Source organism: Balaenoptera ricei, chromosome 4, assembly GCF_028023285.1.
Source record: "Balaenoptera ricei isolate mBalRic1 chromosome 4, mBalRic1.hap2, whole genome shotgun sequence".
Taxonomy (NCBI): Eukaryota; Metazoa; Chordata; class Mammalia; order Artiodactyla; family Balaenopteridae; genus Balaenoptera; species Balaenoptera ricei.
The window spans coordinates 155,831,584-155,975,762 of NC_082642.1; the positions used below are offsets into that span (position 1 = coordinate 155,831,584).

A 144,179-nucleotide genomic window follows, 5' to 3' on the forward strand; every position below is an offset into this window, starting at 1 on the left:
GAGGCAGGGTATAGGGAAACCATTAGGGTGAGTGCAGTAGTAAGAGCAGGAGGAAGGTGTAATAGCTGTTGCCACACTAGGATCAAAGAATGAGAAAGAGGAAGTGGTCCAAAGGATCAAGAAGGGGAGAGTCTCTCTCCTAGAATGATTAATCCTGCCTTAAGGAGAGCAGTGACCAAGTCACCTTGCAGGAGGCAGTCAAGAGAATTAATGCCAAGAAAGTACTGTTCTTCCTCCCTCCAATCTCCTGTGGGGCTCCCCTTTGCTGAATCAACTTTGAAGCCAGAGAGCAAGGGGGCTTGTTGATCACCAGGGCTGTGTGTGTGGTCAACCCAATCCCCATGAAAGCCATGGCGGAGAAGTGTGGGGAGCGGGTCTTGAGGGGGCACGTTGAAAGATACCTGACTCACTCTCTTTATCGTTTGGGCTCTTGGTCAGATTGTGGCACATCCTCTCTGTAGAATAATATTCAAGAATATTCTCTTGAATAAGAGGCAGATGGTGGCTTAGCATCATTATAATGACCGCACGTTGGCATAGCTTCTGGTAATAGCACCAGACCTTCACCGAGGGGCTTATGGATTCTGCCACCTCTGGCAAAGGATGGAAGAATGTGGGAAATATCACTTTAGAAATGGCTGCAGACACTTCCATATCCCTAGGCAGCTACTCCTGGGTCCTCTGGAAAGATACAACTCTGGGCTTACTGTCATGGAGTAATCAAAATCGCCCTTTGCCAGGGATGTGACCTGTTGTAACTTCCTGGAGGGCAGCAATCCAGGGACTAAAGGATTAGTTTCTGGCGTCTCGAAAAGCAGCTATCTCACTGGGTGGCACCTGGGCAGTACTGGTTCATTTCTGCTTCCTGCTTTCCAGCCCCTGATCTACCCCTATTTACCTACAGCGTGGGTTGGTCTGGGACTGGATTCAATGTCACTTGATTCTTTCCTGTGTAAGTTTAGTGCCCATATTCCCATCCATTTGTTTATCTGGAGGTTTCCAGAAGACAGTTTCCAGAAGATGTGGTGGCTTAGCAGGAACTATCTCCGAAGCAGGGTAGCTGGTGAGTGATTCAAATTCTACATCTAGAGTTTGGGAAGTTTGGGGTATCACCACTGAGCACACCTCAACCCCAGTGTCCCAGGCCACTTCTAGGGCCAGTGTGAGGGCTTCCTGGGTCCATCTTCTTTTTTTTTTTTAATTTTTATTGGCGTATAGGTGATTTACAATGTTGTATTAGCTTCTGCTGTACAGCAAAGTGAATTAGTTACACATATACATATATCCACTCCTTTCTAGATTATTTTCCCAGTGCTTTCTTTTTTTTTAAAATAAATTTATTTATTTATTTATTTATTTTTGGCTGTGTTGGGTCTTTGTTTCTGTGCGAGGGCTTTCTCTAGTTGCGGCAAGCGGGGGCCACTCTTCATCGCGGTGTGCAGGCCTCTCACTGTCGTGGCCTCTCTTGTTGTGGAACACAAGCTCTAGGCACGCAGGCTTCAGTAGTTGTGGCACACGAGCTCAGTAGTTGTGGCTCGCGGGCTCTAGAGCACAGGCTCAGTAGCTGTGGCTCACGGGCCCAGTTGCTCCGCGGCATGTGAGATCTTCCCAGACCAGGGCTCGAACCCGTGTCCCCTGCATTGGCAGGCAGATTCTCAACCACTGCACCACCAGGGAAGCCCCCCAGTGCTTTCTTTTTCCTTCTTTTTTTGTTTTTTGTTTTTGGTTGCACCACGGGACATGAGAGATCTTAGTTTTCTGACCAGGGATTGAACCCGTGCCCCCTGCAGTGGAAGCACAGAGTCTTAACCACGGACCGTGAGGGAAGTCCCATGGGTCCATCCTCTTGAAGGTAGACTACACTGCCAGTGTGTCCACCTTAGACCCGAGGGGGGCTGGAAGGCTGCTTGGACCTGGGGGCTGGTAAGGGACAGAGCTACAAGGAGAAGGGAAGGGGTACAGGTTGTGAGCCTGCTGTCCTACCTGCTCCCTTGATCTGGTCCACAGTGTTAGGGGCCATCTGCCTTGATGGCATCTCGCTCCCTCCAGCCCCCTCTACACACTTCTGTCAACCCTGCACTGTATTGTTCTAAAACCTTACTGACCTGGCATTCAGAGGTTAAGTTCAAGCTCTTAGTCTAGCCCTAACCTGTGTCCCCTGATTTATCTCCCACTCTGGACCCACACAGACTTTCTACTTGAGCCCGTTGCCCAAGTAACACCCCCCGCTTCACGAGCACACCTGCTCATATGCACACGCCCCGCACCCCACATGCTTGTTCACCATCATCCATCTCCAGGACTTTCCCATCTTCCCCAAGTCAAACTCTGTCCCCATTAAACGCTAACTCCCCATTCCCCCACCCCCAGCCCCTGGCAACAACCATTCTACTTCCTGTCTTGATGAATTTGACCTCTCTAGGTACCGCATATAAGTGGGATCATGCAGTATTTATCGTTCTGTGAGCTGCTTATTGCAATAAATATTTCAAAACACATCTCCACCATGGGCTGTGTAAGAATTTCTACACCTGGGATCAGAATTGTTGGGTCATCAGGGAGATTCGGCTTAGTTTGGCTAAGCTGGGGCCAGCCTGTGCCCCAGAACGCGCCCCAGCCTTTACTCTCACCAGCAGAGCCGGCACAAGGTCCCAGGTACCCTATATCCCTGCCAGTTCTTGGCATCAGTCAGGTTTTGAATTTGTGCCAGGCTGACAGATGTAAAGTGATTTTCCGTGGTATTGATTTGCATTTCTCTGACTACTAAGGATTTTGAGCACCCTTTCCAGCGCAGGTCACCTTTCACAACCTCCTCCCTGTAAATTGCTTTTAACCCTTTTTCTGTCAGGGTTGTTGAGATTTTCTTGTTGCTCACAGACATTTCTCGTTCCACATTTTTGATACCTTGCTGGTTTTATTTCTTGCAAAATCTTTTCCCACTTTATCATCTATTATCTTAGTCTGTGGTGATCTTTTTTGAGCAAAAGTCCTTCATTTCCTCCCTTCCTGCCTCCCTCCCTCCCTTCTTTCTTCCTTCCTTCCTTTCTTTCTTTCTTTTTCTTTCTTTCTTTCTTTCTTTCTTTCTTTCTTTCTTTCTTTCTTTCTTTCTTTCTTTCTTTCTCTCCCCCTCACTCTCTCTCTCTCTCTCTCTCTCTTTCTCTCCCCACAATGTGTGGCTTGTGGGATCTTAATTCCTTGACCAGGGATTGAAACCATGCCCCCTGCGGTGTAAGTGTGGAGTCCTAACCACTGGACCACCAGGGAATTTCCAAAAGTCCTTCATTTTCATGTCTTCAGACTTACTAGTTTTTCCATGCACCTGAAGTTCTGTTTAAGAAGTCCTGCCCTACTTGTCGATCATAAAAGTATCCTCTTATCTCTCTCTATTAACTTCATAGTTTTACCTTTCTCGTGTGGGTATTAAATCCATCTGGAGCTCACCATTATTTATGTGTTATGTGGAAACTCAGTTTTATTTTGCTTGATATACTTAATTTCCCCAATGCTATCTGCTAAACAATCTGTTCTTTCCTAAATGGTTTTTGCTACCACTGCTACCATATATTAAATTCCCATATAGACCCAGATTTTACTCCACACTCTCTATTCTGACCCCTGACACATTTTACTTTTTTATTACTCTAACTTTGAGGTGTGTCTTGGTACCTGCTTGGACAAGCCCACTACTTCACTTGGCTTTTTCAAAGTCGACTTAGCATTTACAAATCTTTCTTCCTCCATATAAATCTTCAAATGGTTGTTGAGTTCTTCAAACACCCAGCTGGAATTTTCATTGCCATTGCACTGCATCTATAGGTTAATGTAGGTAGAATGACACTTTTTTTTGTCCCCTAGTGTTTTCCCATCTAAGAGTCATCTTTCATGGTTTCTTGACTCCTCCGCACCCAGTGATAAAGGTTGAGAGGGAAGCCTGAGGGCTTGAAATGGGGCATCCCTGCCCCGGAAGAGGAGCACGGCTCTCTCGGTCTGTATAATCCACCAAAATGGGTTTCAACAGGCCCCAGCGGGAGCCTCAGATGCTGTTCTCTCCCGGAATCCTTGCCTCCATCTGGGCGGGTTGGGGTGGAGGGAACCTGGATCTTGTACCTCTTTCACCTCCCAACGCCCAAAGCCGCAACAGGCACTGGCCTGTGTCCCCCGTGACTCATGTCCGTGTGTCTTTTAGTTTATTTGTGTCAGTCACTGCCAGGTGCCCTGGAACCCCAGCTTGTTCCTGCCCCCCTCATTCCGAGCACACAACAGATGGCAAGTAAACCTCTGGACAAAAACACAAAAGCAACACACGAGAATGAGAAAAAGCACACATTTCAGCATTGACCCTTGAGAGATGAGAGTGGCCTGGGACAAGCTCCCCATTTCCATGGCGTATAGTCTGGCATCAGGCCAAGCCCTGTGGAGAAGACAAAACCCCAGTAAAACCCCCTGTTCTTTCTTTCCTGAAGGGTCAGAGGGCAGAGTTTGGTGAAACTACAGGCACTGGAGAGTGAGGGGTGATCCTGGGAAGGAGGGGACTAGAGGGAGGGTGTCCCCAATCCTGGGTGGAAGCTTCACCATCCTGCCTGATTCCCTGAACTGAGCAGAGATGGGACAGAGCCCAGCTAAGGGAAAGGATGTCAACTGAGAAACGAGCTCCTGCTGGAGAGACAGAGTGTGCAGTCTGAGTCCAAAGAAATGAATTACCTGCTGAACAAACAAACATTCACATCCTTCAGAAGACTCAGTCCCCAAAACGCAAGGCTCACAACGTCCAGGAGGATATGATATACACTCCTTTGGGGTATGTTTCTTTCCCTGGCTATATTCTCACACACTCTTCCCCATATCACCTGAGTTTTTCTGAGGTCGTTTAAAGTTCCTGACGTCACTATTTTATTTATTTATTTATTTATTTATTTTTGGCTGTGTTGGGTCTTCGTTTCTGTGCGAGGGCTTTCTCTAGTTGTGGCAAGCGGGGGCCACTCTTCATCGCGGTGCATGGGCCTCTCACTATCACGGCCTCTCTCGTTGCGGAGCACAGGCTCCAGACGCGCAGGCTCAGTAGTTGTGGCTCACGGGCCCAGCCGCTCCGCGGCATGTGGGATCTTCCCAGACCAGGGCTCGAACCCGTGTCCCCTGCATTGGCAGGCAGATTCTCAACCACTGCGCCACCAGGGAAGCCCCTGACGTCCCTATTTTGACAAGGTTTTCCTTTACAGAGGAGGTTCTCAGCACTAGGAGCGCATTAAAGTCCCCTGGGGCCGCCCCGCCCAGACATCTCCATTCAGTCCGTCTTGGATGCGGCCCTGGCATCTGCTGGAACTAACAGCTCCCCCAGTGCTCCTGCTGTGCGTCTAGGGCTGAGGCTGACTGCCAGGGTCTGCCTGTCCTCCTCCGGGTTCCTTGGGGCCCTGCCCCCAGCCCCCCAGCTGCAGCTCACACTCACTGCTCCTCCCAGGGGAGGCCCCTCTGTGGGCCACCAACCACTGCTTAAATTCTGGCCATTTGTTAAGATTTTTGACTAAAAAAGAATGCATGGAACTAAACGTGTCCACCAAACAAGCCAGCACACAGGAAAAATAGCGAAGTGATGTTCCTTTTTCAGTAAAAGAAAGTAGTGTAGCCACATGAGTCATTTTGCTGGCCCCTTCCGAGCCCTTGCTGAGATTCTTCTGCCCTGCCTCTCCCACCACCAAGAAGGAAAGGTGATCCCAGCGGGTTGACACGTGCCTGCCTATCCACTGCCTACCAGCATCCAACCAGAACCTCTTTTGAGCCCATTTGAAAAAAGGAATGCACCGGGTCAGACAGAGGTGAGCCAGGTCTGTAAGGTCGAGTAGCCCAGGGGCTGGTAACCACTGGGAGCTCTGTATGTGCTGATAAAACAACACCGAAGCTGGACGGTGAATGAAGCAGACGTGCAGAAAGGAGCACAGATCAAAATCCTCGGGGTCTCAGAAAGGGAGTGGCTCCTGAGACATCCTCAGTTCCTGGGAGGCCCAGGCATATTTCTAAACCATCTTTTTACTGGATCTGATGTTCCTTCCAACCAAACTGCTTGAGATGAGAAAAAAATTCTGAAAACAATAATGCTGCTTACAATGCTTAGAATCATATTATGAATATAAATGTTCTATTCTTTTTTAAAAATTGATTTTTTATTTTAAATAAGTATTTAAAAAACATATTTAAATTCCTGTGGATTTAAAAAAATTATATCTCTTTTGAGTTATTTTTTTAGTGGTTGAGGTAGGGATTACAATATGACTTAATTTATCATAACCCACTTCAGACTAATACTAACTTAATTCTGACAAAAATGTAGAAATTTTGCTCCAATATAGTTCCATTCCCCTCTTCTTTTATTCCCTCCTCCAATTGTACTGTTATTGTCTTATATATTAAATCTATAGATGTTAGAAATCCAACAATACAGTGTTGGAGTTATGGCTTTGTAGAATCTATGTCTATTGAAGAAGTTAAGAGGATAAATGAGAAAAAAATATATTTATAGACTTTAACGTCCATATTTACCATTTCCTGAACTATTAATTTCTTTCCCTGGATTTTTTATCATCTGGTACCATTTTCTTTCACCCTGAAGGACTTCCTTTAGTATTTCGTGTAATGCAGTTTTGCTAGCAACGAATTCTCCTACTCTTTGTTCATCTGGAAATATCTTTATTTTGCTTTCATTTTCAAAGAACAGATTTGGTGGATATAGAATTCTTTTTTCCCCACCAGTTTTTTTGTTTTTTAACATCTTTATTGGGTATAATTGCTTTACAATGGTGTGTTAGTTTCTGCTTCATAACAAAGTGAATCAGCTATACCTATACATATATCCCCATATCTCCTCGCTCTTGCGTCTCCCTCCTACCCTCCCTATCCCACCCCTCTAGGTGGTCACAGAGCACTGGGCTGATCTCCCTGTGTTCCCCACCAGTTTTACTGAGATATAATTGACATCTAACCATTGTATTAGTTTTAAGTGTACATGGTGATTTGATGTATCGATATATTGCAAAATGATTACTACAATAAGTAGAATTCTTGATTGATAGTTTTTTTTTTTTTTTTCAATTTTAAGCACATTGAATATGTCATTCTCCAGCTTTCTGGTTTCCACTTGTCAGATGAAAAGATACTCATCAATCATACTGATGCTCCTCTGTACATGAATTGTTTTTCTCTTGATACTTTCAAGATTTTCTCTTTGTCTTTCTACAATTTGACTATGCAGTGTTTGAATGTATCCTACTCAGTATTCATCGGACTTCTTGGATATATAGATGTTATTGACTGTATATTTGTTGAATATTGACAGAATTCATATGTTGAATTCTAATTTCCAGTGTCCTGGTATTTGGAGGTGGGATGGTCTTTGGGAGGTAATTAGGTGATTAGTGTCCTTATTAGAAGAGGCCAGGGAGCTAGCGTGGTCTTTTTCTGCCATCTGAGGATACAACAGGAAGTTGTATCTCATCAGAACCCAACCTTGCTGGCACGCTGATTTGGATGCCATCCTCCAGAACTGTGAGAAGTAAATGCTTGATGTTTAAGTTACCCGGTTTATGGTAATTGCTTTAGCAGATTGAACTAAGATGGTAGATTAATGCTTTTTCATAAATTTTGGAAAATTTTGGCCATTATTCCTTCAATTTTTTCCTGCTTCTTTTTCTCTCTTCACCCTTTCTGAGACTCTCATTGCATGCAGATATTATACTTCATGGTTTTTCATAGGTTTCTGAGGCTCTGTTCATTTTTATTTAATCTTTTTTCTCTCTATTCTTCAGATTGGAAATTTCTATTGATCTACCTTCAAGTCCATAGAAACTTTCTTCTGCTCTCTCAAATCTGTTGCTGAGTCCTCCTGGTGAAAGTTTCATTTCAGTTATTGGATTTTTCACCCTCAGAATTTTTTATTTTATAGTTTTCTATCTCCTTATTGAAAATCTCCATTTGTTGATTCATTGTTCTCATAATTTCCTTTAAATTTTTTACACGTGGTTTTCTTTAGTTCCTTGAATATATTTATAATAGCTACTTTGGAGTCTTTGTCAGCTAAACCCAACATTTGGGGACACTCAGTGACAGTGTTTATTGAATTTTTTTTTTCTGGAGTATGGGTCACTGTTTTATTTACATCTTGTAATTTTTTGTTGAAAACTTGATCTCTGAGGTTGTATATTGTATCAACTCTCAATTCTGATTTTCCCCCAAATGTTTTTGTTGTTTTTTTTCCCTTGTTCCTTTGTTTAGTGACTTATTTTGGTTAAATCTGTAAATCGACATTTTTCCCCTGTGGTATCCAGCTGTTGTTGAATATGCTTTCTTTAAAAAATTTTTTTGTGTGTTTTGTTTTAAAGCCTGGTTTCCTAGGGCTCACCTCTCCATCTGTACAGCTTAGTACTCAGCCAGTGAGGTAGCACAAATACTGAACTACATTCACGGTAGAGTGGGACTTGGATTCTGTCTCTGAAAATCTGTGTTGAAATTCAAAGTTGAGGAAAAAAAGTGTTAGTGAGGGCCAAAGAAGGAAATGGACCAAAAAAGGCACACACTTGAAAAAAATTATTGACATATAATGTACATTCAGAGAAGAGCAGTTATCCTAAGTGCTCAAGTCAATGAATTTTCATAGACAAGAGCACACCTATGTATGAGAACTCAGATTAAGACTCAGAGCATAACCAGAAACCCAGGTGTGCCCCTCAGGCCCCCTTCCATTCACTCCCATGCCACCAGGGTGACCGCTTTCCTGACCTCTAACACTGGAGGTTAATATTGCCTTTATTTTTGAATTTTGTGTCATTAGAAACTTACTGTCGGTCTTCTTTGCTGTCTGGCTTTTCTCAACATTATGTGTGTGAGATTTCATCTACATTTTTGCATGTTGTTGTAGATAGTTCATTCCTCTTGTTGTATGGACCTTCATTGCTTGAATCTGTGGTCTGCTAAGCACTCAGTTTCCTAAGCACTCTCAAGTTTTACAACAGCAGAATATACAATTTTGCTCCTTGAAACTAAATAATGTGCAGATTTTGGTAACAGGCACATGAAAATATGCTCAATGTCACTCATCATCAGGGAAATGCAAATCAAAACCACAGTGAGATATCACCATACATCTGTCAGAATGGCTATTATCAAAAAGACAACCAATAACAAGTGTTGGTGAGGATGTGGAGAAAAGGGAACTCTTGTGCACTTTGGTGGGAATGTAAATTGGTGGAGTCACTAAGGAAAACAGTAGGGAGAGTCTTCAAAAAATTAAAACTAAAACTATCATATGATCCAACAATTCCACTCTTGGTATTTATCTGAAAAAAATGAAAACACTAATTCAAAAAGATATATGCACCACTATGTTCATTGCAGCACTATTTACAATAGGCAAGATATGGAAGCAATCTAAGCGCCCATCAATAAGTGAATGGATAAAGAAGATGTGATATATGTAATATATAAAAATATATATGCCATAAAAAATGAAACCCTGCCATTTGCAACCACATGGATGGATTTTGAGCATATTACGCTAAGTGCAATAAGTCAGACAGAGAAGGACAAATACTGTATGATTTCACTTATATGTGGAATCTAGAAGACAAAACAAATGAACAAGCATAACAAAAGAGAGTCATAGATACGGAGAACAAACAAGTGTCTGCCAGAGGAGAGGGGGGTTGGGGGAGGAGAGAAATAGGCGAGGGAGATTAAGGGGTACAAACTTCCAGTTACAAAATAAATGAGTCACAAGTATGAAATGTACAGTGTGGGGGAATATAGCCAATAACTATATAATATCTTTGTATGGTGATATATCATAACTAGGGTTATCGTGGTGATCATTTTTGTTAATTTTCTTTTTTAAAAATTTTTTTATTGGAGTACAGTTGCTTTACAATTTTGCATTAGTTTCTACTGTACAGCAAAGTGAATCAGCTATACGTATACATATATCCCCTCTTTTTTGGATTTCCTTCCCATTTAGGTCATCTTGGTGATCATTTTTAAATGTATAGAAATATCAAATCACTATGTTGTGTAACAGGAACCAACATAGTGTCATAGGTCAGTTATACTTTAAAAAGAAACAAATGCATAGAACAAGAGATGAGATTTATGGTTATCAGAGGTGGGGGAGAGGGGGTTGGGGGAGAGTGGTCAAGAGGTACAAACTTCGAGTTATAATTAACTACTAGGGATGCAACGTACAACGTGATAAATATAAGTAACACTGCTGTACATTATATATGAAAGGTGTTAAGAGAGGAAATCCTAAGAGTTCTCACACAAGGAAAAAAAATTTTTTTTCTCTTTAATTTTGTATCCATATGAGAAGATGGATGTTCACTGAATTTACTGTGGTCCTCATTTCATGATGGATGTTAAGTCAGATCATTATGCTGTACACCTTAAACTTATACAGTGCTGTATGTCAATTATATGTCCATAAAACTGGAAGAAAAAAAAAAGAACTAAGGAAAGCACAGAAAGAATAAATGTCTTCTCCTTATGGAGAGCATCTCACAACTCTAATCAGGGATTCAGGGAAGAAGAGGGCACTTGGAATTTGACAAAAGACAAAGATGAGTGGGGAAAAATGCTCCCTCAGTACATTGCTGTAATTTCCTTTCAAGCAATTGAGTTCCTCCCAAGTCCCTCAGAAGCTGGGTACCATAGGTGCACATCTTGTAGGGAGAGGAGCTAAAGAGGGTAACTTGCCTCTCCTCTCAGCACCACTTCTTTGCTCTCCATTTCTATCTTGGAAATGTTACAGACCAGGAGGAGAGGATGGACGGTTGTGGGGTGGGGTGAGAGAGAAGAAGATGGGGAGAAGAAATTTAAATATTGGTGAGAAAGGAAAGAATGACGATTTTGGCTAAATTTAGAATTTTTTGAAGTATGGTTTATATTTATTGTCTATTAATACATCCTGAAAAAATATGTACAGACTTTAAAATCAGTTGATGACCATGTTTATTTTAATTTTGGGTGAAAGCTCAGAACTCTCCAGGGAATAGCTGGAAGCACATAGAAACCGGTCCTTGGGCGAGTGGCTGGCCCATCTGCAGACGGCACAGAGCATCAGTCCGCTAACAAAGAAAGCCTTGAGTTGAGACTACAGGAAATTGAATTATGAACTGTTCTGGAACCCACTAAATGGATTATAAAACAACTGTTTTATGCCCTCAGCCAAACTTCTCTTGTGTTTGGGCAGCTCCCCGGCTCTGTGGCATGAGGGTGGGTGGGTTTCCCTCACACTCAGACAGGTTTTTACATTTGCATGGTAACATTTGCATTTTGCACATTGATTTAATTCACTTGGCAAGTTTATGTGAATCATAACAGAAGCCTTTATACACTGGTGGAGGAAAGAGAACCATAAACTGCTGCTTGAGAAATTATATTTTAGGAAATAGCCTTTTTCTTGGAGAAAAAAAGCAAAATTAATGACTTAGTAGCCTTATCGGAATAACACACAGAAGACAATATGGTGTTCTTAAGCCTGAAATACCCTTGCAGGTTGCAAGCCCAGAGTCGGTCATGGCTATTTAAGTGGGATAGAAATGGATTTTTAAAATGTGGAGAGGCAAATTCTAAAATATTATTGTGAATATTAAAACCAAGCCAAGAATTTAATATGCTTTCTTTTATAATGTAGTGGTCCCTTCTTTTTTTTAATAAATTTCTTTCTTTCTTTCTTTAATTTATTTTTGGCTGTGTTGGGTCTTTGTTGCTGAGCACGGGCTTTCTCTTGTTGCGGTGAGTGGGGGCTACTTTTCATTGCGGTGCGCGGGCTTCTCATTGCGCTGGCTTCTCTTGCTGCAGAGCACGGGCTCTAAGTGCACAGGTTTCAGTAGTTGTGGCACACAGGCTCTAGGCGTGCAGGTTTCAGTAGTTGTGGCACACGGGCTTAGCTGCTCTGTGGCATCTGGGATCTTCCCGGACCAGGGATCGAACCCATGTCCCCAGCACTGGCAGGCGAATTCTTAACCACTGCGCCACTAGGGAAGTCCTGCGGTTCTTTCTTAAACAGGTGTGGTTATAAGCTCTCAAAGGGCATCATTGAAAAACTCCCCCAGTGACTAGACTCAGCATGGAGATGCTTCTCTTGTAATGGCTACCTAAGTAATTTAAGAATGGATGTGATTCAATAATTCACAATGAGTTAAATGAAAACATATGCAATTATTTACAAGCCTCAGAACTTTGTTCATGGAAACAAAATATTTTGGGGATATGAAAGAAAAACTGGTTCAGCAAATACCTGCAAAATAAATTGTTGACCAAAGTATGGGAAAATTTGCAATTTTAGAAGATCCTAAGGGAAGAGCAGTCTGCTCTGCTGACCTTCTCAGGCCCCACTGGACGTGGCTACAAGGTCCACACAGGAAAGGGGAGAAACTTGTCCCTGAGCCCCAAAGTCACAAAGTCTTAATCAAAACATTCTCTTTGCCTTTGACTTACAACACTACTTTCTGAAGGGGAAGTAGAGGAGGCGCTGTGTTCCCCACATCCTCCCACTAAGTTCCCCTGGTTCCCTCCAAGCGTCTTCCCCAGGCCCCAAGCACCATCTCTCCTCTCCTTCTATAACTCCAGTGCCATTCCCCGCCCCCAAGCAGCTTATGAAAATGGATGCCTGGGTGGGGTGGAAGGAACCAGAGTCCTACACCCCATCAACACTCGATCTCCACTTAGACTCCCAGTTACACTGAAATACAATATTTAGCACAGTGCCTGGTCCAGAGCAGGAGCTCAATAAATACATGTTGGCATGTAGTGGACCAATGCTTGGGTTACATGCAGATTCACTCCCGTATCCTGCGATGCCCTCACCCACATCTACAGTGTGGAAGGGATCTCAGTGACATTGAATGATCTACACAACAATCTAGTTGGTAGGCTACGACTGTGACCTTGTAGGTATGAAACATGGCAGCTAACGACCCCGAGTGCCTGTACAGGTCTGAATGGCGGGCGCGTGGAGTCCTTCTTGTCTGCTGTCAGGGCCCGGGGTTTCCAGCCACAGGCACGGCCGACTTTGTTTCCCAGAGAGGGATTGCATGGATGGGCTAAACAAACAGATACTCAGCAGCTCCCTCTGCAACTCTCACCCTGCTTGGGGGACTTTTCTCTGCTGTGCTTTTCTTTCCTTTCCTATTTTTTTTTCCTTTCTTATGTCTCCTGTGTTTCTTACTCTCCTGGGAAAGGCTGGTTTTCCATAGATACTCAGCCAGCTAGAACATGGATTTCTACAAGAACTGGGCATAGTCTTTGGAGCCTTGGTTCTTCTCAGCTGATTTTGTTGTTTGTTGCTGAAGAGCTGCTTCTTTTAGATTAAAGTGACTTTCAGGGCAAAGGCTGGAGGCGGGGGTGTTTTACGGGTTGAACTGTGTAACCCTCCTAATCCGTATGGTGACGTCCTGACCCTTTAGTGCCTCACAGAATGGCTGTTTTTGGAGATGGGTTTTTACCAAGTTAAAATGAGGTCATTATGGTGGCCCCTAATCCAATATGACTGGCGTCCTTATAAAAAGGGGAAACTTGGAGACAGGCTTGCAGATGGGGATAGTGCCATGTGAGCATGAAAAGAGCCATGAACAAGCCAAGGAGAGGCCTGGAACAGATCTTCTCCTCACCGACCTCAGAGGGAACCAATCCTGCCAACACCTTGATTTCAGACCGCTAGTCTCCATAAATGTGAGACAACACATTTCTGTTGGTTAAGCCACCCCGTCTGGGGTACTTTGTTATGGCAGCCTGAGAACATTAAAACGGGGTGACTGACAGATTCAGAGCTATTTAGGAAACCACATGTTCAAGAGAAGTATGATGGCAAGAAAGAGGGATGTATATGTACATATGTATACAGATACAGATGCAGATACATATGTTTGTATAGTCTCATTTTATTTATGTATGAGGAATGGGGCATCCTTTTAAATAGGAAAATATGCAAACTCTTCAGTAAGTGTATTTGGCTGGGGGCTAAGCTGCCACCCTCTGTCCTCCAGGGAGGGTGAGTTCTACAGCAACATTATGAGCGGCTGCTTTAGAATTTCACCTTGGGTAGGTGCCCTGAAGACTGAATGACTTATTTAGAAATGATTTTGTCAGTTTGGGTTTAGAACATCCTGTTTGCTAAACATGACTAAGTCTGATGCTTCTGATCTCTCTGCCATGAAACCTCATTTGAATCTTCAGGTTCAATAAAGACTGTCTCGAAGAAATCCTACATCTTAGGAAGAGACATACAGAATTGTTTACTGTGGTTTGTAACTGGGTAGTGATCATGGCATTTGTAGAACTTGGTGCAGCTCTGGAATGTCTGGGTTCTTCCACAGCAAGCACGTGTACTTTTGATGTTTTTAGTGCAAGTATGGGAAAAACCATGTGCTTCTTTGCTTTCATTCCCAAATATCCTTTTTATGTTCCGATAATAACTAAAGTGCCTTCCTACTTTTGACGTTCTTGTATTTGAAATTTTGAATGTGATCTTTTTTCATCAGCTACAAACTTCTCAAATTATTTTCTTGGCATCCTCTCGACTTAATCTCTTGCTTGTACACAACTTTCCCTACTTTCTGGATTTTTCTATTCTCTTTATTTTAAAAGGATGTTAAGATTCAGTGATTTGACTAGAGACTCTTAAAAGGGATATTCATCTGTAAGGAATAGAAGCTTTGAAAAAAAATAAAATGATGATTTAGAACTCACAAATAATACTAAAGGGAAAGACATCTAGAGAAGACAGAAGGCTGCATAAGGAGGTCTTTGAGCTCAACTTTATGAAATAATGTACAAAGGATGGAGGGGGAGGTGCTCTATACAAATAGAGTAAAACTCTTTGGCAGGGACCTGTAAGAAGAGGGTCAGGTGACCGAGAAGTGTAAGACCTTTCTATGAGGAAGATGCTCTTGTGCCCTAGTTGGAGGAAAGCCAACAGCCTCACTCAATCTATGGTCTTCCAAAGGGGGTCTTCTGGTTAGAAAGCATAGAACAACATATAAAGGGAGGTAGACACAGGAGAAATGAAAAGATAGTCGGAAAATTGGTCGAGCATTTAAATGGCAAGTAGATGCTTCAGCTTCAGACCAGTCACATCCCAGAGCATTTCTCAAAGCTCCCACCAGGCACCTTTGAGGAGTCACAGTCTTGGGATGGGGCTCCAGACACTGGACTCATGTGAGTCCCTTCAGAAAAATGGGAAAATGGAGACTCTGAACTGGTGAACTTCAAGTCAGTCTCTGGTAGCCTTGGGAATGGTGCATGAAACAGATGGCGTCTGAATATGTACAAGAGGAGATGACAAACACTGGGTGCCAGCTGAGGTTCCTGATGCACAAAACCATCACCATTAGCTTCATTTTCTTCTTGCTTTTAATTAGTGAATTTAGGAATACTGTATGCATGTTTTCATCTCCTTAAAATACTTGATGAAGTTTCTCATAGAAATGTTCTTTGATACGGTGGAGAAATAAGGAAATATGGGCTAAGGCCCAGGAGGTGGATTCTGACCTATGAAGGAATGTCTTCAAATAGTGTTGATGAAGGACACAGTCTGGAGGTAAAGAGTTGTAATCTTGGGCCACAAGTCTCTGCCCCGGGGTGGCTTTTGTTGTCAGTCATACAAATGAAGACTTAGACATGCTTGTTAGAGTGCAAGGTCCCTGTAAACAGTCATTGTGTCTTGTAGAAATTCATGTCCCACATGACGGTTTAGCTAATGACTTCCACATGGTGGGTTATCAGTGTTTGTTGAGTGAATAAATGAAGCAACAGAATGCATGTGACTTAAATTTGCAAATCACAAAAAGCCAAATGGAAATTCCTATTGGATACTCAAGATTAAAATATTTCTCCAATTCCTGGAACATTTGCCAAAAGCCAATATAAGATGTTAAAAGAGTGAACATAAATTTCTGCACTGAGTTTATTGTCTCCCCCACCCCCTCCAACTACAGGTGCTATGCCTATGAGAAAAAAGCGGACTGTGAATTAACTGACAATGAGTTAAAAATGGGACAAAACTTGGGGCCATGGAAAAGCTCAGTCCACACTGATAGAAAAATGGTGTCTATCTGGTCTCATTATGGCCTGTGGTGGGCAGATCATACATAGAGTATTGAATCCATTTATATGTGTGACATATTTTTGGAAGGAATGTCCAGATTAGACTAAGTACAGAAGAAGGCAACTGGAGAACATCACTTTATAGACCCAGTTAAAAGGATGAGGACTGTTTCACTGAAGAGAGGAGAAATTTGGTGGAGAATTTGTTGCCAGAATAGTGACCAAATTAGTGCTGGCCCATGAACCAATTGCATCCAAAGCCACTGGGGAAATTCCAAAAACTGACCCAACCTCAGATCCTGTCCAACTCTAAGAATCTATTACAAGATAAGGGAGAGGTTTTTTAAGATAGGTTATCATGCAGAATCAGGTATAATACTAGGAAGCATTACTACAAGGGCATTTTCAGACAAATAAAATGGAAACCAGATGGAAACCAATAGACCTTCACTGAATTCACTGAAGAGAACAGCTATTAAAAAAATAAAAAAAGCATGGACTATATAAAATAACAAAAATAATTATGACTAGTTTGGGGCTCTAAATAAAGGGAATGATAATGCAGGACAACAAGGCAGGGAGATACAGCAGGAAGATGGCTGGAGACTCCACATTGTAAGGTTTGTGCTGCCTGGTGGGATGAGAGAGTGGATTAATTTGGGGCATCTGCCATGTATGTCTAGTCTAATTTTAAGGATAACCACCCAAAGAATAGAAAGGGGAAGCCATAATTTCCAAATGTATATAGAGAAAACTTGATTTATTGAATAATTATTTTGATATAAAATGTTCAAAATCATATTGATCCTCTTCTCTTGGGGTTTTATTATTGGATGTAAGTTTAAACGTGACTCCCCTGTTGAGAGGGAGGACACAGGCCTTTGCTGAGTGCCTGCTGTATGCCAGCTCTTTGGCTTACGTTGTCTGAGTTCATCATCAGAGGACGCCTACAAGGGAATGAGTATCACCCCCAATTTCCAGATACAGAAGTCAAGGCTCACTCATAGAGTTTTCTTAACTTGCTCACAATCACACAGCTTTTATGAGGCCGGATATAACTTTAAACATGTCACCCTGACTCAGAGGCCAGGATGTTTCCCCCTCATTAGGGTTTCCAAACTCCTGAGGAGCAGAGAGCTTTGTAAAGGGACTTTAAACCCATGTGTGTGCCATTAGCATTGTGCATGTCCTGGATAAAGAGTTTTCCTCCTACGTGTTCTCTGTTGTTCAACTATGTGTAGAGACACTTGTTAAACAGAAGGTGGAAAATCATTTAAAATTTATGAGGCTTTTCCAACAGTGTTTACCTTCCCAGGCAACAGATGTCAGGAATGCAGGATGTCTTTTTTATGTCAAGAAAAAAACCCCCAAAAAACAAGCAGTCCTCTCACTAAATATGTGGGAATCCCTGAACTTGGCTTTCCATGCAAGACCCTCCAAGACCTCAGTGCACTGCACTGAAAGGGGTGTCTTCCACATCCACATTGATCCTGCTCTCAGGGGTGTGGAGAGTTCACTGCTTTCTTGCCAGAAAAACATATACTCCTTTTGGTTTTAACTCTACAGGTCTTGGCCAGCCTTCATACAATTTTAGTTAGCACTAAAAGATTTAAATAAAATTTTACCTATTTTTTTAACACCTTCGGCTCTGGACTCAGCCCATCCTACACTCATTCACTCACTCACTCACTCCTTCATCTAGCACTTGCTGGGGTCACCGTGTGCCAGGCCCCACTGTTACTGAATCTGGACAGCCCTGAGGTCTGACAATGTGTAAGAGGCTTGCCCAAGATTATGAGCTTGTATACGGAAGGGCCTTGCCTTTAGATTCACTGTATAGGGCTGTCTCATTTTATTTGTACGTATTTCTATTTAATCTCCTTTCTCTACTCAACAGATCTTTATCTAAATTGTTGCTTGTTCGATATTTCCTGTACTTTTTCAAGGGAGTGGTAAAATTTGCTTTTCCTTAACTCTTTTTTTTCCGGATGCAATCTGATCTGCTCTGTTTCTGGCCGAGCACTGTGTGGATTAAGTCGGTCCAGGGCTGGGCAGGTGGGGTTCCCAGACAATGTGGGGGAACAGAGAGCTCAGGCTGGCTTCTGGCCCTGGCAGGGACACAGCTGTAGGGATGTCTTTGAGGACAGAGATTCATGCCAGATCTGGAAGGGTAACTAGGCTCAGCCACTGGGCAGCCTGAAAGTCTGTGTCTGAGGGAGGCGATTGGATGAATGCACTTGAATCTGAATAGAACTTTCAGCCTTCAGACCTGAAGGGGGTGATGAGATCTGAGAGGAAATGCGGTCCAGACGTCCTAGTTTTGCCAGCTCAACCCTGGTTTATGCCTGGCAATGTCCTGCCTGATGGAGCATCTGGGCTCTCTGTAACGCAGTTGAATTTGAAAGATGACCAGAAATACACTCTCCCTTTCTTCCTGACCTTTCTTTTCAATGACAGTATAAGTGCAACTGGGCAGGTGGGCCTGGGGGTTGTGACCCACCTCTTGGGAGGCGTTGGCAGAGATGTTTGATGCTGCTGCCCCTGCTGGCCACTTAGGGTATTAGCCAGTTGGCCAAGGTCCCAGGCAAGACCTCTGAACAGATAAATGGGACCCCTATGCACAAGCTGGAGGGGCCCTGGGAACGTGGGATGTTGTAAGTTAGATCTGCATGAGGGTAATATTTTCTCTAGTCCACATTGTACTACTTTAAAGTAGTCACAGAACAATTACACTTTACAAATAGGGGAACAACTATTCAAATGACTACAGATATGTCACCTGAAACCATGGAGGCCAGAAGACAGTGGAATAACATCTTTAGGTGCTGAAAAAAGAATCGTCTACTCAAAATTCAACATCCTGTAAAAACAGTCTTCAAAATTGATGGCAAACTGAAGACATTCTCAGATGACTGGAAACTAAGAGAGTTTGTCATCATCAGACCCGCTCTAAAAGAAATGTTAAAGGAAGTTCTTCAGGCTAAGGTAAAATGATACCAGAAGGATACTTAGAACAGGAACAAAGAAAGGGTAACAAAAATGGTAACTATCTGGGTAAATATAGTAGACTCTTCTTCACTTCTTAGGTGTTTCAAAATATGTATGGCCATTGAAATAAAAAAATAATAACACTGACTGATTATATATGAAGATATAATCTGTATGACAACTATAAAGTTTATGATATAAGCCATATAAAACTATACAGTTATAAATCATCTTCTACATTTTACTTGAAGCAGTAAACTATTAACTCTATGTAGACTGTGAAGTTTATATTTTATATATATATATATACATATATATGTATGTATGTACACACACACACACATTTCATATTATAATCCCTAGAGCAACCACTAAAAAAGTACCATATATATACACACACACATATATATATATATATATATATATATATATATATATATATATATATATATATATGTAATATGGCCAAAAAGCCTAAGATAGGGCTTCCCTGGTGGCGCAGTGGTTGAGAATCTGCCTGCCAATGCAGGGCACACGGGTTCGAGCCCTGGTCTGGGAAGATCCCGCATGCCGCGGAGCAACTGGGCCCGTGAGCCACGGTTGCTGAGCCTGCGCATCTGGAGCCTGTGCTCCACAACAAGAGAGGCCGTGACGGTGAGGGGCCTGTGCACCGCGATGAAGAGTGGCCCCCGCTTGCCACAACTGGAGGAAGCCCTCGCACAGAAACGAAGACCCAACACAGCCAAAAAAAAAAAAAAGCCTAAGATAAAGTAAAATGGAAACTAAAAACCATTGAAATAATCCAAAGGAAGACTGGAAGGGGGAAAACTGGAACAATAAGCAAAGGGATAAAAATATTTAATAAAATGGCAACTAACCATATTATTATATGAGATGTAAATGATCTAAAAATGTCAGTTAAAAGCCAGAGATGTCAGATTGGCTAATAAAATGTCAGTAAAACCTAACTGTATGCTGACTTCTACAAACCAATTTTTAAAAAATTGAAGTATAGTTGATTTACAGTGTTGTGTTAATTTCTGCTGTACGGCAAAGTGATTCAGTTATACATATACATACATTCTCTTTCATATTCTTTTCCATTATGGTTTATCACAGGATATTGAATATAGTACCCTGTGCTATACAGTAAGAAATTGTTGTTTATCAATTCTACATATAGTAGTTTGCGTCTGCTAATTCCAAACTCCCAATCCATCCCTTCCCCACCTCCCCTCCCCCTTGGCAACCACCTGTCTGTTCTCTATGTCTGTGAGTCTGTTTCTGTTTTGTAGATAAGTTCATTTGTGTCATATTTTAGTTTCTACATATAAGTGATATCATATGGTATTTGTCTAACAAACCAATTTTTAACTGTAATGACATAAGTTAAAAAGATGAAAAAGATGTGTGATAAGAATTCTAATCAATAGAAATTCTAATCAATAATCTACACTAATATCACACAGAGTAGACCTTAGAGCAAAGAAGCTTACCAGGGATAAAGAGGAGCATTATACATTGATAAATGGTCAATCACCAAGAAGAATTGCAATCCTAATATGTGTATACACCTAAACTTGAAAATACATGAAGCAAAATTGAAAAGAATTAAAAAGTAGAAGTAGTTAAATCCATAGTTATACTTGGGCACGTCAACACTCCTTTCTCAGTAATCGATAGAACAAATGAATCAGCAAGGATATAGATGACCCGAATAACACTAAGAACCAGTTTGACATAATTGATATTTATAGAACATTTCACCCAAATTTACATTGTTTTCAAATGCACACAGAACACTGACCAAGACAGACCACATTCTGGGGGACAGAACAAACCTTAACACATTTAAAAGAATTGAAATCATTAAAAGTATGTTCTCTCATCATAATAGAATTAAACTAGAAATCACTAAGAGAAAGATATCTGGAAAACCCCCAAACACTTGGCAATTATAAGCAATCCACAGGGATTACTGAAGTGACAAGGGAACTTAGAACACATGTAGAGCTGAGTGAAAAGGAAAATATGACCTATCAAAACTGGTGGAATTCAGCTAAGGCTGTGCATAGAGGAACTCTTCTGGAATTAAATAGTACAGAACTAAATGCTTTTAATAGGAAGAAAGAGCTCTCAAGTCAATAATCTAAGCTTCCAGCTTAAGAAACTAAACAAACAAAGCTAAAAGTACATATAAAGAAAAAAATAATATAGATTATTCTAAAATTTATATGAGAAGGCAAAAGACCTAGAATAGCTAAGATAATTTTGAAAAAGAATAAAGTGGGAAGAGACAGTCTACTCGATTTCAAGATTTATTACATAGCTACAGTAATCAAGACACTGTGGTATTGGCAGAGGGGTGGACCCATAGATCAATGGAACAGAACAGAAACCTAGAAATAGACTCACACAAGTAAGCCCAATTTGTTTTTCACAAAGGTGGAGCAATTCAGTGGAGGAAAGATAACCTTTCCAGGTAATGGTTCTGGAACAACTGGGTATGCATAAGCAGAAAATTAAGTCTTCAAAAGTCTCACACTTTATACAAAAATTAACTCAAAATGGATCATGTACTAAAATGTAAAACTATACAACTTTTAGAAAGGAAATATAGGAGAAAACCTTTGGGATCTAGGACTAGGCACAAGCAGAATCCCTAAAAGGAAAAACTGATAGACTGGACTTCACTGAAATGGAAAACTTTTGCTCTGTGAAAGAGGATGAAAAGACAAGCTACAGACAGGGAGAGAATATTTTCAAACCACGTATCTGACAAAGGACTAGTATATGTAAAGTAAAAATACTGGTAGGACTTCCCTGGTGGTCCAGTGTTTAAGACTCTGTGCTTCCACTGGGGGGCATGGGTTCAATCCCTGATCAGAGAACTAAGATCCCACATGCTGCATGGTGAGGCCAAAAAAAAAAAAAAAAAAAAAAAAACCTACTAAATTATATACATATACAGACACATATATAAAGAATTCTCAAAACTCAACTGTAACTGTGAAGGTATTTTTAGGTGTGATTGACATTTAAATCAGTGGACTTTGAGTAAAGCAGATTGCCCTCTGCAATGGGGGAGGGCCTCATCTAATCAGTTAACGGACTGCCAGCCCACTCTGCAGATTCTGGACTTCCAGCTTTCACAATTGCATGAACCAATTCCTTAAAATCTCTTTCTCTTTCTGTCCATGTCCTGTTGGTTCCGTTCCTCTAGAGAACCCTGGCCAACACAAGTAGTTGTTTGAGGCAAAAATTCAGGGGGTTTTAAATGCCGGAAAGGGGAAGTTCATAGTGATTATGCTAATGAAGAATCTTCTGGATAGGATGAAATGGGTCCATAGGTCTGTACACTGTTGGCCAAAAGAAGTCCCATTGCTCACTGTTTAGGAAAGTGTCTTCAATTAAGTCCAATGGGTCTGACATCCCAGGTCCCTTCAGCTGGTTGGAGCCAGTTGAGAAGAAACACAACATCTGTTTTGATAAGTACTTGTCAACTGCTGCTGTAAAGTGGGAAGGTTTTCTTTATACATGTTTGAAGCCCAGTGTCCTGCATACATTAGTTCTCAGTAAAAGTTCCGTCCAGTTTTTCCTTTAAGATTCAAGCCATAAAATTGCCACACCAGGAAAAGAAGACTAGATCAAAAGGAAGGCAAAAAATAAACATCAAAGAAATTGAGTAAGACTTTCCACTCTTTCCCCTTGGTATGCTGATGTTAACCTTAGTCAGAAGCAAGGACTTCATTCCTCTAACTTAATTCTGCCAGCAGCCTGAGTGAGGCTGAAAGTGGATTCTCCCTCAGAGCTCAGTCCTGGCGACACTTTGATTTTGGCCTTGAGAGACTCAAAGCAAAGAAGCCAGCAGAGCCCACTGGACTTCTGACCTCCAGAAGTGCAGGATAATAAATCTGTGTGATTTGAAGCCACTAAGCTTGTAGTAGTTTGTTTCAGCCACAATAAAAAACCATACCCTTGCTTGCTTGCTCTGTGGAACTCCACCAGGAGGAACTGGGCTATGTAAATTATTGAACAGCAACTTCTTTCACCAACGGGGAACTTCTGCCAATTTCAGAACAGCTATTATTATCACTAAAAACATTGATGTAGTGAAATTTATAGTGCTCCATTCTGAGACTGGAAAATCTAGGTATCAAATGCTTAAACCATTTTCTTATGCTATAAAGTAAGATTAATGATATGTCTTTTTAATGATCTTTTTTCTAAGGTTAAAACCTTTGATGTGGAAAAATACTGGTTACTGTCTCTATTTTGAGACCTGGCTGAATTACATTAATTTCTCTGTCCATGACAGATCGCCCCTGTCCACTGCAAATTCTACCTTCCCTTTGTTTAAATAAGTAAAACTGATTATTCAGTTTTCCACGTTTTCTAAATTATTGCTTTCACTCCAGTGGTTCAATTCATTCCAGAATTTTATTCACTAACGGCATGACACTGCACTTTCTTGCATGATGAGGTTCTTTTATGGTTGGCAATAATTCTGTCGATAGGAACACATGAAACTATCCTATTTACAGCTCTGTAGGTGGAACTTGGCTAACATAAGTCATCCTGATTTGTTTGTATGTGGCTTCCAATAGGATGTAGAGTTGAAATATTAATTGTACAATTCTACTATTTTTGAGCAGATGAGCAAAAATGAATAATTTCCAAAAGTCCTTTCGCTGTGACCAGGGCTTAAAGTACATGGCAAAATGAACAAAAACAACATTCCCCAAATATGGACCATGACCAGAGTCAAAATGACGAAGCAAGACATCCCTCCTGGGCCCCCATCACTGGCATCCCTTTCCCTCCTGGTGTCCCAGCCCAGCAGCCTGGGCACCCCAGGGACTTCACTGTGGCCGAGGCTGTCATCCCCAGTAGTGCCAGGCATGGCCTGAGCGATGGTCTCCTATTGAAATGTACCTACCTTGAGTCCCAGCACACATCCTAATGTGCCACCCCTTCTGTAAACAACACTCTAGTTTTCAGCAAAGCTCTTCCATATTTTAGCCTGAATGACTGACAACTGGCCGTATCCTGAGACAGGGGTGAGAAACCAAGAACAAAGAGATGCCACCTCTTCCTCCTCTTTGGTCTGCATGATGCCATGGGCAGGCTTCTAGGGGGTCACAGCAAGACAGGAAGGGGTATCCTCAGTGTCTGCTAGTGCATGATTTAATACTTATATGGCAACACCACGTGCGGGTTGGGGGCTTAAAAACAAATGATATGAGGTCTCCGTTCCCAAGTGACAAGGTGACAAACATGTGAGCCAAGAGCCAGCAGCCCCAGCAGTGCAATGCGGCGAGTGGGGCTGCAGAGGCAGGGACAAATGTGGCAGGAGGCCGAAATCACTAACTCTGAGCTGGGGAGAGAAGAGGACATTTGATGTGGGTTCTGATGGCTGAACAGGAATTCTCTAGGGACCTGGGGAAGGGAAGAGTGGGCAGGAGAGTAATAAATAATGCTAGAGTGTTATGTCACAAGTGGCAGACGGTCAGCATGGTTGGTAAGAGCCCTCTAATGAGGCTGGGTGAGCAGTTGGGGTCAAATTATGAATGGTTTTTTCAGTGTGGGCATGCGTCTGGCCAGAAGCAACCACTGTTTTCAAGCAAGGGCCTGATTTATTTAGGTCAGATTCTTCTAAGAGTGGAGCTCAGGGGGAGGCCAAGCATGGGGTGGTTGCAAAGCACCAGCTAGAGATGGGGAGGCCTGGACTGGGATGGATGTGCTTATGGAGAACTGACTGGATTTTGTGAAGGGTGAGAGGAGGGGCCTCAGGCATCCCACCCGGGTGTCGGGCTGGACGATGACACTGTAGATCCACAAAGGGGGTCACAGGTCCAGCTGGTTGGTGGGGAAGCTTGTGAGCTCAGTGATGACGTCTGCTCTGATGGGTCCTTCCCTCTCGGATGGAAAGGCTCTTCTCAAATGCATCTGTCTGCCTCTCTGCCTCTCACCCCTTGCCCTGCCTACTTCACAGTCTTGGGAGCTTTGGCAATTGTTACAGAATGAAGAGATGGTGGAACCTTATGGAGAGGCAAAACCAGGGTCCCATCCCTCCACAGCATGCCTGGGCTCTAAAGAGATGCAGCAGAAGGAGGTGTGACATGGCTGGAAGAAGCTTGCCCACAGATGTCTGTTCGTGGCAAGAATTTTGGCTCGTGTTGGCGTTTTCATGCCTGGGCATTCTATAACAGGAGTCAGCCCATTGATGAGAGACTGGGTCTCATCCAAGTGAGTAGATCTGGAAATTCCTGCTTTATCACTTGCTTCTTCTAGGACAAAGCATATAAGAGCTCCATCCTTCCTTGGCTGCATGGGGTCAGGGAGTATGGCAAGGCAGAAAGTGCTGAGAAAAGCATGTTCTCCTGATTCCAGGGAGAGAAGGACCCAGTACTTGAGAAAAATTTACATAACCATAATGCTTTTATAACACTCAACCCTGTTTCCAAGGGTAAACATTGTTTTCTGCCCTGTGGGCTTTGGGGACAGTGTGGTCCATGCACGAATGTCAAAAACCAAGTTCACTTCTCAAAGTGCCTCAACAAGCTTCCTTTCAGCTGTGTTCATGAACTTAGACAGCATGTTGCCAAATGGACATCGTGTAATAGACAGAAAGGACAGACGTATCACGCCATTATTTATTTCCTTTTGATTTATTTTGCTTTAGAACATCATTCTTCAAAGTGAGGACCTTGGAACAACAGTCCTACAACGTGCTCTTTGAAAAATGGGTTACATTATTAGATACGTTTGGAAAAGCCTGCATTCCTCATGCCCCTCTTGAACATTCACAATTCACCATAAAGGCTCTGAGAAGTCCTGCACTAAAAATCTGTATGGACCAGGTTGTTAGTACATGAGACTCTAGACACTGTTTTTAATTTTTTTAAATACACTTTTAACGCCCAGGGGACGGACTTTTGTAAATGCTGCCCTAGCACACACAAACCACGAGAACCTTAAAAGTCATATTCTTAAGTCCATAAAAAAGGAAGAGGGACTTCTCCGGTGGTGCAGTGAGTAAGACTCAGTGCTCCCAATGCAGGGGGCCCGTGTTCGACCCCTGGTCAGGGAACTAGAGCCCACATGCATGCCTCAACTAAGAGTTCACATGCCGCAACTAAGGAGCCCGCCTACTGCAGCTAAGACCCGGCACAACCAAATAAATAAATTAAAAAAAAAAAAAGGAAGAAAAATAGAAAAACCATGGGTAATGGAATGCAGGGCTGGTCCTGGACATCTAAAGAGGATCTTATCATTTTTTGCATGGCTCTTCCTTTTCCATTTTTTACCTCGTCTCTAATTAATTTTTCTTATTGCTCTCCACCCTATTCCTGGATGTTTTGCCTCAGAGGGAAGCAGGGTAATTGGCTTCCTATCTCTTTTTTAAAGGTTTCTGATCCAGCTTGCAGCCCAGGCACTAATGATGGCTTCTGGGGTTTCTTCTTTTGAAACAAATCTCTGCTAACTCTTGCCAGCCTTTCATTCACATCAGGTTAAAAGTGATGGACATACATGATTACTTTAGGTTATTTCTAGTTGGCCAGAGACTGTTTTCTGGGGTCCAATTATTTGACCTCTCTGTGGTTCAGTCTCCTCATCTGTAAAATGGGGATAAAATAGCACTCACCTCGCACAACTGTAGTGAGAGAAAGAAACAAGTTAATGCTTGTAAAACATTTAGCGTAATGATTGGCATGGAGATTTGATAATAGATAATAATAATTTTACCTCCAAAAAAGACAGTGAGTTAGTCACACTGACTATGATTAATTCTTTCTCCCAGGCTTCACTCAATGAAATCAACAATTAAAAATTCTGGATAACAGAGCCTTCACATCACAGTGTTGTTCATTCATTCACCAATAAATAAATGCTAACACTTTTTACTTTCTTTTGGAGATCAGAAGTGCTTCTGTGCGGACTCAAACAACCACTCAAAGGGCCCTGGAATAGCAGGACTAGGGATACAAAATTAATGCACAGAAATCTCTTGCATTCCTATACACTAATGATGAAAAATCTGAAAGGGAAATTAAGGAAACACTCCCATTTACCATTGCAACAAAAAGAATAAAATACCTAGGAAGAAATTTACCTAAGGAGACAAAAGACCTGTATGCAGAAAACTGTAAGACACTGATGAAAGAAATTAAAAATGATACAAACAGATGGAGAGATATACCATGTTCTTGGATTGGAAGAATCAACATTGCAAAAATGACTATACTACTCAAAGCAATCTACAGATTCAATGCAATCCCCATCAAACTACCAATGGCATTTTTCACAGAACTAGAACAAAAAATTTCACAATTTGTATGGAAACACAAAAGACCCCGAATAGCCAAAGCAATCTTGAGAAAGAAAAACGTAGCTGGAGGAATCAGGCTCCCAGACTTCAGACTATACTACAAAGCTACAGTAATCAAGACAGTATGGTACTGGCACAAAAACAGAAATATAGATCAATGGAACAGGATAGAAAGCCCAGAGATAAACCCACACACCTATGGTCATCTTATCTTTGATAAAGGAGGCAAGAATATACAATGGAGAAAAGACAGCCTCTTCCATAAGTGGGGCTGGGAAAACTGGACAGCTACATGTGAAAGAATGAAATTAGAACACTCCCTAACACCATATACAAAAATAAACTCAAAGTGGATTAAAGACCTAAATGTAAGGCCAGACACTATAAAACTCTTAGAGGAAAACATAGGCAGAATACTCTATGACATAAATCACAGCAAGATCCTTTTTGACCCAGCTCCTAGAGAAATGGAAATAAAAACAAAAATAAACAAATGGCACCTAGTGAAACTTACAAGCTTTTGCACAGCAAAGGAAACCATAAACAAGTTGAAAAGACAGCCCTCAGAATGGGAGAAAATATTTGCAAATGAAGCAACTGACAAAGAATTAATCTCCAAAGTTTACAAGCAGCTCATGCAGCTCAATGTCAAAAAAACAAACAACCCAATCCAAAAATGGGCAGAAGGCCTAAACAGATATTTCTCCAAAGAAGATATACAGATTGCCAACAAACACATGAAAGGATGCTCAACATCACTAATCATCAGAGAAATGCAAATCAAAACTACAATGAGGTATCACCTCACACCAGTCGAATGGCCACCATCAAAAAATCTACAAACAATAAATGCTGGAGAGGGTGTGGAGAAAAGGGAACCCTCTTGCACTGTTGGTGGGAATGTAAATTGATACAGCCACTATGGAGAACAATATGGAGGTTCCTTAAAAAACTAAAAATAGAACTACCATACGACCCAGCAAGCCCACTACTGGGCATATACTCTGAGAAAACCATAATTGAAAAACAATCATGTACCACAATGTTCATTGCAGCTCTGTTTACAATAGCCAGGACATGGAAGCAACCTAAGTGCCCATCATTGGATGAATGGATAAAGGAGATTTGGCACATATATACAATGGAATATTACTCAGCCATAAAAAGAAACGAAATGGAGTTATTTGTAGTGAGGTGGATGGACCTAGAATCTTTCATACAGAGTGAAATAAGTCAGAAAGAGAAAAACAAATACCATATGCTAACACATATATAGAATCTACAAAAAAAGAAAATGTTTCTGAAGAACCTAGTGGCAAGACAGGAATAAAGACGCAGACGTAGAGAATGGACTTGAGGACACAGGGAGGGGGAAGGGTGAGCTGGGACAAAGTGAGAGAGTGGCATGGACATATATACACTACCAAATATAAAATAGACAGGTAGTGTGAAGCAGCCGCATAGCACAGGGAGATCAGCTCGGTGCTTTGTGGCCATCTAGAGGGGTGGGATAGGGAGGGTGAGAGGGAGACGCAAGAGGGAGGAGATATGGGGATATATGTATACATATAGCTGATTCACTTTGTTATACAGCAGCAACTAACACACCATTGTAAAGCAGTTATACTCCAATAAAGATGTTAAAAAACAAACATGAATGCTTAAAGGAACAAAGATGTATGAATTTAAAAAAACCAGAAAACTACCCCCCCCCCCAACTTTTCCTGCATCTCCCTTATGGGCACGGGTCACAGCGGTGACAAGAGGGCACAGGGCTGGTAAGTGGCTTTGGAGCCCATGATCTCAGTCACCACTGGGTTAGTTTCATCTGAAAAATAGTAAAGTCTCCCACGCACTCCACCAGGGGTGGAAGTGGTAGAGGGGTGGAATATCGGAAGCTTGAATGAAACGGTTTACAGACACGGCGCTTTCAAAGTAGGAGAGTTTGGACAAAGTAAGAGGCCCTCTAAACTGCACTGTAGCTTTTGCTTTTAACGTGATTCCACCCCGCGGAAGGGAGCGGGCAAGAAGTCACGGCTGATTAATATTTGATTTCCTTGCCGTGCCCTGGCACACCCACCTGTGGGCTAAAGGGAAGGAAATGTCTGAAAGGCCAGAGCCGAAGGGGAGGGCCCCAGCATACAGCTTCGGAAACAAGTGGCCAGTGCCCTGACTTCCTTAGCCTCCTCCCTGCTCTGTACTTCTCCCCCTTAACCGACATGATGGTCAGAATCAGAAGGAAACATCCCTGTGCTCAGGTCTAGAGATGCTGAAGCGCTTGGGCAAAGTCCTAGGGGTGTAAGATGGTATCCCTGGGACGATGGAAGAGAGCTGTTGAGTGGGCTGGGGGTTCCTGCTAACCTCCTACAGAACAACTCTGACCTAGCTCGTTTTGGGGTATTGGAGGCCCAGACACATTCCATTTGCAAAGAGAGTTTCTAGTACTAAAAATAGATGGAAAACAATGATGAAGTCTTGATTCTAAATGGTGACTAATGCTGGGTAACTGTTATGAGCTTACTTGCTATCTGTATATCTTCTTCAGTGAGGTGACTCTTCAAGTCTTTTGTACATTTTTAAGTTTACTCATTTGTTTTCTTACTATTGAGTTCTGAATGTTCTTTATATATTCTGGATACAAGTCCTCCTTCGTCCCCCACTTAGAACCAAGCAGCTCTTCCTTGTTCTCCCACCACCTTCTGTTAAACTTCATTCACGTCCAGATCCAACTCCGGAAATGGACAGTTACTGACAAGTTGGTCTCTCTTCTGCCATGGGGGCTCCCTGAAGGAGAAAGATGATGACTTTTATCTTTTTTTTGTGCCCTCTTCAAAAGATGATCAATATATGAAGTCAACGCTCCAGAGTTTATATGCTTGAAATGAATGTCCTCTCTTGCAAATGGTCCCCGGGACTCTCTTCAACGCCTCTCTAGGAGCTGTTAGCAGAGCTCAGGGCACGTGAAAGTCTCCTCAATCGTAAAAGAATCTTTGAGTGTGGAGTTGATTTCAACACCTCAAAAAAGAGAAGGCAGATAGCTTCTCTGACAAGGATGGTGCATACCTCTGAAGAATGGGTTTCTTGAGAGGGTGGCCAGTGCTCCTGCAGGCAATGCTGAGATAAGGGTTGGTGGCTCTCTTCCACATAACCCTCCGTCCTGATGTCCACTGTTCAAATAAGGGAGCTGGAGGAGCCAACGTCCAGAGCCAGAAGCTTGCAGAACCAGGATGACTGGCCCTGCCTCTCTGTCACCTCCCTGGCTTGGAACTTCTACCTTTAAGATGCAAGGCGGGACTTCCCTGGTGGCAGTGGTTAAGAATCCGCCTGCCAATGCAGGGGACACAGGTTCGAGCCCTGGTCTGGGAAGATCCCACATGCTGTGGAGCGACTAAGCCCGTGCGCCACAACTACTGAGCCTGCGCTCTACAGCCCACGAGCCACAACTACTGAGCCCACGTGCCACAACTACTGAAGCCCAAGCGCCTAGAGCCCGTGCTCCGCAACAAGAGAAGCCACCGCAATGAGAAGCCCGCGCACCACAACTAAGAGTAGCCCTCGCTTGCCGCAACTAGAGAAAGCCCGCGGGCAGCAACGAAGACGCAACAACGAAGACCCAATGCAGACAAAAATTAAAAAAAAAAAAGAAAAAAAATTAAAACGCTTTAAAGAAAAAAGATGCAAGGCAAACACCTATTTTTAGACTTTAGAATCCAGTTAGGTTTATTTATTTATTTATATATTTATTATTTTTTTGGCCACGCTGTGTGGCTTGTGGGATCTTAGTTCCCCGACCAGGGATCGAACCTGAGCTCTTGGCAGTGAAAGCTTAGGACTTGCTCTGCTTGGTTAGCCGCTGGACCACCAGGGAGTTCTCCGGGTCAGGTTTAGATGCTCCAGCACTCACTGGAGATGTCAAGGGGAGCACGTCCCTCCGTGGATGATGTGCATTATGCTGAGGAGGAAGTACAAATACCCACCCCAACAGCTGAAAGCCAGGGGTCTTGTTCTGAGTCCTTGGGTTTTCATGTGCCATAAAATTGCATTATGATGAAAAAATCCCAAAATAAAGCAAAATACTTACATGAAAGTACAAAATACAAAACTTACTGATGCGAGTTTATACACTGTTTACTACACTCCGGCTGTGGCCTAAGGGCTGAAGGGCTCTATTTTTTCGGAGGTGGCCGGGGTCATCGGAACTCAGCCCTCCTGCCTAACCCGACCCTCTTTAAACCAGGGTAGACTGCCCTTTCTGGACCCACTCGGAGTGTGAATCCCTTCATTGTCTGGGAAGGTGGGGTCCCATCTACTTATAAGAATGAGGGGCCGCCCTATCCCAGTCTGTAGGGCGTGACTGGTCACAGCCTTGTAGGACCGCATGGGCCAACCTGGCTGTAGCCAGAATCTCCTCACTGAGGCCTCACACAGCCGGCACATACACCAGATCCCGAGCCAATTTCAGCCACTTCCTCCGAGCTCGGGATATCAATTCCCACAACCCTTCACCTTGGTCCCTGAGAGCTTTGCTTAATGCTTCAGAAAACCGCTGCTGGCCTGAAATACCTCCCCGGCACAATCATTCTAATTAGTACAGTGGATGCCCAAGGAGCACCATTTTCCAGGCCTCAGAGAAACTCTGGTCGGTTCTCTAAATTTCCATGCGGGTCCCCGGGACTGTCTGAGCCACGGTGCTGGTTCCACCGGGTTCTTTATCGGAAGTGCAGGACTTCCTGCTTGTGGCAGCTCTCCCCTCTCTGAGATGAGTGAGAAGTAGGCACCACCTCCACCCCCTGTGATCACCAAGGGGGGAAAGGATTGCCCCGTGCTTCCCATAACCCCCGGACCCAACCCAACGGCATAAGCGGAGCTTTCTCCATGCCCTCCAGCCCCTGCGCACATCTCTGCCCTTTGTCCATCCTCCCACTTGTCTATCCAACAAGTACTGTTCAAGCGTCCACTCCGTGCCAGGCCGAGCCTCTGCTGGGGATGAGGTGGTCTTCCCATGGATGTTCGGCAGAGGAGCATTCCAGACAGAAGGAAGAGGAGGTGCCCAGACCCTGCCATGGAATGAGCTCGGCCTGTTCAAGGAGCACAGGAAGGCTGCTGTGACCGGACGAAGTGGACTTTGGCCAGGGGCCCCGTTCTGTAGTGGAGGCTTCCAATCTGAGAAACGGCCCCTTTCCATGGGGCCATCACTGATAAATACGTGTTCTGCAGTATTTGTGGGGCGCTGGGTCCCCTTCCTTCTTATTAGAGCAGTGCTTCTCCATCAGGGCCAACTTCGCTCCCTTTGGGACACGTGCCAACGTCTGGAGACAACCATGTGTGTGCGCGCGCACGTGCACACCTGGCATCTAGTGGGGAGAGGCCAGGGTTCCTGCTAAACATCCTGCAACACACAGGACAGTCCTCACAACTCTGATCCCAAATGTCAATCGTGCTGAGGTAGGGAACCCGTGTTTTGGGTCTCAGCAGCCTATGACTGGCAGTCACGGGTCCCCTGCTGCGGAGAGGGTGTGGGGTGGAGGTGGGGGACATGGGGCAGAGCTGTCTCTGCTTCTGCAAAATCCTTTCCTCAAGGGGAGCGCTGTGCGTGACTCACAGGTGGGACCCACCCCACGGTGAAGGGGACAGAGCAGCCACTATCCGGGCTCCTCCCGGAGCTTAGCAAACACCAGCCAGCGTCGGTGAGCTCTGGTGCAGGAGACTGTGCTTTCATTTTCCCGACCTGTGTATCCAAAGCTACGCGATTTGTGCACACTGACCCGTGTCACCACACGGTAGCACTGAGCCACGGGCAGGCAAATTCCTGTCTCAGCCTTCCCTCTGCCTGGATGGCTTTTCATCGTTCCAATCTCAGGGGACACTGGCCTTCCACCACTCAGTCCCATCCTCCCCAGCCCCTTTTCTCTAGGTCTTGGACCCTCCTTGCTCTCCTCGATTAAAAAACATCTGCCCTGTGTCACAGCCCCTCGGGATACCAGAAGCGAGGCCTAGAGCCCTCTGAGCCGAGGTGAGCTGAGGTGTGTGTGGGTGACAGGCGTGGCTTGGTACCAACGCCGGACAGAGGAGGCACAAGAGACGGAGCGCGAGACTGGGAGGGGCTTGGGGGAGGGAGAGGACGGGGGTGCCTGGGGAGGCCAGGCATTACCTCACTCACCCCTGGGCTCTGGCCGCCTCACCTAAAGGCTGTGGAAGCTGCATCCGCCTGGCTGTGCCGGACCATCAGCGCTCAGCTGCGAGGCTCATTTGGTTACCCCAGGGAACGAGCTGCATCAACCGAGTGAGGCTGGTGATCGTGCCACCCTGCTCCCAGCGCTGACTCTTATCTGATCAGCCTCTTCACGGGGCATTCGCCAGCCACCCACAGCTTCGCCCACTGGATCCCTGGGCTGGGGTGGGGGTGGGGTTGTCTTCCTTTCTCTCCAGCTCAGCAACAGTTGTTCTGCACCTTTCAGGCTTTGGCGCTGTAGCTCACCAAGTATTGGGGGGGTCTTCGTCCTCCCCCCGAGAAGAGCTCACTTCATCTTTGCGCAAGAAGGATCACATGCTAACCGTGGCAAAAGAAGGCCTGGCATTGTTCTGAGGTTACTGCAGATACGAGATCAAGGAAAAGAAGTCAGTTCCTTTGGCCTGGGGTAGGGCCTGAGGGTGGGGAATTTTAAAACTTTCCCAGGCAACTTTAATGTGCGGCCAGGGTTGAGAACCCCTGAATGAGATGACCCATGACGTGTCCCCAACTCTTAAAAAGCGTACCTGTATATTTTCGCACATGAATCTCTAGCTAGCTATTTTTTCCGTGCCAGAGGGAGCTGGGGGCCCACTGGCACCTTCTCATCCATCTCACTGCTCACCCCCTCAGCCGCTGCACGCTCCTTAACTTCCCCGCGCCTGTTTCCTAATCTGCGAAGTGGGAATGGGCATACTGCCTACTTCGCTCGGCGGTCCTAAGGATTTAAGAGCCCCCGTAACTCCCCATTCCGTCGTCTGACCTTGACTCTGCTCATAACCAAGTTGTTTGCTATGAAAATAGCATCTCTTTTCTGAAAGGGGGGGGGGACGGACTTCGTTCTGGAGGCATCTGGGGTTTGGGGAGTGCGGGACCGCGGGGCTTTCCCCCGCACGGAGAGCGTTTTGGAAGTTAACTTTGGGACCGTCCCCTGGGAGGGCAGGACGGTAAACGCAAAGCCCCGGCCTAAGGGGCATCGGAGCAAACTCCACCGTCGTGAACGTCTGGTGCTCCGTGAAAGATGCTCTTCCCCTGGGGGCGACCAAAGAGGAACAAGGCAGACCGTGCCTGCCGCCTCCCCTGGCGCTCGGCGCGGGAGTCCCGCCACTTCCCGGAGCCCCGCGCGGGGCTCTGGCGGGGACTCGGGGTGGGGAGGGAGGAGGGGAGGGCCCCCCCAGGGAGGGCCCCCCCCCCTCCAGCAGCAGCGCCAGCTGCAGCAACGACCCGCGTCCGCGGGCCCGCCCCCGCCTCCGCCTCCTCACCTATCAGATTTCCCGTGGGCATGGCGCGCCGCTCCTCCCACCTCCTAAATGCCCAGCGGAGGGGACAGCCGCGCTGGGCCTGGACCCGCTCCTCCGCGGACGGTCGCAATGTGGCTCTGAGCTCCGGCGGCTGCACCGGCTCCGCGCGCGGAGTGCTGGGCGCACGGTGAGGGCCGGAGGGGCCGAGCGGGCGCGCGGGGCGCGCGGGCGGGGACGGGGGAGCCGGGGGCGGCGGCCGGGGCCGGGCGGTTTTGCCCGCCAGCGCACTTCCGAGGACCGCCTACGGCGGGCTTGGGCTTGACCTCTTTCTTTCTTCTTTGCACATTAAGGCAGTGGTTACAGACTAGATGTGATCAACGTTGGTCCAACAGTGTATTCATTTAAAAGATTTACCTTTGTTGTTGAGAGCGTTTATGTTCTAACCGCTGAGCAAATTTCAGTTATCCGATACAGTGTCACCAGCTGTAGACACCTTGCTATGCGGTAGATCCTCAGGAGCTCTTATTTCCCTCACGCTCTAGCGCCTGGCAACCACTCTTCTACTCTCTATGATTTCCACTTAAAAAAAAATTTAAGCTTCCCGTGTAAGCGATACCATGCAGTATTTGCAGCATTTGTCTTCTCCCTATGGTTTACTTCACTTAGCATTATGCCCTCCTGGGTTATCCATGTTGTTACAAAGGGCAGGATTTTTTCTTTTTTAAGGCTGAAAACATTCCATTCCATCATTCATATGTGTGTATCCCATTTTCTTTTCTTTTTTGAAGATTTTTTTTGATGTGGACCATTTTTAAAGTCTTTATTGAATTTGTTATAATATTGCTTCTGTTTTATGTTTTGGTTTTTTGGCCACGAGTCATGTGGGATATTAGCTCCCACCCTATGGATGGAACCTGTACACCCTGCCCTGGAAGGCAAAGTCTTAACCACTGTACCGCCAGGGAAGTCCCCCCTACGTTTTCTTGATCTGTTCATCTGTCCACACTTAGGTTGTGTCTATACCTTGGCTATTGTGAATAATGCCGCCGTGAGCACGGGACTACAGACAGCTCTCTGAGATGATATTTTCATTTCCTTTAGGTTTTATACTCAGAGATGGGATTGCTGGATCCTGTGGTAGTTCTGATTTCTTGAGGAACCTACATACTCTTTTCCATAGTGGCTGCACCTGTTTATATTCCCATGAACAGGGCACAGGGGCCCATTTTCCTCCACATCCTCGCCAGCATTTGTTATCTCTTGTTCTGTTGATAATAGACAACCTAACAGGTGTGAGGTGATATCTCACTGTGGTTTTGATTTGCATTTCCCCAATGAGTCCCTGATGATTACTGATGTTCAGCATGTTTTCACATACCTGTTGGCCATACGTCTTCTTTGGAAAAAATGTTCACATCTTTTGCCCATTTTTAAACGGGATGATTTGTTTATTTCTTGCTGTTGATAACAATGTGTTTCTGAAGGGTTATCCCTACTCACCTCACACACCCAGGAAGTTGGGTTATTGGGTGAACACAGTGCAAACAGAAGATTAGGGAATTAACATTGGATAGAAATGTCTCACAGTTAAAATGAATAACTGATCTAAAAAAAAAAAAAAAAGAAGTCAGCTCCTTACCAGTCTGCACAGACAGCTCCTGCAGAGCGTGGGCATTGTGCAGGGGCTGACAGACAATATGATGAAAAGACATCTTTTCACCGAGTGCCAGTAGGGTTTTGACTTTGTGGAAGAGATGAGAAAGGGAGTCTGTTTAGATCATTCCTAAGTGCGGTGAGATACCTTACAATTTCATAATCAACATTTTTGCAATATCTGTGCCAGTCGTGTGTGTGTGTGTGTGTATGTGTGTGTATGTATGTGTGGTAAATATTGCATCTAACTTTTAAAAAAATCCTGTTTCTGTTTCACTTTTTTGTTGGTTTGTTTAGGTTTCTGACTTGTTGGGGATAAATACAGCTTCCAAAACCCTTTCCAAATCAGCAGTAATCAGATATTGTGAAGTTATTTTTCACTCTTCCTTTATATTAGCATGACAAACTTAAAAAAAGTCTCTGTTATGTTTTTACCCTTTGTAAATATTAATATCACCTCCCATCCCCTTGTCTCCCTCATTTACTATTTCTGCCCCCGCTTCTTGAAATGGAGGAGTAGAATTTAATGAAGATAGAGATCTGGGGAAGTGTCATATTCCGGTGAGCACTGGGGCATGGGACATGGCGGCTGTGTAGAGTGTCTTATAAACAGGAAGTCCCTAGAGCCACATTTGTGGCTAAATGTATGCCGATTCTGCCCATCCTTACATGTACTAAAATATTTCAGTTAAGTTGTGTAGTCTGGCAGATGGCCATCCTTTATGGTGTTTCCTCTTAAACAGCTACAAGTAATAGGCAAATTGTTTCAAAGAGAGTGCATTTAATATCTTCCTTTTAGTGAAGTAAGTCAGACAAAGACAAATACCGTATGATCTCCCTTCTATGTGGAATCTAAAACAAAACAAAACAAAAAACTGAGCGCATAGAGATCAGATTGGTGGTTGCCAGAGGCCGGGGGTGGGGATTGAGGGGTGGAGGTGGGGTGGGCGGTAGGCAAAGTGGGTCAAGGGGCTCAAAATGTACAAACTTCCAGTTACAAGAGAAATAAGTTCTTATTTTTTATTACAAGAGAAATAAGTTTTTTTAAACATGGTAAAAAACCCCCCTATCTATCTATCTATCTATCTATCTATCTATCTATCTATCTATCTCTCTATCTATCCACCTATCCATCTATCTAGGTATATCTTCCTTTTAAGGAATGGCTGCACATCTATTAAGACCTGTTTTCTCTGTCCTTTCATGTTTTCTTTCTCTTTTCAAGTCAGTTCATCTTATATAGTTCCTTTGTTAGGTAAACTTAAAAAATAATTAAGCTCGGATATGTGCAGAGAGGATTTCAATATGAGGTCCACTGACATTTAACTCCTGCATATGCAACTCGGAGTGTAAAGATATTTCACTAAGTTGTCACCTCAAAAAATTGACAAGGACAGTGCTGTCTTTGCGAAGATTCTTCCAGACACTGGCACCCTTTCTTCTGTATGATTTCTAAGTAGGTGCTTTGAATAAACCAGGACGACGATTAATGTCTGGTTTTATGAGAGGCTACATGCCTGGCCAGGCTTCCTTGCGTGGGTGACAAAGTTCATCCTTTCATCAGGGGACCAGCGCGCAGCCCTCCTTCCTCAGTCCTGCCTGCCCAGCTGCAGGCAGAAGACAAGCGCAGACTCAGGTCAGTTCAGACCAATTCTGGAAGGGTGTCAGGGTCTCCATCGCCTCCTGCCTGGGCATGGACTTGGACTTGGGCTCCGAGCCAGGCACTGGTGTCCCAGGGGAGTCCATTGCCTTCTCAGGATGCTTGTCTATTTGACCCAGCTTCTGATCAAATTTTTACTTGATTCTCTGCCAGAACTAGATCCTCGTCCTGGGTCTTGGTTCCAATGGCCGTGAAACTCGGCTTGGCCCTGGTGCTCTGTTGACCTCCTCTGCTGTTCCTCCCCACCCCCAGGAAAGTCCCTTGAATGGGTAGGGGCTACTTCCAGCCCTCCTAATTCCAGACTTTTCTCCTTTGCCCTTGGCCTGAAGACCAGGCTCCTTTGAGTTTTTGTGGCTGGTCTCCTGTGGGTTTTGACAAGACTTTTCTTTGTCTACGAAGGGAGTGAACCTGTGTCTGAAGCGACAAGGTGAAGGGGTGGGTGAGGTGATTTGTAGAGATTTTGACAATGAACGTGGCCTTCCTTGAAAACCAGAATTATGAGATATGGATATGGTGGAATGAGACTCATTTGAAAGAACACATCAACCAGAATTTTTATATCTAACTTTGAATGTTTTCCCATAGCCTCAATAGAAAAAAAAAGAGCCAGAAGTTGTGTGAGACCAAGTTGGGTAAAGGAAGTAGCTGGCCATCTATTCACGCATTCATGCAGGGATAAAGAGTTTGGACGCTGGACCCAAATACCTGGGTTCACATACCAGCTCTGTCAGGTACTTGTTCTGTGACCTTGGGCAAGTTACTTAATTTCTCTCTGCCTCAGTCTCCTCAATTGAAATCAGAGGTCATAATGGTATTTATTTCATTGGGGGTGTTTATGAGATTAAATGGTTCCATAGCTATAAAGTTTTACAACAGTGCCATTATGTAATATGTACCATAGAACTTATAGCTATTACTATTATTTGCCTTTTATGTGCCAAGCACTTAAAACCATGTTGTATAAAATTGCTTCGGATCAAGAATGAAATATGAAAATGAAGTAACAAAACTGGTTTTCTTTTATTGAATTAAAAAAAAAAAGCACCTTGGTTTTAAAAGCAATTGCACCCAAAATGTGCCCAAACTATTTTGGGCAACAGCAGAATTGTTGGAATAAAATGACTAACGTCAGGGCCACAGTATTTAATTTGATGTCTCAGTTTTGGTTCCTACGCCTTATATTTAACTTCTGACTCTCTGTAATTATTTGAAGCCATTCCTGGACGTTACTATTTAAGTTTTCAGCTTTGTCTATGCTGTTTCTTACCATTTCTAATTTATTGATTAGTTTTGTAGAGGCATTTTGCACTCAGGATGTTTCCTGAACTCTGCAAGTTTCTTTTCTAATCTCATTTCTTAACCTTGTGCTCTCATGTTTTCTTTCTTGTTTTGCTGATTTTATGTTCTTAATTTCTTGTAGCAGATCATTTATTGCAAGAACTTTTTTTTTGGTGGCTTAGGGTGTGGTCAACATTTTTAAACCCTGAAGTGCATGGTATGACACAGACAGCTTTAAAAATCAGAGTTTAGATGTACGAATCACTCCAGTTTCTAATGAAATATTCCAAATCAGACGCAAGGCAAAAAATGTTCCATCTAGAGATGGAACCAGGGATGGAGAAATAGCCATCCAGAGATACTTCTCTTGTATTCGCTGAGTATCACCAGGACCTGTGTGAGAACTTTTCACCCACTTCTGGGAGAATATTTCCTTCCAGACTGGCTTCTGCACTTTGCTTTCCCCCTTTTCCTCTGTTGTAGTTACGTATATTTGCCCTGCCATTTCTTTTTATGTCAAGTATATTTAACAAGGGCAGGTTCAGCTGTACCTTCAGATATAATTTGAATGACTTGTCCTTGATCGCTTCTGTTCTTGTGTGAAATGTGTTTTCTTCTCTGAGCTTCGGTTTGTGTCCTGGACATCATGTTTTATCTGCTTTTCTGTTACCTAAGGAGATGAATGAGGAAGAGGTGTAGCTGGAATTGTGGCTATTTATGATTTTACGATCAGTGGATTTAATCTCTATTTATTTTTCCTGTCATTTTATTCAAAGTTGCTTGGAAAGTTCTGGGGAATTCACAACATGACAACAGCATTCTTGTACGTTTGTGTCTCCTTTTGCACACACATGTGAGTTTCCTTTAGAGTACATTTCTAGAAAAGAGTAATCGGGTAAAAGGACATGTTATCCCCATCTTTCCTAGATACTGAAGAATGCTTTCCAAGGTGGTTGTACTAATTTATACACCCACCTACTGTATAACCTACTGTATAACTCAGTATGCAATTTCTGTTTCTCTGTAGCCTCATCAACGCAGAATTATTGGACTTTTATGAACATAGGGGTGCATGTATCTTTTTGAATTATAGTTTTATCTGGATATATGTCCAGGAGTGGGATTGCTGGATCATAGACTTTTAAATTTTTGTTAATATGATGGGTATGAAATAGTATCTCTGTTTTAATGTGCGTTTGCCTGATTCTAGTAAAGCAGCTTTTCATATATATGTATACATAATAATAAAAAAAGAAAAAAAAATATATAAAATTATTCTTCTGTGAATGGTCTATGTCTTTTGCTCATTTTTCATGTGGGGGTATCTTTTTTATTGATCTAGAGAAGTTTTTTTTTTAGAAATTCCAGATCCTTCATTTCAGTAATACACATTGTAAGTATCTACTACTAGTCTATGGCTTATATTTTTACATTTTGTTGGCCAATATTTTTCCATTTTTAATTTGCCAAATTTTCATTTATAGTTTCTGCAGTTTTTTCTGTCTTAAAATTTCCCCCACTTTACGGTTTTAAAGATTACCTCATATATTTTCTTCTATTAGTCTTTAAGTCTTGCTTTTCATGTTTAGGTTTTTAATCCTCCTTGGATTTACTTTTGGTATGTTTTGAGCTAGGGATTCAGATTTAATTTTTCCATATGAATAGTCAGTAGTCCTAGTTCATTCATTGAATAGTAAGTCCTTTCCCTGGTGATTTGTGATGTCATTTCTGTGAGTATATATGTAGATTTCTGAGCTGTCTATTCTATTTTATTGGTTGTCTTGATCTGCTCAAGCTGCCATAGCAAAAATGCCATAGACTGGGTGCCTTAAACAACAGAAATTTATTTTCTCACAGTTCTGGAGGCTGGAAGTGGGAGATCGGGTGTTAGCAGGGTTGGGTTCTTATGAGAACCCTCTTTCTGGCTTGCAGATGGCAACCTTGTGGCTGTGTCCTCACAAGAGAGTGAGATCTCTCTCTCCCTCTTCTTAAAAGGCCATCATATTGGATTAGAATCCCACCCTTATGACCTCATTTATCTAATTACCTTCTAAAAGCCCTGTCTCCAAATACGGTCACATTGGGGTTAGAGCTTTCTTTTGTGGGGGAACAATTGGGTCCATAACTTTGCTCTATTTGTCTATACCTCACAAATACTTCATTGACTTAAAATATCCTTACACTAAGCCATGATATATCGAGCAAGTTTTCTTTATAACATATTTAGCTATTTTTAGCCTTTTATTCTACATGTGAATTTTAGGTTCATTTGTCGAGTTGAGTTCAAAAGTTTGTGGGTCTATTTCTGGGATTTCTGTTCTGTTTTGTCATGGTTTTATGGTTTTGCTTGTTTCTGCCCAAATACCACAGTGCTTTAATTGCTCTCTTTATAATATGTCTTGCTATGATAGGGTAAGTTTCCCCACCTTGTTCTTTTAAGCCACTTTTCTAGATCTTATAGCTATGGGGGGAAATGGTATCATATTTATGATATTGCATCTTTCTATCTATGAACATAGTATGTCTATACATAGTTTGTGTCCTTTTGTTATATTTGTTATTTATTATATTGCTATCTGTTGCATTGTTCATTGAATGTTCCTTAATAACATTTTAAAATATAGCAGTCTTGCACATCTGTAGTTAGATTAATTCTTGATACCTTTCTTATAGTATTTGATGCCCTTGGAACGAGATTTTTGTTAAGTTTTGTGCTGCTTTAAAAAATATCCATTTTGAAACAATTCTAGACTTACAGAAATGTTGCAAAGATTGTACAGAGAATCCCTGTAAATCTTTCACTCAGCTTCTCCTTTACATGGTTATGTAAGATGTTAACACTAATAGTTCAGCTATTGAGATCAGAAAATTAACATTGACACAGTATTCTTAATTAATCTTCAGACCTTATTTGAATTGTGCCATTTTTCTTGCTAATGTCATTTTTCTGGTCCAGGATCCCAGCAAAACCCCATTTTGCATTTGGTTGTTATGTCTCCTGATCACCTTCAATCTGTAGTAGTTCCTCAGTCTTTCTTTGTCTTTCACAAACTTGATATTTTGGAAGAGTCCAGGGCAGTTATCTTGTAGAATGTTCCTCAATTTGGATTTTCCTGACATTTTCTTAGGATTAGATTGAAGTTATGCATTTTTAACAATAGTAACACTGAAGTTTGGTAAATTGGATACATTTTCTTATTGGTTATAATAGTTTATATGTAGATTCTCTTGAATGTTTTATATAGAAAATTGTATTAGATATTTTGGTTATTTGTGTCTTCCTAGGATGTGGGAGGGTTTTACTTCTCTAAATTTTTGAAGTTAGGCACAGTCATATGATTTTTTTTTGTCAGTGAAATGGGAGCTGAAGTGGTGAATGCTAAGAGATTTAATTGCAGGTGCTTGATTTTCCAGGTCTCTATTCTCTGCTTGTGTAAGCACGTATTGATATGAACATGTCATAAGAAAAATAGCATAAAATGATAAATCAACGTATGAAGGATAGCTTCCTTCAAAAGTAGCCTGGATCAGCAATGGACTTTGCTTATGTGAAAATAAACTTTTACAGTGTTTAGATCTGAGATTTTGGGGTTGTTTGTTAATGTGACATAATCTAGACTATTTGGTTTGATACAATATTTTCTGTAAATAATAATATCATAGTTTCTTTTCTTCCAATTCTTGTTTCTCATTTCTTTTTCTGGTCTTATTGCATTGTCTGGGGACTTGAGTACAATATTTGATAAAAGCAGTGATAATAGACATTCTTGTCTTGATCTTGACCTTGAAGGGAATTCTCTTAAGTTTCACTATTAAGTATGATGTTTATGATTGGGGTTTGATGAATACCTTCTCAATTATGAATTAGTGCTGAATTTTATTGATTCCATTTTTTTTGGTTGCATCCCTAGAGATAATCATGTATTTTTTTCCTTCATTTAATTTACTGATATAGTATATTAATAGAAACCTGATATATTATTTAGGAACTTTACCATTTATGTCTGAAGGAGATATTGTTCATAATTTTCTTTTCTTTTACTTTTGCTGTCTGAAGTTGAAAAATTTTTTTCTATTTCTCTAAAACAGCTTGTATAAGAGAAAGATTTTTATCAGTATTCTGTTCCTTTAAATTTTGTACGTTTAAATCTCAATCTTTTTGAATTGTTGTCTTTTAGGGTGGGGTAAGGTACAATATCTTTAATTATTGTTTGTTTATTCAGGTTCTATTTCTTCTTCAGTGAACCTTGTTATTTGTGATTTTTTTACAAAATGATTTCATGTAAGTTGAAATTTATTGCATAAAGTTGTTCATAATATTCCATTATGATTTAAAAATGTTTATTTCTTTATGGTTATGGACCTTTTTAATTTTTAATATGATGCATCTGTGCCTCTTTTCTCTTTTCTGGTTAAATCTTGCTAGAACTTTATTTTATTGGTGTTTCTAATAAACAGTTTTTGAATATGTGGGTATCTCCTCTGTTTTATTCTCTATTTCATTCATTGCTACTCATCTCATTTCCCCATCTTTTTTGCCTTTTTAATGTTTATTGTCTTTTCACTAGCTTCTTGAATTATATGTGTAGCTTATTTTAAATCCTTTTTCTATCTGTAAATTTATTCTTAAGTGATTTTTAGTTGCATTCCAGAGGTTTCAATATGTTGTTCTTTCATTGTTATTTGGTTTAAAATATCTGTTGTGAATTCCTCTTTAAGCCATAAATTATTATTATTATTTTTTTGATTTATTTGATCATTCATTTATTTAATTTATTTTTGGCCATGTCAGGTCTTAGTTGCGGCACACGGGCTCTTTGTTGCAGTGTGCAGTCTTCTCTCTAATTGTGGTGTATGGGTTTTCTCTCTCTACTTGTGGTGCACAGGCTCCAGGGCACGTGGGCTCTGTAGTTTGTGGCACGCAGGCTCTCTAGTTGAGGTGTGCAAGCTCAGTAGTTGTGGCATGTGGGCTTAGTTGTCCCGTGGCGTGTGGGATCTTAGTTCCCTGACCAGGGATCAAACCCACATCCCCTACATTAGAAGGCGGATTCTTTACCACTGGACCACCAGGGAAGTCCCAGCCATAAATTATTTCATATATACATTTAAAAGTTTCAAAACATACATTTTTCTCCATTATGTTTTTATGTTGATTTTTAGATTCTAAAAATGGTACACGTGCAATTAAAAAGAGTGTTTATTCTTTATTTCTCTACATATATATTAAATGAAGTTCATTAATTTTCTTTATTAAATCACTATTATTACTGTTTTTTGGTTTGCTTGTCTTATACTTTCTGAGAGGAGTGTGTACACATACAATTTATCCTTGTAATACTTGGATATACTGTATCCAAGTACACAGTTTATACTTGTAATACTGTCTGTTTTTGTGTTGTATGTTTTAAGGCTGTGTTGTGAAAGGCTTCCAGGTATATCAAGGATCTGTATTATAAGATTAAATGGTGAACTGCTATGTTGAGTTGCTACTTTTGGCTTGAATTCTCTTTTGTCTCAAATAGCTGCACTAGGGATCTCCCCCAGCCCACCTCACTACCTAGTACTGCAGGTATCCGTCCCACCTATTTTTGTACCTTTACTTTGGGTGTGTTATTTGAACCCGCATATAGATGGACTTTTTCTCCCAATCTGATAAATTCTGTTTATAAATGAGTTTAATCCACTTATAATAAGTATGATTTCTGAGGTACTTGGATTGAATTCTATTTTCTCATGAGTGTTCTCTTTACCAAAGTGTTTTCTTTTTTTTTATAGATTTAAAATAAATCTTATTTTATTTTTGGCTGCATTGGGTCTTCGTTGCTGTGCACAGGCTTTCTCTAGTTGTGGCAATTAAGCGCTACTCTTTGTTGAGGTGCACAGGCTTCTCATTGAGGTGGCTTCTCTTGTTGTGGAGCATGGGCTCTAGGCATGTGGGCTTTAGTAGTTGCAGTGCGTGGGCTCAGTAGTTGCAGCACACGGGCTCTAGGGTGCGCGGGCTTCAGTAGTTGTGGCATGCGGGCTCAGTAGCTGTGGCTTGCGAGCTCTAGAGCACAGGCTCAGTAGTTGTGGTGCACAGGCCTAGCTGCTCTGCAGCATGTGGGATCTTCCCAGACCAGGGATCCAACCTGTGTCCCCTGCATTGGCAGGTGGACTCCCAGCCACTGCACCACCAGGGAAGTCCCCGTTTTTTCTTTAGTTCTCTTTTCTTCATTTTTTGTCTCCTGTTGAATTGATAAAGTTTTCTATGTTTCTATATTAGCCCTTTGCTGGTTTGCAAACTACAGACTGTATTTGCATTATTTTAGTGATTATCCTTAATTTTGAGTCATGCATTTTAACCATATACAATTTAAAGTTTTTCAGTATTTCTATCATTTTCCCTACCATGACAAGGACCTTAACACACTTTAATTATCAAACAACCTCTCTCCCTTATTTTGTAACTGTTTCTAGAGTTTGGTTTTAACTTTTTAAACATGAAAAATTAGTTCTTTATATGGACATAAATGAATTAAAATTAATTAATTTATTCACATAAATTAATTTATTAATCACATATTTGGTCAATTTCTCTGCCATTGTTGTGTCCCATATCCCTCAATGTAGGTCTGGGTTTGTACATCTTGCTGAAGTGCATCCATTAATAATTGTTTTAGTGATGGTATCTGGGTGGTAAACTTTCATCCTATTTGTGTGCTTGAAAATGTCTTAATTATGGCTTTACATTTGCATGTTAGTTTAACTGGGTGTAACATTTTAGATTGGCAATGATTTCCTTCCAGCATTTTGAAGATAACACTCAATTATCTTCCATCATGAGAAATTTCTGTCAGTCTAGTTGTGTGGATTTTGTGGACAATTTGCCTTTCTCTCTGATAGCTTTTGAGACTTCCTCCTTATCCTCCATGTTCCACAGTGCCCCCATGATGTGTTGAGGTGTGGATTTATCTTTATTTATCATTCTGGGTACTTAGGGTGCCGTTTTGATTTGAGAACTCATATCTTCATTCTGGAAAAGTTTCAGCTGGTATTTCTTCTGATATTTCTTCTCTGCTCTTCCCTCAATTCTTTTCTTCAGGAACTCTTGTCAGATTAAGCTGATCCTCTTAACCTGTTTGCAACATCTCCTTTGTCTTTCTGATAAGTTCTGGTTGTTGTTGGAGAGTTATCTCTGAGGGAAGATAATGATTCTCCTTTCAGTAAGGGTCTACCTTTCTCTATGGAAACTGGGAAGGCAAGCCTGGAGGTTTAACCCTCATTTTACTCTAGAGCAGGGGTCCCCATCCCCCAGGACCTAATGCCTGATGATCTGAGGTGGAGCTGATGTAATAATAATAGAAATAAAGTGCACAATAAATGTAATGTGCTTGAATCATCCCAAAACCATCCCCCCCACCCTCGGTCCTTGGAAAAATTGTCTTCCATGAAAATGGTCCCTGGTGCCAAAAAGGTTGGGGACCGCTGCTCTAGAGGATCACTTCCCTCAGGTTTCCGACTTACCACCTCTGTTCACTTTTCTCCAGCTTGGGAAGTGCAATAAGTAAGACTTTTATGAATTTCAGTTCCTCACCTTTTCCTACCTTCACCTGCCCATTCACCTGTACATGTAAAATTCTGGTGTTTCCAGTGTTTTTCCTGGACCAGCACTTTCAAGGAGTATGCCAAGAGTTGTGTCCCTTCATTTGAGTGTTGCTTGTATAATTTTGGCCCATTTGAACTTATTGTTTCATTTCAGTGTGGACAAAGTAGAGAAAGAAATGTCTCGGTACCCTATTACACGTTTAAGCAATCATATCAATAATTGCTAATATTATTCAACCCATCAGCAGTGGGTCATTGTGCTGAAAGCTCAGCCTCTCTGTACACCAGTGCCGAATCGAATCTTGGAGACAGAGTTTTGGGTGAAGTAGAAAAAAATAGCTTTCTTGCTTTGCGTGGCAAAGGGGGACACAGTGGGCTCCTGCCCTCGAAAACTATGTGTCCCAACCCAGGGGAGTTTGGTGAGGAGTTTTATGGCAATGGTTCAAGGGTGGGGTTGCTGACAAGATGAGGGTGTGTGCAAGGCCTCAGGTGGTCAGTCTTCTAATCTTGATGAGCTTCTCTGGTCCCTTTAATGTTGCTGCAGGTGGTTTCTTGGCTGTTCCTCCCTTGATTAGCAACTGTTCGAATCTGCCCTTTGGAACTCAGGGAAGGCCATGGAGGCTGGAGTCTTGCCTACAGGAAACATGGGACAAAAAAGGCCTCCGTGCCCGGGAACCCCACAGGGCCCCACTAGGTTTCAGTCAGAGTGGGTGTTCAATATCCCTATTTTGTATGAGGTCTGGCACCATGCCCAGGTGATTGGAATCTTTAGAAAGAAACAGGTACCCACTCTAATTGGACATGAATTAAGGAACTGAGAAATTTGAATGAGGCAAATAAATGGTAGAGAGATAGCCTTTTTAAGGTGTAGGTGTAGATGGAAGAATGGCGTAAACATTCCATAGATAAAACCTGTCATGAATGCTCCACAGTTAACTCTCAAAGTTTTCTGGAGAACCCATAAGTAACTGAAACTGGATTTTTTGGATACCCTTATTTGGCTTTCTCAAGGACAAAATGCCCAATTTCCCTCCTTGCTAGTTATTAACTAATCAGTTTACCCCTCAAAAAAGTGCAAGTAAGATTCATTATCCCAAAATTGAAGTTTTTCTCCCTATACACATTCTCTTGTATATCTTGTTTTTGCTTCTGCTCTGAGAGTCAGTTTACCAGTTGCTTCCCATGCGAGAACATCATTTATAAGAAAGATAACTAAACTGCATGCAAAATATGCAATTTCCCCTGCGTTACGCTTTGACGGATCTACACGTCCCATTTTAGACTTAGGGCATAGCACTTACGTCCAGTATCGCATGCCCACTTTTCCTGGTTCTTGTTTTGCTGACTTCTAACATGCTTCTCACACTTGTCTAATTGAAACTCCTTCTTGGATCACCTGTAGTTTGTACTTGTTTTTCCATCAGGTAAAACGGAGGAGCTTTTTCAGGCTAATGAAAACCTATGATGCCAACCACCACGTGGGAGATTTGAATGGTTAGAGAAGAAGACTTCGGAGGTTAGAAGGGCATTTTGCACGTGGTTGGTTATTCAGATTCATGGGGCTGATGGCTTTTGCTGTCTTGCTGCCCCACCCCATCTGGGCTGTTACCCCACGCAGTCAGTCTGTTCTTTGTTTGTTCGATGTCTTCATTAGTCTGTGGGATATGTTTCACACACTGTTCGAAGATCAGAGAAATTTGGGCAACTCTGCCTGTGAATCTTCTCTTGAGGTTCACTCTGCACATGGTCTTTGTAAAGTTTCCCAAAAGTCCTGCATTAAAGAAGCCTGTTTAATTTTGTTTAATCCAGTGGTTCCCCAACTTGCAGTTCCACCTCTCTTCCACCCTCACCCCTCTGCACCCAACACACACACAGTCCGCTTGACGTATGTGTGGGCACATACGTGGGTACAGTGTGGGCCAAACCTCCCCCACACTGATGGAAAGGACTCCATGTTCCCACTCACTCTCATCTTGGCTTCCATTCAACCCTTGATTCTTTCCTTTTTCTTTTTTTATTTAATAGTTTTATTGGAGTATAATATCCACATCATATATTTTTTTGCATAGAGTTTACAATTCATTGACCCTCAAATTCTTTTTTATAAATCTGTGTAAAATATACATAAATTAAATTGACCACGTTAGCCACAATTCCACGATATTTAGTACATCCACAGTGGTTTGCAACCATCCCTACTATCTAGTTGCAGAACATTTTCATCATCCCAAAGGGAAACCCTGTACCCATTATCAGTCATTTCTCCCCAGAGCCCCCAGCCCTTAACAACTACCATTCTACCTTCTGCCTCTATGGGTTTGACCATTCTAGGGACCTCTTGTAAGTATTTGTCCTCGTGTGACTGGCTTGTTTCACTTAGCATCATGTCTTCGAGGTTCATCCATGTTGTAGTGTGTGAGAATTTCTTTTCTTTTCAAGGCTGAATACTATTCCATTGTATGAATATGACACATTTTGTTTATCCATTCATCCATCAATGGGCTATTGTTTCCACATTTTGGCTCTTGTGATTGTTTCCACATTTTGGCTACTGTGAATAATGCTGCTGTGAACGTGGGTGTACAAATATTTGTTCAAGCCCCTGCTTTCATTTCTTGTGGGTTTATACTCAGAAGGAGAATTATTGGATCATATGGTATGTCTAGGGTTTCTTATTTTAGGAACTGCCATACTGTTTTTTACAGTGCCATGCCATTTTATAGTTCCACCAGCAGTGCACAGGTTGGGTTCCAATGTCTTCACATACTTGCCAGCACTGGTTAATTTTTAAAAAGTTGTGTTTTTGTAATAGCCATCCCAGTGGGTGTGAACTAGTATCTCATTGTGTTTTTTGCATGTGGGATCTTAGTTGCCTGACCAGGGATCGAACCCATGCCCTCTGCAGTGGAAGCGTGGCGTCTTAACCACTGGACCACCAGGGAAGTCCCCTCATTGTGGTTTTGATTTTCATTTCTCTAATGATTAGTGATGTTGAGCATCTTTTCATGAGTTTATTTGCCATCTGAATATCTTCTGTGGAGAAATGTCTATTCAAGTTTTTTGCCCACTTTTAAATATGGGTGTTTGTTTTTTGTTATTGATGAACCCTTACTTGTTAACACATAAGATACTCTTACTGTCATGAACTTATGGGAAAGATATTGACTGGCATTTATTTCTTTTCTGCTTTTCTCTCTCCATCATAGTTCCCCATTGGTTATTATTTATTGCTGTCCTAGTTTGTCCTGTTCTCAGACTTGACCCAACAGATCCATTCCTTCCCTCCCCTTCCCACATCCCATGTTGTGGACTCTTGTCTCTTTAGCTGTTGGTTCCTTGGACAGAGAGTTTTATTTAAGCCAACTGCCCCCATTGCCTTCTTTTTTTTCCTAAGGATTGTCATCTGCTCTCTGATTTTAGCCACAGTTCCTCCACTGAAGCTGCATTTTGGAAGCCCAGGAGCTTCTGGCTCCACAATTTTTTGTAGGATTGACATTGATGATGACCTCTTCCTCCTTGAGGCTCCTTTGGTCCCTGGGACACTTCTCTGTGAGGGGAGGGGACTGAGCAGTGGGGTTTAGGACTGTGGACCTTTGCCTGGCTGTAGATGCTAGCTTTGACTGTGAACTCACTCTAGTGACTTCATTCTGTGGGATTCTCCTCAGTGAAGGAGAACATTAGCACCCACCTTGGAGATGTGTGGTGAGTACTGAATGAGTCATCACATAAAACCTGCTTAGACACAGTAGTTGGCACATAGGAAGTGTTAGTTTTTAGACACTATTGGAATGTTACATTTGGCCCTCTATATCCGTGGGTTCTGCATCCTCAAATTTAACCAACCATGGATAGAAAATATTCAAGAAAAGAAATTATAGAAACCTCGCACCTGCAACTGTTTACATAGCATTTACACTGTATTTACAAGTATTGACATAGCACTTAAATTGTATTAGGTATTACAAGTAATCTAGGGACTTCCCTGGTGGTGCAGTGGTTAAGAATCTGCCTGCCAATGCAGGGGACATGGGTTTGATCCCTGGTCCGGGAAGATCCCACATGCCACGGAACAACTAAGCCCGTGCACCACAACTACTGAGCCTGTGCTCTGGAGCCCTCAAGCCACAACTACTGAGCCCGCATGTTACAATTACTGAAGCCCACATGCCTAGAGCTCATGCTCTGCAACATGAGAAGCCACCGCAATGAGAAGACCACGCGCTGCAAGGAAGAGTAGCCCCCACTCTCCACAGCTAGAGAAAGCCTGCACACAGCAACGAAGACCCAATGCAGCCAAAAATAAATAAATAAAATAAATAAATTAATAAAAAGTAATCAAGAGATGATTTAAAGTATACAGGAGGATGTGCGTAGGTTATGTGCAAATACTACGTCATTTTATAAGAGACTTGAGCATCCTTGGATTTTGGTATCCGCAGGGGTCCTGGAGCCAATCCCTGTGGATACCGAGGGATGTCTGTAATCTGGTTTTTCTCTTATGTGTCCAGTTGGTCGTTTTTCACCTCCATTTGTTCCCCTCCTGACTCTTGTTTCCTAAATTCTGTTCTTTGCTCCTCATTGTTCTCTTCCTAGACATTGTCTTGCTGTTGTCATTTCATTGTCCACCTTTATGCAGGCAGATTCTCATTAGGTTATCTCTCTACCTTTTAGTAGGAGGCTTCTTGTAGCATGAAACTGTGCTGTATGGGCATATTTTGGGGAGGACATTTTGACCCTTGTCAGATCACTCCATGTCAGCTGCCCCCTCACAGCTCATACACAGCCATGTCAGTTCTACCACAAACCTGGAAGATTTTGACCTTTCACCTATTTCTATGAATTGCGTTCTTTTTTTTTTTTTTCTTTTTTTTTTTTTTTTTGGCTCTGATGTCCTGCTAGCCATCTTTTTTTTTTTTTTTTCCTCTTTTTAATTTATTTTATTTATGGCTGTGTTGGGTCCTCGTCTCTGTGCGAGGGCCCCCTCCAGCCGTGGCAAGCGGGTGCCACTCTTCATCGCGGTGCGCGGGCCTCTCGCTATCGCGGCCTCTCTTGTTGCGGAGCACAGGCTCCAGACGCGCAGGCTCAGCAATTGTGGCTCACGGGCCCAGCCGCTCCGCGGCATGTGGGATCTTCCCAGACCAGGGCTCGAACCCGTGTCCCCTGCATTGGCAGGCGGACTCTCAACCACTGCGCCACCAGGGAAGCCCGAATTGCGTTATTTTGAAGATGAAATCACAAGTGTCACCCTGCACAGTGGACCTAATAGGACCACATTAAGTGATTAATCTGCAGATGTAAGAAGGGATGGTGGGGCTTTATGAATCAAACAAACTAACATCATGGAAGCCTTAGGAATGATTTAGAATGTAGCCTGGTGCTTACTAGTTACTGGATAATGTGAGGTACTTAATTGACTTTCACAAAACCTAGAAGGTAGTTAGTATTATCTTACCATTTTAGACGTTTTCCATTTCTCACTTATAGAGACAATAGTCTTTTTTTTTTTTTTTTGAGATTCCAGAAATATATTTAACCCTCTGTGGCCAATTGATTTTCTTTTTTTTTTTTTTAGTGTTTTCCAGCATTTTTTTTTTTTTAACATCTTTATTGGAGTATAATTGCTTTACAATGGTGTGTTAGTTTCTGCTTTATAACAAAGTGAATCAGTTAGTCTTAAGAAGGTAAATATGCCCAGAGTCTCATAACTAGCAAGTGACTGACTTAAGATTTAACCCAGTTCCTTGGATTCCAAACACAGAACTCTTAACATCTTGACTGTCTTCAGTATGTATCATTTCCCATTTTCCATTTCTCATTTTATTTTTTCCTGCCCCCTCTTCCTGTATTTATTGGATATGCTACAGCTTAGTCCATTTCAAAGAGAGGATGTGTGTGTATTTATCAATAATATCTTGTTTTAATGTTTGAATTAACTCAATCCTGCTTTTAGTTTTTATTATTCCAACTCTTTTCTATAATTTTCATTTGTTTTCTAAATTCTTTGAGAGCTTAGTCCTTTTCTTTCCTTCTTTTCTTTAATAATGGAAATACTTAAGGCTATGCATTTGCCTCTGAAAGCAACTTTGAACACATTCTAAGGAATCTTATCTAGTGTTCTCCTTTGTTTTGTTTTATAATTAAACTGTTATTACACCTTTAATATCTCCTTTTCACCTCAGAGTTAATTTTCTCTATTTCTAAGTGGTTAGGATTTGATGATCTTGTTAAACTTAATGTTAATTCCTGGTTTTATTGGTTTATTGCTGGGATGATGGCCTGTTGTTTTCCTCTTAGGTCTGTATACAGTTATACTGCTATTCAGAAGTACATGTAGTTATCATAATGGGAATGCTGGCTTGAAATGAAAATTACCAGGATTTGAAAACAGTGCTTATAACTCACTTATTTTAGTCTAAATTTGAGCTCTTGTTTCTCCAACTGATATGCTTTGTTTATTTATTATTAAAATAAACTATATATTCTCAATAAAACCCTTAGGGCACATTTCTAACTTCGTTTTTTATAGGAAAATGGTCCCACCCAGCCTGTTCTGTAACAACCAGCACTCAGTGAAAAGACGAAGAGCTGTTGTTAAGTGGAACAGTAGGAGTAGCTAACAAATCCATCAATGTTTAACAATTTAAATGAGCTTTTCAAAAGTGTCATATTTTCACTGTGAATCGTTTCACATTAAAATCTCTGGTTTTCTTGCCAACATTATCTTTAATGCAAGCTGTGTGCTTCCAGCCAGATTTGGAGCGAAGTGAATGTGAGTGAGCTGGAAGCAGAATCCATAAGAAACCCGTGTCTGAGGGAAATTTCCTGAGCATGTGGGTCTTGGTTCTGTTAATTCCCTCTGGCAATTTTAGCCACATTCCCCCATGTCCCAGGGCAGTGACTCATTCAGGACTACTTGGGAATTGGTGACTTAGGTCAGTGAAATGTCTTTCTCACATATTTCTGCTCCTTCCACTGATTCATGGTGTCTGTGCTGGGTTTTCGAGTGAGAAACAGTGAAATACACAAGGAGGTGACTGGCATTTGACCAGGAGATGATGTTTGCATGTCAGTATTTTCTTTTTCCATTTCAAGAAAGGTGGTTTCCACAGATTCACTGAAAAGCTATGATGACCTAGAGGTGGCCAGAGGAGAGAGGGTAGTTCCGGAGAGGTAAGATGAGGCAGAAAAAACTAAGGAAGGATGGGACACAGCTGAATGGCAATAGCCCCCAGCTCTTTTTGACTCTTGAATGTTGTAACCATCTGTCTAGTCTTTGGTAACAGTTCCTGCCTTTAGAGTTTTCTTTAAACAGAAATAAAAATCAAGTGGGGAAAAATTACGGAAAATTATGGAAAAAACATTTTTCCTTTCAGAATATTCATAGAGAGAGGAGGAAGCATGTCCTGACAGATCTAAATGCAATGTGGCCTGTGGGAGGAATTCCACCTAGTACCGTATTGTGTTTGCTGCCTAGCACAGCTCGCACAAGACGCGTTGCAGATATTCCGGCAATAACTGCTTTGAGTAATTTTATTCATTTATTCACTTAGTAAATGTATAAGTGTTCTAGGGCTGACATAACAAGGGACCACAGAGCAAGTGGCTTAAACAACAGAAATTTACTGTCTCACAGCTTTGGAGACTGGAAGTCCGAGATCAAGGTGTCAGCAGGGCTGGTTCTGAGTCCTGTGAAGGAGAATCTGCTCCAGGCTTTTCCTCAGCTTCTGGTGGTTTGATGACGATTTTTGATGTTCCTCGGCTCGTAGAAGCATCACCCTGATCTCTCTCTTCATCTTCACATGGTGCTCTGTGTGTGTGTGTGCATCTGTGTCCAAATCTCTCTGTTTTCTAAGGACCCCAGTCATATTGGATGAGGGACCACCCTATTCTGGTATGACCTCATCTTAACTAATTACATCTGCAATGTCCTATTTACAAATAAGGTCACATTTTGAGGTCCTGAGGGTTAGGACTTCAGTATATGGACTTGGGGGGAACAGAATTCAACCCGTAACAGTAAATATTTATTTACGCAGCCAGTGAATGTTTACTGAGCATCTGCTATGTGAAAAGTACGTTATGAGGTATTGAGGTTTAAATAAATACCAGTAAAATATTTCCTGTCACAAGCCACTTACAGTATAGTATAAACAAATAATGTAGCAACAAATAACTCTAATCCAGTGGTGCTATGGTAAAGGTATGTACAAGGAATTGTGGTGGAGATGACAGGAGAACTTCACTCAAGGGGCAAAGTTTGAGCCGGATCTGAAGGGATTAAAAGGAGATCACTTGGTAGACCATGGGCTTTCTGGCCAGAGAGAGCAGAACGAAGGTCTGAAACAAAGCAGTGCACTCATGGGACTTTAAGCCATCTAGTGGCAGGAGCGTGGGCTGCACTGTGGAGGTGATGGGTTGCCACTGGAAAGGTTTTTTTTTTAAATTGCAGTACAGTTTATTTACAGTATTCTGTTAGTTTCAGGTGTACAGCAGACGTGATTCGCTTATATATATGTATATATATATTCACTTATATATTATATATGTATATATAATCTTTTTCAGATTCTTTTCCATTATAGGTTATTACAAGATATTGACTATAGTTCCCTGTGCTCTACAGTAAATCCTTGTTGTCTGTCTATTTTATATATAGCAGTGTGTATCTGTTAATCCCAACCTCCTAATTTATCCCTCTCCCACCTCCTTCTCTGCTTTGGTAACCAAAAGTTTGTTTTCTATGCTTGTGAGTCTGTTTCTGTTTTGTAAATAAGTTCATCTGTGTTATTTTTTTTAGATTCTACATATAAGTGATATCCTATGATATTTGTCTTTCTCTGTCTGACTGACTTCACTTAGTATGATCATCTCTAGGTCCATCCATGTTGCTGCAAATGGCATTATTTCATTCTTTTTTCTAAAAAAATAATTAATTAATTAATTAATTTTTGGCTGTGTTGGGTCTTCGTTTCTGTGCAAGGGCTTTCTCTAATTGCGGCAAGCGGGGGCCACTCTTCATCGCGGTGCACGGGCCTCTCACTATCGCGGCCTCTCTTGTTGTGGAGCACAGGCTCCAGACGCGCAGGCTCAGTAGTTGTGGCACACGGGCCTAGTTGCTCCGCGGCATGTGGGATCTTCCCAGACCAGGGCTCGAACCCGTGTCCCCTGCATTGGCAGGCAGACTCTCAACCACTGCGCCACCAGGGAAGCCCCTATTTCATTCTTTTTTAAAGGTTGAGTAATAGTCCATGGCCACTGGAAAGTTTTAAGCACTGGAATGACACTACTGGACTTGTGGTTTTGAAAAGTTCTGATTGACAGCATAGAGGCCGGAATGGAGGTAGTTAAGTCCAGAGTTTGTGAGATCAAACAGTCAAAATGGGCTTGAGTTTGGTGCTTGTGAGTGGATTCTCAGGCCCTTCAGCCTGAAAAGAGGAGTGGAATTTGAGATGTCTATGGGAGGTCCATTTGGCATTTGGATTTGGAGATAGGCAAAAAGTGCGGAAGGACAATACGGATTAGGGGATGATTTTGTGTATAACCGGGGGAGGGGGGGTGGATAAGGGAGACCATGTCAAGTAACAGGAGAGGGTCAGCAACACACCTGAATTTTAGGGGCAAGATGAGGAGCAGAGCCAACAACGGAGAGTCAGGGTGAAAAATCAGAGTGATCAGAGGAGAAGCAGATGAGCACAGCATAGAAGCCAAGGACTGTGGCTGTTGCGAGAAGAAACACCCAACATCACCAGCAGGTCATGGAAGACGAAGCCTGCGTAGAGCTCATGTGCCTTGTGGCTCAGTCTTGACGTTATATCTTTTACAGTCTCATCTGATATATATGAAAATATCAGCCGTTTGATATCCAAAAGGCAATTAGAATCTTTGCTGAAATCTTTCAAAGGACGCCAAAGGCGATTCCATTCATAATGCCCAATAACATTTTAAAATTCTCCCTGCTCCTTCCCTGTAATCTGCCACCTTCCAAGTTACCCGGTCCCCATCCTGTAAATTCCAAGTTACCCGGTCCCCGTCCTGTAAATTCTCCAACATCTCTCCAATCCAGCCCTTTCTTTCACCCCAGGACCTCTTATCTTCCATGTTGATTCTGTTCTGGTCTACTAGTGACTCTCCGCCTTTTCCAGTATTTCTCAATTCTTCGCTCATCCATGACCCTAATTCTGTGCAAGGAACAAGCTGGTAAAGGCAGCATTCTTGGCAGAAGTGGGGAGGAGGAATAGGATATCGGTATTCCTCTGTTAATTCTTTCCTGACCCAAAGCAGGCTATTGGTGACCTTTGATAGAGTGCTTTCAGGTAAGCAATGGGAGTAGAAGCAGATAGCAGTGTGTTGAAAGTCAATTAATTGGGGGATAAGGCTGTACAAAGTGGTGAGTACAGGCTATTTATTCCAGAAGCTTGATTTGGAAGGGAAAGAAAATAAAAGGCTGACCAGAAGATGTTAGGTTATTGAGATAAGGTCCTTTAAATATTTTTTTGGAGTGAATTTTTGTTTTGCAATCATACTTACAGCAGAGATTCATGTAGGCCGTGGCTGTCATCTTAAGAGAAAAAAACAATACCGTTTGTATTGCTCATTATTACTATTTTTTTTTAAGATTTTTTTTTTTTTTTTTGATGTGGACCATTTTTAAAGACTTTTAAGTCTTTTTTGTTACAATATTGCTTCTGTTTTATGTTTTGGTATTTTGGCCATGAGGCATGTGGGATCTTAGCTCCCCAACCAGGGATCGAACCCACACCCCCTGCACTGGAAGGGGAAGTCTTAACCACTGGCCCATCAGGGAAGTCCCACATTGCTCATTATTAATATGTATTGTCATTGGAACTGATGAAGAAGAAATTCACAGTACCCCCAGGCCAGAAGCCTGGATCCCAGAACATGGACATTTACTACTAGAGAGGCTTAAACATTATGAGAACAGGGTGAGGTATGAATGTGGGTCCACCTTGAGGGGAAGGAATGAGCTGAGCGATGGGGCTTATTGATGCAGGGAAAACTGCCTTTTGTTTTATGCTCATAGACTTTACCCAGATTACTTATTCAATAAATATTTGTGCATCTCCTACCATTTCGTTCCCATTGTGCTAGGCCTTGGGGTTCCTAGGGCTCCTGGGGCTGTAGCAGGGCAGATATAATATCCCATCATTTCTTTGCTAATTTTTTTCTTAACCCAAAGATTCCCAGAGGGAAGTGCCTATTGAATTCTTCTATTAAAAGGCTGAGGATTTAGGTCCGGGAACAGGGGAGTGGATGTCATTATTTATCTAGAGGGGGAGGTGGATGTAGACAGGTGGCTCTGTCCATCACAGGAGGACCATGAGGGTTTGCCGTGACTAGCTGTCTTACACCTTGGCCCTTTGGTAATAAAGGAATCCTAAAAAGTATGTGTGACTCAGCAGCACCTGTTGCCACTGTGGTGAGGTGATCCCAAGTTCAGAAATGTGGGGAAAGGTCAAGTTTAAATTAGTGAATGGTTATGTGCGATGGCATTCACTTTCTTTGCTTCTGCACTCCATAACACCTAGAAATACAAGATGGTTAACAGAATATTGCCATGGAGGTGTCTTGACAAGGCCTGCACTAGGATCTGGGTAGGAATGTTTGTAACCGGCACAATATTTATACACATGTGGCAGTTGTGAATCTTGTTATTAGGGTGTCATGTGGAAATCTGCTTTCTTAAGAAGACTACAAAGATGCTTGCCCAATCCTTCCTCCTAGTTGCTAATTCTCCTCAAATGTCCATGTTTTACTCTTCATGGCTCGTCTTTGTAAATGAAAGTTTGGGTTGAACAGTCTTGGGAGTTTGAGGGAAGTCTCTTGACAACTGTGTAGGTCAGTGTTTGAATCAAAAAAGGGGTCTAAACCCTCCCCCATCAGTGAGTCTTTTGGCCGAGTGTCATGGCCTCAACATTTTGTCCAGACCCTGGGCACAGGGATCTGCTTCAGGCCAGGCCAAGTGATCTTGAACCCAACAGGCAGAAGTCACGAGGTTTTCTCTACTTCTGCTAGAAAAACAAAGCTCCTTTCCTAGTCATGTGTCCTCAGTAGAATCCACCCACTTTCTTAAAGACAATCAGCAAGTAATGACAGGCTGGAGGAAGCTATGTGATTACTATATAGGAAAAAATGACAGGCATAAGTAAGTATTCATCACCTTGAAGTAGAAATCACCCACTTGTTACAAGAGCATCCACTGTGAAATCAGATTTTTCTACCACACCTCCTGCAATGAAGTCAAGAGCCTGAAATAGCCCACAGTTCAAAGGACATTCCAGCAGAAGACAAATGATAATAATCGCAGTTACCATGGGCAGCTCAAGAGTGGACCTGCCTATGTGGATGAGACTGCTGAAGTTTGGCTTCAGCTTTTCACCTGTTTGCTTGTAGATTTCTGTGCTTGTCTGCTGTCAGGATTGAGAGGGAGCTGTGAGTGATGAAATCCGTGGTGAGAAGCCATCCCACAATGAGAAGAAGTTGTGGGTTGAGGGTGATCTGCGTGTCACGGAGGGTGCAGGTGCGAGTCAAGAGGCAGTTCCGCCAGAGGTTTATCTGCTCCTGAACGAGTCACTCTGCTGTGTGACAGATCACACAGGTTTTTGCATTTCGTGTCTGAACAGCCATGGTTTATTACTGTGTGTGCATGATTTTCTGAACAAACACTATCTTTCTCTCTCTCTGTTTTTAAACTGAAGTATAGTTGATTTACAATGTTGTGGTAATTTCTGTCATATAGCAAAGTGATTCAGTCATACATATGTATATTCTTTTTCATATTCTTTTCCATTATGGTTTATCACAAGATATTGAATATAGTTCCCTGTGCTCTACAGTAGGACCTTGTTGTTTATCCATTCTATGTATACCAGTTTGCACCTGCTAATCCCAAACTCCCAATCCTTCCCTCTCCCAGCCCCCTCCCCCTTGGCAACCACCAGTCTATTCTCTATGTCCCTGATGTTGTTTCTGTTTCATAGGTTCATTTGTGTCATATTTTAGATTCCACATATAAGTGATATCATATGGTATTTGTCTTTCTCTTTCTGACTTACTTCGCTTAGTATGATAGTCTCTAGTTGCATCCATGTTGCTGCAAATGACTTTATTTCATTCTTTTTTATGGCTGAGTAATATTCCATTGTGTATATGTACCACATCTTCTTTATCCATTCATCTGTCATGGACATTTAGGATGTTTGGCTATTGTCTTGGCATTGTAAATAGTGATGCAATGAACATAAGGGTGCGTGTATCTTTTTGAATTGTAGTTTTGTCTGGATATATGCCCAGGAGTGGGATTGCTGGATCATATGGTAATTCTAGTTTTAGTTTTCTAAGGAACCTCTGTACTGTTTTCCACATTGACTGCACCAACTTACATTCCCACCAACAGTGTAGGAGGGTTCCCCTTTCTCCACACCCTCTCCAGCACTTGTTATTTGTAGACTTTTTAATGATGGTCATTCTGACCAGCATGAGGTGGTACCTCATTGCAGTTTTGATTCACATTTCTCCAATAGCTATGTTGAGCATCTTTTATGTGCCTATTGGCCATCTGTATTTCTTCTTTGGAGAAATGTCTCTTTAGGTCTTCTGCCCATTTTTTGATTGGTTTGTTTTTTTGTTGTCGAGTTATATGAGCTGTTTGTATATTTGAAATCAAGCCCTTGTCAGTCGCTTCATTTGCAAATATTTTCTGGCATTCTGTAGGTTGTCTTTTTGTTTTCTTTATGGTTTCATTTGCTGTGCAAAAGCTTGTAAGTTTGATTAGGTCCCATTTGTTTATTTTCATTTTTATTTCTATTGCCTTGGGAGACTGACCTAAGAAAACATTGGCATTATTTATGTCAGAGAATATTTTGTCTGTGTGCTCTTCTAGGAGTTTTATGGTGCCACGTCTTATGTTTAAGTCCTTAAGCCAATTTGAGTTTATTTTTGTGTATGGTGAGAGGGTGTGTTCTAACTTAATTGATTTACATGCGGCTGTTTAGTTTTCCCAACACTTGCTGAAGAGACTGTCTTTTTCCCATTGTATGTGGAAAGATTAATTGTGGAAGATTAATTGACCATAGGTGTGTGGGTTTATTTCTGGGCTGTCTGTTCTGTTCCATTGATCTACGTGTCTGTTTTTGTGCCAGTACCATGCTGATTTGATTACTGTAGCTTTGTAGTATTGTCTGAAGTCTGGGATGGTTATGCCTCCTGCTTTGTTCTTTTCTTCAGGGTTGCTTTGGCAATTCTGGGTCTTTTATGGTTCCATATGAATTTTAGGATTATTTGTTCTAGTTCTGTGAAAAAGGTCATGGTAATTTGATAGAGATCGCATTAAATCCGTAGATTGCTTTGGGTAGAATGGGCATTTTAACAGTATCAATTCTTCTAATCCAAGAGCATGGGATATCTTTCCATTTCTTTGAATCATCTTCAACTTCCTTTATTAATGTTTTATAGTTCTCAGAGTATAAGTCTTTCACCTCCTTGGTGAGGTTTATTCCTAAGTAGTTTATTTTTGGGGTTGCGATTTTAAAAGGTATTTTTTTTACATTCCCTTTCTGATATTTCATTGTTGGTGTAAAGAAATGCAACGGATTTCTGTACGTTAAGCTTGTATCCTGCTACCTTGCTGAATTTGTTTATCAGTTCTAGCAGCTTTTGTGTGGCGTCTTCAGGGTTTTGAAAGAAGACTGTCTTCCATCCTCTTAATCATCCTATGTCTACCTCCTGGCACCAATAGGCAGATCTGTGCCCTGTGTGTTTCCTCGTTCCCTGTCTTTCTTCTTGCACAGCTTTTTATTCCCCTTCCTGCTAAAGCAGCCTGACTTAGGTTTCTTTTTTTTTTAAAATATTTTTATTTTTGGCTGTGTTGGGTCCTCATTTCTGTGCGAGGGCTTTCTCTAGTTGCGGCAAGCGGGGGCCACTCTTCATCGCGGTGCGCGGGCCTCTCATTATCGCGGCCTCTCTTGTTGCGGAGCACAGGCTCCAGACGCGCAGGCTCAGTAATTGTGGCTCACGGGCCTAGTTGTTCTGCGGCATGTGGGATCTTCCCAGACCAGGGCTTGAACCCGTGTCCCCTGCATTGGCAGGCAGATTCTCAACCACTGCGCCACCAGGGAAGCCCTTCAAGCCCTTTTGCGTCCTGTGGTGATTTCTGTGAAGTCAGTGGGGGCTGCAGCTGGTCAGGAGCTCCATGGGGGACCCAGAAGAACAGCAGCTGGACCGAGTTGGCCTCCAGAGAGTGGGCTAGTTCTGGAAAGCTCCATCATTGTTCCATTTCTTTTATGAAGAATGTACTTGGGACAGATTTTTACTTACTGAAATTTCGAGGTCCTCTTTTGCTATCAAAATAACCAACCCTTTCTACATTTCACTCGGTGGGTTTCTTTTTTTGCTAACTCCTATGTCCTCTTATCCAGCATAACATTCTGAAAACATGGACACTGAGTTGAGAATTGATGGGTTGGTTTCCTCCCTGTGTTAGGTTCTTTAAGCATCAGCCATGGGCTCTGTTACGTGACTGTCACTGACTTACATGTCCGTTGTGTCTCCTTAAAAATTTCCTAACCCATTAGGCTAAAAAGATTCTCGGATATTTGCTTGCTGTTATTATTGTCAACAGGGGAACCATGTGTTGGGATTTGTCTTGACTGAACCCATTTTACAGATGAGAAAAGTGAGGCTGGGGATTAATGTCTTGCAGGTGGGTGGTGCATTGGCACTACAGCAAATGCTTCAGTACAGCAAAAGGTGAAGAGCTGCTGGTGAGTCATGAGTGATTTTAATGACACTATGCTTTTTGGTTTGTCCTTATAGGGTGTCCCGAGGAAGAGAGTCATTTTTTTGGCAAACAAACCAAGCCCAGAACCTGATCGTGCTGAACGTCATATGCTGACAGCTCTTGGAATCTACCCTTTGGCTTAGCTTTCAACCCAGAGGTTCATCTTACCCAGGAAAAGAGTGAGTTATTTGCTTTCTTAATGTTATAACACTGACATGGATGATCCTGAATTTGTGGAGAATAAAAGAGAGGTGAGCAAAAGATAAAAGAGTCAGGAGATTTAAACAGTAACCTAAAAACAGAACAAAACAAAACAAAAAATGGCCACTGCTAGCAGAGACAGAATTCCAAGGTAGTTGTGCACATCTGAAGACTGGTTTTGCTTCTTTCTGGGAGTGACGAAGTGGTGCTTAAATCAATCAGAGAAGAATGCCAATGGCCTGTACATTTAGGTCTAGCCTTGCAGGTTCTCTAGCTGGATGTTGTTATGTAGTCAGAGAAGGGCAGAACCGCAAGGACAGACCTAGTGAACCATGTGTTTCCATATCCTTCTAGGTAAGGAATGTGAGGCTCCCATCGGTGAAGAGCTGGCTGATCCTGATCTTCCACTAGGGGGTGCGAGACGCTGGCAGCCGTCTCTGCCTCTGTGTAGAACCTTGGCGCTCCACTTCTGTCTGCAACAAGATTCCAGAGTTTCTAAAACCTGAGCCATGAAACATGGGTCTTGTCCCCCATCTCAGCCTCCCAGGGTGAAGCTAAACAGGCACTCCTGCTTTTGAGGTCTAACCATTTGATTTTGTTCCTTTCAGATGGCTTATGTGAAGATGAGATGGATATATATATCCCTGGTGGTCCTGGGAGCCCTTTGTCTGTATTTTAGCCTGGACGATCTGAGTCCTTTTAAAGGCGAACCATTGGTTTTCAGGAACGAAGATGGGAACTTCCTTCAGCTCCCAGATATAGACTGCAGGCAGGATGCCCCCTTCCTTGTCCTGCTGGTGACTTCATCCCACGAACAGATGTTTGCCCGCTCGGTCATCCGGAACACGTGGGGGAGAGAAAAGATCGTGGGTGGAAAACGAATAAAAACATTCTTCCTCCTGGGAACCACCCCCAGTAAGGGCATGTCGAGAGCAGTGGCCCAGGAGAGCCAGCAATATCGCGATATTATCCAGAAGGACTTCATGGATGTTTATTTCAATCTGACTCTGAAGACCATGATGGGTATGGAGTGGATCTACCGCTTTTGTCCGCAGGCATCTTTCGTGATGAAAACAGACTCTGACATGTTTGTCAACATCTACTATCTGACTGAACTGCTCCTGAAGAAAAATAGAACAACTCGGTTTTTCACCGGCTTCTTAAAACTAAACGAATACCCAATCAGGAAAAGGTACAATAAGTGGTTTGTTAGTAAATTCGAATATCCGTGGGACAAGTACCCGCCCTTTTGCTCCGGCGTTGGCTATGTTTTCTCCAGCGATGTGGCGGGCCAGGTGTACAACGTTGCTGAAAGTGTCCCGTTCATTAAACTGGAAGATGTCTTTGTGGGGCTCTGCCTGGAAAAACTGCAAATCAAACTGGAGGAGCTTCACTCCAAGCAGACTTTCTTCCCCAATGGGTTACCCTTCACCATATGCCGTTACAAGAAGATCGTGGCCTGCCATTATATCAAGCCTCACAATATCCTGGCGTATTGGCAGGCTCTGGAAAGTTCCCTGGACAAAGAGTGTCCAGATATCTGAAGGGAGCCCAGCGGAACATCTGGACACACAGCAGACAGCCCACGGTGATGGTTTTTGAAAGATCTTGGATGGCACAGCTGAGACTCCTGGGGTAGGGAGGGAGTAAGGAAGGAAGAGGCAGAAGAGTGAGGGTGATATCCTGAAGGCTTCCCAATCTAAACCTGAATGCCACCACTGATGAATCCCCATTTGGTGCCCCAAGCCATAACAAATACTCTCTCTCGAGTACCTACCCTGTTGCACTAAGTGACGTACGCCTGCATTTTCTCACGTCGGGTCAGCATCCATATGGAGGGGTGGATGTTAGCACCCCATCTCACACACAAGGAAACAGCAGCTTAGAGAAGCACGCGGGCCTGTCCCAAGGATTACAGCCAGCAGACACTGGAGCAGGGATGAGAGCCCACCTCTCAGCCCACCGCCTCAGTCCACCCCTGCGTGCTGCCTCTTGGGAGAGGACGGTAGTGAGGGAGGCTCAGAGGGAAGCCTTGCTGCTGGCATCTGTCAGTCCCTTGCTAGAGTCCCCTCCTCCTCAGATCCCATTCCTGTGCTTTTTAGTGCAGAGACTGGGGTGAACCAATGCGCCCCCAGCTCCCTTTGTTCACTGCAGTGGGTCTGGCTGGCCTGAGACCGTGTTAGCAGCTTGGCCCTCAACTCACTGCAAAGCACGTGCCAGAAGACACCTCCACAGCGGCTGCAGCTCAGCCCCCAAGAAACACCCAGCTCGAGACAGCAATCAGCCTTTAAAGATTTGGCTCAGAAATCTCTGTGAAGCTCGGCCCATGGTACAGACTCGTTGGCCACTCTGCTGAGTGTGGGACCCCGAGAGCATGGCATTTCCCCCCAGCCATCTGCGGCAACCCCGCCTGTTGGCTCCACATGCCCTTGGTCTGCACGTCAGGTCTCCAAGTGCAAACTGGAAGGCAGTTGGATGCAAGGCTTCGTCTGTGAAGGATGCTGGGAGCTTTTCTGGGAATTTGGGTGGATTTAACTCAAGACACTCTTAAGAACCCCCTGGGACACTGAGCACTGAACTGAGTCCTGGTCAAGGGAGCATCTTCCTGGGTCCGTTTCCTAAATCTGATCCCAGCTCAGCTTCTGTGAACTTCTCAGATGGCCAAGGAACAGCTGAGTTTTGTGGTGTGGAGTTAAACCTTCAATATTCTTCTGATGGTTTGGAAGAACCCTGTTCTGCAGGGTTGGGTGGCAATGAAGCACTTTTTTTTTTGCCAGGGTCTTTGCCCGTTCAGTCACTGTCACATGACACGCAGAGCCATCTTGCTCCCGGTCATTGAGATGAACGGTTCTTACTTTCTACTTTACGGAACTGGATGTTAGCAGCCTGCAAAGCCAAGACCTCACGTGGCTGTGAAACTTATAAAAGTTGGGCGAACCTCTTACCTGAACTCAGAAAGAGATGTTCGCTGCAAAGTGGTCATGGCCGTGTTAAATGGCAAAATGGCATCTTATTTTGCACAGTGTTTCTCGCATCTGGATGGAGCTGCTTCTTGGCAGATGTGTTTTCTTATCCTGGCTGCTCTGAACGTGCTGGGTCATGTTCAGAAAAGCCACCTTCTCAGGTGGGAAATCAGGGACTGAACTTGTGTTTTGAAGCCTGGATTTTGCCAGGGTGGATCCCTCGGTCCCATAGGATGGGCTGCCTCTCAACGGTGATCTTTGAGGGTGAAGCAGTTTGTCTGGCAGTCCAGCCCTTGTCTGGTGTGCGTGTTCATGTGGCCACCAAGCTGGGTGGGTGAGTGTGGCTGACTCAGGATCTGGTCTTCTCAGCATCCACCCAAAGCCCTCGGCCGTAGGGGTCCATGAGCACAGGCTCAGCTCCACCGAGAGCCTGTCTGCGTTCTTAAAGGGCTTTCTGCAAAACACATTCGGCCCCCTGCACCCCCCGCCGACTCTATTTCTTTATGTAATGAAGACGTTTTCTTCTCGAGGGAAAAAAATGTTTCGTGACTGTAGACCTCGAAGGGACCATCGAGCTCATTTGGTCCTGCCTTTACGTAGGATGAAAATAAAGCTCGAAGAGACCCGGAGGCTTGCCCAAGACTTTGCCCGAGACTTCACAGCTTGTTTGTTGTGGAATGCAGGTTCCAGCCAGAGCTGTATTCCGTGATGCCGTCTTGCCTGGGTGAGAGTGAGAAACCGTGAAAGTGTGAATTAGGAGGCAAAGCGATGCTTTTCCAATAACACCCAAAGTGAGTTTCAAAGTGGGATTGGAGAGGAGCCAGGCTGGTGATGCAGTGGCTTCACTCACGGGCATCCAGGGACGAATGATGCTGATGGCAAAGGTTATTTGCTGGGCACTGAGATAAGGGCTTTAAAAATATTACCTCCTTAAATGCGCACAACCACTCCAGTGGGGAGGTGACCACCCGTTTCCTTGCTTTACAGATGAGGAAACCGAGGCAGAGAGAGAGCACGAACAGCTAGCTCAAGCTTATATAGCTGAAAAGCAGCAAAAATAGAATGTGAACCCCAGCTCTTGGGGGCACTGTGTGTGCTGGTTACACGCAGCGCTGCGGCCCCTAGGCGGTCAGCGGGCCCCAGGGATGCAGTCAGTGTCCAGAGGGATGCAGGTGCCCGCTGCCTTGGCTGCTCAGGTTGCACATCTGGCCCTTCACCAGTCTCTCCGCATCACGCACACCCACCCTCCAGGATCTGAACCCCGAATCCTCCCCTCTGCTGGGCTCCCGCAGAGCCAGCCTCTCCACTTTGGGGCTTGATTCCCAGCTCTCCTTACCTCTTCAAGAGCAAGACCCCTGCCCAGGCCTCACTCCCACTCTCACCGTCCATCTCCCCTCTGCTGGCTCAGCCCACACGTGGCCAGATGTGCTGTCATTCCCCATCTCCCAAACCATCATAAAACCCTTTCCCTTCACTGCCCCACTTCTCCCTTTGCTGTTCAGCCCCACAAGAGCGTTTTCCATATTTGTCTCCTTTTCTGTCTGAAATCCCCTCTGAAATCAGAGTCTGGTGCCTGACTCCACCAGATGGTTCTCACCAACGTCATTGATGACCCGAGATGCGGGGTCCAAGGTCTGGTCTCTGCCCTCATCGTGCTGCCCGCACGGCTGGTCTCGCCCGCTTCCAGGACACTGGATGCTTTGGGTTCTCCTCCTCACCGGTCCCTTCTTTGCTTGTTCTATCTCCTCGCTCTGCCTTGGCCTCCTTTCTTCGCTGGTTGTACTCTGGTGGTCTCATCCAGCCCCACGGTTTAAAATATCCTCTCTCATGTTGAGGATGCCCGTTTATCTCCAGCCTGGAATTCTCTCTCACTTTTCAATCTCATATGTCCCACTGCCTGCTTAACACCCCATAGTGAGCAAATCCGAAACTGAAGTTGGGATGAACCCCTCCCTCCACTCCTAATCCACACCACCTGCAGCCTTCACTACCTCAGGTAATGGCCCTTCCATCCTTTGGTGGCTCAAGTCAAACACTTCGGAGCCATCTGTGACTCCTCTCTCTCTCAGCCGGTATGTCAGGAGAGAGACCATCATTTTATATCCAGAAGCCAATCACTGCCCCTCACTGTGCTGCTGCCACCCTATCCAAGCCCCCATCAGCTCGCACCTGCGCTCTGGCAATAGCTTCTACCTCGTCTCTCCACCTCTGTCACTGCGTCCCCTTGGTCTGTTTCCTAGGCGGCATCCAGACTACTCCTTTGAAAATATGGACCAGAGCATCTTACGTCTCTGCTCCAAACCCTCCAGTGACGTCCCATGTCTGAGAAAAGCCGCATCTTTAATATCATTGTGTGCCTCTGTTATTCTCTAACCTCATCCCTTCCTACCCTCCCCGCACTCACTCTGGCCTCCCTGAAAGGAGGTACTATTCCTGCAGCACAGGCCTCCTTGCTCTTCCTGGAGCATCCGGCCACCCTCCACCTTCCTCAGGGCCTTTGCAAGGGCTGTTCCCTCTGCCAGGCTCGCCCTTTCCTTAGACAGTCTCGTGGCCCATTCCTTTGCTTCCTTCACGTCTTTGGTCATGTACCCCCTTCTTAATGAGCCTCATCCTGATTACTTTCTTTGGAATTGCAACTCAACCCACCCCCGTCCCCTTGCCTTGTTATATTGTTTCCATTGCACTTATCAATTTCTAACAGAGTATACAATATCTATTTATTATCATGTGTCTATTTTGTTTATTATTTATAGTTCACCCCACTTGAGCAAAAGCTTTGTGCAAGAATGGGTCTTTGTTTTCTCCACTGATGTACCTCAAATTCTTAGCACAGTTCCTGGTACATAGTAGATGCTCAAGAAATATTTGTCGATTGGACGTGAGATGACATTTGTGGAAGGTGGTTTTAGAGGGGAAGTGATGAACCTCGACTAAAATGTGAAGGATTTCTAACATGTAGCCAACACTATGGGTCCAACGTATGGTTCCAGTATCAATCAGTAAATGGGATGCTGAAATCCTGTTTTTACTGAAAACTGGGACCTGAAAACCTAGAAATGCTATATGGCAGTGCTTCTTGACCTCACATCCCCCTTTTTCGAGAATGGAAAACCTCCCACGTTGAGAAGTAGACAGAATCCTATAATGTACTCCGTGCGCCTGTCCCCGAGTCCTCCCCACCCCTGGCTCCTGCCATGGCCAATCTTATCTCATCTACAACCTCCTTCTGTTTTCATGATTATAAAATTTTGGATCTTTTCCTCAACCGTATGCAACTTTTAGTCTCAGGAGAAGGACAACAGTAAACCAAATTGTTATGAAATAGACCTCATTTCTAAAGATGATGACACCTGCAATAAAAGGTAAAGAGATAGTTTCAGGTGAAGGTAGAATTGCTGTGCTTCCGAACTTCAAGAGGTTTTAGAGCTCTGGTCCCATCCCTTTAGTTTATGTGTGAAAACCAAGATTTGCAGAATTTGAGCTTCAGGTCAGCACTCAGAGGGTTGCTGACTCTCAGCCTGATGCTACACCCATGGTGCTGTACTGCCTCTTTCTTTCTTATGAACCTAATTCCTATTTGTCTTAAAACACACCACGGTAGCCACATAGGGTTACAAAAAGGGAGGGAGGAAAAATCCAAACACACAAAACCTGTCAGACCTCCTTTCCTTGAGCTCCCAAGTAGCATCTGCTCCTGGACACCCCTCCCAGGTGCATCTAAAAGGCACATCGAAACCACATATTCACCCATCCGACCCCTAGCCCTGTCTTCCCCCAGCGTTTCGGGTTGCAGGAAATGTCACTGTCCATCTGCCTATTCAGTTCTTCGACTTTCCTGTGCCTCGCTGCGGCCCTGCCATGCCTGATGGTTGCCGATTCCCGTGGATTTGGCCTCTTCTCTCCACATCCATCGTTGCAGCCTCAGTCCAGGGCACCATCTTGGATCAGCTGGTCTCAGGCAACATGTTTTTTACTGGTCTCAGATCTGATCATGTTGCCTTCCAACCTCTCCTCCGCTTTACACCCAGAATAATTTTAAAAAAAGAATTATTGAAGTATAGTTGATTTACAGTGTTGTGTTAGTTTCAGGTGTACAGCAAAGTGATTCACTTATACATACATGTGTATAAATCTATTCCTTTTCAGATTCTTTTCCATCATAGGTTATTATAAGATATTGAATATAGTTCCCAGTGCTATACAGTAGGTCCTTGCTGTTCAACTATTTTATTTATAATGGTGTATATCTGCTAATCCCAAACTCCTAATTTATCCCTCCTCGCCCACCTTTCCCCTTTGGCAACCATAAGTTTATCTTCTATATCTGTGAGTCTATTTCTGTTTTATAAATAAGTTCATTTGTATCATTTTTTTAAGATTCCACATATAAGCGATATCATAGGCTATTTGTTTTTTTCTGTCTGACTTACTTCACTTAGTATAATAATCTCTAGGTCCATCCATGTTGCTGCAAAGAGAGTAATTTTTTTTAGAAAAGTGGATCTGATTAGGAAACTCAGAGACCCAGGGAAGCTGAGTGATTGCCCTGGGGGAATTCTGTCCTCCTGTCCACACGAGCCATGAGCTGCTTCAGAAGTCAGACTGGCAATGCCAGCTACTGCTGCACAACCAGCACTGCTCCAGTGATCCCCACGTGCTGGCACGAAGCGCTAAAATGTACTTTTAAAACAAACTGAATTAATTTTCATGTGAGTTTTTTGATCCTCTTGAAAGTGGTTACTCTGGGGTTGGGCTGCCTGGGTTTGAATTTTACTTCCCTCCCTCGCTCCATAAGCAAGTTACTTATCTTTACCTCATTTATTTTCATCTGAAAAATGGGACAATAGTAGTTCCCACCTCACAGGGTTATTGTGTTAGTTGAGACATTGCGTGTAAACTGCTCAGTAACCTGGGTGCTTCTGATGACGGTCAGTGTTTGGGCTGTGAATTTGGGTGCATTTTATAGTGATCCGTGGGCAAATCAAGAGATCTTCAGGGTGAGTCTTTAAGACTTTGTTTCAGCTCTTGTTCCTTTCTCTCCTTTTAATCTTCCCTGGCACTCTTGAAGAAGTTCTTATACCCATTGCGTTCCTCAACATCGCAGAGCACAGTGTTTCTAGACTCAGTTAATTCAGAAGGTATGACAACCTGAACAGGTAAAAAACAGACGGAGCCGGAGGTGCCTGAGAGATTATATGCAGTTTAAAAAACAGCCTTCTTTTTCCAGATGAGAAAACCGGGACTCAGGAAAATGGAGTGACTTTGCTAAGTCCTTCAATTAGCGGCATCTCCAGGATCAGAAACCAGCATCAGAAAACTCATGTCAGCCATTCATTCTTCTATTTATTCACCCCTTGGGAAAATATGCTCAGTGCTTTTTACAAGACGTCAGGAATGAGAGTCAGGCTCAGGTTCACGGCCAGCCATCTGTTCTGCAAACAGAGCCTTAGCTGGGTAAACACACAGTGTCAAGAAGATGAAGGGGGTGTCTGTTCGCTGGACAACTGAAAGAAGAAGCGTTTGTTCAGTGCCTTCTCTGTTGACAGACATCATAAACCTTTTCCATACCTGCTGTGTCCTCGATTCCTCACAGTAGCTATTCTTATTATAAACAACCCACTGGTTTTGGGCTGAGGTTCAGAGTGACTTACTGACCTGCCAGGGAGGCTCAGATGTGGCAGAGACCACCCCCCCCTTAGCCTTCAGTGCCTCCCCCTTCACCAGGGCATGGTTGGTGAGCCCTCCCACGGTGCTTAAGGACCGGCAAAGCCTCCTGAGTCTCCTGGGAAGCTCAGGACTGGCTCCGCCCAACCGCGCAAGGGGTCTGCCGTCTTGTCTTTGTTCCACGTGCCACCACTTCTTCTCCAAGTGTTGACAGCACCTCTGCTCCTTCCCTGTCCTATGTGACCTTCTGGGACTTGGCCCTTTGTCATCTATGGTGTCCCAGGAATCTCCTGTTTAGCTGGGTCCTCCAACCTGTCCTGTCCTGGCCAGCCCCATCTTGAGTTCACTCAAGTCTGCGTCTGACGGCTTGAACAAGTGTCTGGCTTCAGAACACGAACCCCTCCAGGCCAGTCCAGCCCACTTTTCACCTCTCTTTACCCGAAGCCCTTGCAAAACAAGCCGTCCCTCCAAAGAGTGTGGGTTCAACACTGCAGGCATTGGCTTCTATCAGCGTGCGTGCATGTGTGCGGGCGTGTGTGCGTGCGTGTGTGCGCAAAGGTGTGATCTGAGGCTCTAAATAGAGGCTCCGTGCTCAGTGGCAGCCGGTTTTTGTACGTTATCTGCCCTCCCCAAGTCTGTGAAGGGCGATAAGGAGAGCGAGGTGATGTTTGCCCACGTGGGATGTGAAGAGCAGGTGTCCCCAGTGTTCTCAGCCCTGGACGTGACAGTGTGGAGTCTGAGAGGTGTCCCTTGTCACCTGTTGCACAGCAAGTATGTGCCACGTGCCGCGCTTGGTGTGGTGGAAACCCGGGCTGCAGGAATGGTCTGCAGTCGCCTTGGTCAGAGATTTTCCTGAGCTCCACCTTTCAGGCAGGATACTTAGAAAAAGTGAAAGAAAGTGAAAGAGATCAAACAGCCTCTTGAATTTGGATGTACTTCTTAGAAGCAAGGGCTGCGCCCACACTACTATTTAGAGTGGTCTGCTGCACTGAGCCCTGATACACCAGCTAAAGGGAAAAGGCCAGGTCTGGGTGCTTCTCCTGGGCTCTCCAGGCTGGGCGTCTACGGCTCTACAGGAGATTAAATAATTGACAAGCCTGCTTTTACACAACACCTGCTGTGCCTCCTCATTTTAAAAATAGACGGGATGTTTACCTTTTCTCCACGCCTCCCGTTTGGAAGTATTTGTTTTCTCATTTTTTAAAGAATTCATTTTTGGCATTTGTCATATCAGGACTGACATTTTAGCAATTTCCCAAGTGATTGTCAAATTCTCCCAGGCTTCTCTTCCCTCTGTCCAGGCCGCTGCCTGGTGGGGAGGAGATACTTAATAAACTAGTTGTTGGGTTAGGTGTTCAAGCAGAATGGTGGGGTGGAGTAGAAGATAAAGTGAACCGCAGGTCCCTTCAAGCACCCATCCCTGAAACCTCTTTTCTAGATTGTTGTTGCTACTCATTTTTATGTCTGTTTGGTTTTACATGATCCAGAAATCTGTATGTGAACTTGGGCTGAGGTGTATTAGAGATAAACTCTCAAGGATGTGTCTGGGAGGTGAAATATGCTTACATTCTCTGTTTTGAATTTGATGGAAGGATTTGTAGCTTGTGGGAACTTAGAAGCATGAGTTCCTCTATTTTCTTGCTTTTCAAGTATGACTGTGAGGAAAAACCCTTTGCTCTCAGATTGGACACTGAGTGGTGAAGCTCCCCGCCTCCCATGTGGGGCAAAGAGCCATGAAGCTTGGGTGAGCCCAGGGGACAAGGAAGCGGGGGTATGTCCTAGTGCCTGCCAGATGGAATAGGGACAGACCAAAAAATTAGCTTTTAATTAAATAAAAAACCCCAATTCTTCTCTTATCAGACATAATCAACCTTAAGTATAAGTAGAAAAATGAATTCCATAGCCAAATGTAGCTTTTGGTGTCATATTGTTTTGCCTTGTCTCTTTGTCCCACTACCTCTGTACTCTGGTTGAAGAAACCCGTGCCCAATGCAGGCAGAGTTTAGGTCACCAGGGTGGCGTTTACCTGGCCTGGCCCAGAGCTCCTGCCACACACATTCCGGGGGAGTTAATGCAAGGTCTTCAAGTCCTCAAACAGAGACAAACCAAAGAAGTAGTGATACTCTTAGTTAAATTCTGCTTTGGAAAATGTCAGATGCCAGGGGTGGGGGGTGGGGATTGATTTATGTTCCACCTGGTCAAATAAAACATCAAGAAAAATCCAGCGTGACTGGAAATTACCTAATGCCAACCGAGGACACTTTGTGGTCAAATTTTGCTTGTCCTAAAGGACAAGAAATAAAAATAAAACTCTATACTACTGAATGATACCTGAAAATGTTGTCTCCCTGTATTTTGGGGGAATTTATTAGACTCTTATGTCATCATATTTTGGGAGTAGGCATATATATTTATTTATGATGTATTAAGAGTGGTATTTATCTTTAATAAAAATTAAATTATTATGATAGCAGAGTGCACTTAACTTGGTTCGTTCTCAGTTGTCGATAATGCGATAAACTTGTGTTCTTCCTGAGAAGTCAGCAATGTAAGATTTAAACTGGACAATCTTCCTTTTTCCCCCTGACATTGATGTTTTTTATATTTATTCTGTTTGTGGAAAATATTTTAAAAATTCGACTTTGATTTTATATGTTTAGAAAAATATGCTGAACAACCTTGACAGGCTTATCTTTGTAAGAGATGGGGATTTCGTGTTTCACTTGGAGTTTGGAAGCAAAGAAATGGAGCTGTAACTCTTGCAGAGTCTTTAGGGTGCAGTGCCTGGGCGAGTGACAGGAGGTGAGGTATCCTGTTGGGAATCATAAGCCCAGGGTGTTATGAGGCAGGCATCCTTTGGAATTTTCTTTCTCTCAGGTATATTTATAGTCTTTAAAAGCTACCATTTAAGTTTAAGAAATCAAAGCTTGTGAATTGATATGACTGTACCTTTAGAATCTTCCTGGTAACTCATCTCTGAGGTATAGCTTGGGTCCTTGATCTTTCAAAGTTCATTTAAATGGAAATAAAATGATTGAAACAGATGTGTTTTCCTTTGACTTGAGCACGTATTTGCCACGATTCCTGTGGTACCGCAGACCTGCAGGCCACTGTCCATCCATGCTTCCTGCAGGTGGCATCCCCAGCCCATCAGAGACACAAAACAGAAGTTGGAGGGGGCTTCCCTGGTGGTGCAGTGGTTGAGAGTCTGCCTGCCAATGCAGGGGACAGGGGTTTGGGCCCTGGTCTGGGAAGATCCCACATGCTGCGGAGCAACTAGGTCCGTGAGCCACAACTACTGAGCCTGTGCGTCTGGAGCTTGTGCTCCGCAACAAGAGAGGCCGTGATAGTGAGAGGCCCGCGCACCACGATGAAGAGTGGCCCCCACTCGCCACAACTAGAGAAAGCCCTCGCACAGACACGAAGACCCAACACAGCCAAAAATAAATAAATAAATTAATTAATTAAAAAAAGAAGTTGGAGGGATCAGGCAGGGGGTGCAGGGCTGTGTGTCAGGGGGTGTGGATGCCTGGAGATGGGCAGAGAAGGGGACGTCTTCAAAGTGATGCTGAAAACTTGGCCTCTGTGCACTGGTGCCGAATCGAATCTTGGAGAGTTTTGGGTGAAGTAGAAAAGAATACCTTTATTGCTTTGCCAGGCAAAGGGGGACACAGTGGGCTTGTGCCCTGAAAAACTGTGTGTCCTAACCTGGGAGTATTTGGTGAGGAGTTTTATAGCAATGGTTCAAGGACAGGGGTGCTGATACGGATCAGGGTGTGTGCAGGGCCTACACTCCTTTAATCTGGCCTCAGGTGGGCTTCATGAAGAGCTTCTCTGGTTCCTTTAATCTGGAATGAAGAATGCTGACATCTTCCATTAGTTGGGGGTTTTAGTTTTGCAGAAGAGCTCAAAGATATTGTTATGTGTATCCCTTGAGGCGGAACCAGGACCCTGCCCTAAGGCTGAACTATTGTTTCTTGGCTGCCCCTCCCTTGTCTCTGCATCCCCTCCCTTCCCTGATTAGCAACTATTTGAATCTGCCCTTTAGGACTCAGGGAAGGTCATGGAGGCTGGAGTCTATTCCCTACAAACAAGAAATGGGGGAAATGGAAAGGCTTCCATGCCGAGGAGCCCCACAGGGTCCTGCTTGGGTTCAAAAGTATGGGTGACCTTGCAGCCAGGCCATTCCCTCCCTCCAGTGACGAGGTGGGGATTTTCCTGGTCCCCTAAAAGGCCTGACCTGCCTCACTTACCGTTCCCCTCACAGACTCCACTCCCACTATTGTCTCTTTCCCCCATCTGCAGTTCCAGTCACCCCTCCCTTCTAAAACATTCCCATGACACACAAACCTGCTCTCACTTTCCACTCAAAGACAGCCCTGTAGACTTCCCTCCTTTTCCAGTACTGTCCCCTTCCTCTATTTTGTCTTAAGATGATAACGTCTCCAAAGAACAGCCATCCTGCCACCCATCCTCAGCTCCCGTTTTCTCCTCACCTGGCCACTGCACTGACAGTTCTGTTGGACGCACCAGTGCCCTCCACCTGACCAACACCGATGTCTTGCTGGAGCCCTTGGCACCATCTGACATGGCTGAGCCCACCCTGCTCCCTTGGGTTCCCTCCCTGCTCCCTTGGGTTCCCCTCCCCTGTCTTCCAAGACCACATGCTCTGCTGTATTTCCTCTCACCTCACCTCTTGGCCTCTCCTTCCTGGTCTCCTTTGCTGATTCCATGCTCACTCCCCAGCCTTGCCAGCCAGCATTTGGAGAACTCCAGGGCTGAAACTTCAGACCTCTTCTCTTCCTCGCCATTGACTCTCGCTTGGAGTCAAATGACCTCTTTCCATGTGTATTAGTCTGCTCCAGCTGCCGTAACAAAATACCACAGACCAGGAGGCTTAAACTACAGAAATGCACTTGCTTTCAGTTCTGGAGGCTAAAAGACCTAGATCAAGGTGTTAGCAGGGTTGGTTCCTTCTGAGGCCTCTTGGCTTATAGACAACTGTCTTCTCCCTGTGTCCTTACGTGGTCTCTCCTTTGTGTCCTATTCTCTTATTAGGACACCTGTCATATTGGATTAGGGCCCACCCTAATGACCTCATTTTATCTTAAAGACCCTACCTCCAAAGAGCAGATAACCTTATTTTCTCCTATTGAATCAAGTTCTCTGCCAATGACAGAGGCCATGGACCATGGGGGCTGCAGTCTGCAGAAGGAGAGAGCATCTTTCCCAGCTTTTGTGGTTCCATTCCTTCAAAGCTCTCTGACTGGTCTGCTTGTGTCACAGGCCCATGCCTTGGGTCAATCATGTTGCCAGTGGCGGGGTTGGGGGCCAGGGGAGGAGCTCTGATGGGCCACGCCTGAGTTGTGGCTCATTCTCAGGGCCCTACGGCCTTGAGAGGTCATAGGTAGTGACTGATACAGTCTCAGCAGAACCACATGGATTAGAGCCAGGGATACTTTGTCTTAAGGCAAGAATGCTACCAAGACCAAATAATAGAGGTGGTTTACCACGAAGATTGTTAGGCAATGTGCTGAAACAAGAGGAATAAAGCTGTAATGAAGACATGACAGAGTGGCGGGTGTGTGTCTGTCTCTGGGAGGAGATTCTTTCTCATACCCATTTTTCAAAAAAAAGTTTATTTATTTATTTATTTATTTAGGCTGCGCCAGGTCTTAGTTGCAGCATGCAGGATCTTTAGTTGTGGCATGTGGGCTTCTTAGTTGCGGCATATCCATGCAGGATCTAGTTCCCCAACCAGGGATCAAACCTGGGCCACCTGCGTTGGGAGCGCAGAGTCTTACCCACTGGACAACCAGGGAAGTCCCTTTCTCATGCCTCTTGAAACATACTTCTTAAGTAGCTGTCTACCTTTTCTGCCCATGAGTCCACTAGTCCTAAATAGCTTAAATGGTCAGCTAACAATAAGCATTTACTAGGTATTAGCAATTGATTTATGTACATTATTTCACTTAATTCCGATTTGAAGAGCCACTAAAATTATCCCCACCTTACAACAGACAAAGTGACCTGTGTTAGGTGATTAAGAAGCCAAAGGAGAAATAAACTGTGACATCAACAATTCCCTTCACGTTGGCCTGGTGAGTTCCTCTGCCCGCATGGAATAGCGACTGAACTCAGGAATGTCCTATGACTGTGATGAAATCCTTATTCATGTGTACTATCCCGTGACGCAGAGCTATAAGGTAGGTCTAGAAAAGAGTCACTTAGGTAGGAAACCACAAAGGTAACAGACCCGGTACTGTCTTTAGAGTTCTAGGTGGTTCTGCTCTGCATGTTTGTGCCATATGGCCAATGTCTATGACCCATGACAAAATATTCTTCCCATCATGCACCTGCAGCCAATCCTGACTCTGGGCTGACCGATGCTTCTGTTTATCCTCTCGTTATTTGAACAGCACTGTGGCCCTGAAGGTTTCTGGGGGACACTGTCCTTCATCAGTAAAGATGAAGATTGGACCTCAACAGTTAGATTCCTGTTCAGTCGTGGGAACCTGACTGCGTCTATATTAAGGCAATCTTTTAATTAGTGCTTTTAGCAGTGATGCTTGCTCATCTCAGGCAAGAAGCCCAGAGTATCAGACAGGAGAGGGGCCTTGGAGACCCACGGGTCCAACCTCCTTATTGCAGAGACGATGAAACTAAGTTAGATCCGACTTATCTACAGGAGAAAACACCAGAAACAAGGTCATTTATTCATTTCTCTGTAATTTTAGCTCTTTTTGGATTTTGAATGCTACATTAAATCATAGCACTTAAGATATTATATATATGTATATACATATATATATAAATAATATATATACATATATATATGTATATACACATACACCATTCTGCATTTGATCTTGCAAAGTGTAAGCAAAGATCTCAAAGTTAAAACCATCCGACTCAGAGACTCAGAAAGTTTAAATAATTTGCCCAAGTCTGTCTGAGTCAGCTCAGCCTTCTGTAACAAAAATACCACAGACAGGGTGGCTTAAAGAACAGAAACTTATTTCTCACAGTTCTGGCAGCTAGAAGTCCAAGATCAAGGTGCCAGCAGTCTGGTTTCTGGTGAGGTGTGTTTCCTCGTTTTCCTTACTTGGTGGAGAGCGAGAGAGCTCATCTCTCTAGTGTCTCTTAATCCCATCATGAGGAGGGAGGGGGGCAAAAACCTTTAGTCCATAGCAAAGGTGCACATCTAGGAATTGGCCCTGGAGTTCTAACTCCAACTGCATGGCAGTAAAGCCTAGAATTCAAATTTAGAGCCAGAGGTATACATCTTAAAGCAATTACGTGCTTAGCTTTCCAACAGTTTACTGACAGCCAATTGCTATGCGTTCATTCATCAAATTTTTCTTGAACACTTCCTGTGGGCCGGGGTTCCTGCCCTCATGGAATTCATTTTCTAATAAAGGAAATGGTTTGTTGACAGGCATTCACAGTGCAGTGTGATGAGGGCTATGTTGGTAAGTTTCATGCTGGGTGCGATGGGTGCACGCAGAGAGGGATCTAACGTATTCTTGAGGGACCAGGAAAGCTCTCCAGAAAAAGTGAACTCTAACCTGAGACCTGTGTAAGACTCAGCCTTATGGGAGGAGCAGGAGGGCTTCAGGGACAGAAAGTAGTGTGTGGGAAGGCTGGATGTGAGCAGGAGCATGGTGAGTTGGGGAAGGAAATATTGTTCAGTACAGCAGAAGCCAAGTCCATAGGGGTAGGACAAGGGGATAAGACGTGCTATGGACTCAATGTCTGTGTCCCCCTCAAATTCACATGTGTAAGCCCTAATCCCCAGTGTGATGGTATTCGGAGGTGGGATCCTTGGGAAGTGATTAGACTGTGAGGATGGAGTCCTCATGATGGGATTAGTGCCCTTATAAGAAGAGACATGAGAGACAGAATCTGTCTCTCCTCTGTGTGAGGATACAGCAAGAAGGCCAAGAAGGCATTCACTTGAAAACCAGGAAGAGATGTCTCACCAGAAACCGAGTCTGCTGGTGCCTTGATCTTAGACTTTGAGCCTCCAGAACTGTGAGAAATAAATTTCTGTTCTTTAAGCCACCCAGTCTATGGTATTTTTTATGGCAGCCTGAGCTGACGAGACAAGACTAGATAATTTGGAACCAGATAATGAATGGCTTCACAGCATGTGGTGGGACATAATTCTAAAAGGGTCCCCTGAGATCTCCCACCATGATTCTCAATATGTGAATATGATGAGACATCACAGCCATGATTACATTACATTACATGGAAAAAGGAATTTTGCAGATGTAAGTAAGGTTACCAATCAGTTGGCTTTGAGTTAATGAAAAGGGAGATTATCTGGGTGAGTCTATTCTAATCACACAAGCCCTTTAAAAACAGAGCGTTTTTCCTGGCTAGTGGCAGAAAGAAGTCACAGTGATGGCAAAATTGAGACTGCAACGTGCTGTTGCTGGCTTAAGGATGGGGGTGGCCATTGTCAGGGAATGTGCACATCTTCAGCTGACAGCCTGCACAGAAGTGGGACTTCAGTCCTACAGATTCGAGGAACACAATGTGCCAGCAACCTGGATGAACTTGGAAGTGGATTCTTCCCCCAAACTTTCAAATAAGGATCCAGCCTGGCTGACACTTTGTGACAGTGTGACGTCCTTAGTGGAGCCCTCTCCAGCACATCCAGACTGCCCGCCTGCAGAGCTGTGAGAGAATAAATAGTATGAGGCAATTTGCTACACAGCGATAGAAAACGCATATTCAAGCCAAGTTAAAAAGAAAATAGATGTAAAACCCAAAAATAATCCACTACCAAATGGAATGTTGTAGTACATTAAAAAATATGACAATATTGTTTAAGATTAGAAAGTCTGTTGGTGTAATTTACATTAACAGGCTGTATTAGGGTGTAAGTTTCGCTCCTGGAACAGAGAGATCTAAAATAACAGCAATTTTAACAAGACAGAATTTTGTGTCTTACACAAAACTCTGCGCAGATGATCTAAAGCTGGTGTGGTGACTCATGGTCAATAGTGACTTACACTCAGTCATTGCTTTGCCCCCTTCAACACATGGCTTCCATCTTCTGGTCCAGATGGCTGCTCCAGCTGCCTTCATGATATATCCCAGGCAGTAGGAAGGAAGAAATGGAAGAAACAGGTGTGCCTTCCTATCCATCCCCAGCTCTTCCCGGGTAACTTCAAGGGCAAGAGCAAGACAAAGACATGGCAATTGCACATACTTCAAATCACAACTCAGCAACCAGAACTTAGTCACATGGACACATCTAGCTTCAAGGGATTTGAGGAAAGTATTGAGTGGCCATGTGTCCCCTGAAATTTGACTACTATGGAAGAAAAAGAGAACAGATAATAGGGGAAAACTAGGTGTCTCTGCCCCAAGGGGGGAAAAAAAGATTCTCTTATTAAACGCAGATAAAACATTTAATAAAATGAAACACGTTTGTTATCAGTCAGCGTTCTCCAGAGAAACAGAAAAAGCATATACTTCTACTCAAATCTATATATTAACAGAATACATACATACATACACACACACACACAGACATACACACACACACACACATTTATTGCAAGCAATTGGCTTAGGTAACTGAGGGGCTGGCAAATCTGAAATCTGTAGGGCAGGTCAGCAGGCTGGAGACTTTCATGCAAGAGCTGATGTTGCAGTCCTGAGGCAGAATTTCTTCTTCCCTAGGAAGCTTCAGTAGACGCTTAAGGCCTTCAACTGATTGGACGAGGCCCTCCCTCATCCTACTGGAGATTACTTCAATGGGGAGTAGCCTGCTTTCCTAACCACATTTACAAAATACCGCCACTGCAACACCTTGATTAGTGTTTGATTGGATAACTGGGGACTCTAGCCTAGCTCAGTTGACAATCAAACTAATCCTCAAGCCAAAAAAAAAGTAAATCAGGCTTTGAAAGTATTTCCTGAACCTGATAAACGCAATTGTAGTCCATATAGATTATATTGTACATCTCAATATTCGTGCAGTTATTTTCTGCTATAAAAATAAAACCTCAAAGGCATTTTTTATTCTGTTTTGCTGTGATCTAGCAATGCTTTTCATTTTAATTGTGGAAGAAGAAGAAAAGAATTCCCAAGTAAGAAAAAAGGCTTCTATTTTTAAGATGTATTTTCCTATTACAAGTATGGCTCTAATGAGATAAGCATACAAATTATTTTATGTTTAACTGTTTTTAATTCTTTTCAGTTCTGCCTTCAGAGAGGTATTAGAAGTTTTTCTTACTAGCAACTTTGCTAAATTTGCTTTTCTGCAGTCTGTGGATATTCTTAACAAAAGTTCATTAATGAGGCAAAGGACTTTGTTTTCAGAAAGTAGGTAAAAATGACTATTTGTATTGTAGGTTCTGATTTTGAAAGGAGACTCAAAGGTTATGAAGGATATGTCAGGTTTAAAATGGCATAAATCTACTCAGTATTCTGTAATAACCTATATGGGAAAAGAATCTGAAAAAGAATGGATATATGTGTATGTATAACTGAATCACTTTGCTGCACACCTGAAACTATCACAACATGGTAAATCAACTATACTCCAATATAAAATAAAAATTAAATAAAAAAAGAAAGTGATAAACCTGCTTAAAAAACATAAAATGGCATAAATCTGGATGGCCAATGTATCTTTCCACACGATTGAAAGGTGGACTGTCAGAATAATGCTACCATTTAAGTTGAATCACTGGACTCTGGATTCTTGAATGGTCACCTATATGCCATACCTGATGATAGCAGCAGGGAGAGGGGACCTCAAGGGCAAGCAGTGGCTTTCTGTGCACCAGGGCAGTGAGAGGGCTGGGTGTCACAGGTAGTTCTGAGTACCATCGTGTCCCTGCCAGCCTGAACCCCTGCTGCTCTGGGCAGAATAGATGAAGATGTTATCGTGAGGGCATGGCAGACAACTGTTGGCTACAGAAAGGGGACACCACCGGGAAGCCAGCACAGTGGAGGCCGGGTCACCCGCCTGGCAGAAAAACACTAACAGGAAGTAGCCAACTTGTCTGTTGATGCCAAGTCGGATTCTGTGCATTTTTGCCTAGGTGAGGGCTGGGGTGCCTGCCTGGGCCGGGACGCAGCAGCCAAAGGGGACCTTGACCATTCAGCAGAGAGGCAAGTATCTGTGGGGACTCAGGACTGCAAGGGAGGACAGGATGCCTGCCCAATTAGGGCAGGGGGAGGGCGTTCTCAACACACTGATGTTACTGAACAGGCTATTTTATTTTATTTTTTAATTAAAATTTCTTTTTCAGTATGATCACAATTTTATTATATCTTATATATAACTTTGACAGTACATATACAACACGTTAATAAAAGTTACTTTTTGTTTTGCCATTATGGGCAATTTTTCCTTGCCTTTTTAAAAAAAAATTTATTGAAGTATAATTTATTTACAATGTTGTGTTAATTTCTGCTATACAGCAAAGTGACTCAGTTATACATATATATTCTTTTCATATTCTTTTCCATTATAGTTTATCACAGGATATTGAATCTAGTTCCCTGTGCTCTACAGTAGGACCTTGTTGTTTATCCATCCTCTATATAATTGTTTGCATCTGCTAATCCCAAACTCCCAGTCCTTCCCTCCCCCACCCCCTCCCCCTTGGCAACCACAAGTCTTGAACAAGCTATTTTACGTTATTAAAATTTTATTATGAAATGTGCCATAGATGATAAAAAATATGTAGTTTAAAGAGGGATAATAAAAATGAACAACCATGTGCACACCATCGGTTTGAGTAGCGTGATATCTCCAGAAATTTAAAAGCACACTGCGTGCTTCTCCCTGATCGTGTCCAGCTCCCTTTGCACGAGAGGGAGCCAGGGTAGTGAATTTTGTGTTTACCGTTCCTTTCCTTTTCTCCCATCTCCCATGTATACACACCCAAGGAATACATTGTTTTGTTTTGGCTATTTTTGAGCTTTTTATAAATGGAGTCATACTATCTGTATTTTTTGAGTTGCTTCTTTCACCAACATATTTCAAAGATACAACCATGTTGATTGGTGTTGTTCGTAGTTTATTCATTTTCATTGCTTCACAGTGGACACTGGTGTGTGTCTTAGTTCGTCCGAGCTGCTATAACAAAATGCCACAGACTTAGTGGGTTATGAGCAAGAGAAATTTATTTCTCATAGTTCCGGAGGCTGGGAAGTCCAAGATCAAGGTGTCAGCGTGGTTGAGTTCCGATAAGGGCCCCCTGTTTCACAGCTGGTGCCTTCTTGCTTTGTCCTCACGTGATGGAAGGGGTGAGGGAGCTCTGGCGGGGGGTCTCCTCATAAAGGACACTAATTCCATTCACGAAGACTCCACCTTCATGACCTAGGTCATCACTCTCAGTATGTTTAGCTCTAACAGACAATACAAAGAGTTTTTTAAAGCTGAGCTGAGGGATGGTCACACTTCAAAACTAGTGACGGCAGTGATTCCAGGAGAGGGAAGACAGCTTCGTGGATGTTTGAAGCACTGGTGAGATCACCCCCACATTTCCATTCACTCTAAGAAGGTTTTTGTTGTTGTTTTGATCTGACCTTCCCTCTAGGTCCTGGGAGTCAGGACTGGGGTCAAGTGGAGTAGAACCTTTGCGAGTTGCACATTTTTACCACTTTTTTTTGGGTAAAATATATTTTTCAATTTTATGAAAAAAGATGGTGACAGTGGCTGACAATTTAAAAATATTTTCCTCCTTAACAAAATAATCCATCAACTCTATTTCAACCCCTCTCCCATTTAAAAAATGTTCTAAACCATCTGCTCTGGCTCCCTGTGGCAGCTCAGGGGAGGCCCCACAGGAGACATCCTTTAACTGTGGCCGTTAGTAAAGAGATTGCAAAGCTCTTCATGTTTGTGTGTCCTCTTCTGTATATATTTAGAACATTTTTCTATTGAGTTTTTGCCTTTTCCTTATGATGGAAAAAGGACAAGCATAATATATATTATATATATGTGTATGTGTGTATATATATATATATATGTGTATATATATATATATATATATATACACATATATATACATACACATAATTAAGAAGAGCATAAAAATTGTGAAGTCCCTCCAAAAGAATCTAACAAGAGATGTCTGGAGAAAATTTAAATGTTATGGAAGACTTAAATAAATGATGCTATAGAACATATCCTTGGGTTGACCATCTCTATAAAAAGGTAGTATCTTAAAGATCCCAATTCTTCCCAAACTGATCTATAGATCCAACACTTTTTCAATCAAAATCCCAGAAAGAATTTTTGTAGAACTAAGCAAGATAATTTACTTAAAATGAAAAAGGAAAGGTCTAAGAATAACAAGAAGAAGCAGAAAATAAGCAAGTCTCATTATAAAGCTGTGATCACGAAGACAGTGTGATATTGGAGGATAAACAGACAGGTAGACCTCATGTCCGGCAATAGACCCCCACACGATACACAACTGGTTATGACAGTGCTGGCATGGCAGATAGATGGGGAAAGAATGGACTTTTTTAATAACTGTGGATGAAACAATTGGATGAAATAACTGGTGATTTAAAAAAATTAAAATAATTATTAAAAAATTTACCCTTATTTCTTTTTTAAAAATTGAGATGTAACTGACATATAACATTATATTAGTTTTAGGTGTGCAACACAATGATTTGATATATGTATATACTGCAAAATGATTACCACAATAAATTTCGTTAACATCTATCACTTCATGTAGTTACCATTTTTTCCTTGTGATGAGAACTTATACGATCTAGTCTCTTAGCAACTTTCAATTTTTTTTCATTTTTTTTGTCTTATTGATTCTTACTGATCTATATCTATATACATCTCTATCTATATATAATTTTTTTCCTATTTGCTAAATCTCTGCTCATCTTTATTTTTTCCTTCCATACTCTTTGGTTTCTTTTTTCCCCTAGCTTTAATGCTTGACTCATTACTTTTAAAGCTTTTTTCTTTTCTAATGTAGATATTTAAGGCTATAAATTGCCCTCTGAGTACTTCTTTAGCTCATTCCATGTATTTTGATATGCAATATTTTCATTGTTGTTTCTAAAACATTTGTAGTCCATAATATGATTTCTTTTTTGACCCATGCGTTGAGATTTGGATATATTTGGAGTTACTTCTATTATTTTGTTATGTACTTTTAATTTTTCCAACTTTTGCAGTTTCTTTCTTTTTTCATCTTTTCTTGACTTTATTTTGACTAAAGTCTTTTTCCCTAATTATATTTACCCCTTTACTTAATATAAGCTATCTGTTCTCTTAGTGGTTACTTTAGTTATTTTAACAACCATACTTAATTTAAATTAGGTAAGATTGTATCTTTACTTTAACCCTAATCACCCTTTTCCTATTTATATGTGTTCAGTTATTTTAGTATTTTAATTTGTTGGCCATTATACCACCACACAACATTTCTACTTGTTTTTATAGTCAAGATTTGTTTAGATTTAGATTTACCCACATATTTATTAATATCTTTGCTCATTATTTCTTCTCGCATCTTAGATAATCCACCTGGAATCATTTTCCTTCTGCCTGAATGCGTCCTATAAAAGTTTCTTTAAGTGAGGGTCTGTTGGTGGTAAATCCTCTAAATTTTTGTTTGTTCAAAAAAGACATTTTTCCAGACAAGTGTCTTTATTTCACTCATGTATGAAAAATAGTTTCACTAAGTCTAGAATTCTGAGTCAGGGGTTATTTTTTTTGTAAGCATGTTGAAATTATTTTACTTTCTTCTGACTTCTGCATTGCTATTGAGAAGCCAGTTGTCAATCTAATGCCATACTTTGCGGGGGAAACTTTTTCCTTCCCCCCCCTTCTACCCCTCCCTCCATGGGCTGCATTATAATCTTTCTCTAGGATGTGTCTAGATTTAGAGGGTTTTTTTTTTTGCCATGTGGCAGTGAAAGCGCCAAGTCCTAACCACTGGACCGCCGAGCAATTCCCTAGAGTTCTTCTTATTTATCCAGTTTAGGATTATTTTTGGGCTTCCTGAGTCTAAGGATTGGTATCTTCAGCAAGCCTAGAAGATTATTAGCCATATATATTTGAGTATGGCTTTCCCCCCATTATATCTGTTAGCTTCTCCTATAAGATGTGTGTTAGACCTTCTCATTCTGTCTTCCTATAATAATATTTCTTCCATATTTTTCATCCTTTTTCCCCCCTCTCCAGATAATGTCTTTGGTTGAATCTCCCAGTTAGCTAAATTGTTTTCTTCTGATGTGGTCTAATTAGCTATTTAATCCACATTTTCATTGTTAGGAGGACTTTTTGGTTCTTTCCAAATTAGCTTAATTGTTCTTTCTAGTTTATTTCTTGTGTTTTCAAGCTTTTCTTTCATTTCTTTGTGTATATTAAATATAGATATTTGATATTTTCTGCCTGATAATTGTCTGATTCTGCTTTCCATTATTTCTGCTGGCTTTCACTCATGGTATATTTTTATTTCCTTATTTATTTTGTGATTTTTGACTCTGAATTGCTCATTTAAAAAAATGCTATTTGCAGATACTCTTTGAGCCTGGAATTTGTTTCTGCTAGTTTCCTGGGAGCTCTATAAAAGTTAGAACCCTTTTAACCTGATTTCCTTTGAAGATTTTCTGGACCACACATGTCATGGGAATTTGGATCAAAAACTCTCATGAATTTTGGCTTGTAGTTATAAATTCTCAGAGAATGTTTTCTCTTTCACTGAGCACCAAAGTTGAAGCAGGGAAGTTTTCTTCCATTCTATTTTTCATGACAAGGTTATTTCTCATTTATATTTACGTTGAGGGTAGAGCCCTCAGTGGGGTTCTGGTGTGTGTCTGTGTATATATGTGCATGTATGTGTGTATCTATGTATATGTGTGTATATATGTATATATGTGCATGTATGTGTGTATCTATGTATATGTGTGTATGCATGTGCGTATGCATGTGTATGTATGCATGTGTATATATGTGTCTGTATGTGTATCTATACATCTATGTATATACGTGTATGTGTGTGTTTATATGAGCACATGTATGTGTATGTATGTATGTGTCTGTATGTGCAAATGTATATCTCTGTGTGTGTATGTATGTGTGTGTATGTTTATGTGTGTGTGTTTTATAGAACTCCCCACCTTAAGGAGGCCCAGGCTTTATCCATGTCCCTCTTTTCTCTCTGTGGCATCAGAGTGGAAGATAAAGATTTCCTGGTTTTGTAAGAAACTCTCAACGTGGATGGTGGCCTTGTTGTGTGCTTATTCTTAGGATTCTTGAACTCACTTGGCTATACTATTTTTTTTTTTTTCCGGTACCAGCTTAGCAATGCATTTATACTTTTTTTCTTAATATGGCTTAAAAAAATTTTTTTTTCAAGATGGTGTTTTAGGGCATCTAATCTGCCACACTAATGTAACTGGAAGTTGAAAAACCATTTCATACTCATTATTTTCTATATCTATTTGTTAACATCAAGTAAAAATATGGAAAAAATATGGGAAAAATATGGAAAAACTGTTCTTCAGTCCTCTGAAATTCTGAAGAAGCTATATGGACTTAAGTTGAAGCAAAACACAATCTATTCAATTATAAGAAAACTTATCTTGACTTGAAAGCTTCTAGAGTTGACAACTAGAGATCGTCAGATATTTATCTATGGAATTTTAAGAAACTGGCATAAATTTACTTTATTACCTTTTACCTACTTAGTACTACTACTACTACTAATGAATTCTATCATGTAATCTTTAACAACCACCTAGTAAGTGTGTGCTCTGGGAATTAGTGAGAATTTCTGATACCAAAGAATCACTTACCATGCTATATTTCCCTCAGCTAAGATTTGAGGCAGCTTACAAAAATACATTCAGTACAAAAGAAGAAAATTAATCACTGAGAGAATCAGGGCTACAGATAGATAGGAAATTAAATCTTAGGCTAAGATGAACACACGAGAAGTACATAACATTTTCTTCCCAATATAGGTGGCCTGTCTTTGGTTTTAAGCTCTTAACACACATAAGAGGAGGGTAGGCAATGACATGACCACGTTGGTTTGAGTGTCCTGTTCAGTTCAGGTCAGACTGACCCTGTACCTTCTGAACCTTTTGGCAACACTGTTGAAATTGCATCACAGCCCCAGTGACAAAGATTGGCAGTAAGAAAGTGGCCAGGGAGTACCTTTTATGTTTAATGATAAAAAGTGAAACTCTTCTGAGCTATTGACAAATACGCTACTGGAGAGTTGGTTTAGGGCTGGACCCACCTGGTGAAGCACTGACCTTTATGTGGTCTGGCATGGGGGTGGAGTTTCACTGAGCTTCCGGTTTCTATCTGCTACCAGGTTTCAGATCGCTGTGCAGTTTTTCCCATTTTGGCAAAACAAGCGCCTTTCTAAACCCTCTGTAATCTTGTGGCTCCTGATATCAGAAGGGCCTGAGACAGGTCTGGGCCCTTAGAAGCTACTATAATAACAACAGAGAAATCCTGTGTTGGTTTAATTGTTTTAGTCCTGTGTTGTTTGGACCCTGATTAAGGTCCAAATCCATAGGGTCAAATTATAAGGAAACCAGCTAAAGATGTGAAACTTTTAGAGAAGTCTTCCACTATGTATGTTGTTTTATTTTTTAACATCTTTACTGGAGTATAATTGCTTTACAATGGTGTGTTAATTTCTGCTTTATAACAAAGTGAATCAGCTATACATATACATATATCCCCATATCTCCTCCCTCTTGTGTCTCCCTCCCACCTCCCTATCCCACCCCTCTAGGTGGTCACAAAACACCGAGCTGATCTCCCTGTGCTATGCAGCTGTTTCCCACTAGCTATCTATTTTACATTTGGTAGTGTATATATGTCCATGCCACTCTCACTTCGTCCCAGCTTACCCTTCCCCCTCCCTGTGTCCTCAAGTCCATTTTCAACGTCTGCATCTTTATTCCTGTCCTGCCCCGAGGTTCTTCCTCAGTATATATGCGTGTTGTCAGCAATTCCTGAGCAGGAACAATTTGTGTGTGTGTGTGTGTGTGTGTGTGTTCTCACTGTACTGTAATAGGCACAATGAAGGTGTGTAAAAACAAATGTAAACTTCATGGTTCAGTTTGCTAAATTTGGGCTTGATCATTTTGGCAAAGCCAATGGGGATAACATTTTGTGTTAGCTCCTCACTTAATGACTAATAAATAAAAAATATTAACTTAGGTCAATATACTGGCTCACAAGTGTGCACTTGGTTTAATCATTCTTCTTCTTTGCTTCAAGGATTTTGACTCTTTCTTCTCTGCAAAAGAAGAGAATATTATTTATTCCTTCCTTGGCTTGCCTCCCCCTCCAGGCTCAAAGGTAAGCTTGAACACCCCCTTGGGGTCCAATATAGGTCATAAGAAGTGAGGATAAAATCAGTACCGACACTGTTTAGTAAGTGATGATTTTTAAATTAACATGATTTTAATATACTTCTTATTCTGATGAAGTCTTATGCATAGAGATAATGCATGGTTTCTACTAAAGCATGTTTCAAAACTATGCTTTTATTATTTTTGCTCTGTTTACACCTTGTTATAGTAAGCTTTACAATACCTAAGAAATATCATTGCATTCAATAATCTTAAGTGCGTTAGTTAAATATGTAAAAATATAAATTCTCAGATTGTGTCTATGAAATTATTTTGTTATGAATTTCTCATGACAGCTTATGTTAGTTAATTTTATAATGATATGTACTCCTATATTAATTATTTCTATTTAAAATGAATTGAATTTTGCTTTTTTTGTCTGATGAGGAGGGAAAAAGTAAGATCTAGACTCAAGAACAAGATAAATTTCATCAGGTTTCTTTTCCCCTCTGGTGTTTCATCTTTGATTATGCATAATTATATCAATTAAATAAAGAATTATGCTAATAAAGCAAATACCATGAATTTGAATGTCTGGTGGAGATCACCTGGTTTTATTCCTTACCTTCACTGCATTCCTCACCTCTCCCAAGCATCTCATACCTGACTCTCCATAGATACAAGACAAGCACACATTTGTCTAATTCATTTATTTCTTAACTAATCTGTTTGTGCCCAGCTTCATTTCAAAAGAGATTTGTGATGACTGAGTCCCAGTTAATTCTCACCATAGGAGACACAACTAAAAATCCTACCTTATAGAGATGGGTGTGTCTCAGAAGCATGTGGATGTGCTGTCTTCCATGTGTCCGCATTCTTCAGGTAATGACACCTGAGGTCTCTTAGTGCTTAGGTTAACACATGCAGGTGTAACACGAATTCCTTCTCCAAATGGTAACATGTAGATTTTACAGTTGGTTAATGTTCTATAAGGGGATAATGGTTCTATACGGGGAAATAAAGGTATTTCCCTTTTAATGAAATACTTTCTGGCTTTGGTCAACTTAAATGCAACATATCTCATACACGTTATTAAACTGTGGGTTTACTGTTGTGGTTTTATGTCTCTCACAAGATTTGCTTATTCTCAGGCTTAAGCCCTGAGAACAGCAACTCACCCAGTGCCATTCTCACTTTAAAAAAAAAAAAACTTTAAAAAACATTTTAAAAAAACTTTACTGTTCAGTAGTGTTAAGTATATTTACATTGTTGTGCAAAAGATCTCCAGAACTTTTTCATTTTGTAAAAATGAAACTCTATACTCGTACAACTCCTCTTTTCTCCCCTCAGTCCCTGGTAACCACTCTTTTGCTTTCTGTTTCTATGAATTTTTCTATTTTAGATTCCTCATATAAGTGAAATCAAACACTATTGTATTTTTGTGACTGGCTTACTTCACTTAGCATAATGTACTCAGGGTTCCTCTATGTTGTAGCAGGTGTCAGGGTTTCCTTTCCTCCTTTTTTAACGCAGTATTCCATTGTATGTGTGCTCATCCGTTCATCCCCTGATGATATTTGAATTGTTTCCACCTCTTGGCTATTGTGAATAATGCAGCTGTGAACCTGAGTGTGCAAATCGTTCTCATCTTTTAAGTCAACTTCCTCTTGAATCTTCTTACTTTGCTTCATTCTCCTCTTGTTTTTCCTTTACTTCTGTTTTAAAGAAAATTTATTTTTAAAAATTCACCCAGAGTTTATAGTCATTATTTGTTAGAGAGTTTATAGGATATTACTTGCCTACACTGGAATTGGAGTTGTCAGTGATATTAGATTTTAACATAGGTTGAGACATATGTTATTTATAACAATAAAACAATAATTCAAAGAAAAATGGAAATTAAGGGCCTAAACAAACAAAAGAAAGCTGGAGTGACATTAATAATATTAGATATAGAGGAATTCAAGACCAAAAGCATTAACTAGGTAAAAGAGGTATTATGAGAAATGGTAAAAATCTATAAAGAAAATGTAGTAGTCATGGATCTTTATGGATCATACTACATGGCAGTGAAATACATAAATCAGAAACTCCTAGACATACAATGAAAACTTGTTAAAAACATACCTTTCAATAAATATATCGTAGTTATTACATATAAGGCACAATTTGAAGCATACAAACAAATGTAATCAGCCAACTTAATTTTTAAAAGTTTAAAAATTAAAAATTTTTCTTCTAGCTTTATTGAGATATAACTGACATACAATACTGCAGTTTAAGGTATACAGCATAATGATTTGACTTACATATATCATGAAATGAAGTTTAGTGACCATCCATCATCCTGTACAGATACAAAATGAAAGAATTAGAAAAAAAATTTTTTTCCTTGTGTGAGAACTCTTGACGGCTTTTGTATATAACACACAACAGTGGTAATTATATTTATCATGTTGTACAGTACATCCCTGGTACTTATTTATCTTGTAACTGGAAATTTGTACCTTTTGTCTACCTCATCCAACTCCCCTCTCCCCACCCGCTGCCTCTGGTAACCACAGACTTTTTTCTATGAGTTTGTTTGTTTTTGAAGTATAATTGACCAACAACACTGTTAGTTCCCTGTATACAACATAATGATTTAATATTTCTGTACATTTCAAAATGGCCACCATAAGTCTAGTTACCATCTGTCACCATACAAAGATATTACAGAATTATTGATTGTATTCCCCATATTGTACATTGCATAACAGTGACATTTATTTTGTAACTGAAAGTTTGTATCTCTTAATCTCCCTCACCTATTTCTTTCCTCCCTCCATCTCCTTCCACTCTGGCAACCACTCTGTATTTATGACTCTGTTTCTGTTTGGTTATGTTTGTTCATTTACTTTGTTGTTTAGATTCCACATTTAAGTGAAATCATACAGTATTTGTCTTTCTCTTTCTGACTTATTTCACTTAGCATAATACCCTCTAGGTCCATCCATGTTGTTGCAAATTCCATTCTTTTATAAGGCTGCGTAATATTCCATATATATATATATGCCACATCTTCTTTATCCACTCGTCTATTGATGGGCACTGAGGTGGCTACCATACCTTGGCTATTGTAAATAATGTTGCAATGAACATTGGGGCATAAATTTTTTCAGGTTAGTGTTTTCATTTTCTTCAGATAAATACCCAGGAGTGCAGTTGATAGATTGTGTGGCAGTTCTACCTTTAATTTTTTGAGGAATCTCCATATTGTCTCCTCTAGTAGCTGCACCAATTTACAGTTTTATCAACAGTGCATGAGGATTCTCTTTTCTCCACATCCTCACCAATGCTTGTTATTTGTTGTCTTTTTGATAATAGCCATTCTGACAGGTGAGAGGTGATATCTCATTGTGGTTTTGATTTTCATTTCCGTGATGATTAGTGATGTTGAACGTCTTTTTATGTGCCTGTTGCCCATCTGTATGTCTTCTTTGGAAAATGTCTATTCAGGTCCTCTGCCCATTTAACATTTTTTTATGTTGAGTTATATGAGTTTTATTTTTTTTAACTTTTAAAAAAAAATTTATTTTATTTTATTTATTTTATTTTTGGCTGTGTTGGGTCTTCATTGCTGCACGTGAGCTTTTCCCTGGTTGTGGCAAGCTGGGGCTACTCTTTGTTGTGGCGTGTGGGCTTCTCATTGTGGTGGCTTCTCTTGTTGTGGAGCACAGGATCTAGGTGTGCGGGCTTCAGTAGTTGTGGCATATGGGCTCAGTAGCTGTGGCACACGGGCTTCGTTGCTCTGTGGCATGTGGGATCTTCCCAGACCAGGGATCGAACCCGTGTCCCCTGCATTGGCAGGCAGATTCTTAACCACTACACCACCAGGGAAGCCCATGAGTTTTTTTTAATTTTAATTTTTTGGCCGTGCCATGTGGCTTGTGGGGTCTTATCAATAGTTCCCCAACCAGGGATCGAACCCATGCCCCCTGCAGTGGAAGAGTGGAGTCCTAACCACTGAATTCCCTATATGAGTTCTTTGTATATTTTGGATATTAATCCCTTATCAGATGTAGTATTTGCAATATCTTCTTTAATTCAGTAGGCAGCCTTTTTGTTTTGTTGATAGTTTCCTTTGCTGTGCAAAGTCTTTTAGTTTGATGTAATCCAGTTTATTTATTTTTACTTCTGTTTCCCTTGTCTGAGGAGACAGATCCAAAAAAATATTGCGAAGACTGATGTCAAAGAGCATACTACTTATGTTTTCTTCTAGAAGTTTTATGGTTTCAGGTCTTACATTTAAGTCTTTAATCTATTTTGAGTTTATTTTTGTATATGGTAGGAGAAAGTAGTCCAGTTTGATTCTTTTCCATGTAGCTGTCCAGTTTTCCCAGCACCATTTATTGAAGACGCTGTTTTTTCCTTATTGTGTATTCTTGCCTCCTTTGTCATAGATTAAGTGACCCTAAATGTGTGGGTTTATTTTCAGGGTCCCTATTCTGTTCTATCGATCTGTATGTCTGTTTTTGTGCCAGTACCATACAGTTTTTTTTTTTTAACATCTTTATTGAAGTATAATTGCCTTACAATGGTGTGTTAGCTTCTGCTTTATAACAAAGTGAATCAGTTATACACATACAATATGTTCCCATATCTCTTCCCTCTTGCATCTCCCTCCCTCCCACCCTCCCCATCCCACCCCTGTAGGTGGTCACAAAGCACCGAGCTGATCTCCCTGTGCTATGTGGCTGCTTCCCACTAGCTATCTATTTTACATTTGGTAGTGTATATATGTCCATGACACTCTGTTACCCTGTCACATCTCACCCCACCCCCTCTCCATATCCTCAAGTCCATTCTCTAGTAGGTCTGTGTCTTTATTCCCGTCTTGCCACTAGGTTCTTCATGGCTTTTTTTTTTTCCCCTTAGATTCCGTATATATGTGTTAGCATACTGTATTTGTTTTTCTCTTTCTGACTTACTTCACTCTGTATGACAGACTCTAACTCCATCCACCTCATTACAAATACCTCCATTTCATTTCTTTTTATGGCTGAGTAATATTCCATTGTATATATGTGCCACATCTTCTTTATCCATTCATCTGTCGATGGACATTTAGGTTGCTTCCATGTCCTGGCTATTGTAAATAGAGCTGCAATGAACATTTTGGTACATGACTCTTTTTGAACTATGGTTTTCTCAGGGTATATGCCCAGTAGTGGGATTGCTGGGTTGTATGGTAGTTTTATTTTTAGTTTTTTAAGGAACCTCCATACTGTTCTCCATAGTGGCTGTATCAATTTACATTCCCACCAACAGTGCAAGAGTGTTCCCTTTCCTCCACACCCTCTCCAGGATTTATTGTTTCTAGATTTTTTGATGATGGCCATTCTGATCGGTGTGAGATGATATCTCATTGTAGTTTTGATTTGCATTTCTCTAATGATTAATGATGTTGAGCATTCTTTCATGTGTCTGTTGGCAATCTGTATATCTTCTCTGGAGAAATGTCTATTTAGGTCTTCTGCCCATTTTTGGATTGGGTTGTTCGTTTTTTTGTTATTGAGCTGCATGAGCTGCTTGTAAATCTTGGAGATTAATCCTTTGTCAGTTGCTTCATTTGCAAATATTTTCTCCCATTCTGAGGGTTGTCTTTTGGTCTTGTTTATGGTTTCCTTTGCTGTGCAAAAGCTTTTAAGTTTCATTAGGTCCCATTTGTTTATTTGTGTTCTTATTTCCATTTCTCTGGGAGCTGGGTCAAAAAGAATCTTGCTGTGATGTATGTCATAGAGTGTTCTGCCTATGTTTTCCTCTAAGAGTTTGATAGTGTCTGGCCTTACACTTAGGTCTTTAATCCATTTTGAGTTTATTTTTGTGCATGGTGTCAGGGAGTGTTCTAATTTCATACTTTTACATGTATCTGTCCAATTTTCCCAGCACCACTTATTGAAGAGGCTGTCTTTTCTCCACTGTATATGCTTGCCTCCTTTATCAAAAATAAGGTGACCATATGTGTGTGGGTTTATCTCTGGGCTTTCTATCCTGTTCCATTGATCTATATTTCTGTTTTTGTGCTAGTACCAAACTGTCTTGATTACTGTAGCTTTGTAATATAGTCTGAAGTCAGGGAGCCTGATTCCCCCAGCTCCATTTTTCATTCTCAAGATTGCTTTGGCTATTCGGGGTCTTTTGTGTTTCCATACAAATTGTGAAATTTTTTGTTCAAGTTCTGTGAAAAATGCCAGTGGTAGTTTGATAGGGATTGCATTGAATCTGTAGATTGCTTTGGGTAGTAGAGTCATTTTCACAATGTTGATTCTTCCAATCCAGGAACATGGTATACCTCTCCATCTATTTGTATCATCTTTAATTTCTTTCATCAGTGTCTTATAATTTTCTGCATACAGGTCTTTTGTCTCCTTAGGTAGGTTTATTCCTAGATATTTTATTCTTTTTGTTGCAATGGTAAACGGGAGTGTTTTCTTAATTTCACTTTCAGATTTTTCGTCATTAGTGTATAGAAATGCAAGAGATTTCTGTGCATTAATTTTGTATCCTGCTACTTTATCAAATTCATTGATTAGCTCTAGGAGTTTTCTGGTAGCATCTTTAGGATTCTCTATGTATAGTATCATGTCATCTGCAAATAGTGACAGCTTTACTTCTTCTTTTCCGATTTGGATTCCTTTTATTTCTTTGTCTTCTCTGATTGCTGTGGCTATCACTTCCAAAACTATGTTGAATAATAGTGGTGAGAGTGGGCAACCTTGTCTTGTTCCTGATCTTAGTGGAAATGGTTTCAGTTTTTCACCATTGAGGACAATGTTGGCTGTGGGTTTGTCATATATGGCCTTTATTATGTTGAGGAAAGTTCCCTCTATGCCTACTTTCTGCAGGGCTTTTATCATAAATGGGTGTTGAATTTTGTCGAAAGCTTTCTCTGCATCTATTGAGATGATCATATGGTTTTTCTCCTTCAATTTGTTAATATGGTGTATCACATTGATTGATTTGCGTATATTGAAGAATCCTTGCATTCCTGGGATAAACCCCACTTGATCATGGTGTATGATCCTTTTAATGTGCTGTTGGATTCTGTTTGCTAGTATTTTGTTGAGGATTTTTGCATCTATGTTCATCAGTGATATTGGCCTGTAGTTTTCTTTCTTTGTGACATCTTTGTCTGGTTTTGGTATCAGGGTGATGGTGGCCTCGTAGAATGAGTTTGGGAGTGTTCCTCCCTCTGCAATATTTTGGAAGAGTTTGAGAAGGATAGGTGTTAGCTCTTCTCTAAATGTTTGATAGAATTCACCTGTGAAGCCATCTGGTCCTGGGCTTTTGTTTGTTGGAAGGTTTTTAATCACAGTTTCAATTTCAGTGCTTGTGATTGGTCTGTTCATATTTTCTATTTCTTCCTGGTTCAGTCTCGGCAGTTTGTGCATTTCTAAGAATCTGTCCATTTCTTCCAGGTTGTCCATTTTATTGGCATAGAGTCGCTTGTAGTAATCTCTCATGATCTTTTGTATTTCTGCAGTGTCAGTGGTTACTTCTCCTTCTTTATTTCTAATTCTATTGATTTGAGTCTTCTCCCTTTTTCTCTTGATGAGTCTGGCTAATGGTTTATCAATTTTGTTTATCTTCTCAAAGAACCAGCTTTTAGTTTCATTGATTTTTGCTATTGTTTCCTTCATTTCTTTTTCATTTATTTCTGACCTGATCTTTATAATTTCTTTCCTTCTGCTGGCTTTGGGGTTTTTTTGTTCTTCTTTCTCTAATTGCTTTAGGTGCAAGGTTAGGTTGTTTATTCGAGATGTTTCCTGTTTCTTGAGGTAGGCTTGTATTGCTATAAACTTCCCTCTTAGCACTGCTTTTGCTGTGTCCCATAGGTTTTGGGTCGTCGTATCTCCATTGTCATTTGTTTCTAGGTATTTTTTGATTTCCCCTTTGATTTCTTTAGTGATCACTTCGTTATTAAGTAATGTATTGTGTAGCCTCCATGTGTTTGTATTTTTTACAGATCTTTTCCTGTAATTGATATCTAGTCTCATAGTGTTGTGGTCGGAAAAGATACTTGATACGATTTCAATTTTCTTAAATTTACCAAGGCTTGATTTGTGACCCAAGATATGATCTATCCTGGAGAATGTTCCATGAGCACTTGAGAAAAATGTGTATTCTGTTGTTTTTGGGTGGAATGTCCTATAAATATCAATTAAGTCCATCTTGTTTAATGTATCATTTAAAGCTTGTGTTTCCTTATTTATTTTCATTTTGGATGATCTGTCCATTGGTGAAAGTGGGGTGTTAAAGTCCCCTACTATGATTGTGTTGCTGTCGATTTCCCCTTTTATGGCTGTTAGTATTTGCCTTATGTATTGAGGTGCTCCTATGTTGGGTGCATAAATGTTTACAATTGTTATACCTTCCTCTTGGATCGATCCCTTGATCATTATATAGTGTCCTTCTTTGTCTCTTGTAATAGTCTTTATTTTAAAGTCTATTTTATCTGATATGAGAATTGCTACTCCAGCTTTCTTTTGATTTCCATTTGCATGGAATATCTTTTTCCATCCCCTCACTTTCAGTCTGTATGTGTCTCTAGGTCTGAAGTGGGTCTCTTGTAGACAGCATATATATGGGTCTTGTTTTTGTATCCATTCAGCCAGCCTGTGTCTTTTGGTGGGAGCATTTAGTCCATTTACATTCAAGGTAATTATCGATATGTATGTTCCTATTCCCATTTTCTTAAATGTTTTGGGTTTGTTATTGTAGGTGTTTTCCTTCTCTTGTGTTTCTTGCCTAGAGAAGTTCCTTTAGCATTTGTTGTAAAGCTGGTTTGGTGGTGCTGAACTCTCTCAGTTTTTGCTTGTCTGTAAAGGTTTTAATTTCTCCATCACATCTGAATGAGATCCTTGCTGGGTAGAGTAATCTTGGTTGTAGGTTTTTCTCCTTCATCACTTTAAGTATATCCTGCCCCTGCCTTCTGGCTTGCAGAGTTTCTGCTGAAAGATCAGATGTTAACCTTATGGGGATTCCCTTGTGTGTTATGTGTTGTTTTTCCCTTGCTGCCTTTAATATGTTTTCCTTATATTTAATTTTTGACAGTTTGATTAATATGTGTCTTGGCATGTTTCTCCTTGGGTTTATCCTGTATGGGACTCTCTGTGCTTCCAGGACTTGATTAACTATTTCCTTTCCCATATTAGGGAAGTTTTCAACTATAATCTCTTCAAATATTTTCTCAGTCCCTTTCTTTTTCTCTTCTTCTTGTGGGACCCCTATAATTCGAATGTTGGTGCATTGAATGTTGTCCCAGAGGTCTCTGAGACTGTCCTCAGTTCTTTTCATTCTTTTTTCTTTATCCTGCTCTCCAGTAGTTATTTCCACCATTTTATCTTCCAGGTCACTTATCCTTTCTTCTGCCTCAGTTATTCTGCTATTGATCCCATCTAGAGTATTTTTAATTTCATTTATTGTGTTTTTCATCATTGCTTGGTTCCTCTTTAGTTCTTCTACGTCCTTGTTAAATGTTTCTTGCATTTTGTCTATTCTATTTCCAAGATTTTGGATCATCCTTACTATCATTATTCTGAATTCTTTTTCAGGTAGACTACCTATTTCCTCTTCATTTGTTAAGTCTGGTGTGTTTTGACCCTGCTCCTTCATCTGCTGTGTGTCTTTCTGTCATCTCATTTTGCTTATCTTACTGTGTTTGGGGTCTCCTTTTCACAGGCTGTGGGTTCGTAGTTCCCGTTGTTTTTGGTATCTGTCCCCAGTGGGTAAGGTTGGTTCAGTGGGTTGTGTAGGCTTCCTGGTGGAGGGAACTAGTGCCTGAGTTCTGGTGGATGAGGCTGGATCTTGTCTTTCTGGTGGGCACGTCCACGTCTGGTGGTGTATTTTGGGGTGTCTGTGGCCTTATTATGATTTTAGGCAGCCTCTCTGCTAATGGATGGGGCTGTGTTCCTGTCTTGCTTGTTGTTTGGTATAGGGTGTCCAGCACTGTAGCTTGCTGGTCGTTGAGTGAAGCTGGGTCTTGATGTTGAGATGGAGATCTCTGAGAGATTTTTGCCGTTTGGTATTACGTGGAGCTGGGAGGTCTCTTGTGGACCAGTGTCCTGAAGTTGGCTCTCCCACCTCAGAGGCACGGCCCTGATGCCTGGCTGGAGCACCAAGAGCCTTTCGTCCGCACGGCTCAGAGTAAAAGGGAGAAAAAATAGAAAGAAAGAAAGAAAGAGGCTATAATATAGTGAAGTAAAATAAAGCTATTATAAAGCAGAGCTATACAGACAAAATCTCACCCAGAAGCATATACATATACACTCACAAAAAAAAGGAAAAGGGGAAAAATTAATATATCCTGCTCTGAAAGCCCACCTCCTGAATTTGGGATGATTCGTTGTCTATTCAGGTATTCAACAGATGCAGGCACATCAAGTTGTTTGTGGAGTTTTAATCCGCTGCTTCTGAGGCTGCTGGGAGAGATTTCCCTTTCTCTTCCTTGTTCGCACAGGTCCTGGGGTTCAGCTTTGGATTTGGACCCGCCTCTGCGTGTAGGTCGCCTGAGGGCGCCTATTCCCCACCCAGACAGGATGGGGTTAAAGGAGCAGCTGCTTCGGGGGCTCTGGCTCACTCAGGCGGGGGGAGGGAGGGGTACAGAGGAGGCGGGGCGAGCCTGCGGTGGCAGAGGCTGGCATGACGTTGCACCAGCCTGAGGCACGCAGTGCGTTCTCCCGGGGAAGTTGTCCCCGGATCACGGGAGCCTGGCAGTGGCGGGCTGCACAGGCTCCCGGGAGGGGTGGTGTGGAGAGTGACCTGTGCTCACACACAGGTTTTTGGAGGCGGCAGCAGCAGCCCCAGCGTCTCACGCCCGTCTCTGGGGTCCGCGCTGATCGCCGCGGCTCACGCCCGTCTCTGGAGTTCATTTAGGTGGCGCTCTGAATCCCCTCTCCTTGCGTGCCGCGAAACAAAGAGGCAAGAAAAAGTCCCTTGCCTCTTCGGCAGCTGTAGACTTTTTCCCGGACTCCCTCCCAGCCAGCTGTGGTGCGCTAACCCCTTCAGGCTGTGTTCACGCCGCCAACCCCAGTCCTCTCCCTGCGATCCAACCGAAGTCCGAGCCTCAGCTCCCAGCCCCGCCCGCCCCGGCGGGGGAGCAGACAAGCCTCTTGGGCTGCTGAGTGCTGCTCGGCGCTGAGCCTCTGTGCGGGAGTCTCTCCGTTTTTTCCTCTGCGCCCCTGTTGCTGTGGGGTCTGCGCTGATAGCCGCGGCTCGCGCCCGTCTCTGGAGCTCGTTTAGGCGGCGCTCTGAATCCCCTCTCCTCGCGCACCAGGAAACAAAGAGGGAAGAAAAAGTCTCTTGCCTCTTCGGCAGCTGCAGACTTTTTCCGGACTCCCTCCCGGCTAGCTGTGGTGCACTAACCCCTTCAGGCTGTGTTTACGCCGACAACCCCAGTCCTTTCCCTGCGATCCGACCGAAGTCCGAGCCTCAGCTCCCAGCCCCGCCCGCCCCGGCAAGGGAGCAGACAAGCCTCTCGGGCTGCTGAGTGCTGCTCGTCGCCGAGCCTCTGTGTGGGAATCTCTCCGCTTTGCCCTCCGCACCCCTGTGGCTGCGCTCTCCTCCGTGGCTCCGAAGCTTCCCCCCTCTGCCACCCGCAGTCTCTGCCCGCGAAGGGGCTTCCTAGTGCGTGGAAATCTTTCCTCCTTCACAGCTCCCTCCCACTGGTGCAGGTGCTGTCCCTATTCTTTTGTCTCTGTTATTTCTTTTTTCTATTGCCCTACCCAAGTACAGGGGGAGTTTCTTGCCTTTTTGGAGGTCGGACGTTTTCTGCCAGCGTTCAGTGGGTGTTCTGTAGGAGCAGTTCCACGTGTAGATGTATTTCTACTGTATCTGTGGGAAGGAAGGTGATCTCCGCGTCTTACTCTTCCGCCATCTTCTCTTCCATACAGTTTTTTTTTTAAATTAATTAATTAATTAATTTATTTATGGCTGTGTTGGGTCTTCGTTTCTGTGCGAGGGCTTTCTCTAGTTGCGGCAAGTGGGGGCCACTCTTCATCGCGGTGCGCGGGCCTCTTTTTATCACGGCCTCTCTTGTTGCGGAGCACAGACTCCAGACGTGCAGGCTCAGTAGTTGTGGCTCACGGGCTTAGTTGCTCCGCGGCATGTGGGATCTTCCCAGACCAGGGCTCGAACCCGTGTCCCCTGCATTGGCAGGCAGATTCTCAATCACTGCGCCACCAGGGAAGCCCCTTCCATACAGTTTTGATTTTGTAGTTTTGTAGTATACTTTGAAACTAGGGAGCATAATACTTCCAGTTTTGTCTTTCCTTCTTAAGATTATTTTGGCTACTTGGGGTGTTTTGTGACAGCAAACAATTTAATAGATATGTATAGATATATGTATACACACACAAGAATAAGAATATATTAGATAGATATTAATAGAATGTATTCTTCTATTACACTTATTAAACAATTTCCAAATCTATTATGTTCTTGGTCACAAAGGAAACTTTCATAAATTTCAAAAAGGGATGATTTTACAAGATACATTTTTATCCCAAGTATAGAATTACAATCTGGAAGAGAAATATCATAAAAACTTAAGGAATAAATATATGCCATTTCAAATAACTCCATATCCAAGGGAAAACAAAACTGATATTACAAGTCATCAAATAATAAGCAAAAGATATTATTTCATACACAAACCCCAATATACAGCCAAATCTCTATACAGAGGAAAATTGTTAACTTTAAATATTCTTATAATTAAAGCAGAAAGGTAAAAACTTAGTAAAATAAATATTCAACTTATAAAATTAGGAAAATAGAAAAAAAAGAGTAGGCAGTGAATCAATAAAAAGAAAAACCAAGATTAATTTAATACAAAAGAGAAAGTGTGTGTCTGTGTGCCTCTGTGTGTGCATATATGAATACAATTTATATATAATTTGAATATATATAATTTGAATACATTTATATGTAATTTGACTATATATAATTTGAACAGACAAATGAAATAGATGAAATCCCTGACCAGTTGATATATTACTTGGAAAACTTTCAGTTATATACCTAGATCAATTTCTGTTATGAATTCAGATGGGAAGTTTAAATAATACATTAGCAAACTGTATCCAGCAATGAATTAAAGGTAATACACCAAATTAGAGCAGAATTTTTTCTATCAAAGTAGTTCATTACATGAACTTACTGATGGAGAAAAACTGTAAGATTGTGTCCATAAATACCAAGAAGATATTTGATATAATTCATCAGACATTCCTAGTTAAAATAAACACGGATTAAAATATAAGTAGAAGGAAACTGAGTAAATATGATAAAAACCAATTATCAAAAGAAAACTATATCCTAATGAACCATGAAATACTGAAGCATTTCTATTAAAATCAGAAGAAAGATAGGCATGCCTGTCATCACCATATTATTAGACATTGTTTTAGAAGCTGTAGTTAATACAAAAAAGTAAGAAAATGAAATATCTCATATATATGTAGCATATATGAAATATAAAAATTATCTTTATTTGTTTATGGTGTAATTGTATGCCTAGAAATCTCAACAAACTCCAATAAAATCCATTAGAATTAGTATTATAGTTTATTAAGTTTCTGGATTAAAAAATGCAAAAATTAGTAGCTTTTATTTATATCAATTATAATGGATAGGAAGTTAAAATGTAAAAAACATATCTCACTCACAATGGTGATAAAAATCTCTAAAATGTTTAGGAATAAATTTATCTGAAAGACACCAACAAATACTAAAGTAATGGAGAGACCTATGATACCTTGAGTAGGATGACTTAACAATAAGAAGTGATAATTCTAAACTAATAAATACATTTAGTGCTATTTCAATGAAAAGCCTATTTAATATTTTTGACACTAGGAAAAATGATCTTAAAATGAATTGGAATAATACATGCCTGAGAAGAGCCAAGAAAATTTTGAAAAAGGAGACTTTGTGTAGCAAAGTCTTGCCTTTCTGAATATTGAAATTTATGTTAAAAACTACAGTGATAAAAGCTGTATATTGGCATGGGAAGTGATCATACATCCATGGATATGTTTATATATTTATATATAGACTTGTGTGTTAACAGATCCAAATGTATACATAGAACTTTATAAACGACAAAAATAACATCTCAGTTCAAGGGAAAAATAATGGTATGGGCATAATTTGTCATCTATCTGGAAGAAAACAGAGCCCTACTTTATATCATATACAAAATTAGATTCCAGGTGGATTAAGTCTCTAGATGTTAATAATTAATACAAAATAATAGAAATACATTTCAGAGAATAAAACTTAGATAAATTTGTGTGCATAAAGGGTGACAAAACAAAACAAAAAAACCCAACAAAATTTGTAAAATGTTATAGACTGGAAAAAAAACCTCGTAACCTAACAAAGGGCTAATATTTCTGTTGTATAAAGAACCTCTAAAAATTGATAATAAAACACAAACAACTCGTAAAAATGGGCAAAACATATGAAGGCATTTATCTGAATAACAAATGTAAGTGGCTAAAACTCGTGAAAAATATACCTTTCCTTTTTAGTAATGAGGAAAATGTAAATTAAAACAAAAATGAAATTCCATTTTCTCCCAACGGGTTGGCAAAGATTAAAAAGAGCAATCATCTTCATTGCTCATGGAGATAAAGGAAAAGGGGCCAGGCACATATTACGATGGGAATGTAAATTGCTACAATTTCTTTTTTTAGAAAGAAATCTAATCCTCCCCACCATTTTATTCATTTTAATATAGCGTTATTTGTACAGGTACAAACGTGTGAACTTTCTGAAAAACCATCAACTGGGAAATATTTGAATAAGTTGTTATATATTTAATATTAAGCAGATGTTAATAACAATGAGTTACAACCATATGAATTAATCTGGACAAATGTCCACGATGTACTAAGCTAAAAAATCAAATTGTGCATAGTATGTTCCCATATCTGTTTAAAAAAAAAACACAAAAATGAAACAAAAATAGCCTCTATGTATGTATTAAGGTAGAGTGATACCTTTATATGTACCTATAAAATTTTTAATATTGAGGTACATATAAAATTTTTAATATTGAGTATCATAGAAGCTTGGGACTGGAAATTGTGTATATGGCTTAATTTTTTCCCGTGAGCTTGAAGTGCCTTTGTAATAAAAATCACCGACTCCTACCCCCACCCCATTTTTACTAAGATATAATTGAAATGTAACATTGTATGAGTTTAAGGGGTACAACCTAATGATGTAATATATGTAGGTGGTGTGAAATGATCACCACAATAAGTTAACATCCATCACCTCACATAGTTACAATTTTTTTCCTTCTGATGAGAAAAATAACCTAATATTTTAAGAGACTGGGAACCGCTGGTTAAGTCAAGAGAACATAAAGTAGAAGGTGTATCCTAGCCCTGCCCCTAACTTGCAATGTGACATTTTTTGCCTTTATTTCCTTGCCTCTAAGGTGTGAGTGGTGGTGACTGTCCTATGGAATTAGGTTACAGTGTCGTAGTGAAGATAAAACGAGGGATGAAGACAAACATAATTTGGATAGTTAAATGGTATTGAAATGCAAGCTATTTATCCTCAAGAAAATTCTCAGACATTCTCAATTTCTATGATGCAGGTGACAAAATCTCCCGAGGAAGCATCTTCCCTTCCCAATGGTGATGTGACAGGAGAAGCACAGAGCACCACAGAGGTAAGAGCTGGTATCTTGAACCATCTCCTGGAGACCCATTTACTCAGAATGTCTACTAGGTTCTAATCTTTTCATATCTGTTTGTCTATCTGTCTACCTCACCTATCTATCTATATCTACCTATCTATCTATCTATCTATCATCTATCTTTCTATCTTTTTTAATCTCTAAAATTATAAAGCCTCTTTCCACACAAGCAATAGAAAATAAATACTCCCTAAATATGGAATCCTTTGGACTTCTCTTCACAAGCCTTAAATGGGTGAATTAACTCCTATTAGGGTCTTTATTACTCTACCATGCACATGAGTCAGGTCTATGGACTTACACCGACAGATCCAATCAGCAATGTCGAGGGTTGGTGATCCCATACTCTAGGGGTTAAGTGACTAATACACAGACGTCCACGTTTGCTTTGTTTATGTATTGTGTATCTAAATAAGGAAACAACAGCACGTGTGGTCTGGTGTTGCCTTAGAAGCTTGTCCAAGGTTAGTGATACCATGGGTTTCCTTTATGACCAGGGAACAGAGAAGGCTGAAGAAAGTAGACAGCAAGAGGCACAGAAAGAGGGCAGTGAAGATGCGGGCGAGCTCACCGGATCCCCAGAGAAGAATGTGAGTGTTTGCTTTTTTCACTGTAGTTTCATTGGATTCAGTTCTGTTCAACAAGCATTTATTTAGCTCTGCCAGGTGCCAGGAATCTTTCTGGGCACACGAGAGTGGGCGTGAAAGTCAGGAACTGAGGGTTTAGCCAGGAGGCAGCAGGTAATTTTCACTTAATGTGTTAACTGCTGTGTTCAAGGTGGGTAGAGGGCTGAAAGGAAGCCAGAGGAAGGACCCTGAACCCAGGCCTGGAGTGACAGGCTACGCAAGGCTTTAATGATTTGTCATTGTGTTGTTACGGTTAGGTTGGGTTCATGTTCTTTCTAAAGCAAAGGACCTTATGCCTTGGTCATGCGTAGTGATGGACTCCTATCACACTTGTCGACTTAAAAAAAATGTACAACGTGAGCGTTGTGAGTTAAGTTTTATTTGGGGCAGAATGAGGACAGCATCTCAGATATCTCTGAGAAGCTGCTCCGAAGAGGTAGGGGGAAACGTCAGTACATATGTGACTTTGGTAAAGGGGAGTCCATGCAATCAAGAGCATATTTTTTTTGCATAAGGTTGCTGCTAGTCTCATGAAGGTTACTGTTAGTCACGAGGAGCAGACGTCACCATGAAGGATTTTAGTGCTTTTCTAGATATGACGAGATGCAAGAATTGGGCTCATAAAATCTTCTCCTGAAAGCATCTAATTATCTGAAGACCTGTTCTGCGAGTTTTTCCCAGAGAACAGAGTGCCTCATTCCTGACCTCCACCCCGAACTCCTTTCAAGGGGTGTTGAAGGTCAGCAGCTGCAGCAGCTCCTGATTTAATCCTTGCAGAGGCAGATGGCAAGTGCCAGTTTGTAGCTGGCGTACTCCAAGAGGATTTGTGGGAAGCCAATGGGAGCTGAGGATCATAGGGTCCCTGGGGGAGGGAAACTGACACCAATTCAAAGCCAATCAGGGGACTCTCAGGGCCCCGCTGATGCAAGACCTGTGAGCTAATTCTAAAGCGTTCCAATGCAGGGCCCGCAGGGTAAAGGGCCGAGGGTGGTTCTGGAAGCACCAAGCTAAGATAATGGTGGATCAGATGGGCTACTTATTCAAGGGATTCTGAAAATGTGGTTGGGAAGCCAGGCAAAGGGGAAACCCTGGAGCCACCAGGGAGCCCGAATGGGCTGAGCCTCCTATTGGGAGAATTTCAGTGGGCTTCGGCCTTGGGCCAATTGTAGCAAAGACTATTTACCAAACCTTGATGGTTTGCAATTGTACCTATTTATTGATTCCAGGAGAGATGTGGACAGCTTTTAAGATCACTGGATTCTTGTTCCCAGCAGATGGAATTTGACTAGGAAAGGGGCCAAGACTGACAACCACGTTGTGGAAAATGGGGGTGGCATCAGTTTGTCTTTATCACAAGGAATTTAAATTTGGGAGGAACCAAGGCCGTAAATTCCCTTATGTTTGAATACTGCTATTTCAAAATGTTGATGATTTAAGACCCTTTGACGTTTCTGTTTTGAAGAAAGATGAAATCTTCAGTCTTGATCTAGAAGTTAGGTGGGGTTTCATGGCAGCCTGTATAATTCAGAAATAATCAATTTAAGGTGAAATAGAGTGACAATTTAATTATCCTGTAATTTATAAAAATCTTTAAAAACGTTTTATAATTTGAACTTTCCATGAATTGCCTAATGCACTGGTACAGCATTATTGATTTACACGTTGAAATTCAGTTTGCTCCTTTTAAGACAGAGAGACAAAGGTAAAAACATTACACCCCAATCCCTTTCTCCCATGAGACCAAGAGGAAGACAGCATTTTAAAAATCAGACCCTGACTTCTACAGCAAGGGCAGGGCTGGCTTCAGCTTCTCAGCCGCTGGGCTGGTTAGTTCAATGAAGTGATAAGCCATCCAGCTTGGGGATTCTCTTTGCTAATATTTTTAAAAATTGTGAGCCCTTTACAAAGTAAATTATAGTCTTGTGAATCCTAATAGGAATTAAAAACATTGCTGTGTTATTTTTGCTTGGGCTGCGATGAAGAAATGACTACATAGAAGACTTTTATTTTAGGTGAATATAGTGTGAACATTAATGATCAACTCTTTAATAATATTTCTTCTACATAAAGAGAGATTTTGACTTTTTCCCATTTGACAAGTGATACATGCTCTTTGACTTGCTGTAATTCAGTTAAATAAGGAAAAAACTATGATTGGTCAGTGAACATTAAAAATGACATAACATGATTAGCTTTGGGATTGAATATATAGGAAACTCGATTGAAATTTAAAAAAGAGACAAAAACGATCTGATATTTGGGATGCTTGCATTTTGTGCTTCAAATACCTTCTGTCTGTTTTTCTGGTTTTTGGATTGTTTTTCAAGGTTAAGATGGGAAGGCGTCTTGGCTATTTGACATCACATCTTTCCCGGCTGTGCACCCAGGCTTACATGGGCTTATTTGTGATGAACAGAAAGGCCAATTAGATCATGTGTTTTAGCTCTTTAACACGAGTTTTTATTTTATTTTATTTTTAAAATTTTATTGAAGTATAGTTGATTTACAATGTTGTGTTTAACTTCTGCTGTATAGCACAGTGATTCAGTTATACCTGTTATATAGATATCGTTTTTCATATTCTTTTCCATTATGGTTTATCACAGGATATTGAACATAGCTTCCTGTGCTGTACAGTAGCACCTTCTTGTTCATCCATTCTCTATATAATAGTTGGCATCTGCTAACCCCACACTCCCAATCCTTCCCTCCTCCACCATCCCTTCCCTTTGGCAACCACAAGTCTGTTCTCTATATTTGTGAGTCTGTTTTTGATTGTAGATAAGTTCATTTGTGTTGTATTTTAAATTCCACGTATAAGTGATATCATATGGTATTTGTCTTTCTCTTTCTGACTTACTTCCCTTAGTATGATAGTCCCTAGGTCCATCCATGTTGCTGCAAATGGCATTATTTCATTCTTCTTTATGGCCAAGTGGTATTCCATTGTATATATGTACCACATCTTCTTTATCCATTCATCTGTCGATGGACATTTAGGTTGTTTCCATGTGTTGGCTATTGTACTAGGTTGGCCAAAAGGTTCATTTGGGTTTTTCCCTAAGATGTTATGGAAAAAAGCCGAACGAACTTTCTGGCCAACCCAATAAATTGTTAATGCGAATTTTTAAAGTACCAGTCACATCCAGTAGACTCTTCTCAGATAAATCCAAGGCATTTAGATAAAATCTCTGGCTCTGTTGAAACCATCTTGGGGAAATCTCATGGATTTGTACCTTTTGCTTCTCCAGCCCATTGTATCTAAACCGCAACTCCCTGTGCTTCCTTCTCTAACCAACATTCAGTGAGGGATATAAATAACATAATCTTTGTGGCTCCAGATTTGGTTCATAACACTTCTGGCCATGGACCGTCAGCTTCACTAATTTCTCTAGACACCATAATATCTGCTTTATGCCCCCACCTCCTGGCTGGCAAGAGATTCAATCTGGGCGAAGCGTTTCAGAGACTCACTCCTCTTTGGGGACTTAGAGTCATCATGGGGTCTTCAGTGGTGACTGGAGGGAAGAAGGCCCTGGTTCTTTGTGGTGGTGACTTTGTGACATGGGTTTCCTGCTGCCTCTTGGCAGCTGTTGACGCTGGTCCCTCAGCTTGGTTCAGGCCCTCTGCCCTGGCTGGACGTGGCCATGCCTCTCACAGTGACCAGTCGCATGCTTCCTCATACATCGTGCCCAGGTGCTACCCAGATGCCCCAGTGGTCCCTGGTTCAGCGTCTACATCAAGCAGGGCCTGGGTAGCGCCACCTGGAACACCCACCTCCTTCTGCCCCCTTCTCTCTTCAATCTGGCTGCTTCATCTCCTCAGCTCCAAGCCCTAAGCTCCAAGCTCGTTTTTCCAGGGATTATCTAGCTTCCTCGCCTCTTTCAGCCCAGGATTTTGATAAGCAAGGCTTATAACTTCTTCCCTAGAGGCGGAGAACCAGAACAAGTATGAGGCTGTCTTCTTGGAGTGTGGGGAATGACAGTAACTCTATTCCCTCCCTCTAATTTTGGGTAGTAGGGAGAACAAAATGAGAATTCTTATCCTGGTATATACAGTCATACTATTCATGACAAGGAATACAAAGGTATTTTAACCTCTTATTCTGAAATGATTACAGAGTATGAAATGATTACATAGTACAGAGTCCTGTGTGCCCTTTGCCTGGCTTCCGCTAATGATGACATCTCAGATAGCTGCAGTAGGAGATGGAAACCAGGAGTATGACATTGGTGCATCTCTGTTAAGTAGACTTGCAGACCTTATTCAGGGTTGGCCATTTTTTTCAAACCTTTCATTTGTATGTTAAAAGTCATTCCTCTGTGTGTTAAGAACCATTTTCAAGTGTGCAGTGGTAACAGCTCCCTCTAGCGGCTGGCGGTGTTAAAATGAGTGACAGACCAGCTAAGTGAGTGTCTGAGTTGTGTTCATCTGATCTCAACTATTGCACATGCTTACTCAGTACACACTTGCAAATGTTCAAAGGATGCCATTTTAATGGGGAAAATATTTACTGAAGAATATCACATTGATTTGAAAAAAAGAGATGAGGACAGAAACTGTTATCTCCTTTAGCGAGATGGACTTCCCCTGACCACCAACCCAAGCCTCTGGGGTTCTTACACACAAGATGCCGAGGTGTATATTTCCTACTTGCTGCCAGGTTGGGGCAGCGTTTGGGAGGCAAGATGGTGCATATTGAAAATATCGCTCATTCCTGCCTCAGAAGATGTCACCTGTAGCTTCAGTCTCCCTGTAGAGAGGGGACTTCATGGTGCCCTTCCCTGATGAGCCAGGGAGGGATGAGGGGATAAGGAGGAGAGGGGAGGCTTGTGGACAGTAGCAGAGGAGTAAAGGAAGAAAGCAGGTCACCTCAGGTTCTGGGCACACTGAGAAGGGGACTACAGACTGGGGGTGTCATGAGAACATTATGAAACCATGGAAATGGAGAAGACGCAGCTTGTTCATCTTGGTGTTTGGTTTCCATCGAGGTCAAAGTATTTTACATGGTATTCTTTGCTAACTCAGTGGTCCTCTCCAAAATCTTCTAAGACCTTGGCTTGACTGACTACATGATTATGGTCTATAAATCTTCCCCACTTTGCTTCCTCCGAAATCTGTCTTGAGAATAGTTGCTCAACCAAGGGGTGGGCATTGGTTTAGGTCCTCCACAAGCTCGTGAGTCTAAGGCTGCGTCCCTGTATTGTCTGCAGATGGAGAGAACCCTGCTCTTGCCCCTGACCTTCAGCCTCTCTGAGGCTGGCTGCCCTCCTCAGGTCCCTCTGGACTGGCCCCCGCCCTCCTTCCACACCAGCCACTTGTCCTAACCAGCCACTGCCTGACACTCACCGTGGCTGACACCTGTCCTTTGTCCTGGCCACGTGCCACATCAGCAGCCTGCCTCCCTGGCCAAGTTCCCAACAGAAATAGCTGTTGGTGAGGTTCTAAGACTTTGAAGGCTTCCTCTGATTAGCTTTCTTAGAAGAACAACAAGGTAAAATGATTTTAAGTTGTAACTTCGTCAAGTGAATGATTCATACCCTATCCTAAGATCCTGCAAAATCTCAACTTAATTGACCATGTGATTATAATTATCTTAAAAATAACCTTTTGCCAATACAATTATTTGCCAACCATAAAAATCAATCCAAGCATTGTATATAGATGACTTTTAAGGATCTACCTAATTCTGACACTTTATAATTCTGTGAGCTAAGGATGGATGTTTAAGTTTTTATTTAACTAATATATCACACCTCCTCCTAAGAAAAATTTGAGGCATGAGTGGCATACATAAATACCTTCATTCAACATTTTATTGACAGACTGAACGCTGCCATATGCCGGGCAGTCCAGGGACTGAAAATGAGCTTCTATTCTGGTGGAGCTGGTGATGGTCATAGCCAAGGTTCTTCAAAGCTTACCTGACCTTTTGAGGCTAAGTATTTCTATAAATTCTCTGAGCAGTTACTTTCTCTATTTAATGTCTCTTTCAAGAAATTAAGGTCAATTCAGATATTGATAAAGCCCTAGGTCCCTTGGTAATTGCTGCTAGCTAACCTGTAAAAGTTGAGATTAGCACTTATTCCTGTAAGAACCCCTACTGCCCTCCAGCCTAGGTCTAAGGATAATCCCATTTTTAATAGTGTGTTTTTTGTTAATTCATTTGTTTCAGCTGTACACAATTAACAAAAATAATTGGATTTAGAAAAATGTAAAACTCTACATAGCTAACAATTCTGTGTTGCATATAGTGAATTTTAATTTGATCTCATGTGGATAAGAAGAAAATGAATGTTCTTTGAGATCTAAAGAGTAAATAGGAGACTTTATAGGTTCATTTATCTAGTCACTTAACACATTTATTGAGCTTATACCTTGGTTCCAGACAGTGGCTGGGTCCTGGAGATCCAAAAATGAATAAAGACACAAGTTGTGCCCCAAGAAGTACACAGACTAGTTAGGGAGACAGATAAATAAATGATGATTATGGTAGCAAATAAGAGAGTCCCTTAACTCAGGCTTATGGGTCAGGAAAGTCTTCCTTGAGAAGATCATTTTAAGCAGTGTCCTGGAAGGTGCCGCTGATGTGAGAAAGTTGTATGTGACTGTTAGCTGAAATAAAGAATCATGAGGCTAGAGAGGTGAGCAGGGGCCAGATCATGGTGGCCTTTCAACCGTTCTAAGGATTATGGATTTATCTTGAAAAGATGGAAAGTTTTCAACACGAGGGCAGCGTGGTAAGGTGGGTTGTCTTTTAGAGTGGCATCTCTGGCTACTGTGTGGAGAACAGGTTGGAGATAAGGAAGACTAGAGGTGATGTAACCCCAGTGAGAGAAGATGGCGGTCCTGGCAAAGGAAGGACAAGGCATGGGCAGAATGAGACAATATTAAAGAGGTGCAATCAACACGTCGCTGAGAAACCAACACCCGGTTTTTGCAACAAGTGCAGGACTCTCTTTTCCTGGACTTTATTTTAGCTTTAAAACTTGCTGTGTTGCCAGAATTAATTTGGAGATTCCCAGTGCTGGGGAACCTCTTGGGCTGACTCAGTCTTGGCTGGCTGGATCAGGTTTTCACATTTTGAATTTTCTTTGCCAGTCTCAGAAATCTGAGAGTATTGCTCTGGAGCTGGCCAAAAATGTGAGGCTGGGCCAGAGCAGGTGGCAGTGTGCTGGGTCCTCCACCACCTGCCTTCCATGAGAATCTTGAGAGGCATCATGGAAGAGTAGGAAAGAGACTAAATTAGGAACAAGGAATCTTGAAGTGAGTCCTGGTCATGTTGCTTACTTGTGCTCTGATTCTCGGCACATTACTTAACTCTGTGGTCTTGGTGTCCTCATCTGTCCATAGAAGGGACTGGGTAAGAGGATGTAAGCAAATATGAGATTGCTTTCAACTTCCTGAGTCCAAAATTCCATGAGCTCAGGGATGGGAAGGTTCTTATTTCTTTGCAATTTTAGGAGATATCGCCTGGTTCTCCCACTTTGATCTGGGGGAAATAGAAATTCCAGTGGGTTGGCAGTGTGGAGACCTGTTTGAGCCCAGGACGGCCTCACCCTTTCTTACCTTAAAGTTTCTTTCTTTAACCAGAAATCAGTGTTTAAATATTACATGGTTCAGAAATGTTATCATTTTGTTCTGATGCTGAAAAAGCTTTTGATCTGTTTTTATTAATTGGTTCAGAACTGAAGTAAAGGCATGCTTATAAGGACATAGAAGCCAAAAAGCCATAATTTTGTTCAAATTTTCGAATTGCTTACATATATGGTTTGAAATTTCCCTGATAGCTCTATAGGTCTGCAATATGCTTTAGATATAGATACAGAATCAAACATATAATTAAGCAGTATTACTAATTAGTTATATTTTCTCAGGAGTAAGAGTGATGAAAATATGTCTTTAATTTCATAATATTCCAAGGGCTTGAAATCTAATGGATGAAATAATTAGGCATTGCTCAGTTATCATATCTTTGCTATTGATATGTTTTCTCAATAAATAGATGTCTTTCATTTTGATAAACGTGCATTTTATTATAGTTTGCTTAATTTTCATTTATTTTTTAAATTAAAAAATTTTTATGTGTTTTAATTTTTTTATTTTCATACAATTTTTAAAGGTTACTTTTAACTTACAGTTATTATAAAATATTGGCTATACAGTTTGCTTAATTTTTAGATTCAACTTAAAAACTTATGCGAATTTATATTTTTCTTTCATTTCTGTTTATGGACTTAAGGAAGAAGAGGGAGAGACAGCAACAGAAGAGGTACAGTAGCATATTTCACAGTCGTGTTGTACTTAACAAAAGCATCTTTTAGGTGAGAGAGTTGCAGCTTTAGCCACATTCTCCTTGTTCTTCATGATACAGAGAAGCGGATGCAACCCACACTCCCAGAAAGTCCTCCTTTAGCCTGCCAAGAAGAGAAATAAAATAAGATGGAGATACATTTATCAAAGGGAGATTGATGGGGAAACAGGGTGTGGCTTTGGACTCTTTTCTGAGCCTCCTGTGGTGAAGGTGTCGTCAGTGAAGTCAGGCCAGGCTGGACCAAGTCCTTCAGTGGAGATTTCTTCTCTATTTTTTCTTCCCACCCCATTGAGTAACACACACTTTATGCAGCTTGCATGGTGCTTACTGGTGTTGTTTGATTGCCTGCTATTCACTTTGTTGGTGAGGGAGGGATTCTCTCCCTCTGGTTACAGGAATGGCACAACACCTGCCACTGGACAGGTGAGATGGACAGTGGTTTATTAGTCACACGTTCTCCAAGCCCAAGGGATGAGGCTATCCACGCATGCAGGGCCCCACGGGGGGGGGGTCACTTGGGACCAGAGTGAACAGTTGGGGGCAGTGGGAGGCAGGCTTTGTAGTATCAACAGGGTGGGGTGTCCCCTGGTCCACGTGGAGGATGTGATTGGCCTGTTTGCATAATTCTGGGGGATAAGCAGGCACTGTGTCTGGTCCCTTGATAAGGAGGGCTGCTCAGGTGGGAGACCCAATCTGTGGGAGCAGAAGGGGAGGTGAACCAGTGGTCAGGCCATTTTAAGTCTTCCCGATTTTACCAGATGTTAAGGCAGCAGATAATACTGAGTCTTAATTTTAGGTCTTGCACCACAGGTGTGTACCTTAGACACCATGAGGTTTAAACATGCAGCTCATCGCTTAGCATCTGGAAGATATTTGACATTAGGTAACCACATGGTTCCAGGATTTCTAGTGGGGATCTACCCAGGGGGAGCATTATTATTTGTATGTGTGTGGGGGTCTTTTTTTTTTTTTTTGGAGTAGAGTTGATTTACAATGTTGTATTAGTTTTAGATGTACAACAAAGTGATATATATATATATATTCTCTATATATCCATATATATTCTATACATAGAATACATATGTCCATATATATATTCTATATATTGTATACATAGAATATATATATCCATGTATATTCTATATATTGTATATATAGAATATATATATCCATATATATTCTATATATTGTATATATAGAATATATATCATATATATTCTATATATTCTACACAGAGAATATATATATTGTACATATTCTATATATAGAATATATATTCTACGTGTAGAATATATATCCATATATATCCTATATATTCTGTATGTAGAATATATATATATGCATATATATATTCTATGTATTCCAGACATAGAATATATATCCATATATTCTATATATTCTATACCTAGAATATATATATATTCTAAATATTCTATAAATAGAATATATATATATTCTAGGTATAGAATATATATATCCATATCTGTATTCTATATATTCTATATATATAGAAAAAAATCCATACCTATATTCTATATATTCTATATATTCTATATATTCTATATATTCTATATATAGAATATATATATCCATATCTATATTCAATATATTCTATATATAGAATATATATATTCTTTTTCAGATTCTTTTCCCGATTCTTTTCCCTTATAGGTTATTATAAACTATTGAGTATAGTTTCCTTGCTATAGAGTAGGTCCTTGTTGGTTATCTGTTTTATACATAGTAGTGTGTATATATCGATCCTGAGCTCCTAATTCATCCCTTCCCACAAGGGAGCACTGACGACTTGAGAAGAATTTTTTTTTTTAACCCTGTTTGGGAGCATTTGCCCTTTAATTTGCATTTAAAATCAGTTTCTTTAAATATTTTAGTTACAGATTCTGAATAGTGAAGACATAGGAGATGCTGCAGGCACTCAGTACTGGCTCCCACCCTGTCCCCCTACCCCAACCCGCAGGCCTTGCTTCTTCGCTCAAAATGCATATGGACACCCTGCACTAAATAAATGGCCCCCCGTGTCAAGTGTCAGCAGCCTCAGGACTGGATGCAGTTGGATACGAAGCGATGAAGCCCAGTAGCTTTCATGACAGGATGTGAGCATTTAACCATGCTCCGAAGAAATCCAATGATTGTGCCCAGACCCAAGGCAGTACCTCAGAGGTGACATTTGCCATTTCCCCACTGTGTGGGAGCTTCAAGTTGGCTTGCCTGTCGAATCTGCACTTTATTATCTGGATGTTGGGGAGTTTTAACTTTAACCCCTAACAGGGATGGCATCATGTCAATGTGTGGATGAATCTTTTCCGAGGATGTTAGTGGATTCTGGGGGCAGGTCCAAAGTGACATTCTCGGATTCTCCCTACTTCTATTCCATCCTCTCATGTTAGCCAAATCTCAGTGACCTTTATTGTAATCAAGACTTTTAAGAATATTGTTTTTGAACATTTTTGGGTTAATCATTTAAAAATGCTAATCAGAGGGCTAAATTAAAAATGAAAACTCAAGGACAGAGAGAATATTTACCAAAAGTCACGTGTATTGTCTAGGTATTTCAGTGGAAGGTCATCAACATTAAAGAAGGTCCCAAATGTCAAAAGAAACTCCTTCCCAAAACTTTTGTTGATTTTTGAAATTACAAAAAATTCATAATCTTTATAGAAAATTTAGAAAATACAGATAAAAACAGAAAATAAAAATATCTTATAACCCCGTTACCCAGAGAGAACCACTAGCTACATACTCACATACACATACACATATTTATCAAACTTTGATGAATACGCTTCTGTAATCTACTTTTGTTCATGTAATTAATCTATATATTTTTTGGGGGGATGGTAAATATAGATCTGCTTCATTATTTTTAATATTATTTTATCAAACTAATCCCTATTCTTAGACCTAAAAGTTATTTTTAGCCTATTCCATACAGCGACTTTTCATTATCTATGTATCTTTCCAATAATAATTTCTTTAGTTTCTCTCTTACTAGACAAGCTTCCATTTTTTAAAATCCCATTTTTATATATAAAAATAAGACAAACGTATTATTAATTTGAAAGTAGTTTCAGATTATATATGTAGGTTGCTGATAACTTTGGCTTCAAGAAATTAGCTCGCTATAACAAATATAACCAGCTTATACATTTAAAACCTTCATCCCTTCTGACAAAATTCTATTTGCTGAGATTCTTTCTGTATTTTATTCTTCCAACTGCCTTCTGAATTTTTAAAGGCAACAAGATGAGAGCAATCTGTTAATATGAGTAAAGACTCTATGCTTAAGAGGAGTCATGAAACTTGTTAGAATTAATGTTTTGCCCTGCAGAACCATCCCAGATTGTGGGGTCTGTGTTTAGGAAGATGATGTCTTTGTGTGTGTGTGTGTGTGTGTGTGTTGTATGTGTGCAGTGTGTTTGTGTGTTGGGTGGGGTGTGTAGGAGGCCCTCAACTCTAGTCTGATGTTTTACACTCTTTTCCTCACTGTATCTGTTGACCCTTACACTTTTCAATAATAATGTAATTTTTGTTACAATAAGACGGAAGAAATAACCGCGGAGGGTGCAGAAGGGGAAGCAGAGGAAGAGGAAGCTGAGAAAGGAGAAGAGGAGGGGCCAGGAGAAGAAGAAGGAGAAGAGGAGGAAGATTCTTAGGCCTTTTCATGCTTTATTCTTCCACTTGTCCAGGTAGCCACATCGCTCTGGGGTTGAAGGTTTGTTTATTACCGTCTGCCATGTAGACCACATTTCACTTGGTGATAGAAGTGGATTTCAATTCGATCTATTTGTCTGTCTTCCCGAGGCCCTGGGCTGCCCCTTCCTGGAGCCGCAGGGCTGGTGAACTCTACCGGACCCGTTTCTTGGGTGCTAGGGCGAGGAAGGCCTGTGGTTGGTATGATTTCTAGGAAAAAGCATAACTTTGAGGTGAGGAAGAGTTTGTTTTGTACTTGCTCCCTCCTCTTCCTCTTTATTTAAGTGAAAGCACAGGACGTGTTCTGTTATCAGCGTTCTATCACATGGACTCCTTTACTGACCAACATACGTATCCTTAGGAGAGTTTACAATCGATGTTCATAACAATGGCAAGAAATTACAACCTAAAAATACCACAAATCTGGCTGCTCATGAAAAAAGATATTGCTACTAGAGATTCAACGATAAGTGCTTGATATTACATTTATTCAATTATATTCATTGATTTATATCAAAATATTCATTTATTCAATATTAGCCCAAACACTCATGTAGAAACACTTTGGAATATGGTGAAGTCACTTGAGGTAACTTTGACAAGTACACTTGCTGCCTTGTAATTTTTTTTTTAACATCTTTATTGGAATATAATTGCTTTACAATGGTGTGTTAGTTTCTGCTTTATAACAAAGTGAATCAGCTATACATATACGTATATCCCCATATCTCCTCCCTCTTGTATCTCCCTCCCACCCTCCCTGTGCCACCCCTCTAGGTGGTCACAAAGCACCGAGCTGATCTCCCTGTGCTATGCATCTGCTTCCCACTAGCTATCTATTTTACATCTGGTAGTGTATATATGTCCATGCCACTCTCTCACTTCGTCCCAGCTTACCCTTCCCCCTCCCCATGTCCTCAATTCCATTCTCTACGTCTGCATCTTTATTTCTGTCCTGCGCCTAGGTTCTTCATAACCTTTTTTTTTTTTAGATTCCATATATATGTATTAGCATATGGTATTTGTTTTTCTGTTTCTGACTTACTTCACTCTGTATGACAGACTCTAGGTCCATCCACCTCACTACAAATAACTCAATTTTGTTTCTTTTTATCGCTGAGTAATATTCCATTGTATATATGTGCCACATCTTCTTTATCCATTCATGTGATGATGGACACTTAGGTTGCTTCCATGTCCTGGCTATTGTAAATAGAGCTGCAATGAACATTGTGGTACATGACTCTTTTTGAATTAGGGTTTTCTCAGGGTATATGCCCAGTGGTGGGCTTGCTGGGTCGTATGATAGTTCTATTTTTAGTTTTTTAAGGAACCTCCATACTGTTCTCCATAGTGCTGCCTTGTAATTTTAAACTTATACTGACGATGAAAAAGAATTATGTACTTCTTAATAGTCTGGTGAGTGCCACATAAATACATTAATAAGATAATGATAGTGGGCATTGAGATCACAGGGGAAATGCTCAAATATTGTGGGCCATACAGATAAGACGGTAGGTATGAAAACATCGAAAGATCATTAAGAGCTATAAAAATATCTGGTTTAACAGACAGTTAGCAAATACCCATGTAAATGTTATGTTTTTATTGACATTATTTGACCTTGCAACCAAGGCAGCTGTTTATTCTCTAGGGCAGTGAGGCTTACAGTTTGCTCTGGTGCCATAAGTGTTCTTGTTAATTTAAATTAAAAAAATTTTAGTCTCCTTTCTGTCCATATTATGCCTCTGCTGAAACATGTAAGATAGATTTGGGGGCTGTTGATATCAGGGGAGCAGGAAGAAGAGGAGAATGAGGGAGTGAGCCCTGGACACACAGCGGGTCTTCAGTTAAGGTCTGCGGTCACTCTGGGAGCCTGTCTAGTGAAGGGTGGACAAAGGGTTCAACTGGATAAGGAAAAAGAAATCCCCAGTGCTTGTAAATATCGTCCAACAAACAGCTCTGCTCTATGTACCAAAGACCAATTTGAATATTATGAATCTCCCCTCTTAATTTACTTACACTTATACATAAAATACTACTATTAAAAAATGAATATATTTTTAGGAAATCTTGTAGCTGGTGGGAGTAACCATCACATTGTATTATCGAACCATGAAAGTTTCATCACTCCTTTATTCAAATTACAAAGCAAATCCAGCCCATCATTTGATGTTTTCCCAGGTGGTTTCTTTCAAGTTGTGGACACATAGACATCAATTTTAGGGCCAAATGATTGTCTTTTTGGAAGTGATCCCATTTCCTTTCTTTATTTTTTATTTTCTTCTAAATAAAAGAAAATAAAACATTACTATTGAGCAGTCTGTTGTCAGTCTGATTAGTGTCCCTAATCCCATTTCTAAGGAATGAATAGGGGCTCAGTTTTGGAAAAAAAGAAAAGTGGCGAGTTTACTTTTAGAAATTTTATCTGAAGAATGATGGGAAAGGAGAATATGCCAATGTTTATCATTATACCAACTCCCCCAACAGTAAAAGACTCATAAGTACTGTTTAAATTCATTTCCATTCACTCCGTTTGTAATGTTCTTTTAAAATTATTCCGTTTTAATGTACTTATAAAAAAATATTGAATGTGAAATGACACAGCTGAGAGGGAATCCTTCATGTAGCCAGATGGCTTTATAGGCTGATTATGGAAAAAAGAAAGGCAAATATCACTGTGGCCAGCCCATTTTGACTGTTTCTCTGATGGCTTCTAGTTTGGAATTACTATATTGTCATGAGGTCAAAATGCCTGACAGTGAAGGAAGGAATCAGACAGCTTCCTAAATCCCACTCCCGACCCCCGGAGAGATCCAATGTCCTTCTTGAAAATGCAACATGGCAGTGCAGTCATGCATTTCACTGGGCAGACCATTCAGTGTCTAAAGACAAACCCATCTCATGGCTCATGGATCTGCCAGGCATTTTATTGGAAAAGATGGTTCTAGGACTGTGGCAATGAATGGAACTATGAAACGTTTCTCATTTCCTGTGTTTGAAATTGATGCTAAATTGATGCCCCAGGAGAAGCAGTGTATAGTCTGAGACTGAGTTCTGTCTCCTAACAGGCTGATGCTTAATACTGACCTCTAGTCTAGCTGTGGACCATTTCAATGTCCTCCCCCAGGACTAAGCTGTAAATTCAGCCTCTCCATTTTCCATGAAAACGCAGCGGGGAAACTATAATTGAAGATGTCAACTTCCTTCTTTTTTTTTTAATGTTGAAATCCAATAAATCCAATTTATTTCCAAAGGCTGTTATGTCTTTATTTTTACATTCTTACATTTTCTTGCCTTAAGCAATGGTATTTTATGACTATTTAATTTCAAAATTATAAGAGAAACGGCCCACAGACATTCCTACCAGTATTAGGAGACAATGTCTACGTCCCTTTTACGATAATATCTGCTTAGTATTTACTTAACACTTCCCTTTTAATCATTCTCAATTCCTTCTGCATTTAAAAAGTTTTAAATTTTTTATCAATTTTTATTGGAGTATAGTTGCTTTACAATGTTGTGTTAGTTTCTGCTGTACAGCAAAGTGAATCAGCTATACGTATACATATATCTCCTCTTTTTTGGATTTCCTTCCCATGTAGGTCACCACAGATCATTGAGTAGGGTTCCCTGTGCTATACCGTAGGTTCTCATTAGTTATCTATTTTATACATAGTAGTGTATATATGTCAATTCCAGTCTCCCAATTAGTCCCAGCCCCCACTTCCCTCCTTGGTAACCATAAGTTTGTTCTCTACGTCTGTGGAAGATTTCAACTTCCTTCTATGTTTGATAGTTTAGCACAGAGAAAGGATATAAACATCATTTGGTTTTCCATGAGAAAAATTTAATTTCCTTTCTTTGCACTTGATGAGTAGTGGTTTCTAGAATAAAAAGCAATACTTCCCTTGATTGTATGTTGAAGAGTTCAGTTTTTGATAAACATTCTCTGTCTCTCTTTAACAGTCTTCTCCTTAATATTTCCCCTTTCTTTTAGGAAACCCAAGCCACGAAGCACCATTTCAACTCTCTTCCCACAAACCAAATTCAACAAAATGCTTTGGCCCGAAGCTAGCACACGTCTGTCAGTACATCCAGGGTTCACCGAGGAATTGTATGATCCGACACGGTTAGATCTCCGTGCATATACCTGCTTAATCATATCAACATGAAATCAAATGTGAAGACAACACATGCCTACCTTCATGGGCCTGACATTTGTGGCCTTTGCTTAATTTTTTTTTTTTTTGCTCTGCATGAATAGACCTTCTAATACCCTGAAAAAAAATTCAAAATATAGAACTTCTCTTTGTGATATGACAAAAGTATTTCTTTGTATGTGCCTTATGCTACTTTTCTCAGAATTAGCTTTGAAAATGAAGAGATTCATAGAGAATAATCATACTAATAAAGATGAATAGCAAATATCTTGTCCCAAGGAGGAGATTTCTTCATTTCTAGTCTCTCTGTGTACAACCTGAACTCAATCTGTCTCTTGCAGAGTCTGAATGCTCAGCAGAACTTTTCTGTCTCCATTGGGATGGATCCTTTTTGTTGCACTGATTATTTGGTCCATGATTTCAAATGTTATGTCTTGTTATGTCGTATTTTATATTATTCACACAGCTGCATACATTGTCTCCGAAGCCTTGTTTAAATGTCACTACCGTCCACATGTGTGGGGGTCATGATGCAGACAAATAAATTAGCCACCCCAGTGCCCTTTGCTCGTTTCTGCACTGCAGGGAGTGGCTGCTTCTGCTTCTCTTGCGTTGGTTGATTTGCAGTCGTGGCTGCTACGTGCAAAGCCCGTGACTGTAATTTTGCCTCTTGACGCTGAGTGTCTGTTCAGCAAGAGCTGGTCCGGCCCCATGACTTGTTCACCAGGTAGGTCTGAAGCGATTCTCTGCTCACCTGCCCCATCTCAGTGTCTGATAGCTATGTTTTTCTTTATGGTAAGATGTTGCTGACATCTCTCCCCTATCTGCGTATGTGCCGCTCCGTGTATTTTTCTTGCAGCCGGCGTTGCTTCTGTACTCTCAGAAGGGCCCTTCCCCGTGCTGTTTTCCTAATTAAGGACAATGATGGCCATCAGCTTGGAGTGGCCATAAACTTTTCCTCCTTCTGAATCTGCCTATTGATTTTGCAGCTAAGTCTGTTGGTGTCTTTGGGGAATGTAGTCTCTGGTGGCAGAAGTCGTGTGGCTCACAGGAACTCTGGCAAACAGCTCTTTTCTTGTTACCCTAGTAACAGAAAGAGGCATTTTGAAGAGAATGAAGATGATTTTATTCCAAATTGTTGAAGTAGACTACTTTGAAGACATTTCTCCCTAGTTAAAAATAAGGTGAGAGACTGCAGTGGGATGGAAATTCATATAATTAAAAATTAGTTCCTATTTTGTACTTCGTTGCACTAAATTATATCCTGTCTAAAAAGCATCACAATTTTATAGCACCTCCACACCCAAATAGGCTTTAAGTTTTTGCTGTTGCTTGGGCTGACTCTTAGCCCTTGTGGTAGAGTAGGATGGAGATAGATTTATTTAGCTAGGTGCCAACTTCCCTCCTATTTCTCATATTTTTAAATGAAGATAAATATTTGTGCTAATAATAAGCAGAGTAGACCACTTATTTAAATTGAATTAATTTTTTCTTATGTTGTCTTTCTGTAGTTAGGAAATTAATATTCTAGTAAATATTCTTTGGTCACTCACATTTCATTTTCTATTAAATATTATTAAAATGCAAAAATCACTTAGGTCAATAATACCATGTAACTAGTATCAGTTTTCTTCCAGATTTGGCTTCACCTATAACCTCCAGTGGCTAGTGGGTCCAGTGGCACAGTGACAAATATGGGCTGTGTGATATCAAAATATAGTTTAAAAAATCCACATGTTTTATCAATACAGGAAGTTTCTAGAAACTAAACAGCATTATAAATATGCAAAAAAGAATAACTGAAAAGAAAAACCTAAGTGAATAAGCAAAATCCGTCTGCAAAAAAAGAGAAAAGACCAGAGACATGGAGCAATTCTATGGTGATCTGAAGCTAATAGAGTTTCAAAGAGTTGATTAGTCTACAGAGAGCCTGAACATTCAAAGTAACTGTTTCTTTTTTATTCTTTAATTTGAAAAGCAAGTACACAGAAATTTGAGTACATTTTTTAACCACTGAACAGTAAATACTTCCTTCTCCACATTTCCCCTTTGGGGTTTCCTTGCATTTCTTTGGGTTGTAATCTTCCTTTGGTACAAAGATCCAAGGTATGCAATAAGGAGGGTTTATCGTTGTCATCGACTTTTCTAGATTAAATGTAAGAGGTGTAGAAAGGGAGTGGAATGTTTTGCCTACAAAGTTCCTTGAGGAATATTTAGAAAAGTTTTCTTTAAAAAACAATGTTAAGTGTCAAACCTGTGCAAGGGTGGTGAGGGTAAGACGACCCTAGTGAGTTGTAATAATAGAGAAGGACCACTAGGTGGTGATAAAAGACAAGCTCCTTGATACAGCATCGCTGTCCTGGAGCCCCGCTGGCTACGCGTGCGGGTCAGTGTACTGTTGAGATCAGAAGGTGGGCATACATCATTACACTTACAAATAATTTTATGACAAACGTCTCTGTATGTAAAGCATTTGATAATGGAGTATTTTCTTATAATACATGCCAAGGAATAAAGTTATTGGATTAAAGCAAACACACACACACACACACACACACACACACACAAGAAGGTGGGCATAAAGTATTTGTCCATCAGACAGAAGAAAAACAAACAAAACCCCTCCAAACCCATTGGCCAATTAATCAGTATATTGTTTATAATGCTTTTATCCAAGACAATTAATTTTGGGCAAAATGTTGTGCATTCTTAAAAGCCATTAAAACCAGTCATTGATTGAATTTCACACCCTTGCGTTACATAGAAGGAGTCTAAAGTCGGTCAACAACTGATTGCCTACTGACAATTTTGATCAAGATACAGGATTGTCCTTTAGCCTGTAAATGGCTCTAGCTCCTCACTGAAGTGTAAACAGAGCCCCTTTTGGCCAAATGGCTGATTGTCATCTCCTGGTTTAAGCCTTTTAATCCTAATACAACATATTTCCAAATGTTAGGAAGTAGACTCATGATCCTTGCAAAAGCCTTCTTTTCACGGATGCCTGAGATACTCGGCTTTTTGACTATTTGTTTTGGAAGGACTTTCTCGTAAGTAGAAAAAAATGAGTTGTGAAATCTCTAAAACACATCAGTCGGTCGGACAGGTCTTCCAGAACCAGACATCTGGAGATTGTTACAGATGTAGTAATGCTCTCAGGGGTGGAAGATTCAAATCGGGAGAGGGCTCTGCCAGGTGGGTGTGAGTAGCATGGAGGGTGCGGGGGTCAGGGAAGAACGCGGGGGGAACTCGGTCAAGTCCAGCAGACGCATCTTGTCAGCTCAGGAGGGTGATGCCTTTCCTCACCGACTCACGGGAAGCAAACTCACCGTTTAGGATTAAACTTAGGCTGCTGGATATTGTGTTTAATAGTACTTTTACTTGCTGACATTTATGGGGTGCCCGCTGTAAGTCGGGCTCTGTGTCAAGGGCTCCACGTGATCCCTGCAGTAACCTGGTGAGGTGGACACGGTACCCATTTCATGGATGAGGAAACTGAGGCACGGGGACGTTCAGTCCTTGTGTGAGGTTACACAGCCTGAGAACGGCCACGCTGGGACAGAGGTCTATGTGTGTTCTGATCCAAGGCCAGGACCAGCCTCCCAACAAACACTTTCCTCTCTGCCCTTGACCACTGCCACGCCCCTGGCCGGGCGGTGGGCAGTGGGGCCTTGCCCGCAGAGGTCCTCCTTCCCTGGCCTCCTCTGGTCCACGTGTTCTGTCTTTAGACTCAGTGCCAGGTCCCGGAGCAAGGTGACTTGTACTTGTTGGCTGTGATCCACTGTGTGCTGGTTTCTTAGCTAAACCATCAAAAAAGTAAAATAAAATAAGATAAAATGGGAATTCCCTGGTGGTCCAGTAGTTAGGACTCGGCGCTTTCACTGCCGGGGCCAGGTTCGATCCCTGGTTGGGCAACTAAGATCCCGCAATCCGAGCGGCTGAACCAACCAACAAACAAAAAACCCCCAAAAACAAACAGAAAAAAGCATTAGAGGGTAATTCCATTCCCCTCATTCTCAAGTTCTTGGGCTGCTCACTGTGGCCACCAATGCCAGCCCCAGTTTTAGAGGGATTTGAACCACTGTCAGATGACAATACTCTAGAAATTGATTGGTGGCTTTAGACCCCAAGTCTTAGGTTGCAGAGAGAAAAACTAAAAATTGTCATCTGTCTTTTCCAGTCTGCTTGTCCTTGGGTACACTCCACTCACTGATGCTGAAGCAGTGCCCAGAAGTCCTCTGGGGCTTACCTGTCAACCACCGTCCAGTGACGCACCCATAGCAGCCAAACCCTCACGGTAGTTGTAGCTGAGGGGATGGTTCCTTCAGGCTCCTAGAATGACTTAATGAGGTAAAGTATACCTTAGTCCCAGGACATGAATTTTAGTTTGCTTGTTTTGTAGCAGGTCACTTTTCTCTGTGGTCTGTTATAAAAAATGTTTGCAGGACCCTGTGGGGCTCCTGGTCACAAAAACCTTCTGTGTCCCCTGTTTCTTCTTTGTAGGAAATAGGTTTCATTCAGCCTCCTTGACCTTCCCTGAGTTCCAAAGGGTTAGATTCAAACAGTTGCTAATCAGGGAAGGGAGGGGATGGGGAGACAAGGGAGGAGCAGTCAAGGAGCAATAGTGCAGCCTTGGGGCAGGGTCCTGGCTCCTCCTCAAGGGATACAATATAAATAATAATATCTCTGAGTTCTTCTGTAGAACCAGAGCTCCCACCTGGGTGGAGGATGGTAACTTCAGGCCGAGGGTAAGATTCTTGGAGCCCTGCCCTGTTACCTCACCAGCCAATCAGAAAACAGCCACACACCCTGCACCCCTCACCCCAAATTTTGCCTAGAAAAACTTTTCCCGCCAAACCATCCGGGGGTTCGGGGTTTTTTTTGAGCACCCATTCTCCTTGCTTGGCCCTGCAATAAACCTTTTTCTGCTCCAAACTCCGATGTTTCAGTTTATTTGGCCTCACTGTGTGTTGGGCACACAAACTTTATTCGGTAAATGGTATATGGGGCTAGGTCCAGAAGGGTCTTGAGTACAGGAGCCTCTGTCCCTAAGGAGTAGGGCAGCACCACTTCCAAGTACATCACCGTGTTCAGCAACCAGGAAGCTTCCCGAAACTTAACTGAGTTGTTGTTTTTTCTTAACATACACACACTACTATATATAAGATAGAGAACCAACAAGGACCTACTGTACAGCACAGGGAACTCTGCTCAATATTCTGTGACAACCTATATGAGAAAAGAATCTGAAAAAGAATGAATATACGTATATGTACAACGGAATCACTTTGCTGTACACCTGAAACTAACACAACATTGTAAATCAACTATACTCCAATAAAATTAAAAATAAATAAATAAAATAGAAAAATTAAGGTTTCCTTATGTAGGCACAGTTGATTAAACCATTGCCACTGGTGACTGAATTCAATCTCCATCTCCTCTCGCTTCCTGGGAGGTAGGGTGGGGAGCAATGAGCGTTCTAACCTTCTAATCACGTGGTTGGTTTTCTTGTCCATCAGCTCCCATCTTGAAGCCATCTAGACCCCCCCCCCCAACTCCTCAATGAGTCACTTCATGATTCAAAGGGGCTCTTTTGGATCCACTTTTATCACTAAGGAAATTCCAAGGGTTTTAGGAGCCCTGTGCCAGGAACTGGAGACAAAGACCAGAAATATTTCATATTATACCACAGCACCCATTTTAAGGGCACAGTTTGATGAGTTCTGACAAATGTGCATATCCATGTAACTAACACCCCTGTCAAGATACAGAACCTTTCTATCACCTAGTCGAATTCCCTTGTGCTCCTTCGTGGCTAATCTCTCCCTTCCAGCCCATCCCCAGGCAACCAGGACACTGCTCTCTGACACTATAGATTTCCCTTTCTAGAGCTTCATATCAATGAGTAAAACAACTCTTTACTCTTTTTTGTCTGGTTTCTTTCCCTCTTCAAAATGTTTCGGAGATTCATCCATGTTGGTGCTTGAATCAGTAGTTTAGAAACCGTGCAACCCAGACTGGGACTTGAACCCATGGTCTTTTCTTTTTTTATTTTAATTAATTAATTAATTATTGGCTGCACTGGGTCTTTGTTGCTGCACGCGTGCTTTCTCTAGTTGCAGCAAGCAGGGGCTACTCTTTGTTGTGGAGCACGGGCTCTAGGCACACGGGCTTCAGTAGTTGTGGCACACGGACTCAGTAGCTGTGGCTCGTGGGCTCTAGAGCACAGGTTCAGTAGTTGTGGTGCACGGGCTTAGTTGTTCTGTGGCATGTGGGATCTTCCCGGACCAGGGATTGAACCTATGTGCCCTGCATTGGTAGGTGGATTCTTAACCACTGCACCACCAGGGAAGTCCCACCGTCTTTTAATTAAGGTCACACACCTGGTCTCAGGACTTAATGAAGCTCAGGTTATTGATGTCTTGTTGTAGAAAGAATTCAGTGAGAGACAATGTGATAGGTAAGAAGTGGATTTATTTAGAGAGAAACACCCTCCACAGACAGAGTGTGGGCCATCTCAGAAGGCGAGAGGCCCTGAAATATGGGGAGGTTAGTTTTTATGGGCTGGGTAATTTCATAGGCTAATGAGCGGGAAGATTATTCCAGCTATTTTGGGGGAGGGGCAGAGATTTCCAGGAATTGGGCCACTGCCCACTTTTTGATCTATGATGGTCGGCCTCAGAACTGTCATGCTGCTGGTGGGTGTGTCATTTAGCTTATTTTAATGTATTACAATGAGTGTATGAGGCTCAATGTCCACTGGAAGTCAACTCTTCTGCCATCTTGGACCTAGTTGGTTCTAACCAGTTTTTGTCATGTCCTATGGCTATGTCATATTTTTTGTTTTTTGTTTTTGGCTGCGTTGGGTCTTCATTGCTGCGCACGGGCTTTCTCTAGTTGCGGCAACTGGGGGCTACTCTTCGTTGCAGTGCACGGGCTTCTCATTGTGGTGGTTTCTCTTGCCACAGAGCACGGGCTCTAGGTGCATGGGCTTCAGTAGTTGTGGCACTTGGGCTCAGTAGTTGTGGCTCGCAGGCTCTAGAGCACGGGCTCAGTAGTTGTGGCGCACGGGCTTAGTTGCTCTATAGCATGTGGGATCTTCCCAGACCAGGGATTGAACCCGTGTCCCCTGCATTGGCAGCCAGATTCTTAACCACTGCACCACCAGGGAAGTCCCTATGTCATTCTTCTGATGGTTGTGCCCTGCCCCCTTGCCTCTCATTTCAGTTTGTACCCTTCTACTGCTGAGTATGGGATTACCAGAGTTTGTTTATTTATACATCTGTTGATGGACATTTGAGTCATTTCCAGTTTCTGGCTATTTTGAAGAAAGCTGCCATGAACATTTACAGACAAGTCTGTTTTGTACACAAATGTTTTTTATTTCTCTTGAGGAAATACCAAGTAAGGGAGTTTCGACTGTAGGTTTCGGTTGTAGATGCATTATAGAATGCATCTGTCATTCACCTTTGTGACCCAGAGCACAGCGCCTTGAGCCCAAGCGTTATGTGAATTTCTTGGTCAGAAAAGAGAACTAATACCTAATGAATGTTTGCTAGGTGTCAGATACTCTTTAAAGGATTTTTCATTGATTGCCTTACTTAATCCTTCCAATGACTGTAAGACCTAAGTGTTATTTTTACAGAATTTTATTTCCAGCTGGGGAAATGGAGGCTCAGAAAAGTTAAGTGGTCAGCCCTGGAGCACACAGCTAGGAAGTTGTAGAACTAGGATTCAAACCCTCTTTGACTCCAAAGGGCAGGTTTATTTGTTCCTATTATTTTTGGTCCCTCCTCAAACAGCTAAGGCAGTTTAATTTGTGGGAAAATCCTTAAATTCTCCAGAGAGCCTCTGTGGGATCAATAGAGCCTCTCTGGCCACAGACACAAGTCAGATCCTGCTGCGATGGCCTCTAAGGGTTAGCCCATAACCCTGGGATGCTGTATCATTTACTGTTGTAAATGATATACGGTTAAAAATAAGAGAATCATCAGTTGGGTTTAACAGTTTTGCCTGCATTGTCCATGTTATCAATGTTTGGCTATTAAACGAATTCTCTATTGCCATCTTGTGAATTTAATTATCTGGCTCTTCACGTGTTGATTCACAATAAATAACACTTCCACCATGTTCATTGGCTATTCTGTATTCTGGAGCCTTTTTCTTGAGCCGTGGGAATCTTTTGGGGGAAAAAAGAGATCTTTGTGGGATCCAGGGTTCAAGATTTTATATCCATCCATCTCCTTCAAGTGGGTGTGAAATATAGGAGGGCAGTTGCTACCAGAGTTCAGTGTGGCACACAGGGCCAGGATAAGGACAGGTGGGCTGGAAGTGGGGCTGACCTTGCTGGGATGCACTGGTTTGCTCCTATTGATGAACAAAATGGTGAAACACTTCTGCAGCCGTAGGTAAATAGCATACTGCTCTGGCTCCTCCCCTGGGACACCCTCCTCTCCACTGCCCCCCAATCCAGCAACTAAAGGGTTAGCACCCGTCTCCACAGGGGGCCCCCAGGACCCTGTTCCAAAGTCCTGGCCACTGTCCATTCCCACTGGTTGGCCCCATGACATGAAATTGTTAAGAAGTTAGAATATAACTCCTGGCTAAAAGTCATTTTCAAAACAGAAATGTACAGGCATTGGGTCAATCATATTTTTACCCCACTTTTCATTATTAAAAAACCCAGCAACCTGTTGTTTTATCCCTTCATGATGCATGCATGTGCTTTAGGCATAAACAATTGGTTAAAGTCTATTTCCAAGTTTTTCTGGCTGTGCCAAAGCACAAGCAGACATTATAACACAGCAGTACAAGCACTGATTTTGGGGTCAGACAGCTTCACTTTTTTTTAACATCTTTATTGGAGTATAATTGCCTTACAATGGTGTGTTAGCTTCTGCTTTATAACAAAGTTAATCAGTTATACATATACATATGTTCCCATATCTCTTCCCTCTTGCATCTCCCTGCCTCCCACCCTCCCTATCCCACCAGTCTAGATGGTCACAAACCACCGAGCTGATCTCCCTATGCTATGCAGCTGCTTCCCACTAGCTATCTATTTTACATTTGGTAGTGTATATATGTCCATGACACTCTGTTACCCTGTCACATCTCACCCCACCCCCTCCCCATATCCTCAAGTCCATTCTCTAGTAGGTCTGTGTCTTTATTCTCGTCTTGCCACTAGGTTCTTCATGGCTTTTTTTTTTTCCCCTTAGATTCCGTATATATGTGTTAGCATACTGTATTTGTTTTTCTCTTTCTGACTTACTTCACTCTGTATGACAGACTCTAACTCCATCCACCTCATTACAAATACCTCCATTTCATTTCTTTTTATGGCTGAGTAATATTCCATTGTATATATGTGCCACATCTTCTTTATCCATTCATCCGATGATGGACACTTAGGTTGCTTCCATGTCCTGGCTATTGTAAATAGAGCTGCAATGAACATTTTGGTACATGACTCTTTATGAATTATGGTTTTCTCAGGGTATATGCCCAGTAGTGGGATTGGTGGGTCATATGGTAGTTCTATTTTTAGTTTTTTAAGGAACCTCCATACTGTTCTCCATAGTGGCTGTATCAATTTACATTCCCACCAACAGTTCAAGAGTGTTCTCTTTTCTCCACACCCTCTCCAGCATTTGTTGTTTCTAGATTTTTTGATGATGGCCATTCTGGCTGGTGTGAGATGATATCTCATTGTAGTTTTGATTTGCATTTCCCTAATGATTAATGATGTTGAGCATTCTTTCATGTGTTTGTTGGCAATCTGTATATCTTCTTTGGAGAAATGTCTATTTAGGTCTTCTGCCCATTTTTGTATTGGGTTGTTTGTTTTTTTGTTATTGAGCTCCATGAGCTGCTTGTAAATCTTGGAGATTAATCCATTGTCAGTTGCTTCATTTGCAAATATTTTCTCCCATTTTGAGGGTTGTCTTTTGGTCTTGTTTATGGTTTCCTTTGCTGTGCAAAAGCTTTTAAGTTTCATTAGGTCCCATTTGTTTAGTTTTGTTTTTATTTCTATTTCTCTAGGAGCTGGGTCAAAAAGGATCTTGCTGTGATTTATGTCATAGAGTGTTCTGCCTATGTTTTCCTCTAAGAGTTTGATAGTGTCTGGCCTTACATTTAGGTCTTTAATCCATTTGGAGTTTATTTTTGTGTATGGTGTTAGGGAGTGTTCTAATTTCATACTTTTACATGTACCTGTCCAGTTTTCCCAGCATCACTTATTGAAGAGGCTGTCTCTTCTCCACTGTATATTTTTGCCTCCTTTATCAAGGATAAGGTGACCATATGTGCGTGGGTTTATCTCTGGGCTTTCTATCCTGTTCCATTGATCTATATTTCTGTTTTTGTGCCAGTACCATACAGACAGCTTCACTTTTGATTCTTGGTTCTGCTACTTCCTAGCATGTGTGATCTCTGGTGAGTTATGGCGAGTCACACAACTTCTCTATGCCTCAGTTTTCTCATCTGTAAAATGGTTATGGTAATATCTACCTCACAGTTTTTGTTAGGGAGAAATGGGTTAATGGATGCAAAGACCTCACACCAGGTGCTACCAAAGTGTTGGCCACTGTATTTCCATTGAATTCTTGTGGATTCACTCAGTGAGTGCTCCTTTCAGACATATGAGCTGTAGTTGTGAATTCCAAAAGAGCTTATTCTATGGCTTCAGACCAACTTTGTTGAAGTGGATTTTGGCTCCATGCTTTTCTGTCTTCATGTTTTGGTCAGAGATTCTTTTGCTAAGGATTAATTGATTCAAAATAGTAGAAAGTAAAGAGAAAACAGGCTTTAAAAATGAAAGACAAACATAATGCTTGAGTTTTGCATTTTGGTCTTTACTCTTTTCGCCTATAGATTTGGAAGGAAGCAGGCAATCACTGTGGGCCTTGCATCTAAAATCAACTGAAGGCAAAGAAGTATGGCTTCCTGGGCAGAAACCCTGCAAATTCCTTGGGGTTTGAATCTTTGATTTTAAATCATTAATGACAAATATCGGGATTCCTATTCTTCCCAGCCATTCTTTCCCTTGGTAAGACCATATTTCTGAATTGAAATGACAGGCACAGCTTTTTAAAAAATTTTTATTTTATTGAAGTATAGTTGATTTACAATGTTGTGTTAATTTCTGCTGTACAGCAAAGTGACTCAGTTATACACACACACACACACACACACACACACACACACACATATATATATATACACATTTTTTGGTATTCTTTTCCATTATGGTTTATCACAGGATATTAAATGTAGTTCATTGTGCTATACCTTGTTGTTTATCCATTCTATGTATAATAGTTGGCATCTGCTAATCCCAAACTCCAATCCATCCCTCCCCCACCTCCCCTCCCCTTGGCAGCCACAAGTCTGTTCTCTATGTCCGTGTGGCTTTTTCTGTTTTGTACGTAAATTCATTTGTGTCATATTTTAGATTCCACATATCTAAATATGTGGAATGAGTGAGTGATATTGTATGGTATTTGTCTTTCTCTTTCTGACTTACTTCACTTACTATGATAATCTCTAGGTCCATCCATGTTGCTGCAAATGGCATTATTTGATTCTTTTTTATGGCTGAGTAGTATTCCACTATATGGATGTACCACAACTTCTTTATCCATTCATCTGTTTATGGACATTTAGGTTGTTTCCATGTCTTGGCTATTGTGAATAGTGCTGCTATGAACATAGGGATGTATGTATTTTTTCGAATTAGAGTTTTCATCTCTTCTGGATATATGCCCAGGAGTGGGATTGCTGGATCATAGGGTAACTCTATTTTTAGTGTTTTAAGGAACCTCTGTACTGTTCTCCATAGTGGCTGGAGCAATTTACATTCAATTTACATACCAACAGTGCAAGAGGGTTCCCTTTACTCCACACCCTCTCCAGCATTTGTTATTTGTAGACTTTTTGATGTTGGCCATTCTGACCAGTGTGAGGTGGTACCTCATTGTAGTTTTGCTTTGCATTTCTCTAATAATTAGTGATGTTGAGCATCTTTTCATGTGCCTGTTGGCCATCTTATGTGACAGGCACAGCTTTAAGGGTAAAAGCTATATAGCAGCTTTCGTTTTAAAAGTGTCAAGAAATAAGATGGAAAGATAGGCTTTGTGGGGTGTGCGTGTGTGTGTGTGTGTGTAGAAAAGAATAACACCAAAGAAATGGAAGCATTGAGCAAGAAATGAAGAGCAGGGAGCTTCCAGATCAAATGCACAGTCCTCATGATGGCAGAGCATTAAACCACTGGTTCTTCCTTCATCCACACACAGACCCAAGGAGAAAGGGCTACAGATGGTAGATGAAGTTTTCTAAAAGATTATGACCATTTTCATATAAGAGTGCTTCCTTTGTGAACACCTATTCTTGGTTAAAAGTTCATTGGATGTGTCTTGGGGGAAGGCAAAGGAAGAAACTAGAAATATACCTAAGAAAAGGAAAGATTTTTTTTGGTAAGTGATGATGATGGGAGATTATTTTCAAAGATGCAATTGCAAATAAGGTTTTATTTGTTTTATGAAAAACAGCAATACAATGGAGGTCCCAGAGTCTTCTTTCCTTTTACCAGTATAAATCTCGAGGTCAGCTAAGGGTAGCTGTCCCTTAAGATCTACTTAAATTTGGCTCAAACCCCTGTTTCATTCATAGAAGAAAACCCATCCCCCATTGGGAAGTTTTCAAAGCAAAAGATTATCTTGATGACATGTTAGTTTAGTGGAGAGAAAACCTACAATGATTGTATGTTTCTGTGTACATATAACATGCGTATATACACATATCTGTTATAGTTGCTTTCACTCAATTGAAATAATTTTTAAGTTAAAAAGAAGGACTCAGAAAGGATAGGTAGGCAAACCAACCCTCTTAATATGGGTCTTTTTCAAAATAATTACAGCATTCACGTGGCTGAATTTGGACTGGTCTGATCTTGTCAGATTTGGCTTACTGGGGTGTATTTGTTGTGTCAGTGAGTATTTATGCTCTTCATATTAAGTAAAATTGGTGGCAGAGGTGGGACTCAAATCTGCATATTATGACATCCCAAAGTGGCACACTCAGTCTGTCCAAAGTCATGGAGAGAACTGTGAATTTTATCTAAGTGCCTTTCCTCTGGTCTTGCTCATGTTCAATCCATAACCATCAGCCACATCAAACCTTATCATGTCACTTCCCTCCTTGAAATCCTCCCTTTCCTGCCTGTTGCTTTTAGCATGAAGTCCAGACTCTTCTGTGTGTCTAAAAACGCTCTACAATGAGGCTGTGCTTTCCAGGGCTGGTCTTCTCTCTGCATTCCCCATCACACTTGAGCCATAGTGAATTGCTTTTTTTAAAGGGTCCTACTGAGCCATTGTCCGTGGTATTCTTTCTCCTAGGGTGCTTTGGCTCATACCTAGAAAAACCTTTTTGTTCAGATCTTAGCCAAGACATCATTTCCTCAGTGCAGCATCACCTGACCACAGCTCCCCTGCCCCCATCTCTTCTGTGTCCAGTGAGCCTCCCCTAGCCGTTCACATACTCCATGTGTTTAGAACTCTGATCACCCTATTAAATCATAACCCAAGGCTGTCCTGGGAAACTGGGTGACAGCCACAGAAATCAAGACTTCCAGGAGGAGTGAGTGATTAAGCCCATCAGGTCACTCTTTAGTTCTCCTGTTTGACCAGCACAGAAGAAGAGGCGATCCAGGAACTGTAGTGACCACCGTGGCAGCCTGCTGGGGTCTGTGATCATGCAGCTGTTCCTGAACTTTCACTTGGTTTGCTTTGCCAGGGCTGGGAAATGGTGGGCACTACCAGAACTTGGTGATGGGCTTTCCAGTTCACTTTCTTTACCCGGCTGGGGCAGCGGTGTACCCGTCCATGCCACCCCCGAACCCAGAGACACCTCTGTAACTGAGTCTTTGTTCTATAACCATTGTGCTCTTACATTATGCATATTCCTTGACGAAACGTGTCAGGAGAACACAGAATCATGGATGACACTGGATGAAATGGGAATCAGTCAATTAAGGAAACTCTTGTGAATATATTGAGGCAAGAAATTCAGTTCATGAGGCTGGGCTATGTGGCCCCATTTGCTCAAAAACATATTAACAAATTGTACTCAAATGTGATATTTCTAACTCGGTGGTTGGCCCTGTAGGTCAATGTGTGGTCTCCTTCTTGTTCTATCTCAGCCACACAAGTGTACTTGGCTGTTGCTCAGACACACCGCCTGTGCTCTTGCCTTCTCTCTTTCTGTTCTCTGCCTGGCATGTCCTCCCTCCGTCTCCATGTATGACTCACTTAGGTCACCACCTTCAGATGTCTGCTCAATGTCATCTTATCCATAAGGCTTCCCCTGACCACTCCATTTAAAATGGAACTCTCTCCCTCAAAATTAAACATAGGGTTACCATATGACCCAGCAATTCCACTCATAGGTCTATCCCCAAGAGACAGGAAAACATATATCCATGTAAGAGCTTGTACACAAATGTTCAGGGCAGCATTACTCACAATAACCACAAAGTAGAAATAGCCCAGATGTTCAATCAACTGATGAATAGATAAATAGATGGTGGTCTCTCCATACTGTGGAGTATTATTCATCCACAGCAAGGAATGGAGGGCCCACACAGGCTCCAACACAGACAAGCCTTAAAGACATTATGTGATTGAAAGAAGCCAGACACAGAAGGCCACATATTGTAGGACTCCATTTATATGAAATGTCCAGAACAGGCAAATCCAGAAACAGGAAGGAGATCTGTGATTGCCAGGGTCTGGGGAGAGGGGGTAAAGGCGAGTGGCTGCTAATGGGTATGTTTTTTTTTTTTTGGTGGGGAGACTGGGTATGAAAATGTCCTGAAAGTAGATTGTGGGTTTGGGTGCACAACTCTGTGAATACACTAGAAACCACAGAACTGGGCAGTTTTAAAGGGTGAACTGTATCACAATAAAGCTGTTATTAAAAAAAAAAAGTGAACTCCCTGTCCTTCTGATACTCATTATCTCCCTTTCTTGATTTATTTTCCTGCTAATCTCAACATACTATACCATTTATTTTGTGTACTGTCTGTCTTACCTCACTGGGTTATAAACTCCGTGTGATTAGAGATTTTTGTCTGTATTGTTCACTGTTGTATCCCAGGAGCCTAGAATAGTGCATACAGTAGGTGCTCAATAAATATGTGTTTTCTAATTGATTGAATAAATGTGACTATATAGTTGATCCTTGAACAATATCAACTGTGGGGTTTAGGGGCGATGACCCTTCACACAGTTGAAAATCTGACTATAACTTACAGCCGTCCTCTGTATCTGGGGTTCCATATCTACAGATTCAACCACCCTGGATTGTGTAGTACTGTAGTATTTACTACTGAAAAAAATCCATGTATCAGTGGACCCATGCAGTTCAAACCTGTGTTGTTCAAAGGTCCACTGTCTATACATTGAAGCTGGCACAGATGTCCTTTCCAAAAGATGATAAAAAGATTGTTGCTCAGATGAGGAAAAGAGAGCAGACATGGAGACACTTTCGTGTTAGGTTACCGTAAGAAAATGACTTAGTGAAACCAGATTTGGGTTGAAAACCTCAGTATAGACTTATGACTTTATAAGATGTAAGACTCTCTTCTCTCAGTGAGTAACTAAAGGCTCCTTTCTGGGGTCAATTTGCCTACAACTGTGTGGGCCCAGCAACTAACGTTCAATCTTTTACTCTCTCTTCCCCCCAGGAAAACTTATAGTGTATTAATAGAAAACTTGAGGTTCATTAAGGCCAACTGATCAGGAAATGATTGCCATTGAAATGATAGTTTGTTACTCACAGTTCCCAAAGGAGGGGGTGCTCGGTGCCATGGGGGGGCCACACGGGGAAGCACCAGAGTGGGCCAGAAAGCAAAGGGAGTGGGAGAAATATGGGCAAAAGGCTTGATTGTGGTTCTTGTGGAAAGGAACAGCCTAGGCAGGCAAGCAGGCTTAGGATGGGCTAGTTTGAATAATTCCAGTGGACTCTGGGGCCTAGGGACTGCCTACTTGTCTGGTACCTGGCCCTGATTAGGACAGGGGGATAGTAGCCCAGAATGTGAGAAGAAGTGGTCAGAGAGTGGGTTCTAGACAGGTTGGTTTGCATTTGGAGAGCTCGTGAGTTGTTGACTATCTTTAGGAATTAGCTAGCTCTGGGAGGGGCAATCTTTCAAGGGTCAGCAAGATCCCAGATGCCAAAGCATCAGGACACAGAAAATGTCATGGTTAATACACCTGAAGGGTAAATAGCACTAGATCTTAGATCTTGGAAACCAAGATAATCCTGAGGTGTCTTGTTTTGAGAATACAGAAGGGATTGGGGGTCAAGTATATACTGGAATGTGCATGGAGGTCATCTATAAAGGGGTTTCCAACAGTTGGGGTGGCCAAGCATTGCAGAGTTGGGTCTGAAAAGCAATTATAACAGCCAGATGGAACAAGCCAAGTCTATGAGAACCTTAAGTCTATGAAGATGCTGAACAGATCCTGGAAGGTGCCAGGGACCTGTGTCCTAAAGTGGTTGTAATGTTCACAGGGGCTTATATGTTATCAGTTCCAGGCACACCGTAAAATAATTGAACTGTTATGAGCTCTTCACTAAAACTTTGGCCAACACCCAGACATTATTACTCTATATAACTTTAGACTTGTTCAAGTCGTTCTGTTGGAAGTTGAGAATGTATACCATACTTTATTATTCTGGCCAGCTTGTATTTTTATCAAACAAAGTGTTTGTTGTGTGTGAAAACTGAGAGTTGATGTCTAACAATTTCTAACTGCTAATTGTATTTCAAATGCTTAGGTCATACACACACATGCATGCATGCACACACTTTGCGTGCATGCACACACACACACACAAAATTGGATCTGCCACTACAAATTCCTATAATGGCACAGCTACCCTGCTCTTGGAATCAGGGAAATAACTCTGCTTCTTAGCTTGAAATATGCTGGGGAAATGTCTCCGCGAAAGATGAAAGTCAGCACAGCATTGTTTCCCTAAGCCTTGTTTCTTTGGTAATCTTTACTCTCTGCCTCCCAGGCCCGGTTCTGAAGCCAACAAATGTTGCAAAAGGCAGCAGATGACCTCATATAGTTCCTGCTCCTTGAAGTCCAGCTAATACTTGATTTTACTGCTCTTTGTTGCTTGGTGGCACTTGGAGGGGCCAATTTTATGAGGACGATGGTTAAGTGGCCCCAACGAATTCTGAGTCACAACCCAGTCTCTGAGGCTTCCTCCTTAGCTATGCTCTGGAGAATGGACGTTGGGACAGAATGACTGTTCTGCAGAGCAAGTGGGTAAAACTGAGAGTTTTAAAGCTGGATCCTTGTTTTATCTTCTAAATAATGTTCCTGTTAAAGTCGGGGGTGGTTGGGTGGATTCTTTCATTTAGTTAAACTATAAGCAGAAAAGTGAATCTGTATGGTCTGAAGGGAAGGTGAAACAAATAGAGATGTTTCCAGAGTCATGAATATATACACGTCAGAGTCAGGATTCGAACCCAGATCACTCCGTACCTCAAGGCCATGACTCACCATCTCCATCCCTGTTTATACATGACAGATACTGTAAACATTGTAAGCATTGTAAATACTTGTTTTCTGAATCTTCTTCCTCTTTCTCTCTTCTTCCTCCTGCTCAGGGCTCCTCCTTCCATTGCCCCCTCTCCCTCCTCCCCCTCCTCCCCTTCCTCCTCCTCCCAGCCTTCTTTCTTCTCATTATTATTATTATAGCCACCACTTATCAAATGTTTACTATGTTGTGTCTTGAGTGTTGTATCAAGCATTTCACCTACAGTGTCTCAATACATTTTCTCATGCAACTGGTGTCATCATTCCCATTTTGCCACGAGGAAATTTACACTTAGAAACATTACGTGACTCACCTAAGTTCTCAGGGCTAGCCAGGGGCTGGGATTTGACCCCAGATTTCCCTGACTTCATAGCTGGTGCTCTTAAACTATCATTAAGCACAGTGCCTTGATATCCACTTATCTGTAAATCTTAATTGAGCCAAAAAAAGCACACAGCCTTCCCTCTTGGCATGGTTCAGTGGTGCTCAGGCCTTGCACGTTTTGTAAAATTCCAAGGTCAGGGGCTTCCCTGATGGTGCAGTGGTTAAGAATCCGCCTGCCAGTGCAGGGGACAAGGGTTCGAGCCCTGGTCCGGGAATATCCCACATGCCACGGAGCAACTAAGCCCGTGTGCCACAACTACCGACCCTGTGCTCTAGAGCCTGAGAGCCACAACTACTGAAGCCCACGAGCCACAACTACTGAAGCCCGTGCTCCACAACAAGAGAAGCCACCGTGATGAGAAATCCGCACACCGCAACGAAGGGTAGCCCCCGCTCACCGCAACTAGAGAAAGCCCGCGCACAGCAACGAAGACCCAACGCAGCCAAAAATAAATAAGTAAAATAAATTAATTTTAAAAAATTCCAAGGTCAGTAATAACGCCCCTGGTATTGTTTTATACTAGCGTAGATTGGGTTGACTTAACTTCATAACGACAGTCGGGACCTGGTGCCCATATGGGCATGTGCCGCCCTCACCTTGGCTGGTGTGTGCGGCCAGCTTCCGGCAGGTTCTCTCTGAGAGAGCCCTCCTGGAGCTGCGGCTGCTGAAGTGATGCAGACAACGTCCCCGAGATCTTTGCTTTCCTCTAGGGCCCAGTATGGTCCATCCGTGCTTCACCTTAAGTAATTCTGACCACTGGGAAAGAACTTATGCCTGCAAGCCATAAACGATGGTTTTTAGCTGGTCACTGCAATTCTTACTTTATTATATCAGTAATACATGTTTGAAGAGGAGTGTTTTTCTTTGTTTTCTTTTGCTTATTGAAGTAACTCATCACAGGATTCCCTGGCAGGAAACCCCACCAAGATGTGAAATAGACATAACGGAAGGACGTTTACATAAAGGCATAAATTCCATTTGTCCAGCCAAGCAGCATGCACCATGGTTGATAAAACCACGTGACGCTCACAGGCTCTTGAGTACTGGAACCGAGATGGATTTTTCTTTGATGTCAGAGGGTCACGATGGTTTTTCATCCAAGAATAAAACAGTGGGAACTGTGTGAACGGAGACCAAGAAGCCAGTTTGTTTTCAAGCAATATCTGTAATCTGGAAAGCACCCTAGGAGGGCCTGGTAACTGTGACAACAGCATTGCCACATGAAATGGCTCTCAGAGCTCAAGGGGCTCAGGCTGGGAGGCTAATTCCTGCAACAAAGTCTTTTCTGTGTTCGGGTGGACCCAGGAAAGCCACAGGCTGTGACAGTGGCCATGACAAGCCTTCAGCCCGAGGACCCGTGAGGGAAAAATGTGTCTTAATTGTTGCACCGTTAATTATTTTATGAAAAGATGAATGAAAAAATGCCAGCAAACCCGATGAATGTGCCCATGTGATTCGGGCTCCTCTCCTAAAAGGTTAGCTTTGCTTCATTTGACATGTTACCACATAAACGCATTTGATGGTCCACAGAGTCTGAATGTGTTCTTTAACTATTTCTCATTTTATGTACAAATTGCACAGTAGCCAAAGCTGTCTCGAATGTCTAGAAGGGACTGTAAAAGCCATCGTCTCTCAGAGTTTGTTTTAAAATAACCCCCACTATTAGAATATTATGCTTCCATTAGGTGCTGCTTTAGTTGGTTTTGCCACTAGTTCCTCACTCAGAAATGAAGTAGGATTAAAAGTAGCACCTTTTTCACTTTGCTGTACACCTGAAACTAACACAGCATTGTAAATCAACTATACTCCGGTAAAAATTAAAAAAAAGTAGCACCTTTTTCATGATGTGTGATTCCCAAAGTTGTCTACTTTAGTCCCATTGTTTAGGGAGTTTATTGTCAACTAACAGATAATCAGTGTGTTACAAATTCAAGACAAAAATAGATCCCAAGTTAATAAAATGTTTGGGATGGGAAGTATTGAGCCTGAAAAAAGGTTTAATTTTGAATTTTAAAGAAAGAGGATTGCTAAGTTTGGAAGTTTTCGTGACAGTGAAAATGTGTCTGAATTCCAGTTCATTTTGATCAATGACAACAGCTATGTTGGAAGTTACAACGGTAAGTCCTAGGCTTTGTGGTTTGCTCTTGTTTTTTTAATCTTCCATGTGTAAGAGTTTGGATTAATTACTTAACCTCTTTTTAGGTGATTTCTTTTTTTAAAAAATTGAGGCAAACTTGGTATATAACATTATTATCTTTCAGGTATACAACATTATAATTTGACATCTGTGTACACTATACAGTGATAAGCACAATAAGTCCAGCTGTCGTCTGTCACCATACAACTGACACCCTTCACCCATTTCGCCCACCTGCAACCCCCTTCCCCTCTGGTAACCACCAAACTGTTCTGTGTATCTATGAGTTTGTTTCTGTTTTGTTTTGTATGTTCATTTTTTTTTAGAGTAAAAAATAATATGAGTAAAACCATATGGTATCTGTCTTTCTCCGTCTGACTTATTTCACATGACATAATACCACCGAGGTCCATCTTCATTGTCACAAATAGCAAGATTTCATTCCTTTTTATGGCTGAATAGTTTTCCAGTGTGCGTGTGTGTGTGTGTGTGTGTGTATACCCCACATCCTCTTTATCCATTCATCCATCAAAGGACCCTTCGGTTGTTTCCATACCTTGGCTATTGTAAATAATGCTGCAGTGAACATGGAGGTGCATACATCTTTTCAAATTAGTGCTTTTGTTCAATTCTTAATTTTTTGAGGAATCTCCATAATGGCTTCCACAGTGGCTGCACCAATTTACATTCTCACCAACAGTGCAGGGTTCCCTTTTCTCCACATCCTTGCCAACACTTATTTGTTGTCTTTTTTATGACAGCCATTCTGACTGGTGTGAGGTGATACCTCACTGTGATTTTGATTTGCATTTCCCCAATAATCAGTGATGTTGAGCATCTTTTCAAGTGCCTGTTGGCCATCTGTATGTCTCCTTTGGAAAAATGTCTATTCAGATCTTTGGCCATTTTTAAAATTGGGTTGTTTGGTTTTTTGTTGTTGAGTTGTATGAGCTCTTTATATGTTTCAGATTCTTGAGTTCTAAAGTGGGGATAAAAATAACACTACCCTTCAGAATATTGTGAGCATTAAATGAGATAATCGATGTGATGTGCTTAGTTCTGTGACAGTAAGGGTTCAGCACTGCTTTATAAAATCAGTACATGCTTAATGGATCAATTATGGGTACATTCATCAGATCATGTGTGCATTTCTTTGGAAACTATTATGCAGTAGAGAATGTGGTGGTGGAAGGGTGCAGTAAAAGTTAGCCAATCTCTTGGCTTGGATTGGAAGTTATTCAAGATGTTAGCTTCAACTTCTGGACTTCACAGCTCACCATAGGATTCACTATGGGATTGGAAAACCATTCTGCTCCTTATACAACATCCTGGCCTGGTAACGGGAAGGAAGTTCTTTTTCCAACAGGCAAGAGTTAGAAATGCACTGTGTTCCTTGGACAACTGCTGGCCTGGGGTCTAGAGCAAGGAAAAGGGGGCACTAAGGGGAATTCTAAGGACAAGGAATCAT

General features: G+C 41.7%; 1 protein-coding gene across 3 annotated transcripts; it reads left to right on the forward strand.

Moving 5' to 3' along the window:
* The first annotated feature begins 34,954 nt into the window (after positions 1–34,954).
* Positions 34,955–82,795, forward strand: B3GALT5 (beta-1,3-galactosyltransferase 5). 3 transcript variants are annotated; one of them, XR_009503017.1, is made up of 4 exons: positions 34,955–35,057; positions 62,877–63,020; positions 63,651–66,729; positions 82,739–82,795. XR_009503017.1 is itself a non-coding variant. In XM_059921581.1 (3 exons), exon 3 carries the CDS (start codon positions 63,651–63,653, stop codon positions 64,584–64,586), a length of 936 nt encoding a protein of 311 aa, XP_059777564.1. In that variant the 5' UTR covers positions 34,955–35,057; positions 62,877–63,020; the 3' UTR covers positions 64,587–74,713. The 3 variants fall into 3 exon arrangements, 1 of the variants encoding a protein (XP_059777564.1); XR_009503016.1 differs by having other exon boundaries at positions 63,651–66,796; positions 82,739–82,784; XM_059921581.1 differs by lacking the exon at positions 82,739–82,795 and having other exon boundaries at positions 63,651–74,713.
* The last annotated feature ends 61,384 nt before the right edge of the window (positions 82,796–144,179 follow it).

Coding starts and splice junctions, on each gene's coding strand:
- B3GALT5 (XM_059921581.1), top strand. CDS start 63,651: ATGGCTTATGTGAAGATGAGATGGATATATATATCCCTGGTGGTCCTG.